Source organism: Carassius carassius, chromosome 2 (assembly GCF_963082965.1).
Source record: "Carassius carassius chromosome 2, fCarCar2.1, whole genome shotgun sequence".
In the NCBI taxonomy this organism is placed as follows: domain Eukaryota; kingdom Metazoa; phylum Chordata; class Actinopteri; order Cypriniformes; family Cyprinidae; genus Carassius; species Carassius carassius.
In genome coordinates this window covers 33,097,488-33,241,666 of record NC_081756.1, presented here as the reverse complement: position 1 = coordinate 33,241,666, position 144,179 = coordinate 33,097,488, and the positions used below count along the sequence as shown (strand labels likewise).

General features: G+C 36.7%; 1 protein-coding gene across 1 annotated transcript; it reads right to left on the bottom strand.

Moving 5' to 3' along the window:
• Positions 1–40,440: 40,440 nt before the first annotated feature.
• Positions 40,441–138,162, bottom strand: LOC132109154 (arf-GAP with Rho-GAP domain, ANK repeat and PH domain-containing protein 2-like). The gene is made up of 33 exons (XM_059515294.1): positions 138,073–138,162; positions 122,748–123,479; positions 121,198–121,274; positions 119,867–119,943; positions 119,113–119,162; positions 118,035–118,427; positions 116,551–116,620; positions 109,158–109,278; positions 105,057–105,235; positions 96,729–96,835; positions 89,432–89,631; positions 87,882–87,967; positions 87,360–87,542; positions 83,902–84,076; positions 81,509–81,634; positions 73,449–73,593; positions 72,860–72,962; positions 72,085–72,283; positions 68,859–68,922; positions 66,065–66,228; positions 65,686–65,898; positions 64,953–65,058; positions 62,242–62,389; positions 60,904–60,972; positions 57,808–57,882; positions 57,357–57,474; positions 56,389–56,517; positions 55,121–55,257; positions 49,316–49,398; positions 47,060–47,095; positions 46,758–46,821; positions 43,488–43,610; positions 40,441–42,337 (listed from the first exon to the last, which is right to left on the bottom strand). The coding sequence occupies exons 2-33, from the start codon at positions 123,389–123,391 to the stop codon at positions 42,017–42,019; spliced, it is 4,785 nt and encodes a 1,594-aa protein (XP_059371277.1). The 5' UTR covers positions 123,392–123,479; positions 138,073–138,162; the 3' UTR covers positions 40,441–42,016.
• Positions 138,163–144,179: the final 6,017 nt, after the last annotated feature.

Below are 144,179 nucleotides of genomic sequence, written 5' to 3'. Positions count from 1 at the left end.
TTTTTATGACTGGATTCTACGAATGTGTTTTCCGCGTCTCGGAGATTATGGGCCATATGTCTTAGTGCAATTTGGGAAAGAAATAAGCTGTATGTGGATGTGTTTAAATATTCAAATGTAATCCTCTTTGTAATCGTTACAATTTTCAAAAGTAACTGTAATTTAATTACTCATTTTTTCTTAGTAACTGTAACTGATTACTGTTACATTTATTTTGTAATTAAATTACGTAACGCCGTTACATGTAACTAGTTACTCCCCAACACTGGGCAAGAGGTGCAAGTAACAATGACGAGAGAAGCCATTACTCACCGTGCTTGATGAAAATTCTTACTGCGGTTGTTTGATGAACTTGTGAAAAACTGGAGCGAGAGGAGAAAAGAAAACAGCGATAGGTTCGAATGAAAACGCTAATGACAAGCTAACGAGTGCTAACGCTTTGCAGGTGTACTGCACTCATGGATATAAAATAAAAGTGAACGATCAAAGTTAATCTGATAAGATTGATCGAAAATATCAGAAATATGGTGTGAATTAAGTTATATTTTACCACTTTAAAAAACAGAGAGTGATAGTAAGATAAAGATTCTAGAGAAAAAATAAAATAAAAACAGCTACACGGAGCTACGATTTGCTACAGAAGGCCAACAGGAAGTAGAGAAAACACTGTCCAACAGCGACACCCGCAGGCAGGAGTATCAGAAAGCTGGTGTAACACCATATCCTGATTTTGAATCGGGCAATTCCACTGACAACTTTAATTAGTTGAAGGACCCCATTCGAGGTCATTTTACTGAAGCCCCCATGTGAAGCCCATGCCATGTTAACAATGGTAGGTTTTGCATCAGAATTGTTAAAATATTGAACTTTTTTGGAACCACTATAAAAGTGTTTAGTTTTTTTTTTTTTTCTTTGGTGTGACCCCCCTAAATTATTTCTTTTTAATTAAAAACTGTATGTTAAATTACATAATCATTGGTAATTGGGTGGAGCTGAAGTGACTGGTTGCTGAAACCACGCCCATTTAGCTTGACAGTAGTGACAGCAGCGGCAATCCACCTGTCACTCAAGTGGCCAGACCCTTAACCCTCTGGAGTCTAAGGGTATTTTTGAGGCCTGGAGAAGTTTTGTCATGCACTAACATTTGTGCTTTTTTCAGTTTCTTATATACATCTAAATAAAGTCTAATCTCCCTGTAATCAGCACAAACTAATAGTGAGCAGCATGTATGTACCTGATTGTGTTTTTGAGAAAGAAAATTTTATGCGTGGTTAGTAAAAAACTAAAAATGATAAATCACTTAAATAAGGCAATAAAACACATACAGAACAATGGTTCCCAGGACTTTTGAAACTTTTATGCAGAACTTTCAAACTTAACATAATTTAAATGAATGAGTTATAAAAAATTGAGCCCATCATTGTCGAGAGAGACCAGAAGGTTGCTGCTTGGTCACACCAGAGGGCAAATCTATGGTACAGTTCAATAAAAATATAAAAACTTTAAAAAAAAAATGTATAAAACAAATACAAAAAAAAAACATGAAAGAATTGACAAAATTAACCCTTTTATTTCAGACTTCACACTACATAAACATATGTATTTCTTATTAAAAAAAATGGTCTTTTACTATTTGTCTACTATTCTATATATATATATATATATATATATATATACACACACACACACACACACACAGGGCACTGTAAAATAAAGTGTTACATATATATAATTATATATTTATATTATAATTTATGACTTTGCAGCACACCCCAACACGTATTTTTAAAGGCAAGTCTAAAGAGGCAACAGCACAATCACATATATTCACACAAGTTGTACAAATTGCATTTTAATTCAGTTTATTACAGCTGTATATGTTTGTTTTGTACTCCATTGTTATTTCAGCAAAACTCAAATTGATTTGCTGACAAACTGGGGCTTTGCAATCCATGACAGGGAATCATAGAGAAATGTCAGAGGCAGTCATTTAGTTTGTCACCTCTCTTTTATACATCATTGAGTATGAAAGCCCTCTGACATACAGGGGCCAGATTTCAGCTAAAACTGGGTAAAAGTGACATCCCAGACTAAAACTTAGTTGTTTTGAGTGGCTAGTGAAATGCCACATCTATGGCCATTTAGATACACAGTCTATGAAATGGTGCTTGATGTGTATATATATATTAAAAACGTATATTTAGTTTCATATCTAAAAAAAAATTTGCTTATTAAAAATATTTCATTGGTTCCATACTAATCAATTACAATGTTACACAAACATCATTTGTTTCCCTGACAGGATTAACTCATTGTGTTTCATATTTTGTTACATCACAAAATTACAAGGTTGTATTGTAATGAACTGGAAGCAAAGAATAGCCAATCAACATGCTAAATGATAAGTAATATAATGTTTCTTGAGTAAAACTTAAGTATGTACTTGTACTAAGCTCCACTCTTCACCACCACTGTAAACCCAGTAGAACGTCTTCAGGAACTCGAGCTGCGTCGAGCGCTTTGGGGAGCGATGTGCCAATGCTGCCAGATTACCAAGCCCCTGCCTAGTGTGTATCTGAGGAGCACAGCTAAGGCAAGAGGACAGAAGAGCCAGGAGCGGCTCGCATGTCAAGATTGTAAAATCTGGCAAATGTAGAGGGCGTGGACCATCCCGCAGAGTTGAAGATGTCCAAGAGGGACACACCTGCTAAGAAGGCCTTAGAGGCAGACATACCACGAGTGGAGTGAGCCTTGGCTCCCAAAGGAAGGGGAAGACCAGAGGATTCATAGGAGACGTTGAAAGCCTCAACTATCCAATGACTAAGGGTCTGCTTAGAGGCAGGAAAACCCTTTTTAGGAGGACCGTAGCAAACAAGCCATTGGTCAGATTTTCTCCACAGGGCAGCTCTGTGGACGTATGCGTCCAGTGCTCGAACTGGACACATACAGTTTAGCTTCTCCTGGTCTGGCTCCCGAAAGGGAGGAGGGCAGAAGGCCTGCAGTACTATGGGTTGTGGCGTAACAGAGGGAACTTTAGGAACATAACCCGCTCGAGGGTATAAGAATGCTTTGGCCATACCAGGAGCAAAGTCTAAGTAGGTAGGGGCCACCGAGGGGGCCTGAAGATCTCCAACTCTCTTTAGAGAAGTAATAGCCAGTAACAGGGCAGTCTTAAGGGTCAGATGTCTATCTGAGATATCTTGTATTGGCTCAAATGGAGCTTTAAAAAGAGTTTCCTCGTACAGTTTCCTCATAGAGGGAGCTCTGGATTGGAGTGGGGGGGGGGGGTCTCAACAACCTCGGTTGAGAGACCGGAAGCTATGAGCTGTGCCCCCTCAGGGGCCACACCCAGAACTTCCACAACTCCAGGCGAGGGTGAATTATTTTGCCCTGCGCCTGAGAGAGTAGATCTGTCTTGATCGGAATCTCCCATGGAGAGCCGTCGAGGAGAGAGATCAGATCTGCGAGCCATACTGGGCCCGGCCAGAACGGGGCTACTAATAGAAGACGGACCCCGTCCCGGCGTACTCTCGCCAGAACTCCCGGGAGCAGAGCAATAGGGGGGAAGGCGTACAGATGAAGCCTCAGCCTGGTCTGTACCATAGCGTCCAGTCCCAGAGGAGCTGAATGAACTACAGAGAAACAGAGGGGACATTGCGATATCTCTTAAGTCGCAAAGAGGTCCAAAAACTCTCCATATCTACTTCACCACTTCGGGGTGAAGCCCCCCGGGCCTCGGCCCCTGTCTCAACAGTATGTCTGCTCCCACAGTCAATCTCCCAGGAATATACACTGCTCTGAACGAGAGGAGTTTGTCCTGCCCTTATGAAACAAAAATATATTGCAGTATATTGGAAAATATCATGTAATATATTAGGCATATATTCCCACTCATAAAAATTCCCACTTGGTGTAACACAAACTCTGGACACCTGTGTGGTACAGTATAAGGAACTTCAGAGTTTTTTTTTGTGGGGACATTGTTTTTGTGAGTTTCGTCATTCCAAATAACAGGTGGAAAAACACTAGCATTTGATGGACATGCAAAGTCTGGCTAACTTTGATGTAGTGATGTCACTTTGGTACGGTGGAGCTGCAGCCTCAATTGGTTGTGCTGAAGCCAAATGGGGGAAATGTGTGTTGAACATGCTCGGCTTTGGACAGTTGACAGCTGGTGGAAATAACAAAACAACCACTTCAATGGGACCAGAGAACATTCCAACACACTTTCCTTCAGATCTGCCATGTTTGCCTTGTTCTGTCTTTGTAGAGTTTGTGTGCTCAGAGCGATTGAGAATGGGGGGGGGGGGGGGCTGTAAAGGATCCAAGAACCCCAAAGAACAAACTGGGAGTTGGAAGCTTTAAGTGGCCTTGGAGAGGATCAGAGCGAGGTAAAGAAACAATAACCAGAGGGAGCAAAATATCAAAGTTTTTTCATAATTTTTAAAAATACCAACTAAGGAGTTAGAGAGATGAAAAAAGCAGTTGAAATATTCATTTGTATCCAGTAAAAGTGTGGTAGGGAATAACACTGTCCAGTGTTTGCAAGAGAAGTGCAAGAAGGTCTTTAATTCCAGGAGAGTGCTGTCTGTGTTCATGAGGGTTCAGCTCCAGATAATTCTTGGCACTTAAAACATAAACATGTAACATTTCTGCAATTTCTGTAATTTATATGTTGCCTGCAAGCCACTAAAAATACTATTAAAATACACAAACTCTCTAATGGTCATCAATGAAGAAAGATGCTTTTTGCAGCCATGAGGTGCATTTATGATTTGACATACAGTACAGACCAAAAGTTTGGAAACATTACTATGTTTAATGTTTTTGAAAGAAGTTTCTTCTGCTCATCAAGCCTGCATTTATTTGATCAAAAATACAGAAATTTTTTAAATATTGTGATATATTATTACAATTTAAAATAATTGTTTTTAAATTTATTATACTTTAAATTATCATTTATTTCTGTGATGCAAAACTGAATTTTTAGGATCATTATCACATGATCCTTTAGAAATCCTTCTAATATGATGATTCATTATCAAAGTTGGAAACAATTCTGCTGCTTAATATTTTTTCAGAACATGTGATACTTTTTTAGGATACTTTGATGAATAAAAAAAAATAAAAAAAAAAAGCTATGTTTTTAAAATATAAATATTTTGTAATAACAATATACACTACTGGTCAGTAATATGGGGTCAGTATTTTTTTTTCTTTCTTTTTTTTAAATAAAATCAAATAATAGTAATAATAATAATAAGTTTAAGAGCTAGAAATGAAATTGCTGGATGACTCAGGCTTTCCTGTCACGTGGTGCTCTGATCTCAGAAATCAAGAATTAGAGGCTGTCTCCAGACATGTAATCCAGGGTCAACATGACCGGTCAAGATGAAATCCCGGTCAGATTGCAAATAGTGTTAAGATAGTGTAGTCCACACTGGGCTTCCTGAAAAGGCAACACAGTAAGTACAGCAACAGTGCAATAGAGAAAATGGCTTTAAAGTTTTATTGATAGATTTTTTTTATTATTATTATTGGTTTGGTGTCAAAATATCAAATTGATATAAATTTTCATAACCAAGTGACTTAAGATCTGGACATAGTTGAGCCAAACCTGCCTGTCAGAAAAGATCATGGTACAACACTCTTAAAGATGAAGGTTCATAATTGGTATTATCGAGGGGTGTGTGTTAAGGGCCCTAAGACCACAGGACCCCATGCAATTGCGTGGTGCCTAAAAACAATACAGGTATTATCAATGGTTCCATGAAGAACCTTTAACATCAATGAAACCTTCCCATTGCACAAAATGTTCTTTATAGTGGAAAAAAATTTTTAAGACAATGTTTATTGTAAGAATTGCTCACTGAAAGGAATTCAAATGGTACTTCTATGACATCACTGTGACAACCTTCTTTTTTATTTAATTTTTTCTTTTTTTTAAGAGCAAATAATTCATTCATAGTTCACTTTTGACAAGGTATTTAATGCATTTAGCCTTTGCATGGGAGTTTGGACTTGATGAGAGAGAGACTGCTTATGTGACTAATCTTCAATCATTTTAATCTGGAAAAATCATGGAAAATCAAGTTGATTTGTAGGGCACTTGTGAAACACTTTAATCAAATCACCATTATTTCAAGCTCCTATCAAGAAGAGGAAGCAGAACACATGGCACAACATCCGTGAGCTGCTGCTATTTATTTATTTGCATTGTTTAAATACACCACAATGGCACCTACAATGAGTCTATCATTGCAGACACACTCTCGGGTGAATTCACTGAAAAGTATCAGGTCAGGTCATATTGTGTTTTTGTAAATAACTAGAAGAAAACAAAAAGCAATAAATAGTAAAACCATTTGCACTACAAACCAATGTGTTTATGATACAGTAATAAATTAGAATATCAAAGCAGCGTGATGGCTACAATTACTATAACTAAAATAACTAGAAGCAGATGACACCCGAAGCCTTGCATATTCAAGTTATAAATGGCTGCATCCGTTCTTACATTAAAAATAAGGTGGATAAAAAAGTGTACAAAAATAAAATAATAATTTATGTCTTTAACAGAAAATATAATGTCTGTATCACAGCATTGTAACAATGCTCCAAAGTGCCATTAAAGACAACATACTGACATAAAAGGACTAACTAGAAAGGCCATTTAAATTCGCTCAGCGCCAATTTTTGGGGCACATTTGTACCATTTCCTGATTTCCAAATGCCTTCAAGTAATATAAGCACAAAAAAATATCCACGTGATATTGTGATATCCACGCACACAGTTTATTCTTAGCAAAACTCCCCCCTCTGAGTTTGAAGTCTACCCTGTTCAGCATCTGAGTGACACAAGTTCACAACTTTATTTTTCGCTCAGTCTACTGAGCACTGATAGCCCTTTTCACTTTTCATCTTTTTCACCTCCCATCTCTTTATTTACCCTTATCTTTATTCAATAAATGTCATCTCCCAGCGTAACAACTTCCCTCTCTCTTATTCTCACAAACACTCTTTCTGTTTTAACATCTCCTCCCCAATTTTTCCAGCTGTGAGAACAATAAGATATTACAGGTCCATTGGGTTTCACCTGTACCAAAGGAAGTAATCAGGTATGTGTGGCCTTCTCCAAGGGGAAGCCCTCCTGTGGTTCAGCAATGGCCCGTGAGATGGCGGCAGCATTACAAAGTCACGGCAAACACCTTCCTGTTTCTGCCTGTTCTGACTCATGACATTCTGACGAGCGACACCAGGGGGGAACAAACAAGAGTGTGTTGCCAATTCATTTATCAAATGTGGTTTACCCCTGTGGACCTCAGTGCATATGTGTGTGTATGTCTTTCTACGCCCTTCATGCACACCAAACTACTTACCGCATCCTCATGAATTTAATGTAAAAATGTGTGCAGTAAAGTGAGACAGTGCAGGTGAGTGTGTGTCCTCTACTTCACTTGGTTCAACATGGAGAGGGCAGCACCAGATGATAACATCAAAATGACTTCACGTTCTCCTGTGCGTGTGCACTGAAAGGTCTGTCACACCTCCAGCATGGTGAGTGACATCAGAATTGTACATGTAACTTAAGTAGCTTTGTCCTCATCTCACTTCAACATCTGTCTGCTGACACAAACAACAAAGAAAGTCACGAGTGTCACTTTAGATCGAATCATAACACATAACACAACATAGATTTGAAAGTACACTGTAAAAAATCATAAGTTGGGCCAACTTAAAATTTTAAGGCAACCAGCTTCAGCAGATTTTTGAGTTTGCTCAACTTAAAGGTCAATTAGTTTTACAAACTTTTATGCATGTTCAATCAACATAATATATTAAGTTAAGTGAACTTTTAGTTAAACTTTCAATTTTGTGTTTAATTGACTTAAAATTTTAAGTTGGCCCAACATATGACTAAGTCAACTAAACACAAAATTGAAAGTTTAACTAAAAGTTCACTTAACTTAATATATTATGACACTATATTATACATTATATTATGAGTTTTTATAAATGATAAAAACTCCATAAGTTTACAAAACCTGATAGTTGAAGTTGCTTTAAATAAAAAAAAGTTGACAAAACTTAAGTTTAAGGCAACCAGCTTCCGAAGGTTTTTGAGCTCTCAACTTTTTTTTTTTTTTTTTGATTTTTACAGTGCAGCTTCAGAACTTTAGGTTTTACTCAAGCAGTTTAAAGTTAAGCACAAAACTGTCAATCCAATATGAGTGAATTAATTTATTAAATGCTACTCAGTGCAACATTGGTCCTCAAAAAAATCTTTAAATGGAAAGAATCACAATTTTTTTTTCCATCAATATGATTTTATTTTATTTATTTTTTTTTTTTGTAGAACAGCAAGTTTAAATCACAAACCAAATCAAGTCATTTCGTTCGCAATAAAATTAATTAATTACAATAGAGTTTTTAAAGTTAAAGTTTTTTCAAGTTAAGAGCTTATTTCTCACATTTGTGTTGCAAAATTAAAAACTTCTACACAGTTAATTAAATTGGGAAAGCATCAAATAAAAACTATCACAAAATTCAAGTCCAAAATAATGTGCAAAAATAACAACGGGTCCAGTCAAAAATGTATTGGCTTTCATATCTGTCCTTCCTATCTATCACAAGCAATATAAAATTAACTGCAATGGTGATAAAAGTGTGTGCATTGCAACAAAGAGTTTGTGGCTCACTGTCTTTTGGTTCTGAATTTTGAATAATGATATTTGCTTTAAAGTCTGTAATGGAAAAGCTGCAATGTTTTTGACTTTTGTGAACACTGGATGATGAAATCAGATGTGTTTTAAAAACCACACTGGCTAAGGGCACCTTAAAGTTTCATGATTTTTTTTAAATGGCTCCTTATATGTTTGGAGTAATAGGGTGTTTTACAAATTTCCTTGAAGTCACACAATTCACCATTCAATGTTAAGTGACTCTCACGTGAAGATAAGCACTTGTGTGATCTTAAAAGGTGAGACTTCAACCAGTGGTTTTAAAGGAGCAGATGCAATCTGTGTAGAGGCAGGGTAGTTGGCAGTATCTTCCCTGGTAGTGGCACAATTGGTCATGTTTCAAAAGGACCTCCTGGGCAGGGTGTTCAAATCTGCATATCTTGCACTGCATCACCCTAATCAGAAAAAAAAAAAATTACAGCGGTAACATTAAAACTAGTGCTGTCAATCAATTAAAAACTTTAACTAGATTAATCACACATTTTTTCTGTGATTAATCGCAATTAATCGCAATAAAAAAAGAAATGTTTTTGTACGTTTTTAATATATTTTTTAATATAATAATTTCACAGTTAATCAAATTAATGTAGAAACAACATAAAGACAGTATATTTTAAATACTTGTTTAAATGGCATCTTTTTATGAATGAAGGCCAGTATTACTGATATTAATACAGCTACTGATTTTTTTTTTTTTTTTACATTTATTATTAGGCTTCAAAAATATAACAGTTTTTAATTTAAGTAAACTTAAAACAATGCTAACATAAACCCATAATAAATGTCATGTTTACTCCTGCCCTTCCTGTCTTAACAGTTAGGAAATATACAGAAATTTAATAAAGTTATCAAAGTTATATGCAGTCTGCACTGCATAAACTATAAATTAAATAGTTAATCCTTATTAAAGTTACAAAAGTTATTTAGTCAAGAGCAGCGAGTCATTTTCTCTGTTCCCTTTGTTCTTTAACTTTACTGACAGGAAGCTTTATTGGCTGCTGTCCCTTTAAGAGCAGACAGACACGCGGATCTCACCGTTTATATACTGTCTATGGATCTCGCCTCATTCTCTCACAACTCTTTTTGTTCATTTTAGAATAAATCATTTAAGATTGCTCTTATGAGGATAATCGACAAAACTGGCACTTTGGGATGTTTATTGTTAGTTCAAGCGCTTAAGAGAACTGGATTCTGGCGCCCTGTCTATGCATTGTGTGTGTGTGTGTAGCCTACGTGTGTATGTGTCACATAAGGGCATTCACAGACAGCGCATTCTCTTTTGTCTTGCCGTGCTTGAAATGTTTAAAAGCATTTCAATGAATAAGAGCGTGATCATATAATGTAAAGCTAGCCAACGGATGGCAGAAAATACGGATGCTACGTTAATTGCGTTAAATATTTTGACACGTTAAACCAGACAAAAATTAATCGCATGTGTTAAAGTGTTAATGTTGACAGCACTAATTAAAACTAATTCTTTTGGCAACAACATAAGATTTTATTTAATTTTTTACCACCAGGGGTACATTAATTCATTGCTGGAGAACAATATAAAATAACAACTTAAAGGGATAGTTCACCCAAAAATCATAATGATGTTATTAATAACTCACCCTCATGTCGTTCCAAACCAGTAAGACCTCCATTCATCTTCGGAACACAGTTTAAGATATTTTAGATTTAGTCCGAGAGCTCTCAGTCCCTCCATTGAAGCTGTGTGTACGGTATACTGTCCATGTCCAGAAAGGTAAGAAAAACATCATCAAAGTAGTCCATGTGACATCAGAGGGTCAGTTAGAATATTTTGAAGCATCGAAAATACATTTTGGTCCAAAAATAGCAAAAACTACGACTTTATTCAGCATTGTCTTCTCTTCCGTGTCTGTTGTGAGAGAGAGTTCAAAACAAAGCAGTTTGTCATATCCGGTTCACGAACGAATCATTCGATGTAACCGGATCTTTTTGAACCAGTTCACCAAATCGAACGAATTTTTCTTAAATGGTTCGCGTCTCCCATACGCATTAATCCACAAATGACTTAAGCTGCTAACTTTTTTAATGTGGCTGATACTCACTCTGAGTTAAAACAAACCAATATCCCGGAGTAATTCATGTACTCAAACAGTACAGTACACTGACTGAACTGCTGTGAAGAGAGAACTGAAGATGAACATTGACCCGAGCCAGATAATGATTCGTTTACGAGTCAAGAACCATTTCTGTCAGACGTGTCTGATTCGAGAACCGAGGAGCTGATGATACTGCGCATGTGTGATTCAGTGTGAAGCAGACTGACACACAGAGCGTCTGAACCGAACTGATTCTTCTGGTGATTGATTCTGAACTGATTCTGTGCTAGTGTTATGAGTGCGGGTAAACCGAAGGCTTGAATCAAGGGCAATCATCGCCAATGACGCCATTAAGTCGAGCGCAAAAGAACCGGTGAACTGTTTTCTTCAACCGATTTATTGAATCGAACTGTCCGAAAGAACTACTGGTGATCCGAAAACCGATGCAACCGGTTCTTGACTCGTGAATGAGTCATTATCTGGCTCGGCTCGGTGTTAAAACGGTCCACTTAGGGAGCAACACTGATTGACAATCACTTTCACATGCTGTTGGGCAAATGGAATAAACAACAGGTGGAAGTTGTAGGCAAATTAGCAAGACACCCCACTAAAGGAGTGGATCGGCAGGTGGCGACCACAGACCACTTCTCCGTTCCTATGCTTCCTGGATGATGTTCTGGTCACTTTTAAATGCTGGCGGTGCTTTCACTCTACTGGTAGCATGAGACTGAATCTACAACCCACACAAGTAGCTCAGGTAGTGCAGCTCATCCAGGATGGCACATCAATGCGAGCTGTGGCAAGAAGGTTTGCAGTGTCTGTCAGCGTAGTGTCCAGAGCATGGAGGCGCTACCTGGAGACAGGCCAGTACATCAGGAGATGTGGAGGAGGCCGTAGGAGGGCAACAACCCAGCAGCAGGACCGCTAACTCCACTTTTGTGCAAGGAGGAACAGGAGGAGCACTGCCAGAGCCTGCAAAATTACCTCCAGCAGGCAACAAATGTGCATGTGTCTGTTCAAACGGTCCGAAACAGACTCCATGAGGGCCCGACGTCCACAGGTGGAGGTTGTGCTTACAGCCCAACACAGTGCAGGACGTTTGGCATTTGCCACTGGCGCCCTGTGCTCTTAACAGATGTTGCAGGCAGCAGAACGTTCTTCACAGCGTCTCCAGACTCTGTCACATCTGTCATGTGCTCCATGTGTACCTGCTTTCATCCATGAAGAGCACAGGGCGCCAGTGGTGAATTTGCCAAACGTCCTGCACTGTGTTGGGCTGTAAGCACAACCCCCACCTGTGGACGTCGGGCCCTCATGGAGTCTGTTTCGGACCGTTTGAACGATGTGATGAGAAATGGGACTGGCAAGGTCCAAAATAACCAAAACGTACTGTCTTCTGAATTATTTAGACCCGCCCTGTAAATTGGATGAACCTGTTTATTGAAAAGACCCGTTCAAGATTCGTTCAGGAATCGATCTATATCTCATGAACCCTCTTGCAGAGTTAGGGCAGATGTTATGACTTCCAGTGAATGTTGCTTTAATGTTGCTTTTACACATTGTATGGCTACAAAATACTTGGGACACTGATCAAGAGCTATTTTTACTTTAATGGTTCTTTTTGTCATTTTGGAGCTTGAAAGCCCTAGAGCTCAACATTAGAGGATAAAAATAATGACAGGAGTTTAATTTTTAAACATTTTTAATCTTTTTCCTTATTCAAAATATTAGTATTGCCAGTGGAAGAGAAGATGGCAGTTTGGTCTCTAAACTACATTTTACTGTATCTCCATAAAACACATTTAGAGTTCTACATTTATGAAATTAGATTATTTTAATATTTTACTAGCAATGGCTAAAGACTATGATAAATCTACATGCAAGATTTCATTTTTATTTTATGAGGGGCTGGACTAAAAGTACAGTAGTTCAGTGCTGCTCTGGGCAATTTTGTGTTCCTCATCATCTGGTTACTATTTCTTTCCTTCAGGCTCTCCTCTTCCTCATCATCTACTCCACCCGTCCATCAGCCCATCCCTATTCTATCACACACGTATACACGCTTGCAGAAATACATCTCCAGGCTGTGTGTGAGTTATGGTGCTCTCTCCCCCAGCGCTGTTATGCTTTGACACGGATGGTCACTTCCTCCCATCATGCATTGTTTTGTGTTGAGCCTATGGGCAGAATGTCCTGCCTCAATATGAATGGTTCCAATCTCTCAATACTCACTGCTTTAGTCTCTCTCCCTTTTATTGTTTCTCTCTCCCTCTCTCTCTCTCTCTCTCTCTCAAACACTCTCACTGATTGATGCCACACTATTCGGGCAAATTGCCTGCACACATCTTACCCAACTGGTCTGGCAAGATCTTGTGTTTGTGCGAGAAAAATAGAGAAGAGCTTTGTGAAGGTATGGTCAGCATGACAATGCAATCTGGTCTGAGGGGGGAAGAGATAGACTGATGGACGGATGGACAAAGAGAGAGAGATGATAGGAAAAATATATTGCGTTCTTCTTAATGTACTTGGCAACAGAGGATGCAGAGTCCCTTGCCAATAGAGCCAGAAGAAGAAGGTGAAGTAATATCACCCCACCTGTGTCCATTTATGTGGATATTTTCAGTCTGACAGAGTCCTGATAGGGAAAGAAAAAGATGAAAAAAGTTCAAATAGATGTGCGTATATAGGATTTGGACTCTCTGCTCTACAGATTCAAGGCGTCTGGTTAGTGCTCGGCGAGTGTGTGCATGCATGCACAGGATTTAGGCTCTCCTCTGTACAGAATGAGTGATCCATCTTTCTGGTGCTGAGGAAGCATTCCTATAATCCCACTGCTCAACTTCAAAAAGCTTTGTAAAAGACTACACAGCACCCTGTACCACAGTAAAACCCTCACCCTCTTTATTCTCTCTCCTTCTCTTTCTGGTGCTTATCTTCTCATTCGTAGCCTCAGTCATTGCTGCCCCGTCTGACATCTCCTGCATTCCAATCTCTATTCTCAATGCACTTCTCATCAATATTAGATCACTTTCTCTCTCTTTTGCTCACTTTGACCATCTATTTCTCCCTCTGCTCTCTTCTTCTCCTGACCCATCGCTCTTTGCTACGATGAGCAGGTGCTATAGGATTATTTTCTTTATGTACGGCTAAGTCTCATGTGACCCACCGAGTGAGGGGGATGGAGTAGAGTGCAACCACAGGGCAACCAAAGGATGAGTGCTGTAGCTGCACTGGGTTGTACATTATAATTAACTCAAATGATATATAGGGAATTTTAATAATTAATCAGGAATATGATTAATATTTATATATCTCATATGACAGTTACATTAAAATTATTGAAGATGAAAAATAGGTCAATTGTATATATCAATAACTCATCACAAGGCACTGTAATTTACTCATTAATATGTCAATATTCCATTCTTCATATCAATTATAGTGATATCTCTTACTGTAAATTACCGCAAATCAAACAGTGGTTTGTCCAGCAAATGGCCATAAGATTAACTTATCAACTTTCAATAAAGTTATCACTTCTTATAATTCAAGGAAAAATATTCTGGCCATGAAAACATTATCCTATCATTATGAAATTTCAGTTACTAAAAAGTAAAGAGCTTGTAGCTAAAGATCAGACATTTGCATTGACTCGTGATGTGAGCATTTTAGACAGAGGCAATCATGAATATATATTGGTTTTTAATAATTGAACTAATAATACATCAAACTACAAATCACACAGAGTAAATACGCGTACGACAATACAGACAGTAAACATTGTACAAGACATAACGGAATCCAAATGATGGAGAGAGAGAGAGAGAATGAGTAAGAGAGGATGAGAGAGAGAGGTGTGAGAATTAGGTGTGATCACAGAATTACGCGCTCAGTTATGCAAACTCACAGACAGTAACCCTTGAAAGACAACTACGAATCAAATCACCTTGAAAAGGTAATAGACAAACTTTAAGCAGCATTTAAATCTCCATAGAGAATGGTACTTGCATGTGGTCTCTTTGTGACTCGCCAGACCAGCCCTTTGTAGCTAGGCGTGTTCTTTCGTGTCTTCCGGGGCTGCTGCGGAATCGCGTGATATTTGAAAGGTCCAACAAACGTAATGATTCAGAATTCGTCTTCCTCGTGTAGAGAGGAACTTAGTAAGTAAAAGAAATGAAAACAACGGAGATGAAAGCTCCCGAAGGAGCCATGAGAATGGCTGTTCTCTCAGCCGCCGTGCTGAGAGGGACCAGACAGGGACAAGAGAGCGAAGAAGAGCAAGAACCGGGAGGAACTTCCTGGTTTCAGTTCTTATGGCTTGACTGGTTCACGCCTCTGTTTGCGTGAACAACCAATGAACGTCCACGATCTGAAGCGGGAATAACATTCCTTTGTCTCTGGGGAACCACCCACTCTAATAAGTTATGGCTTATCAGATTTCAGCAGTGATATTCTAGCAAGTTCGTAATTCCAGATTAATAAATTTTTCATTAATTTCCTTTATATAAGTGAGTCCGTCAAAGCATGACGATTAAACAGATACCAAAAATAACATATATAACTTATAGAGACTATCATTCATATGCAGAATTACACGTTTAAAGTTTGATTAACACACGATAAACATTATACTCCAATATGATTATAGAAAACATCTAATGCACCAAAAAGGCAACACAGTCAATATGTTTAGAAATACGTTTTAAAAAGGTACCAGTGATCTGGCGTTGCTGTTCTGTCAGTTAGGTCATAAAGTTTTACGACCTGGTCAGGGGGGTAGGGTTACAACTCATGATTCTATTTGAGAACATTAAAATTAGGAGAAACATTTCCAATTTACAAGTCAGCAATTTATAATCCTCGCATAACAGGATTAACCATTTTATGCAACACACAAACCTATTCAAAATACATATTGTTAAGGACTTACATAAAGAGCGTAAAGAAAAGTTTGTGTGTGTGTTTAGGAATGTGGGTGTTTCGTTTCTTCTTTGAATCTCGCGCGGGTATCCCTGGACAGTCTCAATAGGTGTAATAACTGTCACCCACGCCAGGATGTTGCCGACATCGCGGTGCCCCAAATGGTGAATTATGTTGGAAGATGTTGTAAAACAAAGGTCCTTGTTTACTCACGTTCTGGTCTTTGAGTGCAGAATGTGTTAGCGAGTCAGGATTCATTAATATGGAACAGATGGCTGAAATACCATCAGCTCATTAGTGTTACAGTGCCCTAAACACTAGCACAATGACAGGGGTCAGACGAGATGGCACAAGTGGGATTTGAATCTTGAGTGAAGGCCAACCCCTGCTTCAAATATTGATAGAATTCTTACTAGGCCTCAATGCCCTGTCTACATGACCGGCTTCTAAAACAGAAAGGAAAAAGTGTTTGTTTGCAGCTATGTGACCACTACCACTTAAAATTATGTGTGTATTAGAGTGTGTGTGCATGTGTGCGATATTCTAAATTTGGTTTCTGACACTTCGCATCAACTTCATGTTTGTATTCCTCCCTTCCAAATCCATTTCCTCCACTTCCCCTCATACTGGCCTTTTCCACAGTAAAAAAAAATCTCTAGTGTCTTCTTTAAAGGTGTCCTATTATGCCCTATTACAGTCTTGATTTCATTTTTGGGTGTACTAGAATATGCTTTCATGCTTGATTGTTCCTAAAATGCATTATTTTTCACATATTTTTACCCAGTCTGTCTCCAACGACCTCCTTTGTTTCTGTTTTTTAATGAAACCCCTCCTTCTGAAATGCGAAAAGTGCTCTGATTGGTTAGCTGACCCAGTGTGTTGTGTTTAGCGGACCACTTAGAGCGTGCCCCAGAGAGGACACAATCAGGATTCATCAGTTCTGGAGCTACTTTGTCTCTTCACCATGGCAACAACACTCTACTAGAGCAGCTCTTCTTTGTCTGCATCTCTTTTTGTTTACATGGTAAAATGGTATTTACATGGTCTATGTTCTTTATCGCAGCTCAGCCTCACCCCCTTTTATGTATATTCCATGGGCAGGAATTATTAAAATGAGTGACATTATGACTCCTCACTTTCAGGAAGAAGCTCACTGTAGTCCGAGCGAGCCAGTTGTTGTTATCTCCTTTTAGAGTGGTCTTTCAGCGTTTTAACCTAACAGATATTTTTTGTGATCAACAGCAACATTACACACTAAAGTTGAAAAAAATTAAAACACATAATAGGACCCTTTGAAGTTAAAGTGGGCATCTCTAGAAGGTAACCTTCCTGCTGCAAAATTGTCATGAATGTGCTTAGATATGAAAAGCCAGTCAATTGCAAAATAATGCTTAAGAAACAGTTCAGTTAGTTCAGGAAAAATTCATAATTACCCATCATTTACCCTATGATTTTGCTTTTATGTAATGTAATAGAAGATATATTTTTAAATAATGTTTTGTTTTGTTTGTTTTTTTTTAAAACAATGGGGGTATTGTTTGGGAAAAATAATTGTTCATTGTTCATGTTCATTGTATGGAACATTTCTGTTTCATACATTTTGGAGCGACATGACTTTAACAGAAGGACAAAGAGAATAGCAGCCCATAAGACAAGCTCTTCAGATGCTTTTTAGAGACATTCCTTCCTCCACTGCACTGCACTCACTCACTATCTCAGACTTTCTTCATCCACTTCCAATGCACCTGTTCACCCTGAGTTGTTTATGAAATGTTTATGGTTTCTCAAAGTATTCAACATGCAGAATGTAAGAATGCCAGTATTCTTCTCTCCTTTCAGATACCAGACAAACCAGTAAAAATTGTAAAACTGCAATACATGGAACTGCTCCTCATATAAACGAGCAAAACACTTCAAATGGATTACACACACACACATACATTCCTAAAGGTTAAAAACACATGAAATATTTACTCATTTAACAGCCTGTCAACATTGTCATTTCTTTAAAAGCATGACATTTGTTTGCAGTTCCATCTTCCCGCTCACTCTCTTTCTTGCACACGCTGTTACTGAAATGAATTATTGATTTTAGTTTTAAGTTGGTGCTCCTTTTTGTTTGTGTTTTGAATATGAATACATAACACTTTTTTACTGTTTCACTCTCAAAGCTATCTTTTTTAAAGAGTGCGAATTCATGAGTGTATGTGATCGTCTCCGGAGCCTCGAAATGCAGCCTCAGCATCCAGCCATTGATTTTGTTTCGTCTTATTGAATTTCTCCTTTCCTCTCCCCCGTCGCTCTCTTATTGTACCACTCTCACCTGTCTCAATCATCGCTCAGTCCATCTCTTCCAGTGAAACAAAACAGTTATACATGCAAGTTACTGATAAACTTGACTTTATTGTTTTCAGATTTTCAGTGTGTTAAAAGACATTTAATACACTAGAAATACAGTTGAAACTGAACTCTGATTTTGAGCTAGAGTGAAAAGGGAATAATAAAGAATAAAAAAGTAAAGGGAATCCTTGCAGTCAGTCCGCATGTAATACTGTGCTACAAAATAGTGGCTCTTATTAACATTTTCTTTTTAGGGAATCAGACTACAAGCACATCCAGTGAATTCCAATTCACACAAAAAAAAAATCTTATGAACTGGTTCTTTTTAGCAAATCAAAAAAATATATTTCAAGTTTTTAATTTTTAATAATACTATATATTGTATTATAAAAACCAGATTCACATTTATGCTAATAAAAAATATAAAAATAGAAAACTTCAGTTTTTGTTTTATTGAATACTATTAGTGAATAGTTTGGGTCCTGATGGGACCTGTGAATTGGAATCAACTCAGTTTGATAAATGTGAATTGATACCCTGCCCTAATAGCAACAAGTAGATAGAGAAATTAAATTAGTATACATTTGTCATAGCAAGAGAGTACTGCAACAGACAACATTTCATTCATTTTGGTCATCCCTTGTCACAGCATGACATCACATTCATTGCTAAAATTAGACTGAATAATTAGATCATAATAAAGCCACAATCATCATAAGATTAAATAACTCTCCCTTAAGAGAGAGAGAATAATGGAGAACTACTGTGCAGTCCTTCTCTCGTTAAACACATCTTGAGACAGACTCTCTCCTCATTGCTTGCTTGCTGCTGAAATTTCTGTGTGCCACAGGAAGACCCTATATCTTCACATACAGATCAATTCATCCCAACATGAAAAAGAGAAAGCTATAGAGGAAACTGAATAGCCAGCCCGATCTTCCCCAACTTGTTTATACCACAGCTTCCAGAGTGAATTGAATTCCTGAACACAGGCGGTTATCCGTTATTGAGATTACCTGATTCTGAGATTAAGAGTTTCCTGTCTCTGATTCACAGCATCTTCCTGCCTGTCTGCTCACCACTGCTCGGCTTCCTCGTCATTTCTATGGGCTCATCATCTCATTCCAGAAGGTTTCACAGGGCTCAGACTTACACAGCTCATTTGAACTCGAGTACAGATGCTGCCAGGTCACTACATGATCCCAGATGATGCTGAGATACTCTGTCAACGTCTATACAAACAGATGTGAAGACATATTCTGGAAATTCTTGTGTTCTGGAGTCATTTTGGAGAAGTCTAGAGGGTGGTTCAAGTTTGAATACTTTCTGTGGAGATGCTTAAAGTGACAGTGTGAGAACAGTATATGTGTGACTGGGCCCACACTCTAAGTATGTAAAAACAGGTCACACTGTTCTGTGTTAATATTAGGAATTTTACCTTTTAATTTTGCATTGTGTTTGATTTTTGAAAAAATCATCACAATAAACCAAAAGCAATCCACACAACTCCAGTATATTAATTATTTTTATTATTTATTATAAAGAATTATTATTTATTAATTAATTCTTTTTGCTAATGAACGTTGCTTGATCTGTGCATATTTCTGTTTTGATTTATGCTTTTCCTTTGGAGGAAGCAATATAGAAAGCTGTATTTTAGCTGGAAGAAACAGTATGAAGTAAAAAAAAATATATATAGTTAGTTTACTGATTCACTCATCAATTTCTTAAAGAAGATGGCATTTCATAATTACAATTTGAAAACTCTACTGAAAAGTCTCGATTGATGAATGGATATAAATAATATAATAATAAAAATATTATTAGTTTGGTCCCACTTTATATATATATATATATATACTATGTACTTACATAAAAAAAGTACAATGTACTTATTGTGTTCATATTGTATTGTAAAACACTTTTGCTGCTATTGAGGTGGGATGGGGTAAGGTTAGGGAAAGGGTTGGAGGTATGGGTAAGTTTAAGGGTGGGTTAAGGTGTAAAGTATGGGTCAACAGTGTAATTATAAATGTAATTACAGAAATTAAATACAGATGTAATTACATGTAGTTTTTTTTTAAATATAAGTACAATGTAAAAACATGTATGTACACAATAAGTACATTGTCCTAATTATTAATTAAAATGTAAGTGCATAGTAGTTAAGGCCACTTAATATAAAGTGGGTCCATTAGTTTTATGCTAAATGAAAGTGAAAAAAAGTGAAAGTGATGTGACATTCAGCCAAGTATGGTGACCCATACTCAGAATTTGTGCTCTGCATTTAACCCATCCGAAGTGCAAAACACACAGAGCAGTGAACACACACACACACAGTGAACACACACCCGGAGCAGTGGGCAGCCATTTATGCTGCGGCGCCCGGGGAGCAGTTGGGGGTTCGATGCCTTGCTCAAGGGCACCTAAGTCATGGTACTGAGGGTGGAGAGAGAACTGTACATGCACTCCCCCCACCCACAATTCCTTCCGATTGTGAGTCCAATTCGCTAACCACTAGGCCACGACTTCCCACTCCCACTGATGAGTTGTTACACATTTTATACATTCAGTGTTAGTTTGATTTTTCCTTGCTCTATTAGGACTTTCTGTTTAAAGCTGAAAACGTGTGCATTAGGTCGTTCATAGAAAATAATATGCCTTAAGTCTGTTGAATATAAAATGTATTTAATTAATAAATAATAAAAAGACCAGGTCTGCGTTATAAGTCTCATGCCCAAATACTGTAATTTCAGCACCATGGACAGAGCTTCATTCAATTACTCTGTGTCTGTGCTGCTGAAGGCGTGCTTTAAAATGGCTTTACACAGCTTATTTCTTTTAGCTGTTGTGAGAACAATCAGCAAAGTAAAACAGCCGCCATGTCAGCCCAACCCTGAACTCACTAAAGGAATCCCGTATTTATTTGAATGAATCAAAGAAAATCACACATGCCAAATATATATATATATATATACATACAAACAGCATCCTAAATGTAAATTTGTTACCTATGAGTTCTTTTCCAAATCGCAATTAGCCTTTGATAGTCTGGTTAGAACAAAGGTCTAGATTTGATGCGCTGGAAGGCTAATAAACGTAATGGACTTTAAAATCGACCGAGCACACAGAATCACTCGTTAATGGGATGCTTTGCTTTCCCTGCCCAATTTCTTTAGCATAAAGGTCAACTTAAAAAGTCAACAGAACAGTGTAAATAAGATACTCTTTGATTTTGTACATAAACACACACAGGAAAATGCTGGATCTGTGGAGATGGAAGGTGCAAGACCAAATATTAAAATTCAGTAGAGTTCACCTTGCCTTCAAAAAGAAACTGTTCTCCCACAAGAACACACACCCGCACATACACACATCACACTTACTGGCTATAAGAAAAGTTTACCCGCACAAACCAGAGAACAGAATGAAATACTGACATAAAGACTTGGCAGCTGCACAGAGAGAAAATGTGCCAGCACAAAACGAAGCACAACAAATAAAGGAAAGGAATTCTCTGGAAGAAACGTGAGAACAGAGGGGAGGGAAATTAGAGGAGTGAAGGGTAGAAGAGCCCCTCGGGCAAGCTCACAGTTTCTGCCACTTAAAATTTATTGGTCTAATTATGCAATAACTGGCCTCATCTTCCAAAATCTTCCTTGAAATATACTGTAGGCCTCCAATCACACCAGGCCAACTGCCCAGCATCTGCTGACAAATTCAGCCTGACTGTTTGCGGGGACCAAATTGATCACAGCAATGAAGCTACTAAAAAGCCTCCATTAAGGCTAGAAAAGTGTTTATAAAGAGACTTATTCAATAATCACCATGCGTCTGCCTCACTGACTGCCTCTGCAACTTTCCTCAATTGAAAATACATTCAAATGGTGAATGTTTTGTAGGCATGGATTTCTTTTATTTCTTTTATTTTCTTTTATTGTTTTTAATTAGAAGGAAGGAAGGAAGGAAAGAAGAAAAAAGGAAGAAATATATGATTAAAAAACTGCTCAGAGGAAATTTGTACATAATACAATCACAGCTGAGGAAATCAGAGCATGTACAAAGTTATAATCATTAATGCTATATATAAAATTAATAACGTGTCTACCTTCCACTAAAGGAGATGTGAGATAAATGTCAGATGCTATAAACAATGTGATAAACAATGTTTTTTTCTGCATACTGCCACTGTAAATAAGAATTTATCACTGATCATATGATTCAGTCAGATGTACAGTCGTGGCCAAAAGTTTTGAGAATTACATAAATATTGGAAATTGGAAAAGATGCTGCTTAAGTTTTTATAAAAGCAATTTGCATATACTCCAGAATGTTATGACGAGTGATCAGATGAATTGCATAGTCCTTCTTTGCCATAAAAAAAACTTAACTTATTCCCAAAAAAACCTTTCCACTGCATTTCATTGCTGTCATTACAGGACCTGCTGAGATCATTTCAGTAATCGTCTTGTTAACTCAGGTGAGAATGTTGACGAGCACAAGGCTGGAGATCATTACGTCAGGCTGATTGGGTTAGAATGGCAGACTTGACATGTTTAAAGGAGGGTGATGCTTGAAATCATTGTTCTTCCATTGTTAACCATGGTGACCTGCAAAGAAACGCGTGCAGCCATCATTGTGTTGCATAAAATGGCTTCACAGGCAAGGATATTGTGGCTACTAAGATTGCACCTAAATCAACAATTTATAGGATCATCAAGAACTTCAAGGAAAGAGGTTCAATTCTTGTAAAGAAGGCTTCAGGGCGTCCAAGAAAGTCCAGCAAGCGCCAGGATCGTCTCCTAAAGAGGATTCAGATGCGGGATCGGAGTGCCACCAGTGCAGAGCTTGCTCAGGAATGGCAGCAGGCAGGTGTGAGCGCATCTGCACGCACAGTGAGGCCAAGACTTTTGGAAGATGGCCTGGTGTCAAGAAGGGCAGCAAAGAAGCCACGTCTCTCCAAAAAAAACATCAAGGACAGATTGATCTTTTGCAGAAAGCATAGTGAATGGACTGCTGAGGACTGGGGCAAAGTCATATTCTCAGATGAAGCCCCATTCCGATTGTTTGGGGCATCTGGAAAAAGGCTTGTCCGGAGAAGAAAAGATAAGTGCTACCATCAGTCCTGTGTCATGCCAACAGTAAAGCATCCTGACACCATTCATGTGTGGGGTTGCTTCTCATCCAAGGGAGTGGGCTCACTCACAATTCTGCCCAAAAACACAGCCATGAATAAAGAATGGTACCAAAACACCCTCCAACAGCAACTTCTTACAACAATCCAACAACAGTTTGGTGAAGAACAATGCATTTTCCAGCACGATGGAGCACCGTGTCATAAGGCAAAAGTGATAACTAAGTGGCTCGGGGACCAGAATGTTGAAATTTTGGGTCCATGGCCTGGAAACTCCCCAGATCTTAATCCCATTGAGAACTTGTGGTCAATCCTCAAGAAGCGGGTGGACAAACAAAAACCCACTAATTCTGACAAACTCCAAGAAGTGATTATGAAAGAAAGGGTTGCTATCAGTCAGGATTTGGCCCAGAAGTTGATTGAGAGCATGCCCAGTCGAATTGCAGAGGTCCTGAAAAAGAAGGGCCAACAATGCAAATACTGACTCTTTGCATAAATGTCATGTAATTGTCGATAAAAGCCTTTGAAACGTATGAAGTGCTTGTAATTATATTTCAGTACATCACAGAAACAACTGAAACAAAGATCTAAAAGCAGTTTAGCAGCAAACTTTTTGAAAACTAATATTTATATAATTCTCAAAACTTTTGGCCACGACTGTATGTCCCTTTGAAAAAAGAAAATTTAGTTCAATTAACTTTTTTTTTTCATTCAGTTAATTCCTTTATTTTAGAGTAAATAGGATTGAAAAACAAATAATCTGGCAAAAAATTTTAACATTGTTATATGTATATACTAATACTAATGACATTAGTAACAAAACTAAGTCAGTAATTGGTTGTAGCATTTGGATTGATCAAACACACAACTATTTGTAATATTTATCAAATAATATAATGCCCCTTCATCTAACCAAAGGGTCTATTGAGCCTTCCCCTGGCAAAACAGGCCTCTGGTTCCATAGCAACCCAAGGCACACTATCTGATAACACTAGTTTATGGCTCCCAGGAATGTGGCAAAGCAACTCTTAGAGACTCAAGTCTCTGCCCATAAAAAGGGACTCTTCTCTAATAAGTTCATAAGAAAACCTGTATTTGAATGAACACACATATCCTTTAGGTCATTCAGTATGTTATTGCTGTTCATAGTAATAACAGTAAATGCCATCAGCTAACACAAAACCTAAACCCTATCTAAAACCTATAGTAAGTTGTTAAATGATATTACTCTGTACTTATAACTGTAATTAATGACAGAATGAAATAAAGTGTGACCGAATATGTTATTTTAACTCACTATTTCAAAAATATTTTTCTCCTTAATACATTATTTCTTGTAGTGACAGTTAAAGGGTTAAAGGCAAATGATAGTTGACTGTAAGAGGACAGTGAAAGTGAGCGATACAGAAGAAGGGAGACTTTGCTTTATTAAAGGAAGGATGAAAGTATTTAAGTGACAGCTGTGAACACATCAAAAGAAATTTGGGTCAGTCTCTCTTCAGCTTCCAAATATATAGTTTCCGTCCCTACCACTTTCACACATTCAAACAAGGCTGTTGCCTAGATGATTAATCACAGTACAAATACTGTACTTTTTTTTTTTTTTTGTATTACAAGTTTTCTAAAAAATATTATGTTTAAATATGCAAATTAGGCATTGTCTTATTAAACATGTACTCATTTGCATGTGGACATTTGAATAAAGCCAGGTTAATAAAGCCAAATTCTTTTTTCATGTTGCTTACATATTAGAGTAAAAGTTGTTTTGTTTTTTTTACCAGAGGAAGTGTGTGTCTCTCTTTTTATCACTCCATAAATTGGAAAATATTTTCAATAGCCTAAAAAAATTTCACTATGTATTTAGGAATAAAATGTTACATAAATAAGGCAAATTAAATATTAATACATATCTCTGTAGAAAACTATACACACACACACACACACACACACACATATATATATATATATATATATATATATATATATATATATATATATATATGTCTTGGCACAGAGCTCAATATGGTGATGCAAACTGACACAAGACTGGATGGCAGAGGTGACAAAACTCCATGTTTTAAAAAGAAAGGAGCCGAAAAGAATAAGCCAGAGAGAGAAAGTGTGATCGTTTTTTTGTAATCACAGCCTGTGGCAAATGAGAGTTGAGATGGTAAACATACCACAGAGAATGGGTGTGTTTTAATTTTAGAGATGGAGAAAGTTGGTGCACTTGCTGTAAAAAAAAAAAAAAAAAAAGCCTAAAAAATAACACTGTCTTGTGTCATAATTCGATGTGACGTGGGTCTTTGTGAGACAGTGGATGTCAATGGAGAAAAGATTAATGTGCATTAAAATGTGTTTTCACCCATATTCCATACAGAAACAGCCCTGCGGTCCTGGAGTTGAGCTTCTGCTGACACATCTCTGATCCTGGATGCTGATAACTGTCTCAATCAACTGTGTGATCATTAACACCCCCCCTCTCCCCCTTTTCTCTTTTAAACACAAAATATATGTTGAAAAATGTTGGCAAACAAATAGTTGTCATTGACTTCCACTGTATGGACAAAAAGCAAATATTATCTTTTTATGTTCCACAGAAGAATAAAATCTTACAGGTTTGGATTGAGGTTGAATAAATGATGACAGATGAATTTTTATTTCTGGTTAAACTATCCATTTAAATCTGTTTTAAGGAACAGTTTGCCCAAAATTACATTTCAACATTACAGAAAATGTGGACTGGAGCTTCCAGGCTTTAAAACGGAAACAAAAGCTCAATGAAAGCTCCATGAAGTAGTCAATTTAACATATGTGCTACATTCCAAACCATACAATACCTTTGTGTGAGAAACAACATTTTTCACTGTTAATCTTCCCCTTATTGACTACTGCAAATGGACCATCGAGTCAATTCACAGAAAAAAACGAATCAGATTTTGTGAACAAATCAGGCCAAATTATATGAACTGGATAAACAGATTCATTAAAAAGATTTAACTCATTCATATACATACTTTCCCCATGAAAACTCCAAATAGCGGCACACACTTATAGCAAACAAAATGTTATAATCTGTTGGTGTGGATGCAAATATAGTGATTGTTATAGATGTCTTTATCACACTTAAATATAATCAGATAAATCAAAACGGTTATTCGGCTGTAGATATATATGTACCTCCTGTCATGCTCATCAAGTTGATTATCTTAACGTTTCCATCTGGTGGTAATTGGTTGATTATCTGAACATGCTCCTGCCGAACTTTGTTAATAAAACATCATATAGTCAGAAGAACGTCTGCTGGGGCACCATTAAAATAAAGTGTTAGCAGATATTAACCAGACAGCCTACTAATCCCTTTACCAATATATTTCTTAAAATATATTGTGATATATTGTAATATATTATTTTCCCTTTTTATTTTCTAATATTTTATATATTTGAATACATTTACTAATATATTGATGATACATATATTATATAATATATTGCAAAATATATAAATGATTGCCGCTTTCAATATATTGCAATATATTGGAAAAAATAAATATATATAAGAATATATGCCTAATATATTACATGATATTTTCCAATATACTGCAATATATTTTTGTTTATAAGGGATACTCTAATGACTGGTAGTTCACATGTAGCTGCCAAGTTAATCTAAAGTGGACAAATGCACACAAAATAATAAAAATACAATGTTACCACATCTGTTTTTTTTCCAGCAACAAGTATTCATTTCTTTATAACCGTTTCTACCTGACTCTTGTTTTCAAATGCATGCATGTTACCACACATCTCTCCATTAACATCCTCAGTCATTCTTTTTTGCCTTATATTGAAGAATTAGGAAGCTAAAAGCAGTCTGTCTGAGTGAGTCTGTGGAGTGATGCTTTAGAGTAAATACAAATCAGTACTGCAGTACTAACTCAATTTCCTGTTAGCGCGACGCTACATACAGCGTTTCCCTGAATTAAAGAGAGTCAGACAGGATGTGCAATTGTATCTAATGTAATATAATTGTGGTGAATATGGAAAGCCTGTCTGCTTATTTGAGCATGTAGCAAAAGATGCTACGTGGTGCATGGAGATTATAAACTGTGACTAGCATCGTAGTGAGACCATTAGGATTTATACGCTTCTTTTTATTAAATCTGTTTTGTGACCATGAAAAACAAGCATGTGGTTCATTCTTGACAAACAGGAAAAATGAGAGATAAAGTTGTAACAGTTACCCTCTTACAGGGTACAATTTTCATAAAATTTCAGCCAGAGAGAGATTACTTTTAAAAAGAGTCCTGTAGTATAGAGGAAGTAAGGGGGGAAGCATTTGCTGCATCCCAATGTGCCTACATATACTATGACCTTAAAGTATGTACTTTTTGTTGAAGAAAAAGTAGAAGAGTAGGCAAGCTTTGGGACATACTATCACGTCATACAATTGCGTCTTAAATGGACCACTCTGTCACTGTAAACTGGCCTGTCAATCATCTTGTCACAGTTTATATCCTCCACATTTCATTTCAACTTCCTACCATATTGAAAAATAAAGATGTAGCACGTTGATCTGCGAGCCACGGGTCTTCATGCAGAGAACCCTGCTATTTTATTCTGCATATGATGCATTCAAAAGTTAATGACCAAACGGTTGGATACAAAAGTTTACATTGCTGTTTCAGATGAAATGTAACACAGATAACATTAAATAAATAAATAAATACATATTTATTTATTTATTTATTTACCAGGTTAATTGTTGATTATGAGTAACTCAAACGTCTTTATCTAAACATCTCTACTTAACCATCGGTCACGCACATCTACCATGTTTGTAGATTTTCTAACGCTTTTTATTCATGTTTGTAGTTCTTCACTGAATCATTCGTCAAAGCGCAATGGATTGTGGCTAATATTAGCCATTAGAGTGTTCATGCATCCTCACTTAAAAAAACGACCTGAAATATTAGGCCGCTCTTTCAAACTAAGCACTTTTGTGGAAGGTCAGTAAAGTAAGGACAAATAAGGGCAAGAAAATTGTTTATTTCATTTAACTGAAATGTTTACCATCAGTGAATGAGAGGGAAACGTCATTTTACATGCGTTGCCCAGTACAGCTGTACTACACTATGTTACAGCACAGTTGCGCTATTGCAAACAGGAACAAGATTACTACATAGAAATTTCCTGTTGGTGTGTTGAACAGACTTTGCTTTTCCAGTGAGCATGAGCAGTACATGAGCGGAAGAAACATTCACTGAGCGGAATATTGAGTGGAGCGTCACAGTGACTGTGGCAGAGGGTGAGTGAAACCTACATGCTGAACTCATATTTTTGGCCATTTTTCTCTTTTGGATAAAAACTGAAAATGCCAGTATCTCTACAAAATATCACTGGTATACTATAGAGATAGAAGCTGCACTTGCTTGCCGAGAGGCATTTCAATGTTGGCCACCGAGTGACATGAATTGCCTTAAAGGGGTCATTTGACGTTGTTAAAAAAAGAACATTATTTTGTGTATTTGGTATAATGCAAAGTGTTTACGTGGTTTTAGGTTCAAAAACACATTATTTTCCACATACTGTACATTATTGTTTCTCCTCTATGCCCGGCCTTTCTGAAGCGCCTCCATTTTTACAAACCTCATCATTCTGAAAAGCGTAGTGGGCTCTGGTTGGCCAGCTATCTAGTGTGTTGTGATTGGCTGAATTCCTCAAGCCTGTGATGGAAATGTAACACCCCTTACCAGGTTCAGGAAACTTTCCTCCGTAAAATGCGCTGCACACACAAATATTTGGGTTGTACTGTTCTGGAACAGTGTTGTAAATAAAACTTAACTACTGATTTCTATTTGTGTCCTGTTTTGGAAGACCAAACAAAGTACTTTGGCTTTCACAAATAAACAAACCGTGTCTCAACGACATGGCGGCGGCAACAATAGGCTTGTCTGAGATGCATCGGCATATTAAATTACATTTATGCATTTAGTAGACGCTTTTATCCAAAGTGACTTACAGTGCATTCAGGCTAACATTTTTTACCTAATATGTGTTCCCTGGGACTCGAACCCACAACCTTACGCTGCTAACGCAATGCTCTACCACTTGAGCCACAGGAACACAATATGACATAAAATTGTGAAAGCGATAGGAGACGACTCTTTATGCTTTTGAATTTTTGAACAGGCCTTTGATGTCATATGCCAATCGATTTGCGCAGCGTCAATGCATCTTGAACATGCCGAATACTATAGCAAGAATAAATATTGGCATATACATTTGTGTGGTGTTATGCAAATATTCCCACAAAGTGACGTAGATATGTGGGAGCGAGTTTGAACGAGGCATTTTAGGAAGGCGTGGCTGAACATTCACTTTTATAAAGAATCTCTCTTAGGGTTCGAGACTTTAATCTTTGTGATTTTACAGATCTTCTGTATCCATGAACAGCTTTTAACACTCCAAAGACAAAGGAAAACATGAAATTGCATCATATGACCCCTTTAAAGGGACTTTGACCGGCTTGACCATTTTTATCCTGAGGATCGGCTCAAAAGAATAAGTCATTCAAGAATCGAACATCTCGCCCCCTTGGAATTATAAAGTTCTATCTGCATTCTGAGTAGTTTTGAGATATTGAGCTTCAAAGTTTTTGCATTCCATTCGACTGTGTAGATAGAACCTTATTGTTTTTTAAATAAAAATCACATAATGTATACAACATAAAAAATGCAAATAAAATGGGAATAAATAAATTTTGACAAAAATGTCAGATAGAACCTTATAATTCCAAGGGGACGATCTCTAAAGGTGATGGAGTTTTTTCACCATGGGTGATTGAATCCAGAGATCCTGCTGTATTCGTGAAATCAAGTTCATTTTATTTTAAATGGTAATCTCATGTTCAAATGCAAATGTAAGGTACCTCTGATGAAATGGTAATTCATATTGTTTATAAGTTTTCAGAGAAGCTCTCAGATGGAACTTTAAAAGGACAAAAGGAGGGTTACCTACTGCATTATTGACTGTTCTGGATTGTGCCAGATGTGGGATTCATTTCATCTTTCATTTGTTGTCTTTTCAATGACTGCTTGGACATTTCTAGGACTGGTTGCTCATATACTACCCTGAAGTAAGACTTATTTGCTGTGAATTATATATTTATTTCTCCTGTTCCTTCCTGGACTATTTGGTTAAGAAAAAAAAACTAATACTCCATCTCTCATGTTTGTGTTTATTTGTGCTGCAAGGATTAAGAAATTGTTTCATTAACACAGGTATTTGATACCACCCAACAATCATCTTAATGTTGCAACACTTTATTTTGTTGGGTTTTACTTGGTTTATTTGTTATTTGTTTAATGTACTGAACTTTTGGATTTGCAGAATATATTGGGTTACACCAATATGGTATTTGTTTCTTTGTTATATTTTATTGTTCAATACAATTGAGGACTCGTACAGTAATTTTGAACACAAAATTTGGCACAATTGAATCCTCTTGTTTCCTTTGTGTAGCTTTTTGACCAAAAAACAAATACGGGTTGAGACTGTTACAAATTTAGCCTTGTATCTGAAGTAACATTGTGCTTAATGGTTTAAACAGAAGCATGTTGTGCATTTGTTCTTTTCCTGCTATTCGTCCAACTCACCCTGTTCAATGTTATTCATCTGTAACCTCCAAACATCCCTTCTTCCCCTACTGCATATAGAAATTGGTTTTGTATTGCAATTAGACAGCAATAAATTAGCTCAGAGTTGCTCTGCACACAAGTGTGAGATAATCTCAGTAATTAATCCTCATTTACCTCTGCTTTCTGCATAATCTCTCCAATTTATCATTGTAATCATATTTTCTTTTCGGACAAGAATAACTCGTTTTCACTTCCTTGTTTAATGGTAAATGCATTGTACAATGAGTGTTTCATTGTCAAAATAATTACATTGTACTGAAATGTTCACTTACTAAATATTTTCATATTTTATGTAAGTTTGCCTAATATGCTTTTTGTCCTCTGTGTACTGCCAAAAACAGCAAAAAGTTAGCAGAAGATCCTTCAAGCCCTGTAGGTTGCAAGGTGGAGCAGTCATGGATCAAAATTTTTGGTCCAGCACATCCCACAGATCTCCAGTTGGACTGAGATCTGACCATGGAAACATTTTGAACTCTACTTGTACATGTTTCTCAAATCATGTGTGCAGTGTGACTGGATGAATTATCCTGCTGAAAGAGGCTGTGCTTGTTTGTGTGTTTGTTCACTATTCATTGCTGTGTACATGCGCACTTGGATGGGTTAAATGTGAAGTACAAATTCAAAGTATGGGAAACCACACATCACTTCACTACACAGTCCCATATGCAGTGGAGTATGATGCACTGCCATAACCATCATTTAAATTTTGTGCCACAGTTGGCTTGGACCAGATGGATAACCTTCTTTGCCCTCAGTGGTTTCTTTTTTGTCTCTCCTCAGACCACTGTTGGTAAACTTTGAGATATTTGCCCACTCTTTGCAGATCTGCTCAAGTTTGGTTCAATTTGATAGTGAGCGTTTGTGGACTGCAGTCTTCAAGTCATTCTACAGATTTTCAGTGGGGTTTAATTCTGGGCTCTTACTAGGCCATTCAAGGACACTCACCCTTTTCTCCTTCAACCACTGTGTGCTCAGTTTTGCTGTGTGCTTTGGGTCATTGTCATGTTGGAAGGTAAAACTTCTTCCCATTGACATCTTTCTGGCAGAGGGCACAGATTTTCCACAAAAATTTGACAGTATTTTGACCTATCCATTTTTCCTTCTATCCTAACAATTGCTCCAGTCCCTGCTGCAGAGAAACAGCCCCATAACAGAATATTACCAGCAGTGTTCGGGGTAACGCATTTTAAGTAACTCGAGTTAGGTAATCAGATTACTTTTTTCAAGTAACTAGTAAAGTAACTCATTACTTTTTAATTTACAAGAAAATATCTGAGTTACTTTTTCAAAAAAGTAAAGCCAAAGTTTTCCCATTTATTGACTGACAAGTCTCCTGTCCCTATTTGGAGAAATCGGAAGTACAAAGGTGTTGTGTGCACTGTGTGAACATGATGTAGTTCTAAACTGTTAATGTGCATTAATTCAACCCACTTACAAAAAAAAAAAAAACAGATTTAGTATTCATCAAAATGATCTAGAACGGTAAAATGCAAACTCAGAAGTCATGACACAAACCTGGAATAATTAAATAGGCCTATGTTAAGACAAATGTATCTAATCCCATTTTATTAACTAATGTCTTTGCTGCTGACCTTGACCCAGTTCAACCATGCTAATAAGCAAAAATGACTTAAGATAAACTAACAATTGTGCTTCATTTTTTTTTTTTTTTTCATGAAGAGTGTTGAACCTACCTGTCCTGTGTTCTGGTGTACTGTACAGACATGAATTAACTTTTCCAGCCTGAAGTTTATTTATTACACTTTTTTGTGTGAAAGGGCTTTTACATTTGCTATAAATAGAACTTCCGCTGTTATTTGGATGGTAAGTTGTATTGGATTTCTGCCAGACATATTGTTTGGTGTTGAGGCCAAGTAATTCAGTCTTAGTCTCATCTGCCTCAGAATCTTCAAGTCGTGACTGCATGTTTAGGTTCAAAAATGGTTATAAGTTATACAGTAAGTTGCACTGAGTAAATACAGCTGAATAAAACAAAAAACCTAACCCACTGAAAAAAATAAATAAATATTGCTATATAAAAAGGAGACAAATGCGAGATATCCAGAGTCTCTAGCTAAGGAGAAAAGCATGTAAAAAGCATGTAATATGAAAATTAAGACGAAATGAAATATTTCAGTATATACCAAGGGTGTCCAAACCTGTTTCTGGAGGGCCACTGTCCTGCAGAGTTTTGTTATTTAGTCCAAAATGGACTGATTTCCATAATGGTTTTTAACAACAAAGATGCATGATAAATAAAAAAAATAAAAAAAATAAAAACAGAAGGACATTATACATGGAGTGTTAAAGTTATTTTGTTGATAAATACCAGCTGTCTTAATGTATGACCTTGTAATCATGTCACAGGTCATTAAGCCATCAATGTCCCAATGTTTATTCCTTAAAGACCCTTAGTAGAATTTTTCTTCAAAATATATTGCATCATGTTATAGGGAATTACAGCCTGATCTCACAATCAAAACGTACATATTTAGACGTAAATTAAAACTCCAATACGTATGTGCCTTTACGTATTTACAGTGTCATTTACGTATTATCTGGACGTAATTACAGCTTCGATACGTATCAAAATTTACGTAAAAACAACGTCAAATACGTACAGATAGAACGTGTTCTCTGACCAGTCAGTTATCCATACAAATTTGCTCATGAAGCTGCTTTTCAATGCGTATCGGATTAATTTTTTTAATATTTATGTATATATTCCCTTTTTATAATTTTTTTTTTGATAAATGTAAGATCCCTATACCTCACCCGAACCTACCCATTTTATACAGAATGTTAAAAGAATAAAACATAATAAAACACAATTTTAGTAAAAATATAACATTAAAACGTTATTTTGAACCACTAACATTAATCTTACACCTACCCCTAAACCTACCCATAACCATTTCTTAAAACTACATAACGTTAATGCTATAAATAAACAAATAACAGACAAACAAACATAATGTTAATCATTTATTTTTTGTGAAAAAATATCAAAAGTGGTACCAAAAGTAGTTCAAATTATAATGAGTTCCAGTCGCAGTCCTCTCTGGAGGTAATAGTTTTTATAGGGTACAGAGCAGAATTTAATTTATTAATCCGTGAAATTATGAATCTGTCTTCTCTCCGTGAATGCGCACTGGCGCAGTAGCAGTACTGATTTCAAATGTCTATCAACTGAAACACGACATGTCGCAATCTGTGACGAATTATGTGAGAACCAATGAGAGTTCGATATTAGTGCCGTAAACCATGTCGTAACGTTCCTGTGGCGCACTGGCGCTATTTTCAAATTCGAATCATAACGAGCGCGGGCTTTGACTTTGACGGACGCTGTTGCTGAGAATGAAGATGAAGATCGATTGATATGGATATGTTCCTTGCAAACATCTGGATTCTAAAGATATGGAGTACAGCAAACAAATAAAATGGATGTGATTTGTAATTGTATGCTGTGCTTTTGTGTATCTATGGTTTGCAGCATGCACATAAATGTTATTTCCTATTAAGTAGATGAGTAAACTGCTTTCAATAAATTCAATAAAAACATTTATTGCTATGACAATTAAATACAACAGATTTAAATCATTCAAGCCACGATTTTAATATTAATACATGGGAATTCATATAAAATCACACTTTACGTTAGATTATTTACGTTTTTTTAGCTGCTAACACGTAAGTATTTGTACGTTTTACTGCTATAAATACGTCTAAGTTGTACGTTTTTATGTGCATGAAAACGTAAGTAAATGTACGTGTGGTAGAACCACATTTAACGTAAAAATACACACGTATTCTCATGAGATCATTAGGGAGTGAAATGAGATGAAGTGTGTGTCTGCACCGACCGATACATGACACACTCTTTCACCAAACAATTAGGAAGAGCATGACAACATAGAGGACAAAGCCTGGTTGATTGCTCTTTGTGGTGTGGACCGCTCTCCATTTTTCAGCTCCACGAAACCTGCAGACTTAAAGCTGATGTGACAAATTACAGAGGCATTCTCACAATGCCTTCCTTTCTCAAGCCCTTCCAGATATGAGAAATGGTTGTACCACATCTCTTTCAGTAGCGGGTATCTTTTTGCTTCAGCTTTCGTCTTGTTTCATTTATTCGAAGTAGTTACTGTCTGACGAAACGAGAGCTGTGGTGAGGTCTGGACTGACATGGGCAGCCATGTGTAAACAGAATCCTTCATTAGGATAAAATGCAAGAGGCAGGTCTGATAAATGCAGCAGATAAATGGCTGTGGATATTTGTCTTGGCCTTGGAGAGCGAGGTTTCATGATGGCAGCACTTGCTGGTTTCTAAGTCTTGCTCTTTTTCTTTTCTGTGTATCTTTCCTGACTCCTTTTTCAGGTGTTTATTTTTTTTTTATGTTTTCATCTGCCTTCTTCAATTGAAACATATTTAATCTGTAAAGGAATAGTTTACCAAAAAATACTTCTTCTGGAACTGTTTTTCCTTTTTGCCATCACAACTAATGTCATGTTTTCGCATCTCTGACATTTGTAATGTAGACTAATAGTGTGTTGACCCATACTGGGTTGGTTTCCTCTGTTCATTTATTATTAAGAGCTTATTCTAGTGGACATGAATGTCATGTCCATACAGGAAATGAAGACATAGCAATCAGGCAGAAATCATAGGACTTTAAAGATATCACCAGACACCCTCATGACCGGACCACACCATCAATTTTTCACCATCTTCCAGTATTTCACCATCTAGTCAACAGCTACGATGAATTATGTATTTATTTTTTTTCTTCATAAAATGGGGATGTTTAAGTTGCCAGCCAAAAGCAGCTTTGGGATTTCGATGAACAAACAGGTTTTGGTTGCTGCGACCTGAAATAAAATGTATCTTAAAAATAGCAATGTCTCCGAGTTGTTTTGAATCATGACTGACCAAAAAAAAAAAAAACCTACTGTGACTCAGTCTTGAGTGGAACTGGGTGGACAGGGAGTGAGACTGAGAGAGAGAGAGAGAGAGAGTGAGTGTGTGCATGAAGGAATAAAGAGATGATAAATGCTCTGACCAGTTAGGTTAAATTATTAGTCTGGCTTGTGCTGGATGTAGCACTGGCAGCATAAATATGACAGAACGAACGCAGCCAAAGCGTGTTATTGAAATGCAAGTACAGGGCATCGGTGATGCAGTCAGTAACAAATTGATGTCAGAGACTAGCATGATAATCATTTACCATTACCGTAGTTACCCAACCCTCAGTGATGCATGCTACAATATCACTAATAACTGAACAGCAAAGTTATCTAGTCAGATGTGCATGCACATGCATTAGTTTTTGTAGATTAAACCTATATATTTTGGACAATATTTATGTTTCGATGTTAAAATGTATAAATTATACATGCGCTAATTTAAACACTTTCCCCGTTTTATGATACAATTATTTTTTATCTCTAAATAAGCCTCGTTTTTGATTACCTCTTTTTCTCTCTGATTTTTTTTACTTGTAGTGTTGAAGGCATCTGCTTTTTCGAGGGTTTTCAGCATGTGGGTGCTGATATTATCTCCCATCAGCCCTTCATCGTATTTCAGCTGCTAATTAGCCATCATTGTAGTTTTGTAGCCAATCAGAGATGTTGCTGTCCAACGAGAGTTGCTTTATTTACATCATAAAAAAGGCATAATGGGATGGGATGGATTGTGGCGATGAACATTATGATCCAAAATCTGAGCTCCTGTGCCAACTGAACAACTGGTGCAATACCATTAGTGTTATTAATTTTGATATGATAAGCCTTGTAATGATTCATAACCCCCCAAATCTCATCTCATCCATGAATGACTTAGAGGGAATATCGGTTTATTATCTGTTAGTAGTACACATATTTTCTGGCTTTCATTATGCTCTGACTCTCTTGATTAGGCGTAGTGTTTAATGTAACAATGGGTGTTTAACCTCTGAGGCCTGTGGAAGGCGCTGGAGAACACATGCAGTCGACGCACCCAAGTGTGAATAATACGGTAAATTGCCGCAATGCTCTGTAATCGAAGTGCACAAACAAGCAGGGTGTGATGAATACAATTTTCATAATTTTCAGATAAGAGTGCGGTCTTTTGTTTGGCTGGCAGTCCGTATCGCTAAAAACATTGTCTACAGAGCTCTTCTGCTTTTCCAGTCCTCATGGTAATTTTGCCCCATCTTCTGTTAGCTAGCAGGCAGCAATATGGCTTTGTGTCCAATTGGAGTGGCCAATATCCACATGAAGATCTGTCTTTGTTTATGCTGTGGGCACAGCAATCTCAGTTTGATTTCATCGGAGTGTACGTGCTTAAGTGGATCGACTGCAGACTCATAAGCGCACTGTTGAAAAATCTGGAAAAAGTTAGGGCCTACATTCACAGACATGAAGAATAAATCTAACCTGTGCTTGTCATGTATATCAATTCTATGGAAGCCTGTAATTGTAAGATAAACTTTGAAATAAGAAACTTTATAAGGAAAGAAGTCAGAACTGGGATGTACTGTACACAAAAATTTTGAGATTGTTAAAAATGTCTTTGAAAGCCCTTAAGTCTCCCTAAGGCTCATCATAATACAGTTAAAACAGTAATACTGTGAAATAATATTGCAATATAAAACTGTTTTCTGTTTAAATATGTCTCAAAACATAAATGATTCCTGAAATGGCAAAGCTGACTGTCATCAGCCATTACTTCAGTGTCGCATCATCATATGCAAATTTAGTGCTCCAGAAACATTTGTGTCAACATAGTGATCTGCAGAAACACAAACGCCTTACTGGTTATTTAACATTTTTACTACGAAACGCACACTACCATATATTTAATTAAGCTCTAAGTCCATCATTTTGAATAGTTTAACATTAATTGTCCTACATGAGCCACTATGTGCCTGCGGTGTGCCTCACTGTCCCACCTTTCCTATTTTGTTGCGCAAATTAAAAACCTAACTTGCTATATTGACTGTTGTAATCTCTCTGGACTGCTCAGTGTTTACTGACTAATAGCATGAGGGGAAGGTTATGCATTAATGATGAAATCTGAAAGCTCGGTGCTGAAAGTCTTCAGCGATGCTTGCTTTTCAGTCTTAACAGAACAGACTTTGTGCTGATAAAACAAAAGCCTGATAGAAATAACAGACTATAGGGACATGCTACATCTTTTATGAGCAAATGTTTGTGTCATATTAGCTTAATATATTTTTTTAAATGGATTTGGGGGTTTATTTGCGAGCTTTTGCCTGGCGTGACTCTTATTGTTGTTTGGTTGGTCCAAACTTAGTCGGATGAATGTGAAGGCATTTGCTATAGGGCTGTTAATGTGCTCCATTAAAATGCAAGCAAAACAAAACCTTTAATAAAACTTTCAGAAAGCAGTAGCCAAATTAACTGCCAGGTAACAGATGCAGCCCAACTAATTGATTCAACACGCCTGGATTTCACCACTACACAGCGACCTTCCTTTGTAAGTCAAAGTCACCCATAATGTTTTCCATTATTTGAGGTCCTTCATTCCCAACACTCCTACCATATGGTGACCTTCAGATGAGAAAAAAGCACCAGCATGCTCGTAGCAGTAACGCTTAGGTGGGATGCGAAAACAGGTGAGAACAAACACACATGTGCACTTTGAGTGACAGGAGCACAGAAGCGACACGTTTCAATCAAAACCATAACATGTGGTGATGCTCAAGCTGTCAGCATCTGACAGTCGTCATTTCTAAACACGCTAATTCATTCAAGCATAAAAACTTCAATGAGGGAGACGGTGGAGGTGTGTCGCTTAAACCTGATTACAGACAGTAAATGAGACGAAAACAATAAAACACAAGGAATAGAACCTGATTAACACTTTAAGGGTAACAGAAACACTCCCAAATAAAAATGGCAGCAGCATACAGTACTTTAACAAGGAGACCATAAAACTCTGCTAATTCTCCTGTATATTTACACAGATGTGGAGGAGTTGAGAGAGCACTTGTAAAGTGACTGCAATTAAGCAGACACAACATATACAGTATACAGTGGATATACAGTATACTACTGTTCCAAAGTTTGGGCTAGGATTTATTTAGTTTAACTTGTATTTACGTAGCAAAAATGCATTAAATTGATCAAAAGTTCCAGATTAGGCTTTTATAATGTTACAAAATATTTTTATTTAAAATAAATGCTATTATTTTTAAATTTGTTCATGCTAATTTTAGTTAAAGTTTTAATCATTTGGTCATGTTTTATGTCATTTTTATTACTTTTTCTGGTAATACTTTTTCTTTATAGATTTTAATAATTTTTATATTAGTTTTAGTTATTTCAGTTCATTAAGCTTTATCCAAATTAGAAATGTTGCCTTGTAAATGAGCTAAAATAAAATAAGAATTTCATTTTATTTAACATTTATTTAATTTTAAATAACAATGTTTTTGTGTTTTAGTTTTAGTTAATAAATTACAATAACTTTTTTTATCAAATATATGCAGCATTGTTGAGCATAGAAGACTTATTTAAAAATGAAATAATCTTACCAACCACAGACTTTTGAATAGTAGTGTACTATATGAAACGTTTAACTTTACTGACATGTCACACACACTTTAGTATGTTACATGTTTTGATGACAGAGTGCATGATTACCATTTTAAAAATAACCATGAGATGCAGATGGCTGTTACGTGATTCATAATCTACGTGAAGTTTCCACTATAAATATTTAATATCAAACTGGGTGGCAATATTCAATGTGTATACTCGTACTCATTCTATCATGCATTATTCAACAACTGGAGAGTCTGGAATGGTGGGTAAGTTTTGTATCCAACTATAAATAGGCAAAAGATCCTCTTGAAAAAAAACACGTGGTAGACCATTAGGACTGTAATGACTAATTCAGCTCACTTCTGAACAACCACTTTCATTACATGATAAGTTTTATAAGTTCTAAACAGATCAATGCATTTGGAGCACCATTGTCTAGTCATGTCTTTGACCTCTGCTGGCATGAAAAAAGAGGAATGTGAATGAGGGAAAACAGCAGGGCTATTTTTGTACCCAACTATAAAAGGATACGAATTCTTTAAGTCAAAAGGATGCTTGGTAGATCTTGAAGCACATTACTATTAAAACGATCAAAATAGAAACAAAATGAGTTTAACTGAACTAACATTTCTTCTTGTAAGATTACTTTACAATAAGGTTCAATTTGTTAACATTAGCCAATTATGTTAATTAGTTAACATTTTTACTGCCTTTTAGTGTTGAGTTATAAACAAACAACTGTTTTATAGTTTTATCATGTTTGTTAATAATACATTCATGTTAGTGAAAGTAGCTTGAAATGTTACAAATGTGTTAAGATATGTAGAAAACCAACAATAACCTACAGTAGAGTAGCAAATACAGTAAAAGTACTGGTCACTGTTCATGTTACCTAATAGATAAATGTTATGATGTAACAGAAGTAGTGCTAGATCCTGTCTTTCATATTGTGATTTAAATCCAACTATGAATGTATAGGCAACAGTTGCTTCACTGGAAGATTAATTTATTATATTTTAATTTAAAAGTATATGGTCAAAAAACACACGCAAAAAAAAAACCTTGAACATGGATGAATCGATCACAATAAGATCAACAGTAAGCACTGAAAAAATAGGGTAACATTTCATTTCATGCCAACTAATCCAAATAAACTGAACCTTTGTGCAAACTGTACCCATTCCACTCATCTCAGAACAACCAGTTTCAAAATATGAAGTTTTAAGATGATATTGGAACATCACTGTCTAGTAGTGTCTTTTTCAGCCTCATCTAGAATAAAAACAGATGTGAGAATAAAGAGGGGAAATGCATGTTAGCAAGCCTAAAACAATCAATAATGTTCAATTACACTGAATTATATTATTCTAAATTAAAGGATAATGGCTTAATGAAACCAATGGCAAAAAGTTGTAGGTGTGCACAAAAAACTTATTTACATCCATGTTTGACCACCAGTGTACCTCAGCCTAAACATTTATCTATACTGTAAAAAAAAGATGGTTCTTTTAAGGTTCTTTAAACGTAGGTAATAGTTCTATTTATGGTTCTATTTAATCCTGAAGAACCATTTTATGCTGAAATAGTTCTTTGTTATAGAGTTTAAGGTTCTTTATTCCCACCTTTTTGTTTTTCAAATCTGAAACTGTCAAAGTCACCTCATTATTTACTTTCTGGAGTTCAAGATTTCATCTAAACAGACTGTCTAGTCTACACCAGTGGTGTCAAACTCAATTCCTGGAGGGCTGGAGCCCTGCAGAGTTTTGTTCCAATCCTTCCCAAACACACATACCATGTAGTTTTGGAATAAGCCTGAAGGACTTGATTAACTGGATCAAGCTTGTTTAATTAGGGTTGAATCTAAACTCTGCAGGGCTCTGGCCCTCCAGGAACTGAGTTTGACAACCGTGATCTACATTCAACAAGTAAATGATTTCACTTGTAAATTTGAATAAAAATTTAACTTTAAAATCGTAACTAGTTCATATTCTAGTAACGTGCTTTTCTCTTTTATTTGTTTTTTGGTCACATAAAATAAGTTGATGAAATTCTCTCCTCTTCTCCACCAAGTAATTAATAGAGAGATTGCATTTATAATCCATATTGTTAGAATTTTGGAATTACTCACATAACATGCTGTTGTTGTTTTAATGTAAAACACTAATAGAGGCTTTAAGATATTATAAGACCAGGTTCATAAATGTGTAAAAACAACAACAACAACAACAAAAAAGTTTAAATAATTATGTAAAAATTAAATTAATAATACTGATATTATGTAAATATACTAATATTAACTAATATAAACCATCATTAAAAAGGGTTATTTCTAACAACATTAAGGTCATATAGTTGTTTCAAAGCATAGTTCTTTAAGGAGCCATATAAAAAGGGTTCTGGCCGGAGAACCATTTTTCTTGAGAGTGTACTAACTCTCCATGTATTCTCCACTCTCCAGTATGTCTGACTTTAATGGGAGGCAGCAGTGCTTTGTGGGTCTTTCTTTTCCTCATGCACAATGGAAGTGCAACAGACAAGACTCATGTCTTTCTGTCTCTGTCTTTCTTAATTGCCTTCTTTCGGAGAGCGTCCTGATTTGTTGAGAACAATATTTAGTTCACTAATGAGGTTTTGTGGCAACTGCACACTTCTTCTGGGCAACACAGTTTTCTTTTGTGAAAGCAGGGTGAGAGCGCTGGGGTCTTGTTGAATTGATGGTCTACGGGAAGACTGAAGAGTCTCATCAGTCATCATTTCAAGCCCGGAGACGCACAGAGTTCCTTCACCGCTAGCCAATTTCTGCATCGGGTCCTGTTGGTTGACCTCATCTGTGGTCATTTGGTTTTGTCTATTTGAACCTGTACTGACGACTGACTTCCCTTTAGCCTGCAGGACGGGGGGAAAGTACATGGATAGTCATGTCTAAATGACTCAAATCCTTTTTTTTTTCAAAGTTTTGTATGCAGTTAATAAACTTGATGCTTGATGATTTTATCTGGACAAGATGGACATATATATGGTTCAACTGACAACAAAGATGGAGATCAGGGATGATCTACTGCACTCTCTACTGGCCTTTAGAGGTGTTCAATGAAGAAAAACATTCATTAAAGGCAGGGTAGGTAATACACTTATAAACAACTTTCTTCCAAATTTGTTTAAACTTTCTATATATATATCAATGCATAATTAAAATGTAAGTACTCTGATAAAAAGAGTATAAAAATCGAGTGACTCTAGACCGTTTAATCTGTATTAAACACAGCTCATTATTTCCATTTCGGGACGAAACATAGGATTGGCTTAGGCGACTGTCACTCTCTCGCAACCATGGCAACCACCCTTTTGCCACACATGACCTGCCCACTTGCGCGTGCACGTTTGATTTGAGGAATTCAACAGGCAAACAATGGCAGAGAAACAGCAAGCAAATTTCACAGTACCAGCCTATGCAGTTAGTGAAGGCAAACCAGGCAAAAAAAGGAAGACAGTAACAGTACAAGAAAAGGCAATGAACAAAAAGTCTTTGGATAAACAAAAGAAATAAAACGCGAGTTAAAATCGGCGTGGCTTTCCAGCGATGGCGAGAACTGAGGGAACTCAAGGGGCTGAAAAGTGACTCCTTGATGGCTTTATTTCTGCTGGACAGGTAAATCTTTCTTTTTGTATTTTGATCATACATATTTTTTCATGAAGCATGTGTCATTAGCACACGTAGCTGCGTAATATAGCTAACATAACATTACTTAGCGAGCCGTAGTAGAGGCTTTGGAAGGAGCCCAGAAGGGAGGGGGTGGAGTGAATGGAAATAATGAGCTGTCTTTAAAACAGTCATGAGAGGTCTACAGACACTCGATTTTTATACTTTCTTTTTCAGAGTACTTACATTTTAATTATGTATTGATATATAAATAAAGTTTAAACACATTTGGAAAAAAAAGTTTTTTACCTACCCTGCCTTTAAGCAACGTTAAATAAAAAGGCTTGTTGAGTATTAGTGACATTTATGTGAGTGTAAAGCAGGTTTAGTGCTGACCTCTCTCTGGTGTTGGGCTGTGCTGGTCTTTGCGGTGCTGCAAGTGGATGTTCTTCTTCTGTTCAGGTTATAAGGTAACGAAGCACTCTGCTTTAGATCTCTAGGCCATAAGTCACTGTCATGCTGCAAACACATTTACATTGAAGCTTTTGTAAGATGCTTTTATCTTAATCAACTTCCATTGCATTGAAGGTTTATTTGATCAGTCTATGCAGAAATCATTCCCATGATCTTGTTGATGCTAGAGCCATGCTTAACTGTTTGAGCTTCAAGGAACAGAGACGGCAATTTCTAGCCAATCAAATATTTTACAGGTGAACATTACTAAAGAAAACCTAAAGGAAATACCAATGTTTGCAAGACAGCAAAAACTTGTCATAATACCTACACTACTGGTTTGAGTTTGGGTTGATTTTATTTAAAGGTGCTGTATGTAAGTTTTTGACTCTACTAAAGCATAAACATACTATAACATGTTTGCAGATATTTAAAAAACAAGCCATACGTGTTTATCTGAAAAACAATGCTACAGTCAGTTATTCCCCTTTAAATGTGCATTCTGGGCCGGAATGTCGGTCTTTCTTTTGGTTTGTGAAACCTGCCCACTGACAGTTTACCCAACTGTATTTCGGCTCCCCGGTGGAAATCGCAGCGCTCCTGTTGGTGTCATCAATCTGGCAACCTGCGTGTGCATCTGAGGAGGATGGACAGTGTGAAAAAAACCCTCTCCAATATTTAGAATTTGGACTGCAATACCTAGTTCAACCACCCGGTGTCAATCCTACATACAGCACCTTTAAAGAAATGTAAACTTTTATTAAGGTCGTTACATTAATCATTCATCAAAAGTGACACTAAAGACATTTAGAATGTTACAAAAGATTTTTATTTGAAATAATTATTTTCAAATTTCTATTCTTCAAAGAATTCCAAAAAAGTATAATGGCTTCCAAATAATTATTTAGCGGTTTCTAATTATTTTCAGTTTTAAACAAAAAATAATTAGAAATATTTATTGAGTACCAAATCAATATATCATGTGACACTGCTAAAAATTCAGCTTTGTCATCAGGAATAAATTACATTTAAAAATCATAATTTCCTTTTAAATGCTAAGCATTCTAGATTTTCAATCTCATAAAAGTTACAAGTTTACAAAAACCACACATTAAATGCTGAAATTATTTAGTAAAACTCCCTTATAATAATGTTTGAGGAATATCTTTACAGTACTTGCCTTTCAAGCACTGCAATATTATACTGACTAGGATTTTATTAATTTTCATGAAATTTCTAGGCCTAGAAGTCAGAAGCTTGCCTGATATTTTGATATTTTAGTTGTAATTTAGGAAGAAATTGTTTCATACAAAAATGTTCCTTACTTTTTAAGCTTTAAGTCTCGGGGAAGTGAAATACTTAAAACTTCCATATATTCTTGAGCAGCTCTAACTAACCCTAACTTTTTGACCTTGATGTAGGAACAAATGTGCTGGAACATTCTGGACCTATTCCTGAGCTGAACCCTCACTAAGACAGCTCATACTTTCCACTGTGACTTTACGGCCTTTAAGTGGTTCTTCACGTCTACATCCTCATTTTAGCAGCAGAAAGTCTCATATGCTTGTTCCTTTACCTACCCAGCACTGCTCGCCAGTTTCTATGGAAACCATGCCAAGCAGAATACTGGGTGAAATGGAAGCAGTGAAAGGTTCAAAGAGTCTCAGTGCACAGAGTATCAATTAATCCAACTGCATGGATTATTACTTTTAGTATATGTAATAATGAGTCACAGCAATATGCACTGTACACTGAATTATGGTACATGCCCTCCGCTCCTCGTTTACTCTGCTGCTCGAAAAAAATTCTGCAGCACCCCTCTATGCCCACCTCCCCAGAATGAAAAGAAGAAAAAAAAACGAAGTGCTTTATTTTTCTTCCTCGTATCAGTTTAAAGCCACAAAAGCAAGAATAACCCTCGACAATGAAAATAGTGAACCTGTGGGAAGCAGATAAGGATGAGGCACTAGGACCGTAGAGAGGGTAAGGAAAAATCGGCGAGGGTTAGAGGATTGGAGGAGAGATCTAAACAATGGCCAAATCATCTACTACAGTACTCCTCTGGTTTAAGTTATTAGCAGTGAATCAGCTGAGTCAGGCCCTTGGTGTGTAGTAGCGCCAGCTTGTATAAAGAAGAGTCTGCTGGAACCAGTGTTATTGAGGCAGTCCTCATGACCTTATTTCAGCTAAAAGACCTTTCCGGATAATGTGATTTATACTCATGGAGGATGACCTTGAAAGCATTCCCTCAATTCTCAGGGCTAGTTTTCATCTAACTTTCTCTGGGAAAAGGAAATGCAGCATTATGATAAAGGACTATAGGGGTATCATGGCCCTTATGAAAATACTAATGAAATAATATAACAATGAGAGACTTAAAGTACGTGTGAAGAGAATGTGATGTTTTTGGATATTTAACAGCATGTTAATTGCAATTAGTTGAAAATGTAATACATGAAATGCAGCTGAACTTTAGAGTGCTATTTCGACCCAGTTATTGAAAACTTTATATGTAATTTTTTTCATAATTATCACTTGTTGTTTTCGAAATATGGTTAAGTTTAATGCCAACTGTTCATGCAGTCATTGATTGAAAACTAATATAACACTAAATACACTTCTATTGAAACATGTCTGTGTTGTATTTGGTTATATTTGAAATAATGAAGCTTCAATTTAGTTCATTTGAAAAATGTTACCTTTAAATGTAATACTGAATAACACACTACATCTAAGATACAATCAAGACTTTACATATTCTTTAGAAAGTTAGTCAACTTAACAAAAGTTTATTAAAACCATGATTTAAATGTAATGTAACACATAAGTGGCCTTTGCTTTATTAACATTATCTGCAAGTGCATTTTTAAAAAGACATGTACTTTTAAAATTTGAAGTACACTTTTTTTCATAATGAAGTACTGCAATGGTATTAAATGGTAATACAATGTTATCACGTACTATGGTATTTACAAGGTACTCCAAGGTACTTTCTACTCCAAAAAGAAGAAAAAAAAAACTATAGTAATATCATGAAACTTGTGATTTATGAACAATTTTTGGTTGCTTAAATTTGAAATAAGTAGCAACTAAGTGCCAGATGTGGAACAGTACCCATCTAAAAATGACATTGTTACAAATGGGCATGTAAAGAGGTTTTTTTTATAATGTTAACTGCACATTATGAGCACTTAGAAAACGAAGAAAGCTCACCTTCACTCTGATAATGGAGGTGACCCAGTCCTGCTGAGAATCATTCCCTTTACAGCAGAAATACCTTTTTCAGGGAGGATGCAAAGGCACATATTCAGAACACTGAAGCACTCAAGTGTCCTATTTGAAATTCAGTCATGCAGTTCTGTAGTTCAAGTACTACGATGTGCAAAACCTCAGCAAGTCTCTAAGCAACTCAAAGAATCTTTCTTGATTATTCAGTTCCAGATAAATGTTTTTTTTTTTAAACATGCTTAAGTTTGATTGACTGTGCAATTATGAACAGAGTTAATTGCACTTACCACTGCTGCTTTTCAGTATAAACAGTAAATCCCCAACTGTTGAAAATGAGTCAGAAAGTATTCTATTAGTTTTACAGCATTTCATTCAGGTTCTCCACATCAATTTACAGCTATATTCAGCTTTTCCTGATGACGCTGCAGACTGACCCTTGAGAACCTTTAAAGTGCTAAATTCAGCTTAACATTCATAGCTAGCTGACAAGCATAATAGAAAAGATGACCTGTATTTATTGTGTGTTAGTGTAAAAGAATTTTATCATCTTTACATGGCCTGCTATAGTTTACACTCTTAGAGATGTAACTTTTTTTGCTAACCTAGTTCTTGTTAGTTTATTGAATTCATGGTTCATACTCTAAACCTTGCACACAACACTTTAATCACTGTGGCTGACAAACAGCAGTTATTTCCACACAACTGCTCACGTAATGAGCATCAAAATGTGTTTCTTTAACCTCCGGCACTTTGTCCCTGGTGTTTTTTTTATTTATTTTTTTTTTATTGCCTTTTATATATTAATTTTATGCCTTAACTCTGAAAGCCCAATACAAAACATGATTTTAAAACAATTTAATGTAACAATTAAATAAACCATTTAGTATGTGCAAATTTATATAAATTATTACAACTGTCTGCCACTTTTGACGTCACTTACAACACAACAAATACTTTTGCTTATATAAGTTTCATCAAAAGTTAGTGTACCTGTGTATCAAGGAGACAACAATAGCTGTTTCCATTACCCTTTAAACTGTGCAAACTAAATTTGCGAGTTGAAAATATGCCAAATGCAAACACATCAATTTCACAAAAAATAAAAAAATTATATCGCTCACATGTGGTTTATTTTCAGGCAATTTGAAAAAGAAGTGTTTCATAAAATTATTATTTTTTTTTCACATTTACAGGTCACCTGGTGTATGTAAAAATCAAATGATAATTTTTTAAAAAGGGTGCAGTTTGTTTGGAAAGAAGATGAAACTTCCTTATTAAACCTATAATAACCAAAATAATTACGGGAACACTGAATTCTAAACAACAAAGAAATTCCACTTTTTATTGTTAATTTATTTTATTTAAATAATAGCCATCTTTGATCAATTAATTCCCTTGTTTTAGGAAAAACATGGCCACATTTTAAATTATTTTGTTTTCTTGTTTTAATTCAGTTAAATCATGGCCACACATTTTTTCGTGGAAAGAAATTTCTTAATTAATGACCACATTATCTTAGGCCTTTTCCCTGCATGTTACAATATGTGGAGGCTCCAAAACTGTTTAAAATGTCATTTCCACCACAGAATGTTATAAAACAAAATACTCTATTTGAAATGTGGTGAAAATGACACTGTGGTAGAAATGTTCATGACTGTTTCTGTGATGCATGTACTGTATGTCCACTGTAGGGATTTGTTAGTAAACAAAGTAAATATGAGAGTGTGAAAATGTCATTTGAGAGAATTCATTTTCTAGACCAGGGAGAAGTGCCTATAGTTGAACAAACACCCTAAAATGAACAAAAGCAAAATGCATGTCAATATCAATTAATGTTAAAATAAAATAATGTTAAAAACGGATTGAAAGCCATTTAAGGGTAAATGCTATTACAAGAATCATGCTGTGGATATATCCACAAAGAAAACTGTGAATAAATGATCATTAGCAAAAAAAAAAAAACCTCCAGCGCACTCATAAATTACACAACAGCCATAAATTACTGAAATGAAACAAATCCAGTTAACAATTTTCACAGCAGGAGAGAGAAAACCATACAGTAGTACAGTGTATTTGCTAAATGACATTTAATGAATTTTATAATCGTGAGATATAAATGTGCTTTCAGATTGACTGTGATAGTCTTCTTTCTGAGGGGACGTCTGGCACTAAACCAAGCAGCTCTGCATGTTTGGAATAAGAGATAAAGACTGAACTCGGAGCTCATTTGAACATGAACCTAGAGTTAATGTCAGAACATTTATGAATCGATCTTAATAACACATTTAGGATTATTAATAAGTCTTTCAGTGTGGCCACACTAATTTAGAATAATTTGTTTTGTATCACGGTTCACGGGGTCTACGTGCTCTGGATTAAAATAAGGATTATAATGAGAGTTCGGGGAAAGTGTTACAAAAGGCACCAATTTGTTGATGAACTTGAGGAAGACATGATTAGGTAGCACTTTTTTTCTAAATATGAATGATAAATAATTGCTTTAAAGGTCTTTTAGTGGTAGAGCACTAGATAAAGACCATTACCTGCTTGTTGGTTTCAACTTCCTTCGCAGCCCTAAGTAACATTTAACCGACTTTAATGGAGCCTCTCTTTCTGGTTTGGTACTCTGTGGAAACAATAGCATATGTTTCAAAATCAGCACAATAATTCTGTATCTATTCATATTTTACAGTAAATACAACCTAGCTGATTCTTAACCCTTGTGCATTGTTCAAATTCACTACCGTTTCGTTATGTTCGGGATGAAAACATCCACTCAATTAAACTGCTGTAAAAATTTATCATATTCATATTCATTTTTTTTTTTTTTTTTGCATAAATCTGTTAATCAACTTCAGTCCTGATCAAAACTACCAAATGTTTTTTTTTTTTTTAAATCAAAGATGTTAACTCTTTAATTGCCAAATTCATAAATGATGTCACTGATTTGGGGGGAAAAAACACACAAAATGACTTATTCTCAATATAAAAGTAATTGTGGCTGGATTTCTTTTTTTACTTTTTATAACAGTCTTGGGCATGTCAAAGATTAGTAGCAACATTGGCTTTGATGCATTTTTAGTTTTTGTGCAGCATTAGATTTAAATTTTTTCTCCCTCATTTACTGTTCGTGGCTGTTTTTGCCCAGTTGACTTCCATTATAACGTCATTTTATGATTGCAAAGCCATGACACCATGTAATCATGCATTCTTGATTGTTTGTGGTTTTCCCTTTTGGGAAGAGGTAAAATTTGTTATTTTTACAGTTGATCACTAGGTGGGACCATTAACACTTTAGATAGGCCTGTGCAAAAAAGGCTTAGTTTCTGGCTTGTATATGGAGTTATATGGAGTATAACAGCAAATTATAGTGTTTGTGTGTGTGTGAGATTCTTGATTGTTGGTGGTTTTCCCCGTTGGGAAGAGGTAACATTTGCTATTTTTTACAGTTGATCACTAGTTGGGACCATTAACCAGAGATGGGACCAAGTCACACATGTGCAAGTCTCAAGTAAGTCTCAAGTCTTAACCTTCAAGTCTCAAGTAAGTCCCAAGTATTTTTTTCTTAGGCAAGTCAAGTCAAGTCAAGTCACAAGTTATGTCAAGTCAAGTCAAGTCAAGTCCTGTAGTAAGTCAAGTCAAGTCCAAGTCAAGTCACCTTATAATTGTAATTTTACCTGCAGAATCTGATCTTAATAAAGTTAAAGACAAGATATAAGTAACAGTAAATTAAAATAATTTGGATTTGCATTGTAAATACTCATGTTCAGTAAAATACATCATGGAATCAAACAAAATTGTAACTTCATAAAATGATTTATTTTTCACTTCTGCCAACAGAAATGTTTTACATTTTCAACATTGAGTCCATAAAACAAATAACAGCTAAACATCCAACAGACTCCTCTCTGAACACCCCCCCCCCCTCTCTCTCTCTCTCTCTCTCTCTCAAACGACGTGACGTGACATGACATGACATTCGGCCAAGTATGGTGACCCATACTCAGAATTCGTGCTCTGCATTTAACCCATCCGAAGTGCACACACACAGAGCAGTGAACACACACACACACACTGTGAACACACACCCAGAGCAGTGGGCAGCCATTTATGCTGCGGCGCCCGGGGAGCAGTTGGGGGTTCGATGCCTTGCTCAAGGGCACCTAAGTCGTGGTATTGAAGGTGGAGAGAGAACTGTACATGCACTCCCCCCACCCACAATTCCTGCCGGCCCGAGACTCGAACTCACAACCCTTCGATTGCAAGTCCAACTCTCTAACCATTAGGCCACAACTTCCCCTCAAACACAGTTTACATACAACATTAAACTTTCTTACATTTCTCCTCTCTCTCTCTCTCTCTCTCTCAAGTTCAAGTTGCTTTATTGGCATGACATTTGAGTTATAGTATTGCCAAATTTAGCATTTAGATACAGAATAAAATATGATTACAATAAAATACAATAAAAATAGCAGCAGCAGATAATATTTCTAATATTAATAATAGTAATTATATAGAATTAAGAATATAAAATAAAACAGTTGAATACAATAAATTATCCCTTTCGTATGGTGTGTATGGTGTATAAATATTTAGTAGCTATTGTGACTGCTGTCTCATTCTCTCCAAGTATATAGAGTAGTTTCTCCGAGTCATTTAGAGACAAGAATAAAGGATTCAAAGCTTCAAACTGTGGGAAGAATGTTTCTCTTGTAGTGCTAAATTTGGGACAGACAAGAAGGAAGTGTTTCTCATCCTCTGTTTGATTCAGCTCACAGTGTTTGCCTCTCTTCTCTCGGTAGCCAGGATCTTTTATGTCTACCAATCTCTATTTCCAAATCATGATCACTGAGTCGATATTTTGAAAGGATTTGTCTTTCTTTTAATTGCTTGAGTGATAAGTAATTTGCCAGTTTTGTGGTTCTGTTTAGGGCCGAATAACACTGGAGTTTGGTTTGGAGCTCAAATTCATTTTTTTCATTTTTCATCATAATTATACTTCAGATTTTTGTCAATTAGTTTCTGAATGTTGGGGTTGTGATTGGAGTCAGACTCAGTTTGGGTTTCCTTCATCAGGTGAAGCACGAGTGTGTTTCTCTCTCACTCTCTCTCTCTCTCTCTCTCTCTCTCTCTCTCTCTCTCACACACACACACACACACACACACACACACACACACACAATCTCTCTCTCAGAGTACATCCGTAAGTCATTACCTCTATTACAAGGTATTGCACTTGCAAAATATAAGATTCGAGAGTCTTGTCTGCAAGCCGAGCACGATGTGGCCTATCCCACCATGTATGCGCCACCGGTATGCGCGCTCATAATGGAAGCAACGCGGTCGCGACGCGCACGCGGTGCGACACGCTTGACGCCTCAGGGGCGCAACTGCCCGAGCACTTTGGAAACAATGAGAAAGCGGCGCGACTAGCGATTTCCACGCGTTTTTAGGCGCGAATTATTGATGACAAAAGCGATGACCCTCAGTACCCCTCAAGCTGAGATGTTGATGTGATATCTGATCTAAGTGGGCGTGGTCTGCGTAAGGTAGAGAGGGCATGACTGATGATGTCATGACATGACAACGCGATTCTCAGCCTGCGAGACTCACATTGTGAGTTTATATTAGCACCTTTTGTTGTTTTTTCTTGGTAACTGATAGAGCGTTTGGACACGGAAGCGCTGCTACGTGACGTCAGACTTAACAAGTGAATAGAATAAACAACAGCAAAGTACGTGGATTTAAACAATTGCATGCCATCGTGCTGGTCATTTAATGGTGAGAAGAGCAGCAAGCAACACGAGAAAGGGCTTGACTTGTACCAAAGTTTTAGAAATGATTATGCAGCTTGACACCTACAGCGAGCTGCAGCTTATTTGAAGTTAGTATTGCATTTTGGTTCATAATACATTATGTTCATAAATTTGATGCAAAGTAGATTTTTTTTACAGGATTTTAAGGTTTTAAACTGGCTTTACATCAAGAAAAGACAAGCGTTTCACACATAGGCCATCCGTACTTTTCACCATCAAAAGGCAGCAGGTGCATAAACACACTTCTTTTTTTATTGTTTACTCCATGTAGTTCTGAGAGCATGAGGTGCATATTTGGATTTTTTCAGATACATCAAGGTAAGTGCTCTCTCTCTCTCTCTCTCTCTCTCTCCCTCTCTCTCTCACACACACACACACTATAATTTGCTATTATACTCCATATACAAGCCAGAAACTAAGCCTTTTTTTGCACAGGCCTATCAAAAGGGTTAATGGTCCCACCTAGTGATCAACTGTAAAAAATAGCAAATGTTACCTCTTCCCAACAGGGAAAACCACCAATAATCAAGAATCTCACACACACACAAACACTATAATTTGCTGTTATACTCCATATAACTCCATATACAAGCCAGAAACTAAGCCTTTTTTGCACAGGCCTATCTAAAGGGTTAATGGTCCCACCTTGTGATCCACTGTAAAAATAACAAATTTTACCTCTTCCCAAAAGGGAAAACCACAAACAATCAAGAATGCATGATTATATGGTGTCATGGCTTTGCAATCAAAAAATGTCGTTATAATGGAAGTCAATGGGGCAAAAACAGCCACGAACAGTAAATGAGGGAGAAAAAATTAAAATCTAATGCTGCACAAAAACTAACAATGCATCAAAGCCAATCTTGTTACTAATCTTTGACATGCCCAAGACTGTGATAAAAGGTAAAAAAATATCCAGTCCAAAATCACTTTTTATATACAAAATATGTCATTTTGTGTGTTCATTTATGAACTTGGTAATTAAAGAGTTAAAATCTAGGATTTTTTTATACATTTGGTAGTTTTGATCAGGACTGAGGTTGATTAATAGATTTATGCAAAAAAAATTGAAAAAAATATTTATCTGATACATTTTTACAGCAGTTTAATTTAGGGGATGTTTTCATCCACGAAAATAACGAAAGGGTAGTGAATTTGCCCACAGTGTACCGTTGAGTTTTTAAAAAATTTCAAACCATTTTCCCAAAATATGGGTCAAAATAAGATTTGTCACCAAAAATCATTCCATTAGCTCAAACACAGAGAAAGTTGTGGCCAAATTAAGACTCAACTTTACCCCCTAGTGGACGAAAACGTCCCCAACAACGCATAAGGGTTAATGCTGCTTTATATATTTAGGTAATAATGCTATATATCAAATAAAATCCTTTCTGAACAATCAGCACCATCAAAACTGGTTCACATACTGTATGCAGAAAAGTCGTTTGAAAGAAGAAAAAAAACAGATTTATTTCCCCCATCTCATCCACTTGAATCAAAAGTGGGGGGAAAGGCAATTTCCTGTTTACAGCTGTTGGGAGCCCAAGGGCATTGTGTAAACAAGAATGTGCCGACAACACTGTGTTGTTGCCTGAAAGGGATGTTCTTGGTATGTAATGCACTGCAAAACACAAGCGGCTCCAGCAAACACTTCAACGATGGCAAAATGAGATCTAACCGAGAATCCTAACTTACAAAAAAGCGAGAAACAGAAAACAAAGGCATCAGAATTTCACTTAAATTTCTGCTTCACAGCCAATTCCCACCTTCTTCGCCTGATAATTAGCTGAATATTCTGCAGCAGCCAGAAATTACACTAATTAAGGAAAGAACAGCCTTCATTGAGAGTGCCTTCGCCTCTCTGCCTTCCCTCCATCTCTCTCTCTCTCTCTCTCTCACACACACACACACACACACACACACACACATCCACACTTTGCTCAAATTTCAGTTATTAACACATCCTGCACTCTTTAAAAGACTGTGTCTTAGCTCACAGAGCGTGTGCCCTTGAGGAAGAGCAGATCAGCGTGTGCACAGAGTGAATAAAGCAACTATGAGGAGATATTATAGAGAGAGAACCTAACAGACTGCAGTCATTTAAATCACTGTACTCATTTCAGGGGGGTATGAGAAGTCCCACATTACTTTAATTCAAAAAGAAAATAGCCAATATGTTTTTTGTTTTTTTGCCATGCTTATTTCAAGCGAGCCCCTGCAATTGTCCCAAAGCAGGTAATTTGACATCCGCTGTGTTTTTTAATTACTATTTCATCTGTAAACGCATGCAAAAAAAGCTAAACAAAGAGCTGAAAAGAAATGCCATGCTGGGAAATCAAAATTGGTAAACCGGCGACTGCTGCAGGGCCGTTGGCGCAGAGATACTGCGCAAAGGTCGATTCCGATGAACAGCAGGGATGGAGATATGTACATTTTACCATAGGCAAAGATAACTGAAGACCTTGCAAGCCATTTTGATTTGTTAAAAAAGGAGGAGACTTGGAATTAAGAGTGAAAATGTAGGAGACGTACTTTTATATCTTTGTATAACAGCAGTTTTTTGTCTTGGAGTACCAGGTAGCGGTCCTGAAACTTCTTTCCCAACAGCAGTTTGGAAGAACCGTCTTTGAATTTGAGTTGCTCTCCTTTAATGAAATCTTTGAGTTTATCTGTTCACAAACACAGAACACCACATAGAAAACATATTGAGTCATACCATTAACTATTTATGAGATAGAACATACAAACCATCCATATACTGTAGCACTTCTTCAACTTCAAACTGTAGCAAGGTGTCATACATTTTTAAAATGTCTGAAGTTGCATTGAAAAGCAACTGAAATCTCATCTGCAACACTTCTCCAGCTTAACACATTTGAAAGTCTAGCACATACAGATCCTGCCACATCCATAAACCTTTGAATCACAGTGCTGCTTAATATATATTAATATCTTTATTGAGGCATGCAGAGAGGCTATTACTCAGCGCAGGTACAAAATTATGATTTCTGGCTGCCGTTACTGATGGTTTCACTAGGAAACCAAAAAGAGTGAAAATGCACTTTCTAAAAAAAACCCCTGCTATGCTTTTCTGCAACCACTCCATTTATCATCAAGAGTGAAAATTGATCTGGAAATTGGTATGTAGACTCTAAAAAGTTATGAAATTAGGCCAGAATCAGAAAACTTTATGTCTGATAGTAACTAGGTCTAGGTGATGTATCAGGTGATTTATTGTACAGTTTTTTTGGTCATAGAGTTAATTCAGTTAATGGATTTAAAACTCAAATTTAATGATTTATTAGCATCATCACCAGACAATATACACAGGAGTTTCAATATGGGATGTTTTATAGGATAAAATAAACATGAGAGAATTGAGACATACGTGTACAGTTTTATTAGCATCTCTTACTTAAACCTCAATAGCAAGAACAGCGTTATAGTAAAGTCTTATTCATTTCTGGTAATCAGTTCAAACTCGACTTTTTTGTTGTTTTATTTTGGTCCTTACCTGAAAGTGTTGGCATTGGCGTTTTAAAGTTTTAGTAAAAATATGTAAACGTAAAGAAAATAAGAATTATTAAATAAAAAGTATAATGTTTCCTTTGTGTTTATTTAGTATACACTGAATAATGAGAGGGAAAAAAACATTAAGCACAGCTCTAAGTATAACCACAAGCTAAAGTTTGAATGTGGCTCCACTTAAAGACTAACTGTAAATGTAATAAAACAATAAGGTTGTTTAATCTGAGAATTATAGTTTAGAGTAATCTGCTGGGGTGCATTATTGTTGGTACCTGAGTTGGAATCTGTCATTTTAGAACCAGAATATTTCTTAATGAGCAGGAAGGCCGAGCTGGGATCCTCCAGAGAGCTCCAGTCCAATACTTGCTCCAGAATCTTCTCTTTGTAATGTAAGGGCCGCTCTGAGCACAGAGACAAATGATACGTAGGATAAGTGAAAGCAAATCTCCATCTGACTTGTTTCTCAACTGATCACTATTACACAGAACAGAAAGCCCAGAAAAATACAGTATGCTATACAAATATGATAATACTTCTAGCTTCTAACAATGTAAGCTCATCAATTTCACACATCATTGTGTTCCAAAATGTGCCAGAATGCAATTCATGTAAGTATGTTTGATGGGCTGCATGTTGCAATATGGTGAGCGGACGTTTGTGTAAATGTGTATAATATGTTTATGGCCAAACATACAAAAGACTCTCTAGGATCTCAAAAATGAATCAGCAGAACTGTATATTCTTCCATCAGTTCACTCAAAAATATCAAAGATTACATGAAAAAAAAAAAAAATGAACCAAACCCCTGTTTGTGCTTGGAGTTTGTCCTCCCAGACAAACATAATTATGTCAATATGACTATGATTAGAAAACACACTCAAGTGCAAAATAGATCCATTATCAAGTTGTAATTTGTAAAAAGGAAAACACAATGCTCTCTCTATTGGCAAAAATCACTCTTACACCACCTGTCTCCCCCTCCCACCAATGCATCACAATCTGTTAATCATTTATCATAACCCTCATGAAATAATAATAGTACTGACCGTGCGTTCACAGCACTATTGAAATATTTTTATGTGTGTGTAAGCCTTAGCGGAACATCATTAAACGCTCTATTAATTTTGCATACACTTATACAAAGACATTTTATGTAGAATTCACCCGTAAGTTAAATTTAAATATTGATTTCAATTGTTTTTAGTGTTACTGTAAGATTAAACAGCAGCAGGACCCTTACCCAGCTCTCCATTCTCAATGACCTCAAAAGTGGTCCAGAGATCTTGAGCTTTGACCTCTATCCCCTTCATCTCCAGAGTGTTGACAGCAAGCTCGTCTGACCTCATGTTAGGAGACACCTTATAGACACAGACATCAGTATCATTCTGTTTGCAGTGTTTCAAATGATCAAGACTTAATTTACTTGTGCATAAGGATTTATCTACTTTTGCTGGAGGAGAAATGAGAGGGAAAAAGAGAAAAAAGGTATCAAAGAAGTGTCAAGAGGAAGAAAAAAAAACACTCTGAAGCAACCTCTATTAACTGAGGTTTACCCTGCCTACTGATAAAACACAATTACTCTCACAATTAAATCAAACATGCTTTTGATTAACTGCAGTTTGATTTAGTCTGTGGCAGAATACCCTCTAGGTTCACACACACCACAGAGAGCGAGAGCGAGGGAAACAAACCTTGATTAAACAGCACTTCTCAGGCTGCTTTTTTTCTAAGTAGACTTCAAATATCAGGTCACCAGCAGGAGAGAACTGTGAACACAGGTGCAGAGAGACAAAACACACAGAACTTTAAATACATACTTAATTCATATAAATATACTGTATAGCACTAAAGAATGAAAGAAAAAGAGAAAGAAAGAAAGTTTGAACACAACTTTTCTAAGAAACTAAGCACCCAACAGTACAGCAGTCTTTGTGGATATAATACAAAAGCAATCAGCAGCCCATTCAGTTCAGACCAGCGTCGTCTGTGTGTGTCTGACTAAATGGCACACAGCTGGAGTCCCACACATCATTTAGCTGCATTACACAACAAAAGCTGCCAAACATCTTGGCTCATGTAAACCGCAGATTAAAGCTCCTCTTCTAAACGAATCAAACTGCTTTGGCTAAATGTATTTAAATGTAGCGTAAATGACACATATGCTACTGTAACTTTCCATAAGAACAGCGTGTAAACACTCTTATTCAGATATTCTGTGTCTTGTACAATGAAACGTGGATAGTTGTACTAGTCAAAAGTCTGGACACAACTATCAGAATAGATGTTTCTTACAGACTCACTGATTTAAAGCAGTGGTGATCACCTACTTGGACCTATTTGGAGGCCTCAGCAAACAGGTTGCCTTAAATTTATATAACTGCATTAAAAAATAATTTACTTAATTGTGTGTTGCACAATGGGTAGTCATTAAGTCAAAAATGTTGAAAACCACTAATTAAAGGCTTGAAATTAGTTTTTCCATACATAAATGAGCCGGTTACATGATGGTCATGTCTGTTCAGATCTATGAAGTGTGTGAAAAATACATTTAAAAAAATGCATTTCAAATGAAAATGACCTACATTCATCACTTCTGTGGTGACCATGCTTTCAATTCATGAATTAAAAGCGACTTTTGTACTGTATTGTGTTCCAGGGTATGAATGCGAATGTGTTTAAGCATTCAAAAGCTTCAAGTTGTTTTCACGGGTCAGTTCCAGCATTGTCCTTGCCCCAACTTGAACACATACGCAGAAAATTTTAAAACTTGCACAGCAACAAACAAAGCAAGATTAATTTGTTTTTCAGATTATCTGAACAAATTGTTCCTCATAGTGCCAGTGAGGTATAAAGCAGGAGACAGAAAGTTTAGGTAGCACAAAGAGCTTGCTGTTTGCTCTAATTTGCTCAAAGCAATACCAATACTGGTCAAAGTGATTCTGTGACCTGTGAAAATGTATGCACATACAGTCAGGTCCATAAATATTGGGACATGGACACAATTCTAATCTTTTTGGCTCTATACACCACCACAATGGACTTGAAATTAAACAAACAAGATGTGCTTTAACTGCAGACTTTCATCTTTAATTTGAGGGTATTTACATCCAAATCAGGTGAACAGTGTAGGAATTACAACAGTTTGTATATGTGCCTCCCACTTTTTAAGGGACCAAAAGTAATGGGACAGATTAACAATCATAAATCAAACTTTCACTTTTTAATACTTGGTTGCAAATCCTTTGCAGTCAATTACAGCCTGAAGTCTGGAACGCATAGACATCACCAGACGCTGGGTTTCATCCCTGGTGATGCTCTGCCAGGCCTCTACTGCAACGGTCTTCAGTTCCTGCTTGTTCTTGGGGCATTTTCCCTTCAGTTTTGTCTTCAGCAAGTGAAATGCATGCTCAATCAGATTCAGGTCAGGTGATTGACTTGGCCATTGCATAACATTCCACTTCTTTCCCTTAAAAAACTCTTTGGTTGCTTTCGCAGTATGCTTCGGGTCATTGTCCATCTGCACTGTGAAGTGCCGTCCAATGAGTTCTGAAGCATTTGGCTGAATATGAGCAGATAATATTGTCCGAAACACTTCAGAATTCATCCTGCTGCTTTTGTCAGCAGTCACATCATCAATAAATACAAGAGAACCAGTTCTATTGGCAGCCATACATGCCCACGCCATGACACTACCACCACCATGCTTCACTGATGAGGTGGTATGCTTTGGATCATGAGCAGTTCCTTTCCTTCTCCATACTCTTCTCTTCCCATCACTCTGGTACAAGTTGATCTTGGTCTCATCTGTCCATAGGATGTTGTTGCAGAACTGTGAAGGCTTTTTTAGATGTTGTTTGGCAAACTCTAATCTGGCCTTCCTGTTTTTGAGGCTCACCAATGGTTTACATCTTGTGGTGAACCCTCTGTATTCACTCTGGTCAAGTCTTCTCCTGATTGTTGACTTTGACACACATACACCTACCTCCTGGAGAGTTTTCTTGATCTGGCCAACTGTTGTGAAGGGGGGTTTTCTTCACCAGGGAAAGAATTCTTCGGTAATCCACCACAGTTGTTTTCCATGGTCTTCCGGGTCTTTTGATGTTGCTGAGCTCACCGGTGCGTTCTTTCTTTTAAAGAATGTTCCAAACGGTTGATTTGGCCACACCTAATGTTTTTGCTATTTCTCTGATGGGTTTGTTTTGTTTCTTCAGCCTAATGATGGCTTGCTTCACTGATAGTGACAGCTCTTTGGATCTAATATTGAGAGTTGACAGCAACAGATTCCAAATGCAAATATCACATTTGAAATGAACTCTGGACCTTTTATCTGCTCCTTGTAAATGGGATAATGAGGGAATAACACACATCTGGCCAAGGAACAGCTGAGCAGCCAATTGTCCCATTACTTTTGGTCCCTTAAAAAGTGGGAGGCACATATACAAACTGTTGTAATTCCTACACTGTTCACCTGATTTGGATGTAAATACCCTCAAATTAAAGATGAAAGTCTGCAGTTAAAGCACATCTTGTTTGTTTAATTTCAAGTCCATTGTGGTGGTGTATAGAGCCAAAAAGATTAGAATTGTGTCCATGTCCCAATATTTATGGACCTGACTGTATATGCCAACACAAGGAGGTTAAAAGTAAACACACACATTTATGGCCTGTAACATCATGCTTTATAAAAATCTTTTGTCTCACGCCTGCACACACACACACACACACACACACACACACACACACACAAACACACCTATTTAACAGGAAGGTTAAAAGGGGTGACTTACTGTGGTGTCCTTCCACCTGGTGATAAAGCTGTTTTCTTTCTCCATTTGAATAACCTGCTCTTCATTGACCTGATTTAATGAAGCCGCACAGATAAACAGAGATTAAAGCCCTTGTGCACAGTAAACAGACCTGTTCACATCCCCAACAGCAAAGTCAGGGCATTTAAACCCTTCCAAAGCATCCCATAAGTAAACCGGTTTGAAAAGGCATGTCAGAAAACTTGCTGAAGCCTCTGAATGGTCAATGACATATACAACTGGAATATGAGTCATCAGGTGATTTTGTATATATAATGCTGATAATTGATATCTAATTGTGCTGGCACATTCCCCTATTTTTGCATTTAGATACTAAATATAAACATACCGGAAAAGAGTTGAGCCTAATGCTAAGCTAATCTTTCAAAGGACTGTGATCTTAAAAATCTCACGTGATGCTTAAATGTATTTATAAAATATAAAGTGATTGATTTTTTAAATGTTTTATTTTTATTACACTAACTTAACCTACATTATTGACATTTGAGGTATTTTCTTAACAGTTTAACAAAGAAAACTGAGAAGCTGGCTCATTTGTAAACAAAACAAAAATGTAGTGTATATAGTAAACGTTAAATTTACACCTGCATGCCTCGGTGTTATGCTACTACATATTACTTTAGTGAAATTTCCCTTAATTTTCTCAAGATTATGGCTGGCGACAACACTAAACTTCACGTTTCACACATTCTCCCTCTCTCCAAAAGTACAAGCGCATGTATGTGTGAAGCCAGGGGGCCTATGGATGTACGAGCGGGCCGAGGGGGAATTAGCACAGCGCAGCTCTGTAAATCCCATTACAGAGGCATGCGTCCAAGTGCAACACGAACACCGTCCCCTTCTTCACACACTTACACTAAAGCTGCGCATTTTACCGTGTTGAATGGAAATGCTTTTCACTGTTCATAGCACCAATGAGTTTGTCATATACTCCGTAATGAGTGAACAACCACAGCTTGCCAGTTTGTTATAGTCCTCTTCAAATAACAAGTTCAGCACATACAGGCGTCTATTTTCATGAGCAATAATGAAGTAGAACTATGACTAAATCAAGGTCTCTCTCTCTCATGTGCTAATAAAAAGCTATATATAATGTTATAAATGATTAACACCACACACCTGTGAAATTATAAGAACAACACCGTGAAATGTACTTTGGCTCTCAAACCATAAATATGATGCTATGACTATGAGGGGAGTGAATATTGGAGCAGCCTCATGTTTGGCAGGCCCTCGGGACTTCAAGTGACAGAGATCAGCAAGGTCTGAATCCTGAGAGAGGACACACGTTTAACTCACAGAGAAGAGCTGGATGTAATTGTTGATGAGGTCTTCCACCACGCGGGTCTCCTGAGCCATGTGTCCCTCCGTCTGAAACAGGCAAGAGGAAAAAACACACGCCAGCCTCTCCGTGCTCATCTGGTTGATATGTGAGCACCTCTGGATCCTGTGCAGATGTTATATATGTGCATAAATATATGAATACTGCTGTAAAAAAAGACCTATATAAATCATAGATGAGTAATATACTGTCCATACAAATAAACACAGACACACACACACACACACACACACACACACACACGCACACACATATATATATATATATATATATATATATATATATATATATATATATATATATACATACATACATATACACATACGTCTGAATTCACTGAATAATGTGTGTAATATGTAAGAACTGCTGCATTCTTCACAAGGTAAACCTTGTATAACTATGTTATAAATTTTTAAATTCTCTTGTAATATTTTGGAAAGTTTGCAGTCTGTAGGTTTTTTTATGTCTTTTTAAAAGAGGTCACTTATGCTCATCAAGCCTGCATTTGTCTGATAAATAATACAGTAAAATGTTATTGTGACGAGTGGGGCGGGGCCGAGGGACATGGGAGCGAGGCCGGTGGAGTGATTGGAGATGAGCTACACCTGTTCGACCCGCCGGTCTCGAGGCCCACGGAGGAGATGGAAGGATATAAAACTGGAGCGACGACAATGAAGGACGAGAGAGGACCAGGCCTGGGATTTTAGTTGTGTTTTGGTTTTATTTTGTGCGCACCAGTCGTCCGTGAGGGGCTGGTGCGCTGTTTTGTGTTTATTTTGAATAATTAAATGTTATTTGATTGTCCGCCGGTTCCCGCCTCCTTCTTCCCGATGATTAGGAAGTTTTTATCATTACAGTGGTGCCGAAGCCCGGGAGAAGGAGGGACGCGCTGCTGAAGATCCCTCGCCGCTGTGGTGAATCCGCGGTGCCAACGAGCAGGCGAGGAGTGTGCCGCCATGGACGCTCGAGGCGGTGGGCTGGAGCGAGTTGCCGGGGACGGGCGAGCTCGCTACCGGCCGCCCACGATGTGGAGAGACGGCTGCCGTCCGTGAGGGAGCGGAGGAGTCGGCGCCGTTCGCCAGGTGGCCGGAGCCTGCTGCCATCCGCCGGAACGGGGAGGAGCAGGGAACGGGGGACTCCTGCCGACTGCCCAAAACCGGAGGAGCCGTCGCCGTCCACCGGGCGGCGGAGGAATGTCGTGCCATCCGCCGAGGGCCGTCCAGTGCCACCGCCAGGCACCGCGGAGGAGATCGCCCAGCTGGTGGAGGGCCGAGCAGCGGTGCGTCTGGGAACCGGAATTATTATTTTTTTTTTCTCCTCTCTCCCCTCTCTCGTCTCTGTCGCTCCTCCTTCCATCTCCTTTTCTCTCGCCTCGCCTGTCCTACCCCCAGATTCCCGCAGGTCCCCGTGAGCGGTCCCCCCCGGAGGGAGGGGGGGGGGGGAGTAGAGCGCAGTCTCTGGAGTACCCCCCGGCCTGCGAGGGGCGATGGGGGTATGTGACGAGTGGGGCGGGGCCGAGGGACATGGGAGCGAGGCCGGTGGAGTGATTGGAGATGAGCTACACCTGTTCGATCCACCAGTCTCGAGGCCCACGGAGGAGATGGAAGGATATAAAACTGGAGCGACGACAATGAAGGACGAGAGAGGACCAGGCCTGGGATTTTAGTTGTGTTTTGGTTTTATTTTGTGCGCACCAGTCGTCCGTGAGGGGCTGGTGCGCTGTTTTGTGTTTATTTTGAATAATTAAATGTTATTTGATTGTCCGCTGGTTCCCGCCTCCTTCTTCCGGATGAATACAAAGGTTTTATCATTACAGTTATATTGTGAAATATTATTAAAATTCAACATAACTCGTTTCTATTTTTACATTTTTAATTGAATCATGTGATGCAAATCAGATTTTCTTTTAAAAGCCATTCCTCCATTCTTTAGAGCCAGGTGATCCTTCAGAAATCAATATAACATTCTGATTGGCTGCTCAAGAAATTTTATTATTATTGTCAATGTTGAAAACAGTTGTGCTGAGTAATATTTTTGTGGAAACAGTGATACATTTTTAAGGGCTCTTTTATGAACAGAGTTCAAAAGAAACACATTTATTTGAAATATATTTTTTTATGTATATGTTTTTACTGTCTTTAAATTAAAAGTATTGATTATTTCCAAGTTTAAACAAATTCTTACTGATGCCAATTTTTTTTTACAGTATTGTAAGTAGTCAAACAAATACAGCATTTATTGTACTGGAAAAACATATTTGATCAGAAAATCTTTTGTTGGCACTTTGTTATTGTTTGCAGAACTTTAAGGTAGTTTTATCAAGAAAGCTACAACAGGAAAAGATTAGATTTAAATAACAGCACATATACAGTAAGCAACAAAAACAAAGCAGGCAGGTGCAAATGTTGACCAGAAGACAACAAAACAATTATTGCACATCATGGGGGAAATGTTGGGCTACATTCCAAACATGCCAAAGGGGCCAATTAAGCCTTCTTCAAACTATTACGGTCATTACGAGAATATTTCGAACAATCTGACATTCTAAGTGAGGGTTTGGAGTGCCCATGTTCACTATGAATTATTTAACCAGACTTCAGACTAATGTTACTGGCTTCAGAGGATGTTATTATTGCAGAATATTGTTGTTGTAAAAAGGGGAAATTACCTGTACAAATGCTGCAGGAGAGCACCAAGAGTTGACTTGTTGACCTTGGGTAAACTCTGAATGTAGGATGAATATTTTTGCACTCTGACCTTCTCATCCTGTTCATCTGCAGGTATGGACAATAGACACGTAGAAAAGTACTGCGCATCCATACAGAGTTCTGTTTGCATTTTACACAAATTACAAGATGGAAGCTAAAAAAAAGTGCTAGACGAACCCCTTGAAGGTGCATTCAGTAATTTGGTGCTGGTTTATACTCACACAAAAAGTCTGTCCTCTTAATTTTCAATAAAATGTGTTTTAATTATATATCAAAAAGCGTATTTTGCCATGTTCAAATGACGAACAGAATACACATGCTCATTGGCTAATGAGGAGCAAAAATCGGAAAACAGAACAATTCTTTTGTGCTTTTATTGTGCTTTACCAGGGGAAGAAATGGGAGAATCGTACTGATCTATAGCTGAAGAAGCAAAAAAAGATCTGAAGCCAGAAGACCGACAAAGACAAAAAAATAAATATCATGCTGATCCATGTCAACATGCAGTGCAGGTTTCACACTATTGCAGTTATTGTAAAAAGCAAACAAAGAATTTCAATGCAAACACTAGATAAAGAACTATTAAGCACATATTTAACAACAGCCAACCGGACTTCAGAGTAGTCTGATCTAAAACTGAACACAAATTAATGCTCATTCACAGGAACATATTACATGGTTGGCAGCACTAACCAAGAGCAGAGATCCAAAAAGGGTACAGCTCTTTAGCCAAAACAGCATCTTCACTTTGAGATAGGAAGCTCTTGAGAGTGTCTGTGACGTCCTCTAGCCGTTGGTCTTGAGCCCGCAGTTTAACAACCCGGGCGTTCTTGGTAAACTCCTTCAGGAGCTGGGCCACACAGCCAGGGTCACCGTTTTTCTGGTAGATTCCCTCATAACACAAACCTGTTTGGAAAGGTCAATGGTAAGAGCTTTGTGAGATGGCCTTATAGTGTCTTTACAATATAATAATTATAATAATGATTTCTACAAAATTTGATATGTTAAATACTTCCAAATGAATTATAAATGTTTCAATCTCATAAGAATATATATTTAAAATAAAACTTACCATACTGGGTAACAAAAGAAATGCAGCTATCCACAATGATAGGAACATCATTTTTATTCATTTGCTGGTTGCCCAGAGCCATGCCGTCTGTCCCAGCTGCCAATTGGATGGAAGAATGCCACAATGCAAAGTCCTGCTTGGTTATGCCATGTATGTACACAGTTCTGTATTAAAAGGAAAAGCATACACATGCACACGCACATTTACATATGTAATTATAATTCACAAATTATATGAGCTGTGACAGCATGGTGACAGTACACTACAGTTAAAAAGTCTCTAATGCTTACTAAGGCAGCAGCTAATTGATAAAAAAAATGTAAAGTCAAACTGAAATATTGTGAAATATTATTACAATTTATAATAACCGATTACGATTTTAATATGTTTTAAAATGTAATTTTTTCCTGTGATGGTAAAGCTGATTTTTCAGCAGTCATTACTTCAGTCCTATGTCAAATGAACATAGGATAGTAGTTCACCCGAAAATGACGATTCTGTTATCATTAATTCACTCTCAAGTTATTTTAAATCAAAAAAGGTTTGGGACAACATGAGAGTGAGTAAATAATGACAGAATTTTAGTAAAATGTAGTACAAAATAACCATTTGTTTTAAACAAGGGAAACAAACATCGTTTATTTGGGTTACTACGCAAGTAGACAGTGTTTCGTCAGATATAAGTTTTGAGTTATAAACTTAATAAAAAGGAGGACTGGAATAAAACTAGGGCTGCCCTGACCAGAGATTGTTTTTTTTTTTATTAGCTAAAAAAAATGGATAAAAACCTTGAATGTATGGGGGGAACTGAAAATAGATATTTGAATTATTTTTTAATAAACTAGTGTTTTCTGAGTCAGTGTCTCAAAGATGAAGTTGACTAGACTCGCCATCTCCTCACTGGAAGCACCTTTAGAGAGAAATGCATCTCTGCAGTTTTTGTTTTTGATTTGAATTAATTCGTTTAAAGTAATTTGAAGCTTTCAATAGATATATTTATCATGCATGTGAAGCAAATATTTGCTGAGTTTCGGTTCATTTTTGTGAAGTGCTCCTGTTCAAGAAGAGACAGCAGAAAGCGCATCCTGTTTGTTTTCTTTATTTTACAAAAACACAACCTTTTGTTGTGAGTACACACAAATTAAATAAGATGCTTTATGGTGTATAATGATATATTATTCTTTTCTTTATGATCAAAAATGACGGCACATTTCAAGTTGTTTCTGCTGTTATTAAGAAAAAAATGCAAGTGATCGCATGCACTCTCCTGATACGTGCCTACAGCGCACATTTGTTACGGTCAGAGACCCAGGCAAACACAGGAGACAAGAGATCCAATCGCAGTATGGGTTTTAATGGGTAATCCAAATCAGAAATCAACAAGCAGGGGTCAAAACCATAAATCCATCCAACAAATAAACAAACAGGGAAGGAACAGGAACGGGAACAGGAACTCGGAAGACGAGGAACTCGGAAGGCGAGGAAACTGGGTGGCGGAAAGAAAGGACTCCATAAAGACAAACAGAAAAAGACTGGTTAATATAGGGAGGGTAATGACTATCAAGTGAAGTCACCTGAGTGCAATTAACAGGAGTGCAATTACTGTGATGAAGGGACAAGGCTTTGTGGGAATTGTAGTGCCTACGGTGAGGTGCTTATGGGGAAGTGAGACCACTAGTGGAGACTCAGGGAAACAGAGACCAGACAGCGTGACAACATTTAACTAGGTTTAATGTTTAAACTAACATTGTAATATGCTTGAAGTGTTTTATTGCTACAGATTTTATTTAATGTCAAGCCGTGATGATTTGAGAAGGCTAAATTGATCAAACAATGAATTTTGTTACAAGAATAAGAAAGGTCTAGCATTAAACACCAAAATAATCGCTACAGTTCTGAGAATGCGGGATTGCTTGCTCTGCTGAAGACGTTGTCGCTCTGTCTCTCTGCTTTCTCTTTGCAATGGTTGTAGAAATGGTACATGTAGTTAATCTTCATGCGGGTACGGCACAGATGTTACAGGTAATAATATGATCAAAAAGTCATGGCAACAAATTTTTTTTTTTTACAGTTTAATAAAGTTGAAATGACTTTCACAGTCAATTTGATTTAACTTAACTTACTGTAAGTCCTGCTTATAAAGTCGTAGACTAAGGCTACTTTTTTCAATGATTTTGTAAAGAATATACAAATAAATAAAATGAACTAAATTTATTTTTGTTGGAAAATTTACTTATTGTCAATGCACCCTCCAACCCCCAGAGCAGCATGAGAATAAAACGTATAAACAAGGCTTTGAAGCACAAGTAAACAATCAAATTTTGTGATTGCGAATCATTGCTGTGTCACATGAGTGTAACTCTACCACTGAGTTAAAATTTGTTTTGAATGTATGTGGCATTGTACAGTAGCCTATACTGAGATGGAAGAGCCAGAACTGCAACTGATAGAATGTGCGCTGTAGCGCGATACGAGTATTTCTTCAGAAGAAAATCGTGGAGACATTTTAATCATCCACGATCAAAAATTGTGATATTGCATAGGATTCTTTGATGAATATAGTTAAAAAGAACTGCCTTTACTTGAAGCATAAATTTTTTGTAACATAATAAATGTTTGTTAACATTACTGTCACTTTAGATCAATTTAATCTGTCTGAATACACAAAAAGTGTATTCTTAATTTCAATAAATAAATAAAATCCCAAACTTTTGAATGATAGTGTATGTTTACTAAAAGTTAATATCAGCACAGTATTTTATGTTGCATTATGGTGTAAGGCAGTGTACTGTACCTCCCACTCTCGACCATGAGTAAGACCTGAATCTTCTCGTCACCCTCCATATGAGTGGATACAGCTGAGGAAATAATATTGGAAAAACATTTCTGAAGCAGTCCATAACTCTATTACCTTGACATAATGATAAAAGCACTCTTAGACAAACTAAAATAAAAATTATTAAGAGTTAAAGAAAACAGCTGGAGTAAGTGGAGCAGAAATCTGAGTGCTGCTGGTCATTTGTTTCTAGTGCAGTACATGAGAAAACTGCCTCACTGAACCCAGCAGACACATGCACAGTTCTACATACACATTCATTGAGTCATTGATTCTTTAACATATTTTATTCACATCTGTCACTTTCCCACTCCCTCTTGTCTCTCTCTTTCCTTCAAGTGCCAGACCAATATTGCAAATCATATTCAATGACCAAAACTCTCGATCAATCCTCGTATTATGTTTAATTAATTAATCAAATTCATAGACTCAATCACTTGTGCATAAATTCTGAGATTAATCTATTTCATAGTAATAAAAACAAAAACAAAACAAAGCTGGTCAAGTGGGAACAAAATTGCTCAATTATTTTTGAAACTCCATACTCAACTAAAATCAACTGAAACATGGGAACTTCAGTAGCAACAACAAGCACTTTAATTGTTGCACTTTAACTATTTTCAAGACTGCCACATTTTGTTTACCAATGTTATTGAATTTTTTATTTTTTTTAAAGGAGCGCTATCAGGCACACAAGGTTTATTAAAAGCCATTACTGAAAAGAGGAAAACATTCACTATCACGGTTTGCTAAAACAAACTCCACTCACTTAAAAATTAACACCCTTACCTTTTATTAAGAAATTAAAAAAACAAAATTAAACCAAGCAGCCTTGTATAGTGCTGAGGTTGGCACTGAGATTCCAATAACACCTCTCTTGAATCTCTTTTTCTTGTTCACATACAAACAATTTGAGTCAAATATTTGTTCATTACATGTCTCAAATGTGTTTGTGTTTACATTTGTAGTTCATTCTTTTGGTCTGAGCCAAAAAAGAAAACGATACATTTAGTCCTGGTTTGTTTTGCATTAATTCACACTAAGTTCATGCTATAATTTGAACACTAAATCTAAATATACAAAACAAAAGGCATAAGGATACAGACAGATTTTTTTTTAAATCAGATTATTGGACCCCACTGTACATGGGGCACCTTTTAATATCTTCAAGAACAAACAGATCCTTATATCAGAAGACCTGTATGTACTTGCGTGACAGATTTCAGGACCATGGACAGAACATTCTTTTTAACATTATCATACTGTCAATCAGGACGTTTAAAGGAACTATTTATGGTGCTTTGAAGCAATTAGCTTGCAAAAGACTATGAGAATTTCTTTCAAAAGCCTCTTTGTAGAAAAAAATATAATGTATGGCTTTCAGATGTCATTTCTACACAAAGCAATTCCATTGCTAAATGGATGAATTTGACATTGCTCTCCTGTTTACAGCAGGAGCAAGTAAAAGAGGGTGAGCTTGGGCAAGCTGTGATCTGCTGGTCTGCCTATGTCTGTGTCCTAATCTAATTTCACAGAGTTGCAGCCCTTTGAGGCCCATATGTTCTGTCGCTATAGAGATCTTAAACCACTGGAGACGCTTCGTTAGAACGCCACGCTAAATTTCAAGGCTCTGCGAATTGTTGAGGCATCACCCTCTTAATCCTGCCCCGAGTATGTTGGCTTTCTGGATTTGATCCTTTTTTTGTCCTTGAACGGATTAGGGGAAAAAAAGAGATTCATTGATTTTTCCCGCCTCGTTCTAGCGCAATTGATTGAAAATGTTGCAAATCTGGTCCATGGGTGCCAAGCGCATGTCAACTACACCCCACCCAAACACGACCGTGGTCTCCCTTGGAGACAGACGAGGAGTGTGACCAGACAAGTCTTTTAGAGACGTGGGAATGGAGTCAAACATTAGTACACTGAATGCCAACGAGGAAATATTAGCAAGAGATAGAGAAGGCGGCATAGAAGATTAGGGCTAATATTTCAGATGAGATTTCAAGAAAATTATCATGAGGCTCAAGGTGTCACATACTTATACTGAGACACCTCAGACATCACTAATGTAATTCATTAAAAGAATAGACAATATGGCCAATCTTTTTAAACCGATAATATTAAAAATGCTTACAGACAGCATCTAATGAAAGTGAAACAAATTGCTAGAATTGAAAACGCACATACAAACACATTCAGTGGTCAATTTCAGGATTATTTCACCCAAAACCTATAAACTTGAATGTCTTTCTTTCTTCTGTAGAACACAGAGAGAATAATAAGCTGGATGCAGTTACATCCATTAGAGACTATCACTTTCAAGCTCCAAAAAGAATGCAATAACACAATAAATGTATCATTTAATGCTATGTTAGTCATTATTTACAGCTAATATTTTCCTCGAGTTACCTGTTACAAATCACTGAATCAGTAAATTGATTGATTTGAGAACAAACCATTGAAACTGGTATTGATTCAAGGTCTGACTCATCAAAACAGTTTGTTTGTAAGTAAGACTATGCAAATTCTCTAATGGACTCTCAAGAACGCAAAAGGAGCAAGAACAGATGACAAAATTTATAAAATTACACATCTATCTGTTCATTATCTGTATTACGCTACTGAAAGTTTTGGAATTGAAATTAAGCTGAAAAAAGGATATTCATTTAAGTTAGTTGCCAGGGTAGCATTTCTCATTTTCTTTTAGGATAAAGAACTAAAACTGCTAAAACTAAAACAGAAATAAAAACAAATTAAAGGTATATATAAATATTATAACATACAAAAATGACAAAAGCAGATATCAAAATGACTAAAAAGTAAAGAAAACGGAAAATATCAAAAGCTAATTCAAAATATTAATAAATATTATAATAGTATATATTTAACAATAAAATAGCACTTTTCCTCACACAAAGCTATCAAACTGGTCTAAAAGACTATAGACCACACACACACACATTGTATTAACTGTACCACTTCTGTGATGCTTTTTAATAGTTTTTTAGTCATTTTAGAGCTTGTAGCCCCAGTCTCATTTACTTTTATTATATCAAAAAGGATAGCCATGATCATTTTTAAAAAACTTAATAAAAGAAAGAGTCATATGAGTTTGGAAAAACATGGATGAACTATTCCAATAATATCTTTCATTCTACTGTTGTGCATGCATATTTGTTCTCACTAAGCTCCTGTAGGCGTTTGAGTTGAAGAACTCCCTCCTCTTCATCTTCATCTCCAGAACAGAAGTAGAGTTCTGAGGCCACCAGAGCAAACCATCCCATTCGCCAATGATAAAGGTCATGACCCTCTTTATAGTGCAGTCGGCCAATAAGCTCACTGTCCTGCCTCAGCAGAGCATCAGCCCTTGCAGGGACAAAACACTGGAACAAAAGAGAAAAGCATTAGACAGAGGAGCCGTGTGAGAGGCAGTCAGGGGCTTGTGCAGATCAGAAATAAGTTTCTAGTGTTGTATGCCAAACAGAAACTACAGCTAACCCTGGAGTTGCATTAAACCAGCATATACAGATAGAAGAACAAACACAAATACCCTTTGAACATTCCCTAGCTGAGCTCTCAGAGTTACGCAAACATTTCAGCCTAGACACTAGCACCTCCACACTTCACTTAAATGGGAATGCATGGGAGTGTGTGTGTGTGTGTGTGTGTGTGTGTGTGTGTGTGTGTGTGTGTGTGTGTGTGTGTGTGTGTGTGTGTGAGTGAGTGAGTGAGGGAGGGATGAGAGGCAAGTGAGATGGAATTGTTTGAAGGAGTAATAGCATACACCCACTCGCACAAGAAAAACACTAACGCCCACCGACACAACAGGGACAAAGACACACTAAATGACCTTCAAGAGTCGACGCATACATATGCTAAACTAAAGCACACATATGCTAAATCAGTGCAATGCTTATAAATCTTTTAAGACTTATGTTATGTGTTTGAGTGTGTATAACCTTGGTGATGGAAAGTGTCCAATCCTGCTGTGCGTCTGAGGTCTCTGCTCCAAACACCAGCACTCTCTGAGAGCGCAGGTACAACTCAAAGGTGAACACTGGCCTGAGGGAGGTGTGGAAACAGTACAATTAACACACACACACACAAAGTGACTGAAACACACACATGCCCACATGCTCACAGCTGTGAAACAGAAAGGATAGTGATTAATCTCTGTTAGTTTTTTGCTCTTACAATAAACAGCTGAACGCTGGAGGTTAATCCAGAGGGAAAGGTCACTCTCTTAATGGCTTTAACAGCTCTGAATTGTGGCCCACATTTTTGGACAGGGGGATATTTTCGTTACAGCAAGCGAGAGCAAAAGTATTCAAGAAAAAGGGGGATTTCAGGCTAATCAGGTTAGAGTTCAGCCGGTCAGTCGGTTTCCTCTAATTTTGTGTTTGTTAGTGTATGGAAACTCTGAGGTGGGGTCACATCTAAAACACTTTCCATAACCTCTTACCCACAAAAGGTGGTCAAATGAATAAGTACATTACAAGAGGCCATGAGAGAAAAAAAAAAAAAAAGGATGGAGCGGGAAACGTGTACCCTGTTTCGGTGATGTTCTCAGTGTTGTTGATGGCCAGGCTCACCACGTCACTAATGTCAACTCGGCCTATGGGTGTAGCGTTCTTCTCGGTGTCATAATAACTAAGAAATCCACCTTCCAACGTACACCAACGGCGGACCATGTCTGAAACACATTCAAAAATACAAACATGAGATTAACTAGATTCAATGGCATATTCTTCATCACGCAGCGGTATTTGAAGTTGTTGCTCATACTGAGGGATTTAAACAAACTTCGGTGCATAAATTTTGCATTCGGATATTTGGTATAATTTCACTTGTTGTATTATTAATTAATAGATGCAACATAAATTTAGCTACATTTCTTTAATTGGTGATAAAAAAAGATAAAAATCCTCCCTTAAGGTGTGGGGGCACATTTACCGTTGCTCTGTGAAATTTCACAAGCAAAATCCAGTCTTTCAGTAGGAATCCACAAGATTTGGGAGTTTCACGTGAAGGCGGAAAAGCTCTCCATACAGATTTAGTAGGTCTGACAAATTCATCTTCTTGAATAAAAGAAGCCTGCCCAGTTTGAAAGTGACTTCTGAGTGAATGCTTTTTCATGCGTCACTACAATTTTAACAATGGGCCTTTGCCTTTGAAATTTTATCAAAATTCTGTTAAAAGCAACGTGTGTTCATAGTAGGCTCCCTGTGTGTGCATGTGCGTGCGTGTGTGTGAGTGTGCGTTCACAGTAGGCTAACTATTTACTCACTGTACTTTAGAATTTGCTTGCTTTAATACAACTGGGCTACTAAAAATGTGGCAACAATGTATAAAAGACAAATAAGATTAATTTTATTAAATTAAATTAATTTTATTAATTTTAAAAGACTAATTTTCTTTTCTTAAGTGTTTATACTGTATTACTGTTAAGAATTCAGAGCAGAATCACAGCCACTTACATGGTCGATTATCCCACACTTATTAGTGCTTTTTGCACACCATGCATTCTTTATCTACTACAATTTTAAAAAACATTTAAAAAGGTTTCAAATATCCTTAAAGAAATCATCTGTGGTCCACAAAGAGCAACCAGAAGTAGACACATTTTTTGCAAAGAAAAAAAACTGTAAATGATCTACTCAAAAAAAGTGGTTTTACCATACATTCTTCAAATGTACTCAATGAATTCAAGTTTATCTAACTTATTATGTTTGCATTCAAGTAATAAATAATTTATCAGACACTTATATCCCTAGTGTCTTATCTGTACAGTTCACTTACTGGCTCAGTCCTTTCAGTCAGCAGTTTTTTTGATTATAGGCCACATGTATTACCACGACACCACTTTTACATTACAAAGCCACTCGCTTGGTGCATGAGCAAGGAATGCACATCTCAGGACAAAAATATATTTTTACAAGTGCTCTGCTCAACATTGAGAGTGTGTTGAGTTACAAAGCATGAGTAAATCTGATGAGAACATGTTTTAATAAAATCAAAGCAACAAGTAACAACAGCATCTTCCCAAAGCACACATTAAAAAAAAAATTAATAAAACAAACTGATATATCATTATAATAAAATATCAAAACACTGATATTTAATTTTCTGAGTCTGAATGCCTTTAAAGAGGTGTTAAAAGATTCAACAAAAATATGAATTCTACCAAAAGCTTTTTAAACCCTGTTTGATGTCACATAAAAGTGCAGTTTAAATATATAAAAGATACATCAAGGCATGTTAACTACTAAAATCCAAGATATTCTCCCCAATCTGAGAAGGCTTCTGTTCATCATAAATATTTAAATGAGATGTTACACTCTTTTTCTAGTTATTATGTAAGTTAAGCAATGCTAGCATTGTTCAACACACTAAAATATTCAGAACAGTCATTTTCATATCATACAACTATCATTTGTCTTGTGAAAATGCTGATGGGCTCTTTTTCAGTAGAGGGTTGTGTGATGTTTCCAGAGGGGAGCTATTAGACAATGGGGGAGCTATTAGTGACACAATGTCTTGTTCCTGACAGTGCTCCACCAGATTCATCTACAATACTGGCACTTCATTACTCCCGTTTGCTGGGTTTTGTCGGGGAACAAACTGTTCTGTCTGCAATGTCAAAACGAGAGTAAAGAGACACTAATTTATGGGCAAGGAGAGGTTATCCATGTGACACACAGAGCGATATCCAACTTTTAAAATGATGGTATGAAACAACATCTTGATCAGTGACAGAGTTGGTATTTGGTGACCGTTTGGCAATATCACAACACACTAATATGTCGTGTATATTTACACATGCACACAAGTCCACAGGCAGCTGGCATTTACTATCCAATGTGGCTGTCTCTCAGTATCGAGTGTGGTGTAATACAATAAATTGCTGGTATTTATTTCCATCACACCTCTTCACCTCATCTGTCTGAACCTTCTCAAGCTCAAATGCCACCACAGTAAGTGCACGAAAACCCTCTTGTTCCCTCTTTTCATTTTCTTATTTACAAAGGATATGGATATATAATCTATGAACCAGTGCTTCTCACGGAACATGAGGTGTCCTTTTCATTAGTATATTTGGAGGATTCAGCACAGCATGTGTGCAAGGGTTTTTTGTCTACTGCCAACTTCATCGGTGTCTTTATGTGAACTGAAACCGTTTTAAAAAATTAACATCAACATCTCAGTAAAGGCTGGGTTCAAGCCTCTTAAAATTCTAAATGATAAAAAGGAGATTTAGAAGGTTTTTCACAAGCAAAGCTGCACATTTAGACACAAATCTAGCATGTGCTTGAAACTTTAAGAGGCTGGAGCATCCCTGAAAGATGTGTAAATCTCCTTCATTTCTGTTATGCCAAGCTTATTTGTATACACCGAAAGGAAAGAAACAGAGAAACAAAAAATTAAAAAACAGGCAACATGTTTTACATGCCATATCAGAGTGATTACTATTACATTCCATGTTTACATTCGTTTAGTGTTGTCTGTGCACAAGAAACTAATATTAACTCTACCATTCAAATGTTTGTAAATTGCCTTTTTTTCCGCACTTTTACATTTTAACAAAAATACATATTTTCTAATAAATGCTGTTCTTTTGAAATTCTTTTAATCAAAGAATCTTGAAAAAAAAAAACAATAATAATAAATAAAATAAAAAATAAAATAAAAATATATATATATATATATTATGGCTTCCACAAAAATATTAAGCAGCACAACTGTTTTCAAAATTGATAATAATACGAAATGCTTTTTGAGCACCAATTCAGCATATTAAAATGATTTCTGAAGAATCATGTGACACTGAAGACTGGAGTAATGGCTGCTGGAAATAAAGCTTTTCCAAAGGAATAAACTGCATTTAAAATTATAACAAAATATTATTTTAAATAAAGTATTTAAGGTATTTTAAATATTAATTATATTTCAGAATATTACTGTTCTACTGTATTTTTGATCAAATAACTGCAGCGTTGTATGAGCAGACATTTTTTCTAAAATATTTAACAAATCTTACCGACCCCGAACATTTGAACTGTAGCATATATACAGTAGATATACACCTATCTACCATCACTGTCAAATTCCACGTTAATTAGACGCTGTGACAGAGCAACAAGTCACTTAACCAACTTTATAAAATTAGGTCTATTTGACAGTCCACACACGCACACACAAGAAAAACAGCAATGTAACTACAACAGCGGGCTTTTGCTCTATACAAAAATAAAGGGATTTCTGTGCTACTGTATTGCAAATTTACATTAATAACAACTATAAATCACAATCAGAAGTAGTCCATTGAGAATTATTACAAACTTGATGGTCATGAAATGTAATTTACGAGGAGATGTGTAACGTGAGAATTTACCTCCAGATGGTAATTAATCTACACACAATGACACTAAACCGCAAAATGGAGCTATAACCTAATTGAATCAGCTGGATTCTGTCAGACTTACAGAACAGTGCAGTCACTATGTGTGCATGGAGCACAACAAATGTCTTTAAACTAGAGCTGAAACAACGAATCGATTTAATCGATTAAAATCGATTATTAAAATAGTTGTCAACTAATTTAGTCATCGATTCGTTGCTAAATAACTTTTATTTGCCGTAAGCGGCTCATTTCGTGCATATTTCAAATCTGCGGTGACCAAAGTGTGGCAGTAATGAGCCACCGGAGGTTTTTCTCAGCCAGTACAGCAGGAGAAGTAGGGAATAGCCAATAGCTGGCCTCGTTTTATGTCACGTGCTTCCCGAACAGCGTCTCTGCAGCATTCAGCTTGATGTGGGAGCTGGGAGTACTTTACTTTGAGCCTTCAAAAAAAGAAGAGTAACCTGTAAATACTTTACTTTGAGCCTTCAAAAAAAGAAGAGTAACCTGTAAACTCTGCACTACTGAACTGTTTAAGGGGACGTTCACATATCGCGTCTTTTGCGCGCTCAAGTTCGTTATTTCCAACACCGCACCGCATCGAGTTAAAAACATTTAAACTTTTCAGAATGCCACAAGCGCACCACGGGTCATGTGACAAGAACTAACCAATCAGCTTCATTCTTTCCCGTAACAACGTTAAAAGCTCAGTCAAGATGAAAGGAACAGCTGATCATAGTTGTATATGGATTGCCATTTTGAAATAAATTTAGTAGCAGAGCTACTGCAAGCGATTTTTTGAGCTGCAAATCCATTTATCCTTTGCTGAAATTTCTGCGTCTTCAAGGAGAGAGCACGTCATGGTTGCTTAGCAAAGGCAGACGCCTCAGGGGCGCTTCTGCACGAGCGCTTTGGAAAGGAGGAGAAAGCTGTGCACCTAGCGTTTTCCACACGTTTTTAGGCGCGATATGTGAACGGCCCTTAAGACTTTCATTTGTGCAGATTCTCCAGTACAATGTTGTTTGCAAATGTTTAGTCATAAAAGCTGACAGCATTGCTTTTTAACAGTTAACATTTAAAGCTTTACAAACATGTTCTGTCATCAGTTTGTCGTTTACCAGTTCATAATTCAGTCGTGCAGCCTAATTATGACTGAATGAGAGAGGTAAATGTTTAAAGATATTTGAAATGCACTTTTTTTCTAAGTATTCACTGCTCTTTTTCACACAGCAGGTTTTTTGTGTGTGTCCAATTTTTTTTTCTGGACAACCTTCTGATGGATTTTACTTTAAATTGTGAGTTCCATTCAGGTTTCATGCCATTGGCACTTTTTTCGAAGGATTGTTTACAATTTCACAGCATAAGCTATAAAGCTGTTTCCCAGTAAATAATAAAATACAATGCACTGCAATTTTATTCTGTTTTATCCTTATTCTTCGTGAAAAAATGTTCTGAAAGATTCCTTAATAAGCTTTGTTTGGGATGTTAAACTACTTTAGGAGCTCTAAGGACTGCCATGGTGAAAACATTATTTGAAATCTCCTTGTGAAATTAGCTAGAGTATGGGTCAGTGTTGTGATTGCAGAAGAGTTCGACAAAGGATTACTAACACAATAAAACAACTCCAGGTATATTTTTGATGAGGATATGACAGTGCAAAATGGTTAAAATCTCTTAAAAATCTATGCTGAAGGATAAAGACCATTTATTAATAATTTACTTGGGGAAAAAATTGGGAAAACTAAAATATAAGTACATAAACCGATTAATCGATTAATCGTAAAAAAAAAAAAAAAAAAATAATCGACAGATTAATCGATTATCAAAATAATCGTTAGTTGCAGCCCTACTTTAAACAACAGGAGAGTACTGTAGTTTACTAAAGTAGTTTATATTGCTTTAAATATAGCTATATAACAAAGATTGTTCTGAAAGAAATAGGTCTGAAATGCATTTTCTGCAAGTCAAACTCCCGACAAAGGGTCAATTCAATTCTGAATGGTGCACAACCATAAATACACAAATGTATGCACATCCACAATCAAAATATCATTCACAGTGATAACCATTATTATAGTAATCCATTAATGCTGCTGAATACTGCTGTGAATTAATTGTATGACCCTTGTTTTTTTTTAGAATATAAAGGCTAAATAAATGGAAAACATGTGCCTTTGCCTTTGCTTTTGTATTGTTAGATTTGAGGAGAACTGAGAGATATTAAGTGGTGTAACAGACAGAAAGAGCAAAGAAACATGACTGAAAAAAGAGAACGGAACTGCGACGAACAGAAACAGAGGAGAGAGATGAACACCGCAAACTGTGAAACTTGAATGTTTGAAACACTGAAGTACTGAAACACTGAAGCAACACTGTAACACTTTTTATGTTTTCTGATTATGTGTAACATTGAGTGCTAGGGAACAACTAAAAGCAGCGACACTCACTAAACTTCACTGTCTCAGTGTGGCAGAAAAATATGGCTCAGCTTAGATCCCAACCCAAATCATTGGATAGTTATCAATGTAAAAAAATGTATTACCCCTTAAACATATTCAGTGTGGTTGGCTACTTTTTTGACAGTAAGAGTGTGGTGTTTGCTGCTTGTAGCATAAAATGTTGCTACAACTTAAAAGTGAAGTCAGTGCAATAACCGGACAGCCTCAAATCCAGCAGACTGTGCTTTTATTAAAATCCCCAGGACGAAACCATAAATTATTGACATAAGGTTTTATATAGAACGATGTAGACCATTAGTGTTTAAGTCAGTCTCAATAGAAGCTTTCTAAAGAGTCACCGTCACTATGCTAGTGTGTTATGGGTGGCTGCCAGAACATTGTTATGCGGTTACTAAGGTGTTCTGAGTGTTTTCTACAATGGTGCAATGTGGTTGCTAGGGTTGGTACTAGGTGGTTGATTATTGGCCCAAGTTAAAAGAAAAGTCCCACATCACTATGGTATTCTGGTCTCTGATTTGGCTCACATCCCTCCTCCAATGCAAGTCGATGGGATTTTTCACTGCTTTAACATTACCCAGGCCAAAATTCAAAGTTTTTTCTATATTTACACAAATGCCTACTTTTAAAAAGAATATAGAATATACAAATTGGATTTCTGAATTTTGAAAAAGCAAACTGAATATTAGTCGACACATCAAAATAAATGTGCATCTTTAAAGTATGACAAAGGATTACTAACAGATTATTTTGTTAAATGGATATTAATGCATTTTATTTTATGTTATTTCAATGTGCACTTTTTAAAAGTGTATTTGCTTTGTTATAAAACATAGTCATGAAAGTGTTTTTTTCTTTCTCCTTCTTAAAATTATTTCCAGATTTGAAGAACAGGACCCTACAGGTACACATTCAATGCAATTAAACGCACTTCTTTTTTCACAAAGAGATGCATTTTTTTCCATACATTTTATGCCACTGTGGTTTTTCAAAAAAATACTCAAAGGTTTTATCACTACATTGATCGCAGTTCAGGAAAGTTGTCAGATTCTCATCCACTTTGCTGAAGTTTCTTTTTGTTCAAAGAATAAAGAGGCATCTGTTTATTATCGTAACAGATGTTCTTTAAACTTTCAACATTCACCATATTTATTTTTAAGATACTTAGGACTGCATTAAAGCATTTTCAACTATCTGAGCCTAATTCTAAAACACAGCTTGCTTTTTTGCTCTTAAACACATGCACACACGCAGTGGTACCGGGAAAAACTGGCGAGGACCAATGCGGGCAACACAGCTTGAGACACATATCCCTAGGGATACAAGATAGAGACGATAAAAGAGCTCCTACAGTGGAACATGTCCTCCAGATGCTTGTGCTACTCCATAAAGAGTCCAGCTTAATGTAGGGCCCTTTCCTGGACCTGTCTCTAGAGAGAACTTCTGTCTAACCACCAAAGGGCCCTCTCCAGATGCTTGGTAGTGAACAGCATAAGTACAGTGGGTGCCAGAGAGACGATGGGGAAACACACTTGAAAGAATAACATCTTTGGGGGGATTTAGTGTAAGAAGGATGGGGTACTCAAATGTAAGCTGGGCATAATAATATTGCACAAATACTGTGCAACCATTTCCAGTCATGGGTGAGGATAAACAGGAAGCGCAGATGAATATTCATAAGTAATTATGTGGATGAATGGATAACTGAAGAGGTGGGCGTTTGGACGGATGAATGCAAGGGCAGACAGACTCACCGGGTCTTCCCTTCCGGTCCAGAGTGGCCTTGCTGGCATTCACAGAGCAAAAGAGAAATCCGTCCATAAAAGAAGGAACATCAGCCGAAAAACTGCTGTCACATACTGCTTCCAGCTTAGGAAAATCTATAGAGAGAGAGAAAAGAGGGGGGGAGAGATTAAAAAGAAAAAGAAGAACAGCTGATTAGGAATAATCCTATAATGTGACGAGGATGAGAAATGTTGTTTAGTCGCAAACCCAGCTCACTGTTCTGGCTGCTTTCAAGTGAAATTCAATGTTTTTAAAAACTATTTACCTCAGAAGCTTCTTGATAACCAGTAGGTCTTCATGCCAGGTGTCAATCAGCTTTTAACACTTAAATGTCATCCATTTCTCATTTTCCAAGGTTATTTGTTTAGATGACTTGTAAAACAAGACTTAATTCTGCTCCCCTCGTTCCACTATACCTCTTCATCCGCTCTCTGTATTTGCCTCCTTCACTTTAACTCCTTTTTCTGCCTACTACCTTATCACATTCTGATTCAATTAGCCGCTATGCTCAGGTTCAATTTTCTTCGGGAAGGCCGGCAGTACCAATGAGATTTTATCACACACTTCCAGTTGCCAGCATGGAAAAAGTTCAAATAACTTTAATTGAAAAGCCTTTTAATTGAGGGATCTTTCCATCCATCCATCTCTTCCCTACAGCTACAGATACTTCTCCGTTCGAAAGAGAAGGATTAAAAGTGATAATGAGATGGAGGCTGAAGGGAAGTCCAATTTTACGATTTCTGCACACGTGTTGCAAACATACAAATTGAAAGCCTGTTTAAATAATATATTCAAATGTATGCATATGTGAAATTTTCCATTAGACTGTAATGATCCAAAAGAAACAATGGAACTTGTTGCAAGTTGAATGTGTGTGTGTGTGTGTGTGTGTGTGTGTGTGTGTGTGTGTGTGTGTGTGTGTGTGTGTGTGTGTGTGTGTGTGTGTGTGTGTGTGTGTAAGATGATGACTGAATTATCTGACTTCGAATCACATTTACAAGCTATTAAGTTAATGAGGCCATAGCTCCACACAGATTTAGAGGTTACACAAATGTTGTCCTGCTGTTGTTACGATGTAAGTAGGTTTAACAAAACATTGGCAGAACACAGTAAAACATTTGTGGCTGTGCTGACTGGAGGATAGCTTAATTAGGATCATTGGCACACTTTCAGTAAAGGCCCCAATTGAGCAATGTAATGACACATACACAAACTACAGCTAATTACAGACACTTTCAGAGGCAATGCCTTCTTGAAGTAAGGATTTGTGTGTGTATTAAAGTCCTCCATTAGCCTGTGAGAAATGACAATTGTGATGAAGATCTGACTGTGAGGACCAGTTAGACTTCACCAGTCAATACAGGCAGAATGTATTTAAATGATCTACAATGCTGTTTAAAATTTGGGGTCAGTAAGTTTTTTTTTCTTAAATTAATAATTTTATTCAGCAAAGATTATCTATTGTAATAAATGCTGTTTTTGAACTTTTTGTTCATTAAAGAATATTCATCAAAAAATTCTGTATTAGGCAGCACAACTGTTTTTTAACATTGCGACTGAAAATTCAGTTTCGCTATCACAGAAATAAATTACAATTTAAAATACATTAAAAAACTGTTATTTGAAATTGTAATAATGTTTCACAATATTACTGTTTTTATTGTATTTTTCATCAAATAAACTGCCTTGGTGAGCATAAGACTCTTTAAAAGCAAAACAAATGAGATTGGTCCAAAACCTTTCAACAATAGTTTGTCTTCTCTATATCTGCATTGTCTATAGGTTTTACACACAGCAGTTCTTTTATGCATATTTGATAATATGTTAACTTCTGGTACAACTTCATCCCGTATTCCTTCAAAATAATAGAAATGCAGGTAAAATAAGTCTCTTACGTTCACCAAGCCTGCATAGATTTGATCAAAAATACAAAAAAAAAGCACTATTGTGAAATACAATTACAATTTAAAATTTTAATATATTTTAAAATGTAACTTAATTCTGTGATGGCAAAGCTGAATTTTAAACATCCATTACTCCAGTCTTCAGTGTCACAAGATCCTTCAGAAATCATTCTGTAATGCTGCTTAATATTTGTGGAAACAGTGATACATTTTTTTATTGGATTCTTTGATGAATAGAAAGTTATTTTTATATATATATTTATATCTACATATCTATATATATATTACTGTCACTGTTACTTTTGCTCAATTTACTGTGTCCTTGATGAATAAAAGTAGTAATTTCTCTCAAAAAACTAAACAGTATTGTTTATGTGGTGGCCCATATTTCACAAGATATTGCAAAGTATGGCACACTGTACGCATCATGATGAAGTGAGTTTCTTAAGCACACACACCTGAGAGCTTGTTGTGGTGGAGAAACTCCATCTGCAGCCTCTGGCCTGCTTTCTGTGCCATTAGATAGGGGGTGGAGTACTCTGGGTCACCTGTCGCACACATCACATCCGCCCCACTGAAAACCAGGGCCATGGTTTGCAGGATATCAGGGAGAACCACTGCAGCACACAGGGCCTTCGGACACACACACACACACACACACACATGCACAGAGGAGGGGAACAAAACATGTAGTATGAACAAAACTAAGCATCAGTGATGGAAAGAGCACAGCAGCACTTTTGGGCACAGAAAGACTACACTGAATCTGACAGCACATGATGAATTAACTAACAACATGGTCAAAGCACCACTCCTTTTGCAGCTATATGGAAAACAAACATTTGTGGTATGCAGCTTTACTTGGAATCTTGCTACAGAATGACAGGAAGCGGGGCATCCACAGAAAGAATCCAGTCAGTCCAATTAAAAAGAGATGGAGGGGGAAAGAGTCAATAAATACAATAGTGTGTGTCTCTGAGAGAGAGAGAGAGAGAGAGAGAGAGTGTTGGCAGGAGTGATTCAGTCGAACACTGCTCTCATCTAAAACAGCCAGCCAAGCTATCGATCCTCCTCAAACAAGCTCGATCCACTGGAGAACAAGGACACAGAGACAGTAAACCACACACATATACGTACTCCAATACATACCTGCCACTACCAAGTACAAAAGAATCAAAACTTCTCCATTTTCTTTCTTTTTTTTTTTATAATTTCAAATTATTTTCTTATTTTTCATTTTAAAAAATACCATTCAAAAGCCTTTTGTTTTTTAAAGAAAATAATTTTATTAAGCACAGTTATTTTTATAAAATCTATTACATATAAATGCTGTTCTTTTGAATGATTCGTTGAAGAATACTGACAAATATTTATCATGGTTTCCACAAAAATAGCTAAACTTAAAGCAGCACCACTGTTTAAACACTGATGATAAAAGTATTTCTTGAGCACCAAATCAGCATATTAGAGTGATTTCTGGAGGATCATGTGACACTAATGACTGGAATAATGGCTGCTGAAAATAAATTACATTTTAAAATATTATAAATATATATTTATTTTATAACGCAACACAAAATTACTGTTTTACTGCATTTTTCATCAGATAAATGCAGCTTTGGTGAGCATAAGAAACGTATTATTATTATTTTTTAAATCCTACCAACCACAGACGTTTGATTGGAAGAGTATGTTATTAGCATAATAATTTGAGTAAAAAGCTTAACTGGAAATAAATACATACATAAGAATATTTCAGTATTTTGGTTTGTCTATTTTTTATGACAGCAACACTTCACCTGCTTTAACTCCTGTGTCAACCTGATAATCATGCTCTCCAACATTAAGCCTATATGAGATGTATGTACAAACAGTCATATGATCAATGTCTCTTTTTTATTTACTTTGTGACAATAATACATTTATACAAATAAAGATAATTTCATTCAGTGTCTGGAAAATGTTCTTCCAATGACATAAACCCCAAGGGCGTCCCTTAATGTGTGTGTGTACATGTTCTCTAGGTCACATTTGCTGACGAGACTTCCTGGAGGTCACTGATTCTAATTGAGAATAGTTGTGGACTATAATACAGATAAAGACACACATACACGCATACAGTACATGCATACTCTATATATAAATCAAACAATACAACATAATGATAAATTATGCCACTGATGGCAAAGTGTGAAATCAATTTCATCATTATTCTAGTCTTCAGTTTCACATGGTCCTTTACAAATCATTAAAAAAAATGTTTTTATTATTATTGAAAAACAGTTGTGCTGCTTAAAAGAAACAAAAGAACAGCATTTATTTGACATTCTTCTCTTTTCTCTTTAACATTATAAATGTCTTACTTTTGATCATATGTGTGTGTGATGCCATTAAGATGCCTTCTTTATGTATTAGTTGCCATTAAGATCTACAAAAGCTCACAGTTGAATGGACACCCATAAACATCCATTTGTTTTCTATCATGGTGGGGGACATCTATCACATTGAGCAAATTTCAAACCTTTCTGCATTTTAACATGTTCATTTTCACATGCAATTGCATGCTTATTAAGCAGTTTACTTTGGCTGGTACCGACAAGGAAAGGAAAAGAAAATGACGTGGATGTGTGGCCAAGTATGGTGTCCCATACTTGGAATTTGATCTCTGCATTTATTTCATCCAAATGCACACACACAGCAGTCAGTAGTGAACAAATGCACACACACACACACTGTGAGCACACACCCGGAGCAGTGTGTCTTGCTCAAGGGTCTCTCCTCAGTTGTGGAATTGAGGTGGAGAGAGAGCGCTGGATATTCACTCCACCGATCTACGGACCCTGAGACTCGAACCCACGACCTTCAGGTTACAAGTCCGACTCTCTATCCATTAGATCACGACTGCCGGCATTTTCAAGTTTAACTTCTTCTAAACTCAAAACCACTGCCTGCCAGGCTGACTACTACTTGAAACTTCAGGCTGAACGAAAGTATCAGAAAAGAGCTCAAATGAAAACTTAAAGAAACATATTACATCAAGGCTTAAACAAAAACTTTAAGAAAAAGGGAGGATTTTTCTAGAACATTTTGTTTGTGTCGGTCCCAGACGTACCTTTCCATTTATAATCTAATCTCACCTATATATGTACCTGCACTGTATTCTTTATCTTCCTCTCACTCTCTGTCTCTCTCTGACACACAAACACAATCATATAACTTTTTATAACTCATGAAAACTCCCCAGTGCTGCTCTCATCTCACATACACCTAATCCACAGTTCCAATCCTCTCTCTCCTTCTGTTCCCTCTCTTTTGCCCCCCGCTCCAGAAAACAAAAGCAGGCTTGATCAGTGTTTGTGCTGACGGGGAGGAAAAAATGCATCTTTTGGCTTAGAAAAGTGTAATGCGGACAAACTCAGTAATAACAATCAAAACACATACACACACACACACACACACACTACTGAATAATTAGGAATCATGCACAAGAAATCCTGTTAACTCATAACACATCAAATTATCTTTTATCTTTTTTTCATCAATTTCTTTAACATTGTCAAAATAAGGTCTTTTTCAAGTATAACGTTACAGCACTTTGATTGTAGTTGATTGCAGTTTATTTAATGCTGTGCAAAAGGAAAGCGGAATCTTAGCATGGTTTAATAACCCTGGCAACCTGCTCTAAAGTTTGGAGAGAGACAGTTACCATGGTAACCCTAATTTACACCTGGTCTATCAGGTGAGCCACAGCACAACAGATGTATACACACACACACACACACAGCCACCAACATCTCCAGGCCTAATGGGCCTTTTAATGAGGTAGAAGAAAAATAGCACTAATCCAAAGGCCATGTTAGCACACATAGCACTCTCTCATACACACACACACACACACACACACACACACACACACCTTGTTGAGTTCCTCTTGAGTGTTTAGACATAATAGAACTTTCTTGTACTTCCTAGTTTTGTACTTCCTGCGGATAAAGGATGCACGCTGCTCCGGCGATGGCTGCTTGCAAAGCTCGTCCTCTGGGGGAAGATTTGCTTCCCAGAAGCTGTTGGAGTTTTTATTCCCAACATCTAAAAACAGCTAAAGAGAGGGACAGAACGTGAGGAAAATATATTTCACTTAAAAGGTAAGATCACCCAAAAATACAAATTCTGCCCTCATGTCATTCTATACTTTGTGTGTTTAAAAAAAATATTGATATATTTTAATGAAACCATTCCATCCCTCTATTGCCTCCATTGAGTGGACTTTCAATGAAGGGAAAGAAGTTTTCATTACAAACATTTTCCTTTGTGTTTCAAAGATAAGCAAGATACGTAAGGGTTCAGAATGACGTCAGGGAGGGTAAATATAAATCTATAGATTTACCATCCCTTTAAAATCAATATGTAAGTAGTGACTACCACAACAGATCAGTACCTCAATGAGCTCATTGGTCCAAATGCTGCTGTCTAGCTTCAAGCTGCGGACCTTAGAGATACCAGGACCCAGGAATCGATGCTGACCTGGAAACAGATACTGACCTGAACTATTCATATCTAAAACAGACAACGTTCATTTAACGGTCAATTACAGTATGTCATATTCACAAAAACAGATGTTAAAACTTCCTGTTCACTGATAGTGTCTTGCCTAACCTCAAAACTAAGCACAATTTCACACTAAATGGTATAAAGTAACAACTCGTATGGCACATATACAGACAGAGTCCCACTCATTATTCATTTCATCGTATTCTTTCCAGTCACTCTTTTCTCCAGCCTGCCACAGCTATGATTGCAAATGAAAGGCGCGAAAAAGCCATTAATTGCTAATGAATCATAAGTAATTAAATGTGTTTGTTGGTCGGCACATTTATTTCGCTGATCTCCAGGCACAGTAGTACTTGTTGTTTATGCGAGAAACAGATGAATTAAACATGGCAGGAAGAAACATATATTTGAATATGGAGTGTGTGATTTTCTAGTATAATTAGCAGCACTTTAGCGTTAGCGTTTGCTTCAGTGAAACCTTATTTAAAGCATCAAAAGAGAACAGAAACCATCAGAAAGGTGGAGAAATTTCTCTTTGTTACCTTATTTGAAACTATTAAAAGAAAGAGTGAAAAATATGGGAGTACCGGGTGTTTCTATGGCAACCGCAGCCTCACTTGAGGAATGTCTCTAATCACAGAGTTCGATTTAAAGAGCTTATTGCAATTACATGCATAAAGAAACAGACAAACCCGAATATGTGTCACACAGCCAGGGATGCTGATTTATATCACAGTGTGTTAGAAGATGAGAGTTGTGGTAGAAAGTGACAGAAGTGAATGAGGGAAAAAAACAAGTGGGAACTTTAGATAAGTATTATAGATGTGAAGATGGATCGTGAGAAAGAGGAAATCACTTCACCTGTCTCTCTCCATCTCCCACTGAACACAATTTGCTCTCATTTAATCGTTAGCTGTACGTTATATTCCCAGTATTTCGCTCTCGCTCTCCTAATTGTCAGCTGCAGAAGTGCAGATAATTAAAGAGTCTGTGCCACAGATTCCATGAAGGCTGCGATGCACATTTAGAGAAAGTGTCTCCCCACTCGATGGCTCGCTCAGCAGCCATCTGCACACACTCAGCAAGTGGTTCCTCCTGTATTATGACCTTATGTAACATTAAATGACTGCATAACTGAAATAATAAGTTCATTTATGGTGTCAGAGGGGGGTCAGAATAATCTAAGCAGCGACAATATTGGGAAAAAGAGCTGAGGAACAGGGGAAAGATGGAGTAAGAAGTGTGTGTGTGTACGGGACACTATACTGAGTGAAATAGAGGAAGGGGAGAAATAGAGAAGAAAAAAAAAAGAGATGGCATTTACTCTGTCCCTCTAAAGTACAAAGGAACAAATATAAATCTAATTGTGTGTGTGATTTTTTCGTTTATGTTGTGTTCGTTCTTGATCTGCTCTTTCTGTTTGTAATTGTTTCTTACCAGCACAATCCTTGCAGATGACCACACACAGGTTGATGGAGGCCCATTCTGGCTCCGGAGCCTGACAATCAGCGCACTTCCTGTTGGACTTGTTGAACCAAACCTTCTCAAGCACCTCGTAATTGCATAATGTCTCTACGATGGACTCTTGAACTACCTCTATCCATTGCTCTCGCTCATGCTCTGACTCCACTGTGAAACTGACACAAATAACACAAAACTCATACATTTTATCAGACTGATTTCACGTTAAGTATTACAGTAGGTGATTTAAATAAAGGCACTTGCTTGGCTCTTTAAAGCATTATTGACTCTGATTAGCTGTGAAATGTTTTCACCCTTCATCAGCTAAAAAAAAATGGTTCTGAAAATGATTCCAATAATATCATTGTGAATGGGCCTTAAGGGGTTGTCACATTTATCATTGTTTGGCAAATTTTCAAGGGCAAAAACCAAATCAAGAATTTCACATGAAGGCGAAAGATTGCCCAACACAGATTTGACACATTTCCCGCTTGGTTTGAAAATCTCATGCTTCTGTATGAGATTTTGTTAATGTTACAGCATCTTTTAAGCAGTGACATTAAAGGTACATCTACCTGCATGACTTTCTTCGGTGGATCACAAAAAGAGAAATGCTTAAGACTGTCACTCTTGGTCACTCTTTCTCATGCACTACAGTGAATTGAGACTAAAGATTTTAGAAAAGGTAGCATAAAAATAATCATTATATTTTGTCCAAGTTCTGCAATTATTACAGCTCACTGAAGGCAAACTGTATGACTTCAGAAGCCTTGGAATACAGTGAGCAAATAGTATTGCCCATTTATGACACTTTTATGGTGCTTCTGACTTTTTTGAAGCTTGAAAGCTTCAGCCCCCTTTCATTTTGATTGCATGGAAAAGATCTATTAACACATTTTTTTAGGATTTCTTCTTTCGTCTTCCATGACAGCAAGAAAGTCAAAAGGTTAGGAATGATATGAGGATGAGTAAATGATCCACATTTCTGGGTAAACTATCCCTTTAAGTTGAAGCCTATAGTAAATCGGGTATTGTCAAATTTCAAGACAGGGCCAGAAATTCTTCACCATCAGTTTTCTAAGCACTGACTCAAATATAAGGAGTCTGTGTGTGTTCATCCAGTCAATCACCAGTTTGCGTCGCACTGCGCCCAGGTCAAGTAGCAGACAAATAACCATGGCAAACACCAGTGCAGTTTAAATGTAAAACCAGTAACAGCTCTGAATCTGCCTTTCATTTCCATTATAACCCCCTCTGTGCCCATTATTTTAATTGAGCACAGAGACCTTGATACCTAATTTCTTTGAAAAATTCCAATTATTTTGCCAACAACTAATACTAAATAGTCGGCCAGCCTCATATCGCTCAATGTTCAGAACGCAACTACAAACAGATCAATATTCTGTCCTGTGCACAAAAACAAAGCTAAGAGATAAAGAGGAAAAATCTTTAACAATGCACACCAGCCAAGAAAAGAAAGCGATAGCTTTTCATTGTTTGTTGTTGTGTCTTTTTTTTTTCAGGGGAACTACATCAGTCATAAAAGGATCATTAAAAAACAAACACGAAAACATCTCATCGATTAGGCCTCCGCAAATGGATGCTTTGTTGGAAACATCAGCTTGTGGTGGGTCACAGGTGAGCGATGCCTGTATTGTACAGCCATTACAACAAAGCTGATATTTAAAAAGAAAAAAAAGAAAGAGAAAGGAAGAGAAAAAAGATCAATAATGAGTGTGCTTCAGATGGATAGTATCAGAGCGGCAGGACATTCATAATGAGAGAGTGGCTGCTGGAATATAACACAGCAGGCAACAAACTCTGAAAAAATGATACTAAAAAGGCTCAAAAGGGAGAAATTGATGGAGTTTCCTATGTCTTTTGATAAATCTCACATCATCCAGCTATGCAAGCACTCAATTTCATTATACACAGGTAAAAGTTACAACTGTATGATGCTAATCTTTTCACAAAGTTCAGCCATTTAATCCATATTTTATTATAGCTGGTGCAATCACTTAGTAAGAACTAGAGCCCGACCGATATATCGTCCGGCCGATATTATCGGCCGATATAAGCTAATTGCATTTAAATCGGCATCGGCATTTATAACGGCCGATGAAACATGAGAAACAGAGTCTCATGTTTCACTCATGTTATGAGTGTTGCATAGTGCGCCCACCAGAGGGAGCTCTGCAGCTCCAGAGTTAACAACAGCGCCAGAAGTCCACTACAGAAGAAAGCAATCAGCCAAGCCACGGAGATGTAACTTACTGTTTTGACGGTGAGTCTGTCGTTCGTCATGTGAAATGATTGTAGATTTAGTTCATACCCTGCATATAAAAACTGTGTGGTAGTTCTAGCTAACGGTCCTATCATTATCACTTCTAAATATTCTGTATCATCACTTACAGCCGTTAATGCATTGCTATATTAGATTAGCCACAAAGCTAATACCATGTTTATCAGTGGAAGAGCGCGAACGTTAATAGGAGGTCAAACTATAACGTTAGCGTTTAACTTATTCTTATTCTATTGCGGTGTGTTTCCCACATAATGACCGCGTAATTGGGCCTTTCACACAGGACGCGGTATGCACGGCGCTTGCCGCTGGGCTCAGCGTTGCCCTTCAGATACAACGCGATTTTCGCTGCGCTATGGCGTAGACGGGGTTTTAAAAACGTTTAGCGGGAGCTCTTTCATAGTCTGTTCCTCCTCCTTTCGGTCAGAAGCAAACATGTATCTGTCCCGTTGTAAGAAGCGAGCGATAGCGCTAGTCCTGCTGATGAGAATTAAGAGAGAAGCAAGGAAGAAGAGGCTACCCTCAGGTCCAGAGAACAATTTGGTGAATTCAGGCTGGTTACGTTACTCTAACGCTAATAGCTTCCTTTTTAGCAGGCCCCTTAAATGCTTGCTATTAACTTGTTTGAAGGTGGTTCTTCTCAAAATTGACAGCGGTGTGTTCATGACACTAACGTTAACCATTCAACTTCGAATTGATTCCGTAATCTTCCGGTAATAGTAGGCAAGACGATGTTTTGATTCAGACTGCACAAAGAGAAGAGGAGAAGATATACGGGTCTGTTGTGAATGTGTCTGTGAGAGCAAATATAGTGTAGTTACAGTAACTACAGTAGGTGCGTCAGAAATGATTAAACCAGAGGGGACATGTAAATAAATGTGAGCTGAACAAGCGCTTTTTTTTTCTTTTTTTTTTACATATTGTTTCAAAGCAGCTTTACAGACATAACAGGAAAATGTTGAAATAATATTGTTAAATATAAGTAGGTAATACCTATTATTTGACAAATAAAAAAAATATATATATTTCTCATTTTTGCCTATGTAGGAGATCCCAGTTTATTATTATTATAATTCGAATGATGACATGAGTAATGATACATGGTGATATTATTAATACACATGCTTATTCTTTCTCTGTCTCTCTTTCTGCCTACAGATGGCTGAAAAAGGTGAATGCTGTAGCAGCAAAGTGTGGGACTACTTCTGCAAATACTTTAACTTTAGTATTATAATTTATTTACAGTACACACACAGACTGTTAAAACCATTTTCAACTGGAAGAAAGTAAACGTGTTAAATGTTTAAAACCAGACTGTTTTTTGATCATTAAAAAATATATACTTTTGATGTGCAATTGTTTAGTCATTGAGACCGTAATCTAAGGCTTTTTTTTTTAACATAGTCCATTCTGGAAAATGGTTTATACAGCCCACATACATAGAACAGGCAGATATTTTGCTATTGAATGTTGTGTAAGTGCAGTTTATAGGAAATGGGTCTAATATCCAGATTATTTTTAAAATCAAAATATCGGCTTATAAATCGGCTCTTTTCGAGTTAATATCGGCATCGGCCCCCAAAAATCCATATCGGTCGGGCTCTAGTAAGAACATCTTAATAGATAAACCAAGACAAAAGTTTCACCTTTCCTGAAATGTTAAACTAAGTATTGAATGTAAAAGTAGAAATGTTTTTGTTTATTAACTTCGGGTTTGGTTAAAACAATTCATGTACAATTCCAGATAGATGCGAGAAAAGTTGTGAATACTTTATATTCTTTAAATCTGGAATTTTGTAGGAACGGATCAGAAACAGTTATTTCTATAATGGTGCATATGCAAATATACACTAGAGCCCTGCATGGGACTGTTTTCTTAATCTTGCGCCCGTTGAATTTCTGACCATTATTGTCTGTTCCCGCAATGTGTGTGTGTTCCACTCCAGCCTGCGCACACAATTTTTGTGTCCGCCTGTTCCCACAAACATTCTAATATATAATTTTCATGCATCAGGTATTTGTTATCAATATACAGGGTATTGAAATTGCTCTCACTATTCACTGTAACTTTCGAGTCTGTGATCACACGCGCTCTGTTTAAAGGAACCGCATCTTAAAATGTATTTGTCAATGAGGTCAGGATCTGTTAAGCAGTAAATCCTCCACCATGGTTTTGTCAGTCACCAACTCGACCCATGACCATTGAAATCTGACTCCCGTAGCTTGTTGTAGAAAACCTTTGAGCTGTGTTTATGGATCAAAGGTCAGAACAGTGAATTTAAATGTGTATTTTAGGTATGGAAATGACCTATTTTGAGTTTTGATATTTGAGATATGGTAATTGAGCTACTTTGGGCTGTTTTTAACTGGTATGGGTTAATTTCATCAGGCAGCCCTTCCAACCCTGTCTGTATGAAGCAGAGCAGACTGTAGTGAAAGACAGTGGGGTGGTGCCACGGTGGGCAAGTAATGTCATCGGTGTACGACCAAACCGTGTAACACTGACATCCGCAGCACGTCTAGTTTTTATGCAACTCAATGCATTTAGACATGAAGACATAATCAAGACGATCACCTAAGTTTCAAACCGAGCATCAGAATGAGGAAGAAAGCTGATTTAAGTGACTTTGACCATCACAATGGTTGTTGGTGCCATGCAAGCTGGTCTAAGCACTGTATTTCAGAAGCTGCTGATCTGCTGGGATTTTCACACACAACCATTTCTAGGGTTTACAGAGAATAGTCAGAAAAAGAAAGAATATCAAGTGAGAGGCAGCTCTGGGAGTGAAATGCCTTGTTGATACCAAAGGTCAGAAAATGAGCAGACTGGTTCAAGCTGATAGAAGGGCAACAGTAGCTCAAAGAACCACTCATTACAACCAAAGTATGCAGAAAAACACACTGAACCTTGTAGCAGACAGACTACACAAGCAGAAGACCACATTGGGCGCTACTCCTCTAAGCTCAAACAAGTTTCTTAAACATGACAATGAGTTTACTATACTCAAACCGTCTATGCATTCACCCAATCCAACAGAGCACTTTTAGGGAGAAACACATCATGGATGTTCAGCTAACAAATCTGTGTGAAGCAATCGTTGTCAATACGGACCAAAATCTGAGAGGAATTTTTCTAGCACCTTGGTGAATCTATGCCACAAAGAATTAAGGCAGTTCTGAAGGCATTCAGACTTTTTTAACTAATAGACATCTCTCACTTGTGTTTTAAAAAGTACATAAATATCCAAACAATACATTAAATGAGTTGCTTTACTTTTTAGGTCACTAGGAACTCACTGGTGCCTAAATAAGTTTCAACTCCCGAAGTAGAAAAGCTTCATAATATTATACACCCTCAAGCATAGTTTAACTTTAGAATGAGGATTCTGAGAAAATACAACCATTTGTTTTTTACAACCAACACATTTTATATTCTTTGTATGTTGTTTAAGGACTCTTCAGCACATTCTTGAACTTATGATTTTAGGACGCCCTCTCCTAGGGAATGTAGAAATGGTGCAGATTTGTGTCCATCCTTACATAATTCTTCATAGACTTAAAACAATCTTTGAAATGCCTTTTGCACTTGAATACAGTGCAGTTGTGAAGAGCAGATCAATAAAAGTTTTTAAAATGGCATAATAGGTCATTCCAACACTGGAACAGCAATTACATTCTTTTCAGAACTCACTGATCTTTGAGGTTTGCATGTTATCAGCAGTGTTGGGAAGGTTACCTTGGAAATGTTATAGGTTACAGATTAACCTATTTAAAATGTAATAAGTAGTGTAACTATTTCAAATAATTAATGTAACTGATTAAATTTGATTACTTTTCTAAATTTCTAACATATGTTTTCAAATGTTAAACATTTTAAGCAGGCAGGATTTACTTTATATTACTCAATACTCATTGATCATTGGAATTAAGATAATAATTATTTATTTGTAAAGCACATCCACCACAAAATCACCTCTTTTTACTTTGAGATCGTTCTGAGGTTAAATACAGATTTCTAAAAAAAAATAAAAAACATATATGCATAAACCCAAATAAGAAATAAAAAAGTTATCATATAAACCTGTCCTATTTTGTCTATTTTTATCTTCCTAAACTCCTGAAACATTGGTGTCTCATATTCTAGAGCAGTAAATGATATTTGGGAAAGAAATCAATTAAATCAATGTGTGTGTGTGTGTGTGTGTGTGTGTGTGTGTGTGTGTGTGTGTGTGTGTGTGTGTGTGTGTGTGTGTGTGTGTGTGTGTGTGTGTGTGTGTGTGTGTGCTCTTGTTATCAATTTTTCAATTATTTCAAATTCTTATAATATGACTATGCTCCAAACAACAGTTTTCTTATTGTCTAATGTCTACACAGGCACACACACACACACACTCACACACACACACTCACTCACTCACTCACTCACCCAAGGGACTTAACTAATTCATCACAGTACACACAAATGGGATTGAAATGTCCCTTATATTAGACAGATGTTTTTTAATAGAAAAAGAATGAAATAAAATACATTTATAATTAACATATCATTTGGCTAGGGGATAAAATGCTACTTTTATTAGAAGTAAATTTTCCTCAATTACTATTATGCAAATTAAGTCATTTGAAATAAATAAATATTTATGTAATCATAATCTGTATTTGAAATTTAGAGCATCTCTGAACTCATAATCTGGAGGCATTTGTGTAAATAAATGATTGTTCACAGTAAGAAGTATGACCTTGAGTGAAACTTAAAATAATTAAGTAAAGAATAAATTGTGTTAAGAAAGTCCAGGTAAGAAGCTTAAATCTGTTTGAAGGTCACAAGAAAAAAGTTTAAAACAACATCTAACAGTCAATTAATGGTAATATTTTATTCTGATAAGAGATTTTCTTTTCTTTTTTTCTTTTTCTTTCTTGTTTTTCCTGGCCTTATGCTAATATACAGTAAATAATATTTTAGCAGTTTACCAGAAGGATTTGAAAGGTGTAGTGATCTCAAATCCTTTCCTCTCAACTTGTTTCACACACGCAGCCGTCAGGTCCACCACAGTGATGGCCAGCCCAGCATTAAAGTCCTGTGAAGAACCAGCATAAACATTAAAACACTCAGTTTTTCATATCCACTTTTTAAAATTCCAACATCAGGAACTGAAATGAGTAGAGTAAATGAAGCAGATCAGTTACTGATATGTCAGTGGACCAAAGCATTCACAATCAAACATTCTGTGTGTCTGTTTAGAACATCATAGCTGGAGTAAATCAAGTGAATAAGGGAAAAAATATGCTAACTATAAAAATCTTACAAATGCAAGGAAACTACAGTGTGAGAAGGGTCAAAGGGCACACAGAACAGAAACTGAGCTTAATGGAGGGTGAATACCTGCTGATCCATAGATCAGAGTCTCAATAAATTAAGTTTATTCCACACAAGAACAGGCAGGAAATACACAACAACATTTTTTTACAGACTTTACCAAATACTTCAAGGTTAATATGAAAACCTCTCAGAAGAACAAGGGATGATTCTGAGAGGAAATTATAGGGTACAAGAAAAAAGGAGGTGACAACAGCCAAAGGCTACTGTACCGTCACTTCCAATTCATATCGAAAATCTTTGGTAGGGGTCTTTCGGTTCAGTGTGCATGTGTACTGAACAAATACAGCATTGTTTAAACCATGAGTACAACTTCACTGGAAACTTCCAGTTTTATATATTGTTTCTTTTGATAAGAAACAAAATCTCATCTTTCAAATTATATTCATTCTTTTTTCTTTACCTCAGTGCAAGTTATCAATGTCCACAGCTCATTAATTCACAAGAGAAATTAAGCATTTCGCTAAATATTAGATTTTATAATCATTCGATTTTACTTACCTGTAAGTGATGTCTTAAATATTTAATGTAGTATGCTTAAACCTGTTATGAAACAATTTATGAGAGCCACTGTGTAAATGATTATATTTCAACAAAAAATAAGTTAATTTAAAAACTGCAGTGTTGTTTATTATATTTAAAAATAAATAGTAAATTAAATAAAATTTTGGGCTCTGTTAATTGTAACCTTATGATAATTCCGAGAATAAACATAGGTAGATTTTTATCCCAAACAAAATTGTAGTTATAATTAAATTTATGTAAAGAAAGAGCAAGTTTTTCAGTAAACCCCTGTTTAATTAAAAAAGAAGCCATTTTATTTTCCCCCTGACGTACCAAAACCATACCATCAATGATGTTAAAACTGAGGTATGTACTGAACTGTCATGTTTGTGTACCATTACACCCCTTATATAAGTATGTTGTGAAAGTGTAGGTAGCCATTAAAATGTTATGTTTTTTTAATCCTCTGCCTAGGGTGCCGGGGGATGACATTATCGGTTCACTTTGTTTTACCGTGGCCATAATAAATCTTAGGAATGTGATAATATGTCGTGATATTAATTTGTGGGAACGTCATATTAACCATTGAGAACGTCATATTATGTTGTGGTCACGAAATCATTTTGTCGAGGTAACAACATCCTTATGTCATGGCCTTGAGATGCTGTGTTTAGTGAATGACATCCATTTCTCATGGCCATGACTTCTTATGTTGCGGGAACTACATATTTTTCTCGTGGCCATGAGTTTAATGCGTAAACAAATCTGTGTGACCATAGCAACTCGGAATTATCAGAGATTTATTCATTAATATTTTATTTTGGATTAAGAAATTATTATATTATTTATTATAGAAAATATTATTAAATTATTATATTAACCATATGCCATTGGTTACCAGACTGTATAACGTGCTATAGCCAGCATTCTAATATAGTTTATCAAGAATAAATGTTACATAAAGTGCATAATATAAAATAGGCCTATAAGAAAACATTTGTATTCATCCTACAGTTTTGTAAGTCCATTACTGATCGTCTTTTCCCCCTAATATTTGTATATGATTATTATTATTATTATTAGACTATTATTATTGGTTATATTTTATATTAGTTTATATACATTTTCCCTTCATTTTGGTCTTCAATTGACTTAACGTTCTGAATACTTTTGTAAATAATAGTCTACTGTAAATGCTCGACATGCCAATAAAGTTTTGATTATGCTGACTGTAATTTTTGCTGGAATGCAGTTTAAACTGTACATATATTTCATTTTATTTCAGCTAATTAATAGACCATAATTATAAATATTATAGTGCTTAGTTGATGAATTAATCACTCACACTCACACATTTCTAAATGAAAACAAAACACGCTTGTTTATCATTTATCTGATAATTATGCCAATAAAGTTTTGTCCTGATGTGATGATAAATGAGCATGTTGTGTTTTCATTTTTTTTAATTTTTGCAGTTTTATTTGGCTTTGAATGATTGCATAAACACTTATATGTGTCCAAATGCAAGTATCCTTTCTAAACGCAGTAATTTAAGGTCTTAAAGGTCTCCGGACTTCAGTCTTAAAGGGGAAGCTGTCCAATATTCGTCCTGTCTGCCATTCAAATAAACAACAGTGAGAGAAAATATCCCACTGCTCTTGACTAAATCGCTTTTGTAACTAGAATAAGAAGAAAATAAATAAATAAATAATTTATATATATATTTATTATATATATTTATATATAATAATATTTATATTTATATATATATATAAAATGGAGCCTCATCACCGGCCGCTATAAGAAGCTTGTAATTAGCAGAGGTGGAAAGTAACGAATTACATTTACTCGCGTTACTGTAATTGAGTAGCTTTTTTGTGTACTAATACTTTTTAAAGTAATTTTTTTAATTTGTAATTTTACTTTTACTTAAGTATATTTTGATTGAAGTATTGTACTTCGCTACATTTTAAAACACATTAATTACTGAGTAAAAAAAAATAAAAATAAAAAAAATAAATCGCTCCCTGGAAACTACGGCAGTAAATAATGGGCAGGAGGGCAAACTGGCGCTAAAATCACAAGAAAGATGCAGACGGACAAAACAGGCGTTAGTGGTGCAGACACCGCTGAAAACGAAACCCCGTCATATTCTGAAGTTGAACTCGAAGGAAATGTAGTGAACCCCTGGCCATATGTATGCTCTATTATGCAGTGTAAGCTGTACTTGCCTAGGAAGACCAAACTAGCAGCTTATAAAATCTCGACAAGACATCAACCCTTCGCAAGAAGAGTTAAGCTAAATAATTGCATCATTGCATTGGTGGTTAAAATGAAGCTTTGACATTGTAGCAAGAGGTTTTGCACAAATTAGCCAAAAAGACCGTGGTGAGGAGTGTGCTATTTTTGTTTTAATGATGTGCGCGCATGTGCGTTCTTTCACTGTGTGATTCAGTCTCCTAAAATGCATTTAGAATGATCACAAAATTGAAGATATAGGGGCAGAAAATTCAAATATTTATATAATTTCATATATTAAATCAAAATCACACAAAGAATGCCATCTTTTCCTCCAAAAATCATCATGAATATATACATACATATACATAACAGTTCAGTAAACAAGTTAATTAAGAGACTTGCGTTTTAGACACCATATTGCCTTTTTAGCTCTATTTCTACAACAGAAAATAATTCCAAACACAGCCACCAAAGCACAGTTTTGCGTCTCTGAGCAACGTGACAGTGTTTCGTTTCTGAATGAATCAAACGTTTAAATGATTCGGTTCAATCGCAATGACTCACTTATTAACAGTGACTCGCTGACACATACTGGCCATTTTAATTTCACATTTAAAGTAGGCTATCTTTTGATTTTTTTTAAATAATTAATTTCTTATCATTTCAAATGAGTATTCAACATTTTATGTCTTGTATATCAAAACATTATTCATGCATTTGTAACTGCAGGTTAAATGCATTCTTGTCCTGCACTAAACAGTGTAATACATCTAAATGCCACTTCCACTGAATCTTCTGCATTTCCTCTGCATTAAAATATGAGTTTGTTGATACTGATTTCCCTGGCAACAGCCCAAATGTATTATTATTCTAAATAACTGATTCCTTTAATTAAAAACAACTAGTTTGAGATTAATAGACCTATCCCAGGGGTGTCAAACTCAGTTCCTGGAGGGCCGTAGCCCTGCAGAGTTTAGTTGTAACCCTGCTCCAGCACACATATCATGTAGTTTTCAAATAAACCTAAATGATTAGATTAGCTGGATCAGGTGTGTTTAATTAGGGTTATATCTAAACTGTGCAGGACTGTGGCCCTCCAGGAACTGAGTTTGACAACCTTGGCCTGTCCCATTTTTGACTCCCTCCCACTGTTAAAATGTAACTAAGTAATTTTTACTCTGAGTAAATTTTAAATGAGCTACTTTTTACTTTTACTTGAGTAGAATTTTAGACTGGTACTTTTACTTGTACTTAAGTAAAATTTCATTAATGTAATGGTACTTTTACTTGAGTAGAATATTTTTGTACTCTTTCCACCTCTGGTAATTAGTGTCTAGTTCTTATTACATCACTGACTGTTTATGTATCTCCAGTGAGCAGTGAGTTTTTTTATTATTATTATTATTTTCTTGTACTAGTTTGATATCAACATTGGTGACAACGATTATGAAAATTCTATGGTATCAAAGATCTTAATATCATAAAAAAAAAACTTATTAAAAATAAACATATCAAGATATATATCGTTACCGTGATATAAAAAATGTTATATCGTGATTTTGGTCATATCGCCCACCCCTAGTAATAGTGTGAACTTGATATTCTCATAGAATTAGAATAACTGTTAACAATTAATATTTATAGCTATCATTATCATATGTTATCATCCTTAGCCTTAAGACTTGTATTTTAAAAATAATTCACAATATTTCTGAAAAATGTCTTATGGATGGAAATAAATGAACATCTGCTTGTATCATAAGTCCGTTAACATCTATGAGTCAACCATCTCGGTTACATTAATTAAAATGAAAACTCCCTCAGAGAGACTCAAGTGTATAGGGTTCACATACCTAATCTAACAAGATAGAGCCAGGTGAGAAAAGGAGGTGAGATAATAGTTAGAGTTAAAGAGAGAGGGTGAGAAACTGACACTCAGAAGTGCTCACAACCGCAGTGAGGTCATGACCAGCGCAAGACAAGGTCATTCGTTTCAGTTTCTTTACTTGTTTTACATGAAAACTTATTGTTTCTTCAACAGTGGAATACTTTGCACATTACAACAAATGCAGCTGCCTCCCCATTAAACATTTTAAATAAAACAGAACGATATAAGTGATTTGTCTTATAGGTTTCACGTTTTTAATAGTACATTTCAATTCACTTTAACCAATTATCTTAATACTTTTATATATGTAGACGTAAGATTAATTTTGTACGGGTATAGACAATCGTAGATTTAAAGGTGTTTTGTGTATTCAGAGTTGTTCACAGTGTTAAAGATATGGATTATCATGCTAAACATGGCCAAAGTTTTAAGAAATAATTTAGAAGAATGACTGAGAATTTCTGTGCCGAAAATCTTTCTTCCGGGTTGGTACAAGTTTCGGCTGTTTTTTTTTCGATCATGGATCTAATGACGTAGACGAGAACGGAAGTCCTTATATGAGCATTTCTCCCGTAAAAGCGCGCCCACGCACACACATTGACCAGAGGAGAGCGAAGACGCGCACATCAACGCACTTCGAAATCTTCGGCAGCGCTGCATAAGATTTGTTGGAAATCAGCACATAAGTGAATATATGTTAATGGAAACAACACAAAACATCAGTATTATAGCTCAGCTCACGGCACGCCTCCAGAAGCTCGGCTTTTTCCAGAAAGAATCAGAAAGCTGTATTTTTCTTTTATAAATATGATAAAACTAAAGACTTTTTGGATATATGAAGGATGCAGTACTACTCTATAGGTACTCAAGATTAACATGAGATTAGGTGAAACTGTGTATGTTATGTACCCTTTAAAAAAGAAAAAATTATTGAGTTTGTTGGTCAATCCATTATGCGCGTGCTTCAAATTTTGTTTGTCCCAGTACAGGGACAGAACAGGGGTTTTGAGATGATTTTTTTTTTCTTTTGAACTAGTTTTAACTTGACATGGTATATTAAAATTGCAACACATACAGCCTACACTCCACTGCAATGTGTTCAGGGCCTTAAGGCTGAAATTGTGGAATTGCCACTGACATCTTCTAATTTTCCTTTTAGACTTTAAACAGTAGATATCAGAGACTCTGTAATGTGACATTCCAGTACCCATGTGCTTGATATTTTTGTGTTCTTTGCTTTGGAGTAAATAGTCTAAGTACGGAAATCCAAAAATCTATGTAGCACTAAACTGTGCGGTGTCACGTGACTTGGGCTTGCCTGTTAGGTTGACTTTCGTTACCTTGGGAAAACTTCATGTCCTGACCTCAGAGAAGAGAAGGGCAGCACACTTCATCCTCTCCAAGATGGAAAGGAGGGGAAAAAAAGCTTCATGGGCAGCTCGTTCATCTTGTTAAATTAAATACTCCACTTCACTGAACATGACCTGAGCTACCCAACACCACACCTTTTTCCTCTCTCTCCATCTCCTTCTCACCATCTTTCTGCTCTTTTGTTTTCTTCATCCCTCAACAGCCACTGCTATCTTCACCTCCTCGTTATCCCTCCTTTCTTTTCTCTCTGCCCAGTTCCTCTTTCACTCACTCTTTCCCTCATTCCTTTTCTTTCCCCCATGCCCTCTTTTCCTCCATTTCCTCCCATTTCTCTCACCACTCGTCGGAGTGATTGCCACAGAGAGATGATTTAATGCAAAAACAATACAATCAATTTCCATTATCACTGCTCTCTTTCTCTTTCTCTCACCCACGTTAAATCGGCTGACGAAAAACAATTTCCTTGCAGAATGAAGACAAAGATGTTTGCTTGTGCTAATAAGGAAAATAATGAAAGACAAACAGAGATAATAAAGTGTGTGGGAGCGTGTAGGCCACCTATTCATACAGAATAACATTCTCAGCTTAATCTCATTTAAAACTGAGTCAAATTGGGCATAGATCACATACATATGCATGCAAGATGTCAGGGCTTGTGTGTGCATTGTAATAACTACTGTACATTCTCAGCATATGGGCTCAATCCCAAAGAAAAGGAAGAACAAAACAGACTTTTAAAAATTTCACTACCTTGAGAAAACAGTGCCTAATTATCTGCACAAAAACAAAGGGGGAATAAGAAAAAAAATTTAAGTAATTAAACAGAGTAATAAAGTTTAAAGAGATATAAATAGTTTACATAGAGAAAGGCAGACACGAGATCGAAGGATGGACAGACATAAAGATTGGTCTTAACACCGCCCACACCACAGAAATATCTTATAAGATATTCTGCTGAACTATCAAGACAATTGGGACTTTACCTAAGGACAGGGGAGAACTCGGAAGTCGGCCTGATTATCTTGTAGTGTGTGTCCTGCTTTAGCACAGTGAAGTCTGAAGGTAGACAGGCAAACAGATAGATACATGTAGCTTGAAGGTAGACAGATAGGTACTCTAGACAGACAGATAGAGAGCAACAGACAGACAACAGATAAATAGACACACAGACTGGTCAAAGCCATGGCTTAGCAGAGTAAAGTCTGAAGTAGGACTTCACGATTAATCACATGTGATTGTCATGCATGTCTCATTAGTAAAGCCGGTTCTGTGATTAGCGGTACATGTCCATCACCTGCTTTCAAATGGAGTGGCACTTAATAGACAGAGCCGTAGTTCGCTGACAAGCTACGCAATATCGCGTTCATAATCGCAGATGAATCGCATTCGATTATGAATGTGATATTGCGTAGCTTGTCAGCAAACTACGGCTCTGTCTATGACAATCGCATGCGATTAATCGTGCAGCCCTAGTCTGAAGGTAGACAGACATACAGACAGACAGGCAGATGGATAGATGAAAGGACAGACACTTATATATTAAAAACTAAGGAAGAATAGGAAAAAATGTATTAATTTATAGAGTAATAAAGTAATCAAGTTTACAGAGAGATACAGGCAGTCATACAGACTAGTAGAAGCAATGGCTTAGCTATTGAAATAAGAGAGATACAGTAAAAACAGACAGATAAAGATACATACAGACAGCCAAGAAATAGATAGACAGACATACAGACCGGTTGAAGCAAAGGCTTAGTGCAGTGAAGTTTGATGATAGACATATAGATAGGTTGAGAGACCCTGCACATGGTTGTTGAGCTGTGGTACTTATTTTGAACTCATGCAGGCAGCAGGAGTATGAATCTAGACCAACATTTAACAGTGTCTAAAAGAAAAGAAAAAACTGATATAGATCTACCTGGTCTGTTTTACAGAGTATGAAGCTGGTTCTCATGAGGCTGAGGTAGACTCTTCCTTTGAGGCCACGCAGCTCGACATAGCCACTCTTGTTTGTGTTATTTTTGCGAGGCTGATGGGAAATGGAGGACTGGGAGCTCACAGCAGACTGGAGAACATCTAGCCAATCCTGACGCTCTCCTTAGAGGGACGACAGAGGATGGAGAGGTAAGAAGAAGAAGCATGTGTGCCTGTGGAGGAAAGAGCTGCATTTTGTTTGATGTATGTTAGCGAATGCGCAGGTACGAGTGCGCGATTGTGGAGAGACGCCATACCATGGGAATAAAAGGGAAGGAAAAAGTGTCTAATATATTATTGTTATACTTTATAAACTTTCAAATCTGCAAACAAAGCAGGTACGCAAAAGCCCCTGTGTCTCATTGCATTGTGTCTGCCTCTATTTTTGTGTGTGTTCGTATAAGATTGGGGGAAGGAAGCCTGAGAGGGTTTTCTTGTGCTGTGTTTAAATAGTGCTACAGGAGCTTGCACAAAATTATTGTGAGCACACACACTAGCCAAAAAACATTAACAGCTGGATACTCTTATCCTCTGCAGGTCTGCAACACCTGCCATATCTAGAGAGAGAGAGAAGGGGGTAGGAGAAACAGAAAGAGTGAAATATTTCATTAAAGGTGAGTGCTTTTTTGTATAGAGTCTTTTGGACCCATGTAAGTGTTGGTCCATCAGATATATAACACATTTGACACCTTAAAGGGGTCATATGACGTTTCTAAAAATAGAACATTATTTTGTGTATTTGGTGTAATGCAATTTGTTTATGCAGTTAGGGTTAGGTTTATAAGGCTATAGGGCTATAAAGCTGTTTAAAAACATTATTTTCCACATACTGTTCATTACTGTTGCTCCTCTATGCCCCGCCTTTTGAAACATGTTGATTTTTACAAAGCTCATTGTTCTGAAAAGTGTGGTGTGCTCTGATTGGACAGCTATCCAGTGCCTTGTGATTGGCCGAATACCTCAAGCATGTTACAGAAATGTTATGCCCTTTACCATACTATGATGCCATGTATTACCATTTGTTGCATCCAGTGGGGACAGATTACAGTAACAGATTATAATGATTTATACTGTCTTTTTACACGTTGCATCGCACCATGTCTTCATTTGTGATCAGAGAAATAACAGACAAGCTACTCTACATTGCTCAAAACTCACGTTTGAATCATCAGAGGAAATTTCTTTAAATATGAAAATATCAGAAGAGTCAGAAGCGCCAGACTGTGCTTGCAAAGCTGGATTTGCCCCTTTTTAATGAAACATCCTTTGATCAAAGACACATTGTAGGCTAGTCTGCAAGTTCAAGAAACAGTCTACCATAAAATGTGCTGCACACACTCGAATATTTGGGTTGAACTGTTCTGGAACAGTGTTGTAAATACAACTTAACCACTGATTTCTAGTTGTGTCATCTTTTGGGAGGCCAAACAAAGAATTTTCGATTTTGGAATGAAACACACAGCATCTCCACAGCATGCTGGCGGCGGCAACAACAATACTACAGCGAGACTCAAAGTAACCTCTTCTTTCTTTGCATAAACATTTTGGCGGCTTTATGCACATCTTCCCAGACAGTGACGTAGACACATGGGGGCGTGTTTAAATGAGACATTTTAGGAGGGTGTGGACGAGACTTAACTTTTATAAAGAATATCCCTTTGGGTTTGAGAATTTAGTCTTTGCAACTTTAGGGACCTTATCTATTCACAAACAGCTTGTAACACTCCAAAGAGAAAGGAAAATCTGTAATTGCATCATATGACCCCTTTAAATTAAGTTTGTGTAGCCATATCTATCCAATTCCACTTATTCTTCTAGCTTAATTTTTTGTTAATACTTTGGTGTTGTCAATTGACAAAATTTTTAATTGTGGTAAATCATATTAACATAATTATTTGTTAATTTTGTTGGATAGAGCAGAATGTGTAAAAATGTAGGATCTCTTCATATGTATAATCTAAAGACACCTGAAAGAGGTAGATTTTGGCAAAGGTATTCTTTTTATTGGTCTCACTCTCACATCTCATTCAATAATGAGATAATATAACTTTGCTAACACTTTATGAACATGTTTAAAACTGTTTTCCAAGACTTCTACCTGCGAGTTTCACTTGTAGGTGATAATTAAATAACACCATAAAAAAGTGTAAATAACTATTTTCTCTATTCTTTATTGATTAATATCAGTTACCAAGGTCAAATATTTGGCTTATTAGAATGATTCCATTTATAAGCATCATAGTTTGGGATCATTAAGAAATTGATACTTTAATTTGCAAGGATGCATTAAACTGATCAAAAGTGATACAAAAAAAATATGTAATATTACAAACTATTTGATCAATTCCAAATAAATCCATTTATTTCCAATTTTTCAATTCATCAAACAATCCTGTATTTTTGATCAATAAATGCAGCCTTGGTTAGCAGGAATTCTTCAAAAATGTTAAAAAATAAAATAAAATTAAAAAAATCTTACTGACTTCACAAGTTTGACCTGTTGTGTGAAAATCATGTTTGGTTTCAGATGACTGATTCAAAGCAACCTGACAGCAGAACTAAACACCCATGAATCGCCATGAGCAAAGATTTCAGATTATATAGGCTTTCTTGAAAAAAAAAACACGTAAACAATTTGGATTTACTTTGACAGCCCTAGTTATCACTGAAAGTGACAATGGCTTCAACAAACCCTCAGAGACAGTTACAAACAATTACTTACAAAGTCCCAAACCTCAAAAATTGGTGGCTGCAAAAAAGAAATTATTCCCCTTTATCCACTAAAACACTGTTATTCCCAAAATATCACACTCTGAATCTGAAGGAAGAGACCTGCACAGCGAAGGACTGCCCCAGAAATAGCACACAGCCATGAAGGTTTGCTCAAGCTCACACACACACACACACACACACGAGCGCACGCATCTAAATGATTCCCAGTGTGCTCAATCTCTAACACTATTCTCATTCTTATCTTTTGTGCTCATCCCATGACCACCCATTTCCAGCTCTTTCACTCATTTATTCTCTCTCTCCTCCTCTCTTGTGTTTATCTTAAGATTGATGACTCCTTCAGACTGCTATAAAGCTGTTTAAAGATGCATGAGTTGATCGGACCAGTGCTCTCTCGGTCTCTGATTTTTTTGGGGGGGATGGTGGAAAGTACTGTTAAATGCATGCTTAAACTGACTTACCTCAAAGTGATTCACTTACCATGGGTCAAAGGTCATTAAACAAGAACTGGGGATAAAGTAGGTACTGAGGAGGCCATTATTTGCTGATATTCTAAGACATTAAGGTAAACAGTAGTGCTATCAACCTCAGATGTACCACAGTCATTGCAGCGGGGAAAGCACATGCCATTTCAATAACATTGTAAATGATTGGCTCATGGTGAACTCCTCACCTTTACACCGTTCCGTTTACTGCAATGTGTCTGGAAAAGCTAAATAATCTCACCGGTCTTCATTTTTTGCTTAATTTACAAATAATGACAGATAATATACATGGCATGCTTAGGTACTGTATACAGACACTCAACATGACACTTCTAAGGTGACACTGCTAATTGATCCTGAATTGCAGCTAAAGTAACAAGCTACTCCTTAAACACCACGAGTCTCTCTATTAAAACCATAATCAAAACTTTTCATAGTCTTTAAATCCAGCTTCATTGCAGCTTAGTAATGAATATTGAGAAAAATATCCCATAAAAATGCACAGGCAATGGTGTGGAAACTATATGCATCAACAGGGTTTTTACTGTACATTTTAAATCTAAAGCTATCATCATCATCTCGGGTGTTTCAGTTCCGTGTCATAATATTGTGATCTATTTGAGTCTTGTTGGCTTTTCATCTCTCTTTCACTCTGTCTCTGATTTGGTGTGCAGTGAAAGATCTACTCCGAACATCTTATCTTATAGCAGAAATGGTAAGGTGATAAAAATATGAGTGGAAAGATGATAAAAGAGTGAGAGTGGGAGTGAATAGGTTTATAAAAGATTAGCAAATGGGGAGATAGACAGAAAAGCAAAGAGGCTCACCTTCTTTCTCTACCCGAAACACAAAGGTTCTTACAAAGGTGACCACCTCAAACTTATTTTCACCCAGAGCGCAAACTTGTTTAACTGCTGAAACAGGTATCAGGCCCTTCGAGTACATCTCCTGCAACAAATGAGGGAGACAAAAAAATTACTCATAGCGCAAAGTGCATATGGACAGATTACAAATTATCAGTCACAAGTTTGGACACAGAGAGACTGAATCTGTCTCTCATGATCTCAGGAACTCCTTTCTTTCTAAAGACTTACAAAAATACAAATACAAATAAAAAATAAAAGCAAAAATCAAACAAAGACACAAAACCAAACCAGATAAAAGCAAACTAAAAACTGAACAAACAAAAATACCCATTTTAGATGCACAGCTTCAAACAAAAACCTAACAAATAACATAAAACATAATGAAACAAAAACATAAAACAAAACCAAATAGAAGGCAAACTAAACAAAACACAAAAGAAAAGAAACGAAAAGCAAACAAAAACACAAAACCAAAATGCTAACAAAACATAATACACATTTTGGATATATATTGATATTATTGATATCTATTGATAATGTACAAACATATTGCAACATCGCTTTCATACATTGTTTCCAATATATATATATATATATATATATATATATATATATATACACATATACACACACACACACACACACACACACACACAGTAAAGAGGGAAGAAAAGAGGGATTGAGTCGAGCACACACTCAAGCAGGCCTGGTTCCTAATTCCAGTCCCAAGCTAACAAGCTCTGCACTCCAGTATTTATAGTCTGATGTTTTGTAGGGAGAGATGAGGGAAACAGAGCTAGTTGTTTAGAGAAAAGAGTGTTTGGTTTCTCTGTGTGCTTCAAACCAACATAAGCCTCCAAAGCAGCAATAGAGCTCTGAGAGACCTCCTTTAGTTTACAAAATTCAAACACACCACTCCAGCCACTCTGAAATGGCAGAATGTGATGGATAGAGAAGGGCAAATACTGTTGAGACCTGAAATTGAAGAAAGAGGAGGAAAGGGAGATAAGAGCTCTGTTCCAAATCCTAGTTTGCTGCCTACGCAGGTAACATTTTAGGCAACATAGGGGACAAGACTGTTTTGGTTGAATATAAAGGTAGAGCTGCATACACCAAGCTAGGGTTTTGTAATTTGAGTCTTATAAAGTGCAATTTGTATAAAACACATGTTACGCCTGTGTAGGTCATTCCAAAATACTTGATTGTGAGGTTTAATAAATTTCACTTAGGATACAGAGCTTCCTATGTAGACAGTGGGAAGTGATGTAGTTCATTAGGTTTAGGAAGAGCTAGTGAGTGACATAGCCAGGGAAAATACAAGGGAAAAGAGGGAAAGAGAGGGAAAAAAAGAAAGATTATTTTGTCCATTTCAGTTGGCTGTTAATTATTATGATGACCTTGCACTATTTCTAGAACTCGTCCATAAAGAAATAGAAGAGAAGATTTAGTGAGGGACCCTCCTCAGCTGGCACAAATGGAAGAGGTAATGCCAATGATAGACAGTAAAAGAACGGATGAAGTACAGAAAGTGAGAAAGCAGAGACAATGAGAAAGAGAGAGGAATCTGATAGCTTGGCGGTTGCTTGATAGAGAGAGAATGAGTGAAGAACCAAGGGATCAAGGAAGAGAAGCTCACAAAGCGGAGGGAGCTTATGACTGCAAACAAGAAAGAGAGAGAAAGTGGGGTCAGAGAGCATCATCTCCTCAAATTAAGGCAGCATGTTAACAACGATGGCTGCAGCTAACCCTAATAATGGCATGGGCAGCCATTGCCTCTCTCCAGGATTTCACTCCTTGCTCACTCTCTCTTATTTTGCATCCTTCCCACTGCTGAACTCACAGGCATATTTAATGAGACTTCCTCTGTCTAAAATCTGGACAGCAGCAGAAGAGAGGAAAGGAGGATAAAAGTGAAGAGGTGTGCATGTTTATAGGAAGCTAAGTTGCAATAATGAGGTGCTCTCTAAGCTTGCGTTAGTTATTTATTATAATTACAATTTTCAGGGTCGGAATGATGAAGGGGGCTTATAGAGTACATGTGCAAGCGCATCCATTAAGAGTTTAGAGATGGTTTAAGTATTCTGGTGTGTGCTTATACAAACACACATATAACAAAGATGTACGCTGCACAAAAAAAAAAAAAAATGTATAGCAGGATTTATTTGTATGGCTTGTGCAAATCTGTGATGATGTGTCACTCTCACAGCAGTTGTTCTATATGGGCTTATGAACTTTGATGTTCATAACCACATACAGCCAAATGTGCTACAAAGTTTAAGGCACTGACTGATAAAGTCTTAATTCGCTCAGAGAGACCCAGAAATGCCATTTGCTTTTGTTTTTACCAGCACTGAGTTAGTTCTGCAGTGGAGCCATGGGGACTCCACCTGGCCAAGGGCCGCTAGTGCACTTGAGTGTGGAAAATAACTTGTAAATGTACTGCGTGCAGTAAACTTCAAAATTATTTTTTGAACCTCCTACACTAGCCCAAAGCACACAGCTGAATGTAGTATTCTAGAAGATCTGCTGCCATACACTACCAGCAAAGTCAAAAAAAAAAAAGATTTTCTTAATGTGTTTGCAAGAAGCCGTTTTCTATTTTAATATTTAAAAAAAAAAATGTATTACTGTGATGTAATATTCCAGTCTTCATTGTCACATGATCTTTGAGATATCATTCTGATATGCTGATTTGATTCTCAGTTATCAATTATTATTGGTGGTCAATTATTAATACTGGTTCTTATGGTCATTAATGCTGAAAACCATTTTTGCTGCTCAATATTGTTATGGAAAACATGATGCAGAATTCTTTGATCAATAAAAAGTTTAAAAGAACAGCATATGATTGTAATTCCTTGCTGTCATTTTTGATAAATGAATTTTGTCCTTGCTGAAAAAAAATATATAATTTTTGATTTCTTAATCGTTATACTGAAGATTGGAGCAATGGCTGCTGAAATGCAGTTACATTTAAAATATATAAAGTAAAAAACAGTTCATTTAAATTGTAATATTTCACACTGTTACTGTTTAACTGTATTTTAAATGAAATAAAGAGCCTTGGTGAGCATAAGACACTGCTTTTAAAAACCTTAAAAAAAAAGAACATTACAGTACTCTATAAGTTGCAGATCATGGGAAGCTCACTTTTGCCTTAAGCTGGATGGACTACAATCATCAAAACCCACAAGTGGGTGGTGAGAAAGCTTTCCACTGATGCTCCCAGAGGACTTTTGAGCTTTCCTGGATTTTCCACACAGTTGTACTTCAGAAACTAGGTAACTGATCCCAACCCAAACATCTCCACACACTCTGCCAACCTACAGGTGACACTCTAAAGCTCTCTCACTCACACATACAAGTTAAAACTCATGAAAGTGTTAGTTGTATCCCCAGACATTACAGACATGGTCACAAGGTTGATGAAACATCAGGTAAGTTTGGGGAGAGACCATGCCTCATCGTCCCCGAGGGTCCTACAGAGAACCAGTGGGAGCATGGTGCTTGCTTCTCTCCCACGCTTAAGAAGGTCTCTGATTAATGACATCATTATTGGATGTCAAGAAGCGAGCAGTGATTGAGATTAACCATTTCAATTAGAGAGACAATACATGCTGAGGACAATACATTTAAGGAGACTTTCTTTGAAACTCTCCCTAGTATTCTTGATTATTGATGCTTGTAAAAGGAAATTCAGTTATTTTTAATGTATAGAAGGAACCAGTAAGCAAACACCAAGCAAACAAACATAAATGCATTAAAAACTGCTCAGAGGACCAACTTTTCAATGTCCTGGCAACCGCTCAAAACACCATAGCAGAGCCTCATGGTGGCCACCACTCAAATAGAACATCGATTCACAAAAGCAAAATTCACCATTAATTCCTGATGGATGATGCCATCACAGAAGAGCATGCCTTTATTTAGAAGAAGAGAGAATCCAGGGAGCTGGTCCTAGTGCTGGCTAAAAACACTTACCGCTAAATGCTGAATGACAAATAGTCTAAATCATAAGATCCCAATTTGCAAGCAGCCTCTTAAATGTGATGGGAGTGGAGAGTGACAATGAAAAATATTACTCCTAAATTCCTAAATTAAGATATGGTGACCATACATCCTCTTTTTCCTGGACATGTCTTCTTTTTTTCTTTTTTTTTGGACTTAAAAATGTGTCCTGCCAGGATTTCTAAATGGCCCAAAATGTCCGGGTATCGGCTTTTGCTTTCTACAGTCGCCATTCATTGTGTATTTGTATTAGACCCCTGCGCGGGACTGTTTTCTTGATTCCGCTCCCGCTTAATGTCTGACCATTACTGATTTTTTGTCCTGCCCACTCCCGCAAACGTTATATGACAGTGTTTCTCAACATGTGGGACACAAGACCGTTCTGACTGGATCGCTGAGTTTCTGAGCATATCACACCAGTCATCAGGTCCTTGCACTGGATCCAGTTATATTTAGGAACGATTTTAAAATACTTTTACTCTTTTATAAATCACTCAATGGCCTAGGACCTAAACACATAGCAGATATGTTCACGGAACATAAACCTAACAGAGCACTCAGATCATTTGGATCGAGTCAGTTAGAAATACTAAGGGTTCATACAAAACAAGGGGAATCTGCTTTTAGTGGTTATGCCGCCCGCAGTTGGAATCAGCTTCCAGAAGAGAGCAGATGTGCTAAAACATTAGTCACATTTAAATGCAGACTTAAAACTCATCTGTTTCGCTGTGCATTTATTGAATGAGCACTGTGCAATGTCCAAACGGATTGCACCATATTTTATGTATAATAATTTTTTACATCAGTTTTAAATTCAGTCAATTTTGAAATCATTTTAAAAGTTTTAAAATTCCTTGTTTTAATGTTGTGATTATTTTTTGATTATTATTATTTTATTTTATTTTGTGTAAAGCACTTTGAATTATCATTGTGTATGAAATGTGCTATATTGCCTTACAGTCAAAGAAAAAACATCAACAACAAAAAACATAATTCGAAATGTTTTTCTGATACAAGACTTTTATTTTGAAAGAAGTGTGTGAAAGCTGTTGACACCTGACAAAAATGTGCTGTCCCGATTCAGTATCTTCAATTGCATGCGCAAATGCGGCATACGCTGTAGCCTATATAATTTTACTAAAGTGCAAAAGAAACTATGAGTATACAACGTGTGACATATACCTAAAGTACCAATAAATCACATAACTGGTACTTTGTGTGTTATCTGGAAAGGATTTGCATAAAGGTATGATTTTTTTAAACAAAGTATATATATATATATATATATATATATATATATATATATATATATATATATATTAGTGGTGGGCTGTTATCGGTGTTAACGTGCTGCATTAACGTGAGACTCTTATCGGGCGATTAAAAAAATATCGCCGTTAATCTATTCTCAAAGTTGGGTTGGGAGCTGGGTCTATACTAAGCAAGGTATGATGACTTTCACCTTGATATCTTATATAACTGACTGGCTGAGGCCAGCCTAAAAAGATGCTCAGGACAGTTGACGGGCCACTGCTGCGCATCGTCACGAGAGCTTATCTTTTTCACGTGTTTTTAAGCCTTGCCGCTTGTCGATTTAAACATTAAAGCATCCAAACACAAGACGCGGAAAAGCTGAACAGAGTAGCTGGTTACTCGCGCGCTGTATTCGGTGCGCACGAGAGAGAGAGAGCCGCGTATCACGGACAGCGACACTGAACCGAGCTCTCTTCTGCGAAGTTCTCCTCGAAGTCTCTCCTGCACATGAACGAACAAATACAAATCGTGGTTTGAACAAACAAAAAGATGTGAAAGAGCCCAATTCAGTACTCGCTGTGTTCTGGTGTTCAGGGCTCACGCAGAGAAAGGAGTCTCAAAACACTTGAACATCGAATTTGCTTATTTTTGCTCTTGTGCCGACAAATACATACAAAATATGTCAAAATATCCACCTTGGAAATTATGCTCGAAAAAACTGTTATTTCTTAAGTGAAAGTTAAGAGGAAAAAAAATGGGATGTGTATTATATTGGATGCGTTCATCGTCTCTTTTTTTTTTTTTTTTTATTATTATTTTTATTAATGGAATATACAAAAAGGTAAAGCAATATTAATAAATGTATACATTCCTTTTTTCTTTTTATCCAGCTACTAAGGGTGGACACAAACATGAACAATCCAGCGTTCATCGTCTCTTAAAGTGACCGCGCCTAATTTAGCTACTGGCTGCTGTAATGTTAATCCAAGAAAATGAAAGAAAATCACTCACTGTTCTTGACTGAATTACTTCGTAGTTTTAACAGTCAAACCAAAAAATTTTATTCAAAAATAATTTATTATTCAGACACCAGATATAATTTGATATATAGCAAAACTGTAATAATGTGAGAAATGTTGAAGGTGTCTGAATAAAGCGTTACGTATGTGGTGCAGCACGGACTTGATGTGTTTTCACACAGGACGCGTTTGCAGTCCGCTACTCGGTACGTAAACGATCGCTGCATTGGGCACTACTTTAACCACCAACCAAACACCCAGCCACCCATGCACTAGAAAGTTCTGACTCACTTGAATCTCTAGGCAAGACCATTTACATATGCATTACTATTCAAAAGTTTAGGCCGGGGCAATACAATTTTTTAAATAAATTATTTATTTATTTATTTTGAATCAGCAAGGAGGCACTCAATTGATCAAGTGGCAGTAAAAACATATATAAAGACATAAATGCTGTTCTTTGGTACGTAATATTTAACAAAGAATCTTGACAAAAAAAAAATTTACATTGATAATAAGAAATGTTACTCAAGAAGCAAACAGCATATTAGAATGATTTCTGAAGGATCAACTACACTTTAAAGAGTAGGAGAGAGAGAAACTGGTGTGTTTGAACGCTAGAACAGGCAGCTCCGCTGATGCTCCTCTTTTGATTAGGCTTGAAGGACTAAAAGAAAGATAACAGCACGGTACACGCAGGTTCACCTAATGCCCCCTCCTCCATCTCTATTAGAGCGTCCTCTGCCCCCACTGTTTTACACTGATAATATCACCCCGTTCCTGCATCCAGTGCCTTTTCTGTCCTACTGCGATAATACTATATCTGCAAAAAGAGTGAGTGACTTTCGACAGCTCTGGAAGTTTATCCCACTGGAAGTGGAAATTAAGAGAGGCATTTGCAGCAGTTTGGATGCTCTGAGATACTTTAAACTGATTGTACAAACTGAGTTTAAAGCTGACCATTTTTTGTCTTTGCTCTCCCCATTCAAGCTGAAACAAGAACATGACATGGCAGAGCCCTGTTGTGTGTGAGAATCTGCAAATGTTTGTGTGTGTGTTGGTAAGTGTCACACCTTATCGCTGTTGTAGTAAGTGAGATTTCCTCCTTCAAGCTTCACCCATCTTCTCTGAAAGACACAGTTCCTACAAGTACAAAGCAAAGTCTCATATTGACAAAAGTCAAAACACATCATCATTCATGTCAGAACAATAAAATAATTATCATTGAGGGTTTATTATCAGGGCCATTTGAAACAAAATGAAGAAATTTAGCCAGTGCTACCATGCAACTGACATTGTGGTTTGTCAACAAGCAAAATAAAGCATCAAGTGCAAAGAGGAAGAGAAAAAAATAATAAAACAGAAGGCCTTTTTTAGCTTTGTTTTAGCATGTGTGGAAATGAACACCAAAATAAAGTGTGAAAAACGCTGTTAAGTTTTTTTGCCCGTCTCTGCTGATGCATTGTACACTTGCTTTAAAAAATGATTCATAAGGGTCAGCAAGATTTGTGTGTTTTTGACAGAAGTCTCTTATGCCCATCAAGACTGTACTTATTTGATCAAAAATACAGTAAAAACTGTAATACTGTAAAATATTACTACAATTTCAAAGCATTGTTTGCTATATATTTTAAAATGAAATGTTTTCCTTTGATGCAAAGCTGAATCTTCAGCAGGCTTTACTACAGTCTTCAGTCTCAGTTGGTGCTCAAGAAACATTTCCTATTATTATCAATGTTGAAGACAGTTGTTCTGCATAATATTTTTGTAGAAACCATCATACATTTTTTTCAAGATTCTTTTGATGTATAAAAAGTTCAAAAGAACACCATTTATGACATTTATGACCATTTCTAACAATGTTAGCATCATACAGTACATACCTGTGATCATTTTAATGCATCCTAGCTTAATAAAGGTATTAATTTCTTTTTTCGGTTTCTTTCTTTTTAAAAAAAAAATATCTCACTGACCCCAAACTTTTGAACAAGGAGGATTTTTAAAATTTTTTAAATCTAAGCTGTAACATCTAAATGAAAAAAAAAAAAAAAAAGAAACTGCTGTGGTACCTTCATATCAATGCAATCATGTATATTTTAATGACAAATTTAGAATAATTTTAACAAGGACAATTTGCAAATAAAGACTCGATGTGTTAACTGACTCAGCATGTGATCATTGTTGCTAAATCATTGCTGCTAAATGTAAAATATATATATTGTGTCATGACCATTACAGTGTATTCAAGCTCCAAAGGTTTGGGCACTTCACAGTCAGCTCACTGCGGTATTCTCACTAAAGTATGTTGTGTGGCTTCAGAAGAACTGAAATGCAGAGTCATGCAGACTACGTTCATGGTCACAAGATCATATGAACAATGGCAAAGAGCTGCATGACATGCACTTTCTGTGCTACATATATAAAATAACAGTTTATAGAGAACAACATTTTGGGTTGAACTATTCCTTAACATTGATACTTTAATATGTGCATTAGTACTTGACTTACAGCATTCTCAAGAATCCTTAAAAAAATAAATGTTCTGCATGGTCCTTACCCTTGAGGGGAGAGTTTGTCTAGCCAGCCTGCTTTGGTGGCTGCAGTGCGGGTCCCATAGAAGCAGGCATAAGGAGAAATGGAAACTTCTGTTTGAGAAAGAAGGTTTGCTCTCATTAGGCCTGGTAGGTCTTCTTGTGGCATACTGTATATGTCATTCACATCTAAATGTGGCTGGGCCAAAGCTGATGGTCCAGTGCTCGAGAGAAGAGGAGATGGTGTAGGATGTTTAAAAGAGCATTCATTAGCCAAGCGATGACTAAGTGTGGATTCTTGTACAGTGGAGTAATCATCATCATCATCATCATCATCGACAAAATGTTGCTTGGAAAGGTGTTGCTTCTTGTTATTTTGAGTTATTGTCTTGCTTCTTGTTATTTGTGTCTGCTTGTTTCTAAAAAAAAAAAAAAAAAAAAAAAAAAAAAAAAAATTAATTTGTTAAGATGGCATAAGGAAAGGGCAAAATGATAACATTTACAATGATTAGGCGAGTAACCAATTAATTTTCATTGCTTTACGTTCTTTGAAATTATGACCATATTTAGTGAGAGGCACAATGTTCCTGAAGAACATTAAAGTGATAGTTTACCCAAAAGGTACGAATGTTTGATAATGAACATTTTCATTATTTAAAATTAGTTCACACCAAAGGTGCTGATTACACCTGGTCATCGTATCCGACACAACACAATGCTGTCCACAGAGATTCTCTGAGTAACACAGTGGGCATATGAAAATCTACAAACCATGTTAAAATCACAGAAATTAACAAGAATTAGGGGACTTCAGATATAAGTTTATGATTTTAGAATTAGGTTGGCAGGGATTGTAGGTGTGGGGAGTAAATAACCAGTGCTCTCTTCTACCCTCAGTACCAGGATGGAGGTGCCCTTGAGCAAGGCACTGAACCCCCAACTGCTCCCCGGTTAGCTGCCCACTGCTCCAGGTGTGTGTGCACTTGAATGGTTTAAATGCAGAGCACAAATTCCGAGAAAGGGACACCATACTTGGCCACATGTCACTTCACTTTTACTTAAAAAAACAGGCCAAAGGACACTGAAGTTCAGCAAACTGTTCACCTTAACTTCTGTTCTTCCAGGTTCTCTCTTACTCCTTGACTGGACATATCCTGAAAAACAAATACAATCAAGATGAAACTATAAGCAAGCCTATTTTCCAAAATATGTTTTCAAATACCATTCACCCTATGAGTGTCTTAATGCACTGTTGAACATTGCCATATCTTCTTGGTTTGTTTAGCTTTCACAAGGCAACATTTCAAAGTGAACCCTAATGTTACATATACATCATTTCTTAGTAAGAGTAGGAATCAAAGCTTTGTTGGGCCATTTTAACAAAAGTGAGACTTTAACAAAATTACATTTTAAGATTTTCCTTTGGTTTTGAAGTGCAATAAGTAATGTGCTCACCTACAGATTTAGACACTGCTGGTTTTCACTTAACATATTTTCAATTATGAATTATGACACAGATGACCCAGTTTGGTTCATTGGTATGTTGGGTCAGACTGCTCTTTTATCACAAGCAAAGCACTCCAGAGTTTGCTTTCAACTGGGCCGAGACCACCTTGTTACGGCGACCTCAGACCAATTATTTTGGTGCGGATCCCAGCACAATTGCCATGTTCATATATGGCTAAATAAACCGAAGTAGGGGAGAAAGTGTGACAGGCTCTAAAAGCAAATGCTCCAGGTGTGAAAATGGCCTTACTGAAACTGGAACTCATGCTCTACATGTGAGGTCATTGTAAATCATGTTACTTTATATTTTCCATAACAAATTCCAGCACAGGCAGGTTTTGTATACACTCACCGTTTCTATTTCTGCTGAATCAAACAGAAAAAGCTCTCCATATGGGGCAATGGGGGACAAGGTCCTTTCCAGTGGTGCTGTAATTAACACAACATGAATGAATCATTATGACAATGCAGGTTGTGGTTTTGTGGTTTTGTGGTTTGATTGTGGGAGGAGGGCAAAGGAGAAAGTGTAAGACAAAGAACGAGGCAAGAGAGAGAAAAGAACAAGCATAAAATGAGATCCCACACATTGTCCTTTAGCGTAGCCAGCTTGGAAAATGTACCAAAGAGGGAGCAGCTTGGGTGACTGGCTGTCAAGGTGACAAATGACCACCATATCTCTGTGGAGACAGTAAGGGGAGCGTGACTTCCAGACTTTTCCCTCCGGACAGAAACACACATAGATATACAGCTAATAGACAGGGCCCCCCACTAGATAAAAGATAGATTGATCTAGATCCCACTATGTTTTCTATGATAGAACTGTACTTTATTGTGTCGCATCTTAACCCAGTAGCAAAGGTGTCATTTCAGATCACTGTCATCATTTATCATTATCGAGAGTTGACCTTCTAACTACAGATGATAAGCTCGCTCTATTTTTCTCTCTCTCTGCCCTGTTTTCTTCTTCTGCAAGAACCTGTTTCAGGACAATTGTGTAAATTTCTGATCATACATGCAAACAAATTCTCTGTTCTCACTCTACAGTTAAAACTCTTCCTCCAAAACTTAATCTACCGTGTAGCTTTCTATTACATTTTAGTCTTCAGAGAGTTAGAATAGAATTTGGTTGTAGATCTAGGCTAGTAGGTATAGGCATTATTAAACCACTTTTACACCTAAGCTTGGTTTCTTATTTCAAAGAATAGTTCAACCAAATACTAAAAATTCTGTCATTAATTATTACTCACCCTTCAGAACACACATGAAGATATATTTGAAAAAATCTGATAGCATTCTGACTCTGCATAGACAGCAACGCCCATAGTCATATATTCATATAGTCCAATAGTCCATGTCACATCAGTGGTTCAACCGTAATTTTATGAATTTATAAGAATACTTTTTGTATGCAGCACAGCAGTACCACATGGATGCATCATGAATACTGCAACATGTTCAGAACAGGGACACAATGGAACATTTCGAAACCAAAAGTAGATTCAAAGACACACACACACATAAGCAAGTTGATGCAAGTTTGTCAAAATAGGCTTGTCCTCAAGCATGAATGAGAAGATAAAAGCAAATACCATTGAGAGACTGGATCCCATTTATTTGAACAGGATCACAAATCACAACAAAATATATAAACCTTGATGTGAAATAAAGTGAAAAGTAGTCTACCTTTCTTACTGCCTGTGGGGCAGACGTGTCCCTCAGACCTTGAGAGATGGTCATTGTTGTTGTTTGCTGCCACATTCCTGGACACAAATTTGTAAGGAGAAAAGTGTGAAATTTTTGTGCATTTCTGATTGAATGAATACATTTTTTTAAAAACATACAACGTTTTACAATCCCGTTCATTGGCACCCAAATTAGGACCAGTGGTGGCTCGTCGAGGAAGGCAGGAAAGACACAACTTCCCCCAAAATTTTGATGTGAAAATGAGGTCGATTTAATGTTAATAAAATGTACAATTCATGTTTTAGAAAGTTTATTTTTTGTTTGTAATTTCACAGCTGTAATGCCGTAACGTTACTGAAGTTGAAAAGCACCACTTTTTCTATCACGAATGTGTCAAATCTGCTGATGTAATTACAACCGCTAAATGATAAAGAAGGAGAGGGGGAAGCCAGGGTACAGCTGAGCACTCGTCTCCCCGATGGTAAAAAAAATTAATTAATTAGCCAATCAGCATTGAGTGTTCACTTTCAGCGCTGAGGAGTATTGAGAAAAGAAACCTCGTAGGGAAGTCTTGCCAATAGTGTTCATAATGTTGGTATATTATAACATTATTAGGCCTGCCGTTATTATTTCTGAAAATGCAACTTACACAAAACGTTTATTTTTACAAAAAAAAAAAAAATATATATATATATATATATATATATATAGGATGTACGATGGATAGTATGAAACAAAAATACGCCTTGTGTATTTATGACATCAATTACTAGGCCTACATTCCTTTCTGTAACTTAAAATGTTACTGTGTGTCTGTAATTTTAATATTTTTAGCTATAGGACTATACAGCAAACATACATAGCTTTCAGTAGGTTATTTTACAAAGCTGTAAACACAGGAATCTATGACCAAATGCAATTATTTGACGAACACCTAATTAATATATCAAACTAGACTATATGTTATTAAATTGTACATGTATAGATTATTTCATTAACATTTCGTTTTTTGTGTTTATTCCACTTTTTTTTCATTGCATCTGAAAATTACTTTTAGAAATTCCCCCCGGCTAGCATGTTTTCACCAAGTACAACATGTTCCTGAATCAAAATCCGTGTTTATCCTAAACAACGTTCCAATCAGCCAATCAGAATTAAGATATTACTTTTCAAGAAATATGTTTTAGGCTTACATTCAGGGATAGGTGCTTCTACACCCTTGTTTATCATCTATCATTTCCCACTGATTTTAGGAATAAATTATGGGTAGGGTTAGGTTTAGGGGTAGGGATGGGATTGTCTATATTTTTAGACAATAATGTTGATCCAGGATCATCAAAAGATGTTGAGACATGAAAAAAAGTCTTAAAATATTGTCTTACCTTGTTCTCATGAACCCAATATCATTTATCATCTCATTTTGTGAGTTAAGTGTCTTGTCACACTTCTACTTATTACATATGTTGGCGTTGTTATACCATGCCTGTGCGTTGTTGTGTCAGCACTCAGCAACCAAAAATATTCAACCTAGACTTAAAAAAAAATCTCACCAGTCATAAGGAGGTTTGAAGGGATGCTCAGGGATCTCTGGAACGGGCCTGTTTCGTAGCTTAAAGGAGAGGGTAGACTTCTGCTCAGAAGGTTCTTTAATGAAGGTACACTGCTCATATATTTCATTTTCTACCATTTCTCCCTGAAACCCTACAGAAGCTCCTTCTGAGGGAATGGCATGATTCTCCTTTGGAATGGGTTCTTCTGAAAAGTTCTCCAGTGATTCCGTGCTGTCATGCTCAGAGGTGGAGTTAGAGCTGGAGGAAACAGTGTAACATGTAACACTTGTCCCTGAAAGAGGAGTTTGCCTTGTCATCTGGATGGTACTGCCCTGAGAATGCTGACAAGGTATGCCTTTCTTCTTAGCCTTGGGAAACACTTGTCTAGGTCTTGGGATTGGCTTTCTCCTCACGGGTACTTTTATAGAACCTTTACCTCCATCCACTTCCACCATTAGGGTCTCTAGGCTGCTTAGGATCCTCCGCCGGTGTCCTGTGGGAACATTGTCCACTTCAAGGAGCTTCTCCTCCGTTAGGTTCCTAAGGTCTTTAAAGCAATGGTAGCCAGCCCTGGCGAAGCTGGAGGCATATTGGGGCAGGTGCAGACTGGTCAGCCACTGAGTAATTTCCTGGTCAGGCTCCATAGAAGACTAGACACAAGGGTCTTCAGTGGTCATGAAGTCTACCATATGCCATTGGATGACAAGGTTACTCTAAGGCAAGGAACCCAACCTAGGAAGAACAAACCTGATTGTGGATCATTTTCTTTGCATTAAAAAAACAAACAAACAAACAAGTTGGTGTTTAGGAGTTGAACAACCAAATGCCTTGTCCACTTTAAGTATGAATCATCTTGACAGATAAAAAATGATACATATGAAAGCATAAAAACTAGGGTTGCTCGATTATGGCAAAAATCATAATCACTATTATTTTGGTCAATATTGTGATCACGATTATTTAACCCGATTAAATGTTAAAGTGATTTATGTTAAAACAGTGATATATATCAAATAAATCTTTTCTGTAAATAAGGTTGCTATATGACATCTACATTTTAGAGAAAGTTCACAATTCGCAATACGACAGCAGAATACTAGGGTAACTAATAGTAGTTTCAAAATAAAAAAAAATTCAACACCAAAAAGAAAAATCCTCAAAAATTCACAGTAATAAAAAGGCAAAGGACAAATACAATAGAAAAAAAAAAGATGCAAATAGAACAAACAGTCCTTAAAGTTTTTTATGCAAGTCTAAATTATTCAACAGCCTATTACACAGGAAACTGGGCTTTTATGGAGGAACAAAAACGCACAGCTGGAAAGAGGGCAAAAATTGGGTGTAAAAATCGTTTCATCTCGCATTTTCATAATCATTGGCGGTAACATGTATGAACACTTATAAAACAGTTATTTCCTGGATTCTGATTGGTCAGCAGCTGTGTTTTATTCACAATGAAGCGTGGCTATGACTGTTCACCAACAGTTCTGTGTATCACTGAGCAACACCCTTAGCAACATAAGCAATCAATAATATAGCATCAAAACTGTTTCATTTATTATGTTTTTCTGCAGAATTAACTGTTATTTATTTAACTGTTATTTATGTAATGAAGTAGAAGTGACCCCTGCTGGTGTTATGTTGCAGCTTTCACATGAATAGCAACCATATCGCCCTGCAGTCCAAGACTGGTTGCCCACTGAAGCTAAGCAGGGTTGAGCCTGATCAGCACCTGGTTGGAGACATCCTGGGAAAACTACACTAGGTTGCTGCTGGAAGAGGTGTTAGTGAGGACAGTAGGGGGTGCTTACCCTGTGGTCTGAGTGGGTCCTAACACCCCAGTGACAGTCAAAAAGCAATTTCGTTTAGATGAAATATTAAACCGAGATCCTGACTCTCTGTGGTCATTAAATTCCCAAATTCTGGCCAAATTCACCCATTGGCCTCTGATCATCGTGACCTCCAAACAATCCCCATATCTGCTGATTGGCTTCATCACTCTGTCTCCTCTCCACCAATAAGCTGGTGTGTGATTGGCGTTCTGGCGCACTCAGACTGCCATCACATCATGCAGGTGGATGCTGCACACTGGTGGTGGATGAGTAGATACCCCCCTTACAATGTAGAGCGCTTAGATAAAGCGCTATATAAACGTAATGAATCATAATTTTGAGCTCCTGCCCTTCCCCCTCATCTAATAAACACTTCTCATGCAGAGATGTGTTGATATGTGTGCGTCTGTGTGGAAGCCTGCAGTTTCCAAAGTGAGGAGGTAATATTACTGTATTTATTAGTTTTCTGTTTCAGGTATGATTCTGTATGTCCCATCAGTTTACACTGTAATTACGCTTGCAAACTCATGCTGTACCGCAAATCGGTCTGTTTTAAAACTAAAAAACGGAAAAGAGACATTTTCTCATGTTGAGAGAAAAGCAGATGTATGTGTGTGAGAAATTATCATATATCGTGTTAAAAAGAATGACACAGCGGATGATGAGAGCTCCTATTATCTGTTTTTATTTAAGCTCCATTAGATGAGACATGTTCGGAACATTCTCTTGCCATTTACTGTTGCTGTAAGGAACAATTTTTAGAGGAAGGACAGCAATTAACAAACTTGCTTTAAAAAAGTAACATTTCAATACATACATTTTCGGTTGATTTATTGTGTGGTAACTGTTTTATAAAAGACATAAGATACTCGAGTACACCATACCTTATTGCTTACATACATAACATATAAGAATGGCATAACAACATATGCTGGTGCTTAGCTATTCAGAGATTTAGAAGGAAGCAAGATCACCTCAAAGCTCTATCCATCTATCCATACAAGAAATCAGCGGCACTGAAACAGGGATGATATATAAAGTCTTCTTGTTTTTGGTACAATCAGTGCTTCTGCAGTCCATTCTAAATTAAATCCAAAAGATTTATTGTTTTGTAGACAGCCTTGATTGACTTTGGATGAAACCCAAGCAAAAATGAATAAACTGTACACCCTTTTATGAACAACATAAGAATCAACAAAGCATACTCCGATTTCCAAGTTTAGATTTAACATTTGAAATAAGCCAAATCAATCTTAAAGGGCACTTATTATGCAAAATCCACTTTTACAAGGCGTTTGGACAGAAATGTGTGTTGGAATTGTGTGTACAGAGCCGTCTCAGAATAATAAAAATCCATCCAGTCTTTTTTTTTTTTTTAATCTTCATAAATCCAAACCAGCCTCAAAAAACGAGCGGTTTATGACATCATATCGTGGTAGCCCCGCCCACTGCTATTAACTGACAGGTGTTTATTACCATATCCTCAGCTCTCAGTAGCCTTGTTTGAGATGCATCGGCGCTGGGCAGAACGATTGGTGTTTGACATCAAAGTACCGCGAGAGCCATAATAGAGCATATGACTACGATACGACGCTGCCATTACATTAAAATATGATTTGGTGGCACACACAAAAGACTATTTTGCTAAGCGACAGTGAATAGCAGAGAAAGAATTCGTCAACAGCTCTCATCTCTGTACACTTCTATTTGGTGCTCACAGAAATGAGATATAGACAGTGGTTATAAATATAAAGACCTTTCTTTTAAGATTAATTTGAATTGTTGCTTCAATGTTAAATTTAAATTTCAAAATCTGAGTTTTCTATGTATATTCATATTTTATGTTGCTCATAGTACATATATATAACTGTGTGCATTTTAGAATTTATGACTCTTGAAAATTTATCACTCTTGAAGTGTTATTTTTTACTCATGAGTAAGGATAGATCTCTGGGTTATTTTGCTTACTTCTAAACCTCTGAATGGCTAAGCATCATTGTTAATGGTTACACCAATTTTATACTGTATGATTTTCGGCCGCGATAATTTTTTTAAATTTTTATTTAAATAATGTAGCATGTCATGTCATGATGTGAAGTTTGTCTGGAGCGCAGCCTGTGGACATCCCGCGGAGAAAACACACTCTCCGATGGCACAGATGTCCTGGGAATACAGAGATAACGTCTCGCAAGAGTGGCCAGCTTTGAGAAGCGCCTTTCATTTGCTTGTGGATGTTTGCATCGCAAGTGATACAGTGATACTTTATTTGAATACTGCGTATCATATTTTGAAAATAACTTTGTTGCCCTTTCTGTCGAAATGGGCCTACTTTTCGCTCGCTTCATTTGGCTTGCTCGGCTAAATATATCTGTAGGTGTGTGGTTGCGTGTGTCAACTCGCCCAGTGAGTTCACACACACACACACACACGCGCTCCAAAGCGCTCGGGCAGTTGCCCTTCTGAGCCATCTGTCATTGCTAAGCATCCATCAGCAGCAATATCCGTTTCAAGGAAATTTAAGTAATGGATTTCCACCACCGAAAAACCCTTGCTGTAACTTGAGCACAAAAAAAAGACGTGATATGTGAACGGCCCCTTCATCGAGCTCCTTCATCGGTCAACCATGGTATTCACCTTCATCGGTAACCATGTTTACTTTCGGTTACGGGTAAATGGTCAATATGAGCATCCCTAACTAGCATATACACATAATATAACATACAAAATAAATTAATTTTAAGCCACACAAAGTCAACATGTTGATATTTCTTGCTCTGAAACTGCCATAAAATAAAATAAAAGTTTATGGATCTTTGAAAAGGTGTACCTGCGTTATTATGCCATTTATCATTATATTAGTTGGAACTGGTCTTAGAACGACAATATTATCGTTTATCGCGATAATTTCTTGGACAATTTATCGTCCAGCAAAATTTATTATCGTGACAAGTCTAACTATAAGCATATCTCAACACAATCAGTTTTTGTAACTGTCCATCACATTGCAAAAGTCAGCATCAAATTGTTTTGTACATGATACAGCAGACAAGAATAGCTCGGGTAGTGTCTGTTTAATCTAACTAGCTGTCCACTGCCCAAACACTTTTGTCCCACTCACATCCATTTTCTGCCATGTTAGAAATAGTTTGTATAATCAAAGTTTAAATGTATGAAAGATGTCAGGAGCAAAGGCATGATAAATGACTAGCTGTCCACTGTTCTGTTAATATAGCATAAAGCAAATAAACTGGAACTTATGGAAAGTAACATTCTCTTGCATAGCCAAATTATGCACAAGATAACCATGTTTAGTACTCCAAACAAGACTGACAATCGTATTTCACTGCTGTCTGAATTTACACATTTAGACTATGTGGATTATGTTGTTGTTTTAGTAACTTTTGTAAATGGTTTATGAAAAGTAGTGGGGATGTAGTCTCGGGCCGGCAATACCATGACAAAGGTGCCCTTGAGCAAGGCACCGAACCCCCAACTGCTCCCCGGGCGCTGCAGCATAAATGGCTGCCCACTGCCCTGGGTGTGTGTTCACAGTGTGTGTGTTCACAGTGTGTGTGTGTGTGTGTGTGTGTGTGTGTGTGTGTGTGTGTGTTCACTGCTGTGTGTGCACACTTTGGATAGGTTAAATGCAGAGCACAAATTCTGAGTATGGGTCACCATACTTGGCTGAATGTCACGTCACTTTTTTTCACTTTTCATAACAAATCTCTCTCTCTCTCTCTCTCTGTCTCTCTCTCTTTATATATATATATATATATATATATATATATATATATATATATATATATATATATATATATATGGGCTGTGAATCTTTGGCAAGGCAGTGATTCGATTCGATTACGATTCATAGGTTTTCGATTCGATTCAAGAACGATTTTTGCAAATTTAGAACGATTCAATTCGATTCGATTCACAATTAAATTCGATTCGATTATAACGATTCGATTCTGCATTCTTTAAGTGCATTCAAGGGATTATTTAAATGCTTCTACTAAATTCTTTAAATGCTTAGTCAGGGGGCAAATTACAGTAGAATTTATGGTTAGAGAACCATAGGTTAGAAAAAAAAAAAAAAACTTTTGTCCATTGTTAAATGCTAGTTTAATGATGCGACATGGCATACGTAAAAATGTATGTAAGCCAAGTTTTTAAAAAAGAGCTTAAAGACTATTATGTATAAGCTAACATTTTGTCACACCAGGGGCGTAACCATAATTTCAGAAGTGACAGAAATGTCAAATACAATCATTTTATGTATGTAGCCTATATAATAATAATAATAATTATTATTATTATTTTTTTTTTTTTTACTAGGAATAGCTGTAGTAAATCAAATACACTGCTGGACAATAATCAATCATTTGTAATCGATATTTTTTTCCTAATGGCAATTTTATGATTGTTTTATATACTAGGCTACATTTAATTAGCAATTATTAAAATTTTCTGCACAGAATAAGGTAGAAAATATACTTTATAGTTTCTGTACCGTAATAAATGTCAATTAGCACTGCATCATTCATAAATTGTTTGTGGGTTTTTTTTAGTTTCATCAGTTCATTCTGCTTTTATTCAGTTTAGCTGCAGATATAGCCTGGCACGTCTATGAGAGCGAGATCGCTTCTCTTTCAGTGTGAAAACGTCTTCATCTCTATTTAACTTTTCCTCTCCATCAGCGAATGATTCTGAGTGAAAACGTGCCAGATGTCTGTTTGCTAATGAAACAAACGCTACTTTCATGCATATTATCAGATAAATCTCGCGCTCTTATTTCAAGGTCGTTGTTAATGCTGTGGTTAATTTTAAAAGTTTCCTTCGTATATTCGGTTCATCCGCATTGAACATTTATCATTCAATGGATCTGTGCGTATGATTTAGACACTTACATTTCTGCTCCGTCCATGCAATAAACACAGCTGTCGACGGCTCCGGTAACTCCGTCGGTAAGATGCAGAGAGCCATTGACAATCTACAGAAAAGTAAAACTACTTCACGTTAGCATTACTGGCCACGAGTCCTATAGATCACACGTCAGCTGCGTCAGAGAGAACGGAGCGCGAGCGCAATCCTGTGACAGTCTCACTCAGGCGGTAAACAGTGGAGCGCGTGAAGGACAGATAAGAGGCACGATTCATGAACACTCTTCAAGGTCTCCATTAATTCATGCGTGTAGTAATTTAATGTGTATACATTTTGAAAGCATTGAATCGTTATAGAAATCGGGATTCATTCGATTCTTAGCATTTTGAATCGATTACTAAAATCATGTTTCAAGATCGATGCATATGAATCGACAAGGTTTGTAATCGATGCATCAAGAAAACGAATCGTTACACCCCTAATATATATATATATATATATATATATATATATATATATATATATATATATATATATATATGCTCTCTATATCTATTCCGCCCGGAACTGCTTCCGTTTACAACAGTGAGTGCAAGCTAGATAAAAGTGCTTTTTATGTTTTGAATATGGATATTTTTTTAACAAAAATGTATTTATTCACCACAGGAGGCCTTTGTTTACCCCCCGGATCAGTGTGAGACACTTTTTATGGATGGGCGCTTTTTATTTAACCTTTTTTGGACTGATGCATGCAACACTGTGTGGCATTAAACAGCTTGAAAGATCAAAGGCTATGTCACCCTGCATGTCTGTTTTTGTCATGACAGAGTGAACAGCACAAACTGCATGGAATCTGATCTTTTCAATTTTAATTTCTGCCAATTCCACATGTGGTACTAAATCCGATCCATGTTGGATGTTTTGCAATGCAACCGCAGTGTGAACGGCCATGTTGGATTTCAATGCAGCTTTTACATCACTCTAGATCGACATTCGTCATAATTCTGAGCTGACAGGAGACACTTCAAAGATTTTACATAGCCAAAATCATCAAAACAGTAGTGAAAGGTTTGTGTATTATATTGACAACTCTACAAGCAAAACATGAGGGCTCGTATCATAAAAGTTCAAAAGTTCTGCTTGCTTTTGTCACATCCTTGTTTTAATTTTTTCATATTGCCTGTGCATAATTTCGCTGGCTTCTGAAGCAGATCACACTATAAATAAACTCATAATCACTTACTTAATATCCTCCAGGTCATACATGTGCCGGTATTCTGTAATGTGATATATCATGGTAATGAGTGTGCACGATATTGTTATCATGGGCACTTCTAAATACTGTGAATAATTATATATTACAAATTATTACAAATTTGGAATGCATTTTAAGAATAATTTTCCCATCAATTGGTCAAAATGCAAAACACCGCTGTATGCTATTTAAATAGATTTAAATAGCAATTCAGATTTTGTGGATTTGCTATGGTGCTCATTACAGTGCCAAATACTTAAATATTTAGACTTAATAGGCTATTTTTTTTCAAACTTTTTTTTCATTCTAATCTGGACTACAACATGTCCTACAGGGCTGTACAGTGCGAGCATTTCACTCGCATATGCGCCTAAAAATAGTTTGTGCGAGTAGAAAAAATAAAAAGGGAGCACCGGTGCGACTACGGATTTCAACCCTTTCATTCGCATTTTGCTCCTAAACTAAATCCATACTATGTGTATCAAAGTAGAGTAGCCCACAATTCTCGCGCATCTCTGTATAAAAAATGGACAAGCACTGTCCTACAACTTCTTTTTCACACCTGCAAAACACAGAACTCATGTGATGAGATGCGGTGACGTCGCCCTGCGGCGAGTGTGTGTGTGTGTGTGTGTGTGTGTGTGTGTGTGTGTGTGTGTGTGTGTGTGTGTGTGTGTGTACGTGTGTACGAGAGGAGGACTAGTTTCTCCATGCCACTGCGGAGTCCGACGATGCGGTGGAGTTGAGCGGAGCGATATCGGTGTGACAGTCGTAGCCCGCTCAACTCGAACGTTGAAGGAAAATTAACTGACCGTGTACAATGAAGAGAATTGACTCGTATTTCCTAAAAAAGCAAAGCGAAACCGCTGACAGAGCGGACATCGGTGAGAGAAATGTGGGAGAAGTGGAATCTGGGACTGACGATGTTGACTCCGTCGAGCCGGAGGAGATGCCAACAGTTAGCCTAGCTAGCACCGGTAGTGCTAGCAAGGTTTACAAATTTAAAGCCGACTGGATCAAGCTCTTCTCCTGGTTGGAATTTGAGGACAACCTCATGTTTTGTAAATACTGTAAAGGCCAAAAGCAGGCAGGAAATTCGGAGGCAGCTATCACTATTGGTGTGACTGAGCTAAAAGCCAGGTTTGGTGGGCTCCTGAATGATGACGCTGAAGTCAAGACCCCGGTGCAGGCCTTCAGAGTCTTCAATCATGACACATGGCCAGATGATCAGGGCAGCCTTCTGACCTTCGGTGATGGTGATGTGGCAGACCTGGTGAGGCATTTCAGAGAGCCTCTTGAGAGGTAAGAATGTATTTTGCACTGCTGTGATGTGATGTGAACAATGATGCCTGGGTATTTGCTAACTTCCTCTGTTAAATCTCTACAGATCAGGGTGTGACCTGGCAGCTGTTGAGGATGAGTGGCAGGGACTGAAGATCTTGGTCAGTCAAACTTTCAAGGACAAGTCCTACAGTGGCCTGTGGGAGACCATGCTGACCAAGGAGCCATACAGGGAGGATTACAAGGTAAGCAAACACTGCTGAGTATTTGCATGCTGCAGTGCCCTTCTCCTATTATTGGTGGTTAAAGATGAGATAAGTAAGGCCTATCTTAATCCCCCTAGAACATACTGGAGTTGGTGCAGCTGATGCTAGTGTTGCCCATTTCGGCTGCCCAGTGCGAAAGGGGCTTCTCTGCACAGAACCGCATAAAGAGCACCAAAAGAAGCAGCCTTGCAGTCTCCACCACCGAAGACCTCATGAGGATCACCCTGGAGGGGCCCAGTCTTGAGGACTATGATCCAAGTCCTGCAGTGGACCGCTGGATGAACTCAGCCAAGCGTGCCAGGCGACTTGACTACAAAAAGATGTGGGACAGGGGTGTTCTCTGTGTTTAATTGAGGGTTACAGTAGGCCTTATGATGGCACTGTGTTTATATGTATTAGTGCACATGTGTTACTGTGTACGTGATTTGAGTGTAAAATAATAAAATTGTGTTATTTATGAAATTTAGTAGTGCTCCTAAATTTTTTTCTGTGCTCCTAAATTTTTTCCTAGTGAAAAAGCTAAGCGTACAGCCCTGTCCTAGATCAGTGGTCACCAATCTCGGTACTGGAGGGCCGCTGTCCTGCAGAGTTTAGCTCAGGGGTGCCCAACCCTGCTCCGGGCGATCGACTGTCCTGCAAAGTTTGGCTCCAACCCTAATCAAACACACCTGCCTTTAATTTTTAAGTGAGCCTAAATACCTTGATTAGTTGCTTCAGGTGTGTTTGATTAGGATTGGAGCTAAACTTTGCAGGACAGTCAATCGCCAGGAGCAGGGTTGGGCACCCCTGGTTTAGCTCCAACACACCTGTTTGAAAGTCAGTATGCCTAGTGAGATCTTGATTAGCTGGTTCAGGTGTGTTTAATTAGGGTTGGAGCTAAACTCTGCAGGACAGCGGCCCTCCAGGACCGAGATTGGTGACCCCTGCCCTAGATATTATTTGAAAGTGTTTTGATTCATTACTGTTCATTCATACTTTACCTTAGGGCTTCATTAGTTAACATTAGTTAATTCATTAGTTAACATAAACTGCCAATGAAAAATTCTTCTGAACATTCATTAATCTAAGGTATTCCAATATTTAATAACACGTTGTTAAAATCGAAAGTTGCAAATGTGTTATTTAATGAGCTAACATGAATTAAGACTTGTATTTTTTAACAAAGATTAATAACTTCTGTAGCAAATGTAGCTATTGCACATTGTGAATGTTAATGCATTAACTAAGGTTAACTAATGAGGTCTTATTGTAAAGTGATACCTACTGGTCTTTATACTGTAGTTCTTTTGCACTTTAATCTGTGTAAAACTTTCAACTTTATATATTTTTCTATATTGCTTTATTGTATTTAAATATTCAGTTATTTTTGTTATAAGAACCTGTTATACTGTATTATGAGCACTTTTTTAAACTAAATTTCAGTACTGTGATAATACTGTATACCTTGATAAAAGCATTAGAAATTCATTGCAACATGAACATTTGACACCAGCATATCCCTACTCCAGGTAAACTTCCATATGATGTGCACTGCACAAGTCTTGCCAAATTCACATTTTCCCCACGTAATTGAGATACTTTTTCCTGTTGCCACAGGATGTTTTTCAACTTTCTGGGTTGACTCGACCCCACTAACGCAATATTTACCTCACTGAACTTGATTGGACTAGTTTTAAAAAAGGACTCAATTTTTTATATAACTCCGACTGGATTCGTCTGAAAGCAGAAATTCATATACACCTAGGATGCCATTGGGGTGGGTAAGATACAGCCTAATTTTCATTTTTGGGTGAGCTAACCCTTTAAGGTCTGTAAACTCCTCCCTTCCATAAGCCTACTCTGCTCTGATTGGTCAACTGGCCAAGTCTGTTGTGATTTGGTCTTTCTGTACACAATACATGTCAGAAATGAAACGCCCATAACCATAATAAATATTTTGCTCCGAACAATTTGATGTTTCCCCATCCAAAGAGATAGGAGCTGCACTTGAATGCCTGAGAGGAATTTCAAAGATGGCCACCGAGTGACATGACTTGAGGTTTCAGCATTGAGTGTAAGGCAGTTTTCAGCTACTGTATGTTTCAAAGTTTTAAAAAAGTTTTACATACTGTATGTTACTCTAAATTCTTGTGAGATATTTTGCCTTTAGACTTACTGAATATATATATTAGGGCTGTCAATTTAATGCATTAATCTAATTTAAACTAGTTATGGGAAAAAAATACTCAAACCTTTTTACGAAAATTAACGCACCTGCCCAGTCCCATGTACATAATCTTATGCCTGTTTCATGCCCCAAACTTGTGCTTTACGTCAGCGTAACTACATAATTTCTGCAGCTGCAGATACGCAGGAGTAAGCTTTTGTAAACTTGAAAGTTTTAAAGACTCGATAACACGGGGATTCGTGTAAATGGTGAACAACAAAAACAGCTCCATCATGTCCTTTCAGTTATACTTTGATCTAGAACATGCTGTTTATAATTTTATGAAATTAAATGTATAATATAGGGGTGCACGATATATATCGGATGATGATTAATGCACATCTAGTCAGTTCTCTAAAAAAAGCCGGTTCTCTAATCAGCGGTAAATACCATCAGGTGCGTGATTTCACATAGACCAGCTGTTACTACACAGAGCCGTTGTTAACTGACAAGCTGTGCAAATCCAAGCTGATAATGAACATGGATTTGCACAACTAGGGTTTTATTTCAACAAAGTTATTACATTTCAAAATTTAAAAATGATCAAAATGACTGCCTTGGTAGTTCTAGAGTTAAGGGGACCTTTTAACCTTTGGTCTCCACAGAACATGTCCTTATGTTCAAAGAATGGCACAGAAACTGTCTTGTCTTTTAGATGCACTAAAATTAACTTAAAAAGACTTATAAATGATCATCAGTCCATTGGTTAACTCCATATCATATATGTAACCCACACATTTGACTATCATGTTTCTAATTACTTATTGTGTATGTCTTACTTATTGAATTGCTTAAGGGTTCATATTCATGTTTTGTATGTGTGTGTCTGAATCTTCTTTCTGGAAGTGTTTCTGACCATCAATTTTTTGTCAAATGTATCATATTCTTGTTATAGGAATCATGTCCAAAATTATACTCTGCAAGTAGGGCTGAACGATATTGGGAAAAAATTACATTGCAATATTTTATTTTTCTGCGATATATATTGCGATATGAAATCTAATCAAATTTTTTCTTACAAACAAAAATGGGGTGAGCACACTTACACTCTCATTTTAAATGATTTAAACATCAGCAAAGACAATATTTAATTGGTTAAGACACCTTTTGGGAACTTCAACCAGCCAACAACTCCACATCTTCAGCCAACACCCAACCATTGGCTTCCCAAGACGTCACTTCAGCGACTACTGAACTTCCACAACCCTCTACATTGCGAGTAAATCACTCGCATATGCGACTAAATCTTCACTCTGGGCTACTAAGTCATGTTTAATATTAGCCAATGGCTAATAAATTCTCAGATTTTACTCACCAGTGTGTGAATTGGAGGCTAATTATAACTTGAGCACATATACATTTTCACTCGCCGAACAATTTGATTAAGCGCTTCAGAGTTTCACTCTCCATTAAGCGATGTCCTGTCTTTCAGTTCAACTGAAGGACTGTGCACCGCACATGTATTTGACGTATAGTAAACTCTAGTGTGAAGACGCACGACTCACCATCGCTTTGTTTCACACACATGCAGAGAGAGAGAGAGAAATGACGCGCTACATGTAAATGATATTCTTTGTTGTATTTTCATGTCAAAATAACGGCGTTCCTTTGGAATTCTTCAGCTTTTAAGAACTGGCAGGTTTTCCGGTAGTGGGCGAAGCAAATCAGTCTGGCCAGTAAACAAAAAAATGTAATTGCCATGGTGTCCTTAGAGGGTTGTTCCAGCCAATCTGCAACCTCTGGAAATCCCCTTTTCGGTAAAAATGACAACAAAGGGGACCCCCTAAACAAGCAACGCAAGTACCTCCAGATTCTGAACTGGTGCATTTAATATAAACTCAATTCAAGGGTTAATTAAGTAATTGACGGTTGTTCAGCTCTATGAAATTGCACATATTGCTTTAAACGTGGGATTTCACATTTTCATTCTCTTAAAATCATTCTTTCCTCACTTTCTCCCTGCAACTTGTATGAACGTGTGAATGCTTGTGTTCATGTGTTACATTAGATTATATGTCTTAGATTTATCCAATAAAGCCTTATTTATATTTGAAATGAGAAGTATCTTGTGTTTTGTGCTTACAAGTTAATGTCTTAAACTGCCAATCTTGTTACTGTGCTAATTAATAGTGTTTTCACTATATTTTGGATTTTAATATCCATTACAGAGTTTATGTTATTCGCTTCAGTAAATCACTGGCCGACTCAATGATCAGCCGTAAAACAGTGATTCTCTCCAAATTCCCAATAAAATCTTAAATGATTCCCTTTGAGCTAAATTGACCTGTTTCCCTCACATTGTATTGTGTTATTTTAGCAAAAGCATCTTCTGAAGTCTTCTAAATATATATTATGCATACATGTGTATAACTACCGTTACAGCGCAGATGCATACATTTCAATATGGCAGATGGCTTAAGTATAGCGGCCCATAGAAACAGTCGCTAGTGAGGAATCTACCTATACATATCTATGGTTGGAACGATCACAGTGACACGAGACCTCACGGAGACTCGCAAAAATCAAACGTGACTTGATAACAAAACCTAATGGAGGACAATCAATGTTGTCAGCCGGCTCTCCCGAAGCGCATTCTGTTTTACAGTGAAAAACAAAGTAGAAAAGAAAATATGAGTGATTTTTCTCAATACTCCACTTTCATGGTATGTTTACGACTGCCAAGTTTCAGCTGAATCCAAGCATGCAACATCCAGTAGGTGACGCCTGCACGCTCTCATTGGCTATCACAAGTATCACATTACAGTTACGAAAGCTGTTAAATAATCACAATGGCATCACCAAATAGAGGATTTTTTGGACAAAAAATCTTTGTGATAAGCCTTGTATTTTATTTTTTGTCAAACAAAGTGCTGTACAACAGAAATGTACCGTTTAAATTAAAACACAGATGAAATAAATTATATCGTATTATAAATTGTATTATTGTTGTTGTTAGGGATGCATGATAAATATCAACCAATATTTAATGTGCATCTTGTCAGTAAAGAACAGAAGTCTAATTCATTAGATTAGGTTAGGTTTTACTAAATACAATTAGGCTAATCTGTTCCGTACCATTTACAGTAACTCTGAGCAACTGGCTAAAACATCACAGCTTTGCCACAAACCAATGCTTTCACAACCTCTAAACCTGCGTAGACATGCAGCAAGAGTTTTACCAGTTAGGACAGGGGCACGTACGGTATATTTCATGATTTACAGAGTAGCACAGCTTATGCTGCCAATGCAGAAATTCACTGCTTTCCTCCCTAAAATCAGTTGCAGATCTGTTCCATGACAGTCGCAGATAGCAGGGGGAAAAAAATTTAATATTAAAATAATAAAATCTAACTAACCATATAATTGGCCATAAGTTTGCACAGTAAAAAGTTTCTAAACTTTTCTTAAATGGAGGAGAAAAATACTTTCAATGTTTGTTGTTTTGGATGCAAATTCATCTGTCACTTGGTAGAACCAGGCAAGTTATTCAGATTCTTCAGGTTGCATGACATGCTCTCATCCCTGAAAACCACAGGAAAAAAAAATAACTATCCAAAATAAAAGAACATTGGAATCAGACTACATTATATATGGTTTCACTTACAGGAAGGATAAAAGGTTTGTGTTCAGTCCAGTGAATTATTGTACAATGAGAGCATGAATCCATCACCTCTCAAGAGACATTTAGAAACCTTTTTCCACAAAAAAAGTAATAATGTTTTAAAGCATCACAGCAAATCAACAAATACCATAAATCACACTTTCTCTTATTTATGCATTCACCAAATGATCAATTTCGAATCAGGAATTTTATTTTGCATATTGCTGGTCCTATGCAGTTCAATGATCATAATCATTTAAAAGCCTGTGTTTGTTTTCTTTTTTTTTCTTTTTCTTTTTTTTTTTTTACAGACAGTCTACTTGATAAACAGGTCTATTAATGTGTTTGTGTTAGCAAACAAACCAACTGAGACAACTTATAACAAATGCAACAAAACCTATGTTGTATTTTCTCAGAAGCTCAAAGAATAATAATAAAATACTGCACATTGTAACCTCATTCTACCTGTACAAACAGGTTAATCAACTGCTCATAATAAAGGAGTAGTTCATTTCCAGAATGAAAATTACGTCATCATTTACTCACCCTCTACTTGTTCCAAACAAAAGTTTCTATCTTCTGTTGAACACAAAATAAGGTAAAAAAGGTTTTTTCAAAAGGTTTTTGAAAAATGTTGATATCCGAACAGTTGATGGACACCATTGACTTCCACAGTAGGAAAAAAAAACATGAAGCTAATCTGTCAGATGGACTTTTCGTAAACATTGTTGTAAACTGGATTCATTTGGATGTGGTTATATTCCACTACACAAATTACCCTCATTCACCAGCGAAAATTTTTTACAATGCCATTTTCCCATCTTCATAACAAGCACAAGCATGTAGGTCTGACTTCCCCAGTAAACCACAGCACTTATAGTGAAAAGAATGTACACAAAGAATGTGCTAAAAGGAACAGTTCAAAAAAAAAAAAAAAAAAAAAGTGTTATCTACTCAACCTCATGTCATTCTGTGAAACCCAAATAGGGATGTAAGGCCGAATGACAGTCTGTGAAAGTGAATGGTGACTGAGACTGTCAATCTGCCTAACATCTCCTTTTCTGTTCCTCAGAAGAAAGTCATTAATGTGGATGAGTAAATAATGATGGAAGTTTCATTTCGAGTGAACTTTAAATTTAAATAAATTAAATAAATTTATGCATGTAGCAGACGCTTTAAAATGACTTAAAGTGCATTCAGGCTAACATTTTTTACCTGACATGTGTTCCCTGGGATTCAAACCCACAACCTTGCGCTGCTAACGCAATGCTCTACCACTTGAGCCACAGGAACATAACTTTAAGAACTTTAAGACTACTTGGCTACTCTGCTGTTCCTATTTTACTCGAATCATGCATACCAGACATTTCTCTCCCATAAAAATCCAGCACTAAAGGGCAAAGTCCAGCTAGAAATGGTTCACAGCATAAATAAATGACAATACCATCACAGTATAATCAAATGTTCAGCGTGGCACACAAGAATCAGCATACAGCGGTCTATTATTTGTTTTATATATATATATATATATATGTATATATATATATATATATATATATATATATATATATATATATATATATATATATATATATATATATATAATACAGAAACCATTTCTTTTGCATGAATACTTTGTAGAGGATACGTGAGAACTTTGCACTTATTGTATGCGGGTGTTTCTTTAACTATTGGCACTTTTGGTTTTGATGGCCCAGGTGAATACATTGCGCAAGCTTATTAAAACCAACTACAAAACAAAATATTGCAACCCAGTTAGTAAGTTTGGCTAACTAATCTGATTTATGACCACTTACAACAACACAATTCCATAAAGCCAGTAACGAAAGTGACGCGCTCAAAGCGAAATCTCACAGCAACAGTTAGGTAATATACAAGCAGGTCTTTTCTCGAAACGTACCTCGAACCGTGACCACCCTTCTTGCTGTCAAACTGTCGCTGTAACTTTCTGATGAAGTTGTCACTATCTGCTAAGTTTTAAAATGCTTGTCTTCATCATGTCGTTCCGGATTTCGAGTCCAGGCGCGCGACTCTCCACGCGGCACGCCTCCTTGCGCCGCGCAGGCGACGCTGACGCACCCCGTGCCAAGCCAACCAACCGCGCCTCGCTATTACACCGCTCTAAACATGTGTCCAGACATCAGATAGATTCAGTTACAATTCAAATAACATGGCAATATAATAATGTTGCTAATTAGATCAGTCTGCAGAAATGTCTCTTTCTCAGTCTTTGAATCAGTTAAACGCCGTCTCTCTGCTTTCTTCTGCATGTTTCAGCTTGATGCGCCTCCAGCGACGGATTCTGCAGGAATTCATGTCAGTTCAACCCGACCACAGCTCACAAAAGCACAACTGCTGGGATGTTCAAATACATGTACAAAGCTGTTTATCAGATAACCAATTTCTTCAGCATGCATTTCTTTGCATATTTTATATAGGCTAACTGGAAGCAATATATGAGAATACTAAGAGAAGAGAGGATTCAGAATTGTGTGGTATGTAACAGGGCAGGACTTTGAGGGACTGGGGCCCTTGGGCTCTGGGTTATGTTTGGGCCCTATACCTACACTACTAAAGCCCATCATGGAGTAGCACAAAAAGTTCATAAATAGTATAATTAATATGCAACATGTCTAGGCTATAGTCAGAGTTTAAGTGTAATATTAAATATTCATTATAATATAATAAACATGATTTGTTCTCTCAGTTGAGAGATCAAAACCCTGAAGTAACTTTGAGCAAAAAAAAAAGCCAGAGATGTTGGCTTTTTAGTATTATAAAAGTTATTGTCATATCCGTGTCCTCTTATGTCAGGTTCTTATTTAATCAATAAATTCAATTGAATAAAAAGACATGCTGGCTATTAAAAAATCTAATGAAATCACTGTCAACAAAATTCATAAATGGATTGTGCATAAATGTTAAGTTTAAATATGACATTTTAATGTAGAAATATTAAATGATTGAATCAACCGATTCGCTAAAAAATTTGATTCATTTAACTTTGCAAACCACTGTACTCATAGCCTGAATGAATCATTTGCTGCTCCGTGTGATGCTGAGCAACAAAACACTTGTTCAGAGATGCAGCGGTTCTGCTGTTTGTTCCATTTTCTTTCTGATGGAGCAAAACAGAATTTTGTGACTGAAAGTTACTCTGCAAAGTTGTTGCTTCTTGTATATTTGCGATCGTACAGATATTCAAAGAAAAAAAACTCTTGTTTGTACTCTTGTTTGATAGGCTAAGTCATATATCATAGGCATAGCTAAATTATAAAAACAGAAACTCATTAAAATTGCTATTTTTTTATTTAAAATAATTTTGATGACATTTCTTCCCCACTATGGCAGTAAGACGAGAGAGTACGCTCAAAATTCATCAGATGATTGCATAATTTAGTGGAACATTAATATAGTAATATAGAATCATCCTCTGTAAAAAAAAAAATGAGTTGTGAACAATTGAGAATTTATCATTATCTTTCTAAATGTGCGCTCTTTGGGGCTAAAGGCTTAATGGAGCTGTTTAAAGCAGCCATGTGATAACAAACCATCGGTGGTGATGCGATTCAATACATGTGTCATTCTTCTATGTGATATAATCATAAATACCAGTTTATGCTGTTTGATTGTGGCCTCGAAGGTCATAGTTGTAAGCTGTAGCCCCGGGTAGCCCGTTTAGATCTTGCATGTACAGTGGTAAATCGGGCTAATCATTTCTAAATTCTGACTGGCATATAACAAACAAATCAAACAAACATAAACGGGACCCATGGGCTCCAGTCCACTCAAGCCCAATGGTAACTCCGGCAATGGGTATGTATGATATGTCAAACCAGAATCTTTAAGTCATATTACGTGATAACCTTGCACTTTGTGTGTGTGTGTGTGTGTGTGTGTGTGTGTGTGTGTGTGTGTTTCTTTTCAACTATGGGCAGTTTTGTCCCTGTTGGCATGGGCTATTCTGACAACTAGTGGACATACATCACAGTATGCTTTCCTGTACTTTTGACCCTTTTTTGGCAAATATTAACATTTCCACCACAATGCAAATTTGTATTGTGTTAAACAGCATTTTGTGGTTGAGATCACAGTGGTGTAAATTACATTTTAAATATTTCACATTATGCACAAAATATTTTGTCCAAACATGTTAACTTTAAATGTTCTATTTTCTTCATACATCCCATCTCATTTTATCTCACTGTTGTCTCTTTGGTAAAAAAAAATAGGCCTATACAAACTTTTGTTGTAAAAATGTGTTGGTTGTAATGGAAAGAACTTGAGACAATTTAGGGATAGCTGGAATTTTGGGGAAATGATAGGCCTAATGCACTGACACAAAGTATTAAAGTTTATTCTGTATTGTTTAGATTAACATTTTAAGATTAGCATTGAAAATGTGCATAAAATCAATTGAAAAAAATTCCAAGTTTTAATCTAAATATAATAATGCAGTAAGAAAAAAAGCTTTAATAAACATCAACTCAAATATAAAAGTGTCTTAAGTTGAAAAAAACACATTCATGTACATGCATGGCTGAGATATAAAAGATGTCATGTAAAACTATTAAAGAACAAGCTTGACTCATAATATCTGTCATAAGCAGCTTTCTCACCACCTAAAGTATCCTTGTTATATGTGCAATTCAATACATTGAACACATGATGGCGCCAAATTCCAACAATTTATTTTCCCTGTGTTTTTAAGTCTTAAATACACAAACAATATAGAATTATATAATTAATTAACATATATTTAGCAACAAAAAAAATTTAGCTTCCAGATCATAATTGAAACTAGGCCTACAAGAGTCTGTCTGACTGATTGCACGGAGAGAGCTGAACTGGATGATGACATCACTGAATCATCAATGAACTGACTTTAGCTGAAAAAATGACTCTTTTTTTATTGTCCTCTTTTTATTATTGACACAATAATTAGCCATTAGCCATTTTTGTGTGCAGTATTCTTAATGGTCCGAGTCTGCTGTCTTAATATTTACAGTGGTTGTCTGCAGTAGTTCCAGGAATGCATATGCCCTGTGTTTTAAATCTCAGAAGTAGAGATGTAGAATCTAAAGAAAGTAGAAAGCTATTCTGAGCTTTTATTGCATTTAGTCACCTAAAATGTCAGCTGGCTTATTTAAAGCCTTTTCATAAATCATATGCAAAACATTTTATTTTGTTTATTTTTGTAAACACTGGCATTGGGTCTTAATTACATTATTTAATTTGCTGCAGTAGTTTTCAAGAACATAAAAATATTTGAATCAATGTTTGAAGCCTGCTCTGAACTGTGAGGTCGTCAAAGTTTGGTGAAAAAAAGAAGGATTATGTGACACTGAAGACTTAATAATTGCTTGGTTAAAATCCAGGTTTGCTATCACAAGGAATAAATTCCATTTTAAATACACAATCGCAGATGTAGACATTACTCTTCTTTAGAATTGCTCATCTCTAGGGGACACTTTTGTGTCCAGACACAACTGTTGCCATGACGACCGTATTTGACAGGCCTGGACTGGTAAATACTGGATTTATCAGGCAGAGAAGGAGAAACAGAGAGAAGCTATTGTGTATCACCTGCTATTTATCTAATAATCAAATCCTCAGTTTATGTTCCAAGGCTCTTAATGAATACACTTAAAAATATGGTAGATTCAGCCAGGCAGCTAATACTCTCACATGAGAATGATCTACAAGAAAACACTGAGGAACTGAGAGTTTTACAACCAGTAAAAGGAAGAGAAGAAACAGGACCTGGGCAATCCTCTAATGACCACAGAGATTCACTGGACATCGCACAAGGCTTTCCCAGGTCCTCGGGAAATTCAGTGATCTAGCATGCTGAGAGAGGTTCTTTGCGTGCAGCAAACAAACTCACCGATGGTAGGATGTACTCTAATTTGGCACACACTCTCCCAGCTACACAAGAGTCTCAACAGAACAGCTGATGTGTGTAAGTGCTTCATGAGAGGCTTGGGATCTTTGTAAGGGAGGTCGAGGAGACTTTTTCAAACTCTTGCTTTGTCTCAAAGCTTTATTTGGCATGACTGTGACAGAGTACTGCCATAGCATTATATACT

What these genes read in the sequence shown, in the direction of transcription:
- LOC132109154 (XM_059515294.1), bottom strand. Translation starts at nt 123,391, where the DNA reads ATGGAGCCTGACCAGGAAATTACTCAGTGGCTGACCAGTCTGCACCTG. An exon ending in TTCTTTTGTTACCCAGTATG is followed by an intron (nt 65,899 to 66,064) that starts GTAAGTTTTATT and finishes CTTTCCAAACAG; the next exon opens with GTTTGTGTTATGAGGGAATC. An exon ending in TGTTATACAAAGATATAAAA is followed by an intron (nt 49,399 to 55,120) that starts GTACGTCTCCTA and finishes TTGTTTCCACAG; the next exon opens with AGTACCAAACCAGAAAGAGA.